The following is a 125,000-nucleotide window of genomic DNA, read 5'->3' as shown; positions in this document are numbered from 1 at the left end:
ATGAAATGACAATGTATTTTTTATTTAGTAAATGGGCATGGCAAATGCTAAACCCGCATGATAAGGTGACTTCAAATAAACGTTTAGTAAGTTTAAGCGTTAAACAACTTCAAACCTCTTATCAAAACTGATAATGATTAATCTGTTGCTGCAAAAAAAGCATTTCATACTGAGTCTTTGTAACATTTGCATGATGCATTTCGATGTGCCTGCATGAACTAAGATCTGGGCTGAACTGCACCAATAACCCAACTTGTTATAGAGAGAAGTCCTTACGTCACGTTGCCATGATAGCAAAATTTTCGGCTGACAACAAACCGAAAATTCACTTAAAAAGTAAATTCGCAATGTTTCATACTTCATCGATCTCATTCGATTTTATTTAATTTGTTAAACGTTGGCGAAATTTTCTGGATTTAATCCGAAAGGACCGTATCTGAGTTTTAAAAAAGAGAAATAAACTTTTTGTGTTGTTTTCACCTACTCCGTAAAGCGGGGGCGTTAAATTTAACCTGAGATCAGGCTCTATTTTCTATTTTCGCTTTGAAAATTACATTCCGGCGGGCATGGCGAAAGGAAAAGAGAGCCTGATACAAACCTTCTACGAAACGTGTGCCGCCCACTTTTTTGATTGATTGACCTTTGCCGAATCAGCCAACCGAAATTACTTCCGTTGCTTTTTTTTCTAGTTTGCAAATTTTCTCAAGCGTGGGAAAAAATGCAGACTGGCTGACTTAAAAAAATGGTTTTTATCTGTTAATTTTTTCAGCTAAAAATAAAACAGTCAGCACAATCACATTTAACTTCTTGCGAGATTAAGGGAGATCTCGAAGGTTATTTCTGTTGGTGTAGAAGGTAAAAAGTTTTCGAAAAGACGGCGACAGGATGTTCTATTTGGCTAAACGCGCTCGAATTTAAAATACTGAAATTTCTATTTTTCTTTTGCCTTAATATTTTCCTCGGCAATTTCCCCCTATTTTCAGTACATAAATCTTTAAAAACAACAGCAAACAGCCAACGAGCGAGGGCGCCAGTTTTCCTGGTTTATTTTTTGCAAAAAGCGAATGGAAACAACCAGTCTGTTACCTTAAGCCACCAGCTTTTATAATAATGCCTACACTGAAAATTCCTTGAACAGCGATGCAATATTTTTCGTCTAATACTTCACAGTTGGCGATTGAGGTTTCTTTCGCAGCTAGCCTCCGCTGGCGTACCCCGTTCAGAGAAGTCATTCCCGGCTAAACTTTCAAATGAAACCAGTTTTAAGATGGACAGTATTTTGATTTGCACTCGTTGGTTGGTAAATCAAAAGGCAACTTGTCAGCGGTCAACGACTTACAGAGGGATTCAACTCCGCGATACACTCACTTTCCGTAAATAAAGCAAATCCTGAGAAGATCTGACTGACAACCATATGAATTTTCTGCATTTCCATGGCACATATATAAGGCATATTTTCCTACCATAAGAACATAAAACAATAAAAAAGACAGCAAAATCGATCCTTCTCTCCGCCGACGACGGATCATTCACGAAAACAACCACGCAAGGAATAAGCGCTCTCAACTTCCGGCGTTTCCGACAGCCAATCAGATGTTGTAGCATTGTTCTAACAGCCAATCAGCGTTACGGCCAAAATCTGGCCGTAACGAGCACAAACGTGAATGAGTTTGGAACAGGCCCAATTTTAGCGGTAGCCGTTAGAGAGAATGTATGAGAACCGCTAAAATTGGGCCTGATCTCAGGTTATATTGTTGTCATCTAGAAATTTTGCTACCATGGTAACTTGACGTCACACTTCTCCTCTCTATTGTACTTAAGCAATAGAAAATGTTTTCCGTGTTTGCGTAGCCTGATATAAACACGAGAGGGGTTGGGAAAATTCGAGACAGTCAAGCAAGCCCGAGACGAATTTGCATAACTGTCGAGAATTCTCCCAATTTGTTGTTTTTAAAGATTTATGTACTAGGGGCGCTTATAATCGGATGTTTTTTTGTTTTGTTTTGTTTTGTTTTTTGCTCGTTTACTTCTTACAATGTACCAGACGAAATATTGCTACTGGCAGATTTTATATTCCGCGGAAGAAAAAAGTGTACATTTTTAAATATACACTTTAGTCTGTCGCTCAAGGACACTTGATCAGGACACTTTAGTCAAGGGTACTTTACTCAAGGACACTTTAGTCTGTCGCTCAAGGTGTTAAAACACCTTGAGCGACAGACTATTCAGTTTCAGTGTATTCCTGTTCAGTTTGTTGTCTGTTTTATAGGGCATGTCTGCTCAAAATCGTGTAACAATAAGTAATAGTCATGTTTCCTGATTTTCCTCAACCGTTGTTAGCTTTGTACTAGCCTGCGCGCGAGCACAGTTTCTCTCTTGCATGCATGGCTTTTAGCGTTTACGAAGTCGTTCGCCTCGCTTGTCAGTTGCGTATTTGGTTTGTTAACTACGTGACCGATAAGAGAGGCGGACTTCGCTAACGGTAAAACTAGTAAAAGCCAAGCAAGGGATAATAAACTGCTCATGGGGTATCTCTGTACAGTTTTGGTTTACATGTGCTCGGAGCACAAGGAGTAACTGTGCGCAAAATGCATTCTTAGCATATATCCACTGATTTATGGGTTTTGTCAGGCTTTTGGTAGGAGTGTGATTGCAATACTGTACCTTTTGAACGTCGGTTTATAAGTCTATTGCTTTGTAAATGTGATCGTAGTTTATGAAAGGAGAGTATAAGAAAAGCTCGAGCCATACTTTGAATGCTACTTCTTCTTTTTGCAACAGATCACAAGCATATTTTTTTTGCTCTTCTTGGAGCCGAGGGACAAGCGAAAAGCCTCGCAAAGAAATTTGTATTGCTTGCTCGAAATCCGTGTTGAAAAAATCTTTTCCAGAATTGTAGGAGCGTGATCTTGAAAGAGCGCGATACTGTCAACAGCACCGCGAATCTGTCAACATGACTGAAGACATTTGACCAATCAGAGCATGACACCAGATCATGAACAGCAGCATCAAAGGCATGTCTCCAGGCTCCGCCACCCTTTCCCTCTCCCCAGGATACTGCCGGCTATCAATCGCAGTTGACAGTGGCTTGCATGTGATTCACATTGCCAGCACCATGAAAAACAAGGCTGAATTTTAGTATTTGAAGGCGAACGGTACTGTGAGTTGTATATCAGTGTCTACTTACGCGCTAGACTTCGTGGCCTAGCCTTAAATGACTGAGCCCCAAGTAGATAGCATGCAGTCCGCTCCAAAGCAATCTTGAAGGGCGTTTAGCGGAGGAAAATCCAAGAGCTGCTTTTGCACGGTTTTGTTTCTTGACTAAAATTGTAACGTTAAAAAAGACAAAAAAGGTGGAAGACCAGTAACCCACAACAACTCGTTAAAAGAGGTCAAGCACATTTCAAACGTATTGGATCTCATAGACATTTGGCGTTGCTTTAACCCAGAAGCTAAAAGATTCACTTGGAGGAGAAGAAAACCTAACATACACTGCCGTCTAGACTTTTTTTTGACAAGCTCTAGCTTAAGTACAACTATCACCAATGCAGACATATTACCTGGGTACAAAACAGATCACTCTTTAATATCTATTCATTTGGCAAATGATGCAAACCCCAGGGGCCCGGGTTTTTGGAAATTGAACACCTCTTTTCTGTTAGATGAAGAATATGTCGGACTAATTAAGAAAACAATCACTGATGTAGCAAATGAATATGCGAACAATAACGAGATTGATGCCATTCTATTATGGGACACCATGAAGATGCAAATTAGGTCAAGCTCTCTAAACTATGCAAGGAGAAAGAAAGCTAAAATGAAATCACTTGAGTTAAAACTTGAATCTGAAATATTGTCTCTCCAAAAGGAGTTAGAAGAAAACAACATTTCTGAAAATGAGAAAATCCATATTTATAGTGAAATAGATGTTAAGATTCTACAAAGAGAAGAAATTTCAAAATATAAAACTCGAGGAGCAATATTAAGATCCAAGTCTCGGTGGCATAATGAAGGAGAGAAAAATACAAAATACTTCCTAAACTTGGAAAAACGACATTTCAATAAAAAAACCATCAAACACCTCACATTAGCAAATGATAATGTCGTCAATACAGATAGGGAGATCCTAGAAGAAGCAAAATCCTTCTATCAGAATCTTTATTCTTCAGCTAATACGCAACCCGACACTAAGGAAGAAAGTATGTTTTTTCCAGACGGAAATACTCTTATCCTAAATGAGCAAGAGCAAAAAGAGTGTGAAGGCTTCCTGACTGCCTCTGAATGTTTAGAAAGTTTAAAATCAATGGAATCAAACAAGAGCCCTGGAAGGGACGGCCTCCCAGCCGAATTCTATAAAGTTTTTTGGAATGACATCAATCAGCATCTGTTAAATGCCTTAAATTGTGCTTATACAAAAGGTCTCTTATCGATTACTCAAAGAAGAGGATTGATTACTCTCATACCAAAGAAGAACAAATCGACCAACCTGCTCAAAAATTGGAGGCCTATCACCCTGCTTAATTGCGATTACAAAATAGCCACCAAATCCATTGCAAGTAGAATACGAAAGGTTCTACCAAGGATAATTAACAACGATCAAACTGGTTTTCTAAAAGGCCGATTCATCGGAGAAAACATCAGACTTATTGATAGTATTATTAATTACACAAATACAGAAAAAATACCCGGTCTACTACTGTTTGTCGACTTCGAAAAAGCCTTCGATAGCATTGAATGGTCCTTTATAGAAAAAACTCTGAAGTACTATAATTTTGGAACCTCTCTGGTTACTTGGGTAAAAGTATTTTATACCGATATCAGCAGCTGTGTTCTGAACAACGGATGGTCTTCGGATTTTTTCAACTTAGGTCGCGGTGTGAGACAGGGATGCCCGCTGTCCCCATATTTATTTATTTTGTGCGCTGAAATACTAGGTAATACAGTAAGGAAAGATAATGAGGTCCGTGGAATAAAGATTTTTCATACTAGTGTAAGTTATCCCAATATGCAGATGACACGACTATGATTTTGGATGGCTCCAAGTCCTCCTTTTTGAGGTCTCTGTACTTACTTGATGCTTTTGCTTGCATATCGGGTTTGAAGGTCAACTATGAAAAAACTGAAGCCCTCTGGATTGGCGCCTCTAAAAGTTCTAATCTCACTTTCCCTTCAAGTAAACCAATAACTTGGGCAAACGAGAAGGTCTTCGCCTTGGGAGTATGGTTTTCGACTTTAGAAGATAGGTCTCTTAATTCTAACTTTATTGAGAAAATTGAGAAAATAAGGAGTATCTTAGATAATTGGTCGGCTAGAAGACTGACCCTCTTGGGTAAAATTACAATCATAAAAACTCTAGCCGTATCACAAATCGTCTACATATTGTCATCTTTTCCAACACCTCCTGACATACTTAAGACAATCAACTCTATATTGTACGATTTCCTTTGCCAAAAAAAGGTAAGGGCGATAAAATCAAAAGGACGACAATGATAAATAAGTACGCGAAAGGAGGACTTAAGATGTTAGATATTCAAAGCTTTAATGAATCCTTGAAAATGAAATGGATCCAAGGGTATCTAAATGAAGAAAATAAAGGGAAGTGGAAACTTTTTTTTGACCACTACTTAGGGAAGTACGGGGGAAAACTATTGTTCCGAAGCAATTTGAAACAGCAAGATTCTGCACTGCTCAACCTCAAGGACCCTTTCTTAAAAGAAATCATACAGTACTGGACAAAATTTAATTACAAAGACGATAACCTCGATTTTGCCTCCACATATATATGGTACAACTCTCACATTAGAATTGAAAATCGCCCATTCTTCTACAGATCATGGTTGAGCGCCGGGATAAAGGAGATTAGAGATCTGTTAGATAACGACCAGAATTTTCTAAGCTATAACGCCTTCATAGATAAATATAGCATCAAAACCAATTATCTCGAATATCACAAAGTGATATCTGCTGTAGCACATTACAAGAAAGTACACTCTACAGCCTATCATGACTCGACTCCAAAGGATCCAGTTGATACCCTTCTGTCTCACACCAAAGTTTCCAAGAAAATTTATGAATGTCTAATAAACGAAAAAGCTTCTATACCATCAAGGAGTCAGGGAAAGTGGTTGGAAGAGAGAGACATACATTGTAATCTTAGTATAATTGTAAACTGGGAAAATACGTACTGCCTATCATCTCTGTGTACAAGAGAGTCAAAGCTTAGAGCGTTCCAATTTAAATTCCTTCACAGAAAAATAGCCACAAATGACTTCCTGTACAAAATAGGTATCAAACAAACAGATTCCTGTTCCTTTTGCGAGGAACAAAAAGAAACCCTCGTTCATCTATTCTGGACTTGCAGATACACTCAGAACTTCTGGAAGAGCATGTTCGAGTGGATGTCTCAAAATTTCAAAGATTTACAAAACGTCTCTCCCTCCTTGTCTCTCTGTTTCGGTCTCATTGACGACGTAAAAGACCTTCTCTTTCATCACCTACTCCTTATAGCTAGACATTACATATACACCTGCAGACTTGGGAACAAGCTTCCTAAGCTGCAGGTGTATATACAGGTACTTATGAACTCGATAGAAATTGAAAAGCATATTGCATTCCACAATAACGACTCAAACGTCTTTGTACGGAAATGGTCTCGCTTTAAAAATAACCTCTCACAAAATCTGTTGCATTAACAATATATAAGAAGCGTAAAACGTAGAATCCCTTTACTTGAAACCAAATATGTTGTATGACCTTTTGTGTGATTTTATTTTACTAGATGTATATACTTTTTGCTTGATTTATTTATTTATTTGTTTATTTTAGTCTCGTACCTTTCTGTTTTTGTGACAATATTTGTTTTTTTTTTTTGTTTAGTCATACAAATTAGTTGCATACTCGAAACATGTCCACGTTTTTCGATTGCTTTGTAAAATGTAGAATCCCTTGACTTGAAATCAAATATCTTGTATGACTTTTTTGTGATTTTAATATTACTATATGTACTACTACAATGTATGTCAATACTTGTTGTGGAAATAAAAAAATAAAAAAATAAAAATAAAAAAATTGTAACGTTACAGTTAAACGTTATTAAGGAGAAACAAGACACGACTCAAAGATTCAAGATAATTATAGAGTTGGGTCTTGTCAGTTCAACTCAATAACGTTTAACTGTAACGTTGCAATTTTATATTCTCCAAACTTTAAACTCGCTGAGTTTTTCTGAAGGTAATCAATCCATACAGTTCATTATCAGTCAGTCTATTTGATTCCGAAGCGTTATGCTTGGCCTCTCGCACTCTCCTTTATTAGTCACGATCACCCTTCCCACATGAACTTCGTTCAAGTCAAGTTACACCTACGTGCCCAGTCTGGTCCCGCTTTTGAGGAATTCAGTTTGAGAAATCAACCGCCAAGCTTACCTTTCAACAGAAAATAATAACGTTCGAGTTCCCACAGAAAAAAATGGCTGGGAGCAAACCCTGCCGGGGAAAGTATTCGGCGGTGAACGAAAGCGTAAACTCCTGTTCTTGTGATAACCTCCACGGCATCCCCATTTGTTTCTACTTTTCTTGAAACAAATCCACTTGTTTTTGTATTATTTTAGTTATGCAGAGGCAGTGGCGCCCAGGCATAAAACTTACTCGCTCTGCTTGCTTTGCGCTCCTTCTGTTTTGCCTTGAACATATAATGAGTAGACAAGAGAAACTTTATGCGTAATTTATACAGATTCTCTCTCTTAGAGCAGGGCCCAGATGAAAATTACTTGTGTAATTCTGGTTTCACCCTGGCTAAATTAAGTCTTGTTGTTGTTATTGACTGAGAGGCTCGAAGAGCGAAATATATCTCAATACTTTCAGGTTTTAATTTTACAGTTTTTACCAGGGCGTAAGAAGCTAGGGTGTTGAAACACTCATACGCGCTCTCTGGTTCAGCTGTGATGCGGAGTAGGACTGGGACTAGTTCGCCTTTCCGCTCTCGATCCGCTGTCAGGGCAAGACAAATGGCGCCGTCTAGCTGGAGGTAGGTTTGCATTTATTGCTTTATATCTTTAGATTGCTGCACTCTATAATTAGATTTGATATTTGGCGTATTTCTATGCGATATACGGAAGATATTTAGGTGATATTTTATAGTTATTCTTATAAGTTAAGGTGTTTTTTCGCCTTCTATGTTTATGTAGTGTCAAAATGGCCTATCGAACATTACAGGTTGCACCTCGCGTTTTATCTTGCCAGTCAAAACCAAATGATAATAAAAGGCTACAAAAAAAAATATGTAATAGTTTTATAAATTTTGTTTGTGGATGCAAATTTTTAGAGTGAGTCGAACCTTTGAGGTTTTTTTACTTCTGAAGTGACGACTTCATAATGGCGATAGCAAGGTTTTTGTTTTGTACGTTGGCGTTTAGCTTGTTAGCAAAATAAAAGATTTCAGTTCCCCAATTTATGGATTTTTCTTTTTTTAATATACACTAAGATGGTAAATAATATTTTATAGTTACAGAACCGCGATCCAAAAAGGTTCTGACCACTTTTAAAGTTCTACTAGAAAATTGCATTCGAATGATCTGGTGTGACAGTCTTTACATAAACAACAACAAATTCTCCTTCACTGCGGTATAAATCTGAAGGTTGCAATCCCTTCAAAAATGCCACTGTAAAATTAAATCATAGAATGTGTTTATTTGTTATTATAATGATTTTGTGCTGGACACTGAAAGATAAACGAGTTCATAATACCGTGAATATGAAGAAGAACATAAAGAAGTCTTAATTTGATTCAAGTAGAATGAATCAAGACTGCTGTGTAACATTGTATTTTTGTCGTCAGAGGCTTAAGTGTGGTGTTGCACTATCTACAGTCAGCTCTCAGATGGAAACTATTGGGACTGGCACAAAATGTCAGTATTAATGGACAGGTGTAACTCTAAGGGAGTCGAGCTTTCCATTTGTCAGAACTGACCGGCCAGCCCATTCGCATCGTAATGAGAATTTCATTTTTAATCAAAACTAACCATCCAGATCTGTCAAATTCTAAATATTATGCACAAAGGGTATGGTTTTTCAACAAAACCTCTTGGAAAAAGCCTATTTCATTGCCGAAATGTCTGGTCTGACCATGGTCCGACCGTCCAGTTCTGACTTTTGGAAAGCGCCCTTATAGAGAGTAAAAGAAAATGACTGAAGAATAGTACTCGATTTCCTGGAAGTGCCTTATCTTTTGATTGTACTACTGTATAATATTTCTAGCATTATATCCTCTCTCTTAATATTATATATCTAGACAAGGAAACAGGAAAGTATTTTATGAATCAAGTTTGATTAAGCCTGGCTGCAGTTAATAAATTTAACCAAGAATGAAATTGAATCATACTGGACGTGAAGGTTAGTATACAAGTGTGCTAGGGTTGCTGGTCACACTAAAAGTTTGTTTTTCAATGGTTTAATAGCTGTTACAGGCCATTTGTATTTCATTTGTGCATAATTCTGTAAAATTTTCTTGTTTGCAATATACTTTTGAATTTGTATGTTATATAAATGTTTTATGTTGTATCTGTAACATAAATATATATAGCAATGTCTGGTTTCAATGTAAGACTTGTTAATGTTTAGTTTCTTTCAAGTTCCTTAGTATATCTTGCATGGGTCGTTTTCAGTGACCATTTCATTACAAAAAGCTGTTATTATCAAACAAAAATATTTGCTGGGCTACTTATTTGTGTTCTTGCGACCTCTTTGTTAGTTTTTCAAGGGCAGTGAATTATATTTTTTCACATACTTATTCTTCATTGCAAAGTAGTATTAGTGTACAAGATAAAAATAATGATGATTTTATTATGCTTTAAATTTACCCGGACTTAAGTTTTCACAATCTGTCCAACTGTAATGTCAATATTGGAGATAACTCAATAAGGTGTTTAGAGAAGAATACTGATGTACACCAACAAATCCAAACTTTAATAGTGAAAACAGATCATCTGGCCTCGAAACTGGGTAGCAAAATGAATTACACAATTTGATATTAAACTGAAGTAGAGAACGGATAATATTAGTCTAAAATGATGTCAGTGCTATCATCTGAGTTGTGATGCCATTTTTTTACCAAGTCACGAAATTTTAATACAGGTCACGGAGGTGGAACTATATTCAATACAGATATTTGTTCGCGGGGGAAAAATTGAACAAAACAGAAAACGAACGTGAGAAAAAAATAATTTGATCCATCGCTATTGCTCGCTGTAAATGAATGCCACGGGATAATGGCTAACGTTCGCTAGACAATCTCTCTGACGGTCCAGTATAATGTCCGCCATCTTGTTTTGTCTTTTTGGTAGTACCCAGACCCTTGCATCACAGCTAGTTCGCTCGACCCCGCTAGTTTTAACGCCCTAGCTTCTTACGCCCTGGTTTTTACATTTCCTAGATTTTTAAAGCGTTGAATGTGTGAAAAGAAGTGATGTCTTCTTCTAGTTCAGCATTGTTCAGAGACATTGTCATTTTCCTTCTCAAATGTAAAATATATACACAAAAGTAGTCTCTTTGCCAAAAATTCAGTTTTGAAAAATACCCAACTGCCTTCAAAACGCTCGAGCTGTACTCTCAGAAAACCAAATTTTCCCCCTCCCTAGAGACTAACGCTTCCAGCTCTCACTGGTCCGTCTTCTCGTTGAATCGCACCTCCTCGTGAAAATACCTGGCTACGGGCCTGTTGTTGAGGCTATGTAGAGTATGAGACTTCTTTCATGTAGGCAAGCATTCTGACTTGACTTAGAATAGTCTAACTGGGTGATTTTAGGCGAAGAAAACTGACATTCGAAGAACATTAAGCGTAATTTATACAGCCTATTTTCTTATTCACTAAAAGCCGAAGAGCTATGGAGAGGTCTGGATTTTTCATTGTTATTTAAACTAACGCTGCCGCTTTGCGGTGTCTTTTTATCAAACACTGCTTTTTCTTACTCAAGATAAACAATTTCATTACCATGCATCATTTTTCGCGAACTAATTTAAAAATTCTTAACGGTTTTAATGCGTGCATGCTTTACTTTACTTTACTGTGTAAAAGGGATCTTATCTCGCGATAAATATTACATTAACATGTAATCTTCAATTGATGTTGGTAAAAGGAATAGAATGGCATTACGGCAAAAGGCCAATCTAACACCGATCGCGACAGCATCAGTGATTACCATGACGTAGGATAACAATTATTGTTTTCTTATTTGTTCAAATAACCTGAACTGCGCCATCTGCAAAATTTAAACAACTAAGATTAGAAAATTCTAACTTTCATGTTGAATTTAGTACACTAAAGTTAATGATTTTCGATCTTACTCGACTACACAGCATGAACTAATAAATGGTCCGGTTTTTTATTTTTATTTTATTTTTTTTTCGAAAAAAGAAGCCCTCGAACTCTTCGACTGAGTCTGCCGGATGAACGCTTGCTAGAATTAAATACACCTACTAATCAAGAGCTTCTGTCATTTAAATTGCATATAATGAAAGACCGATCGAGCGAGTGACGTAAAACATTGAAAATCCATTCTAACGCAGCAAACAGGCCATTAAGAACCGAATCAATCACGTGACCTTTATATCAATAGCCAATGACATGTTACTTTGTTACACGGCAGGTGAATTAATTTAAACATGTCATTGAAATCTGTAAACAGACCTTTTCTTGACGTGTAAACAGCAGGAAAGGACAAAATGAATCGGTGTTGAGTTCAAAATGATGCGGGGACGAGTTGCGTCAACAAGAAGAAGACGGGCACATAGCACGACTTGCGCACCACAAAAGCTTGCTACGAAGGTCGACAATACAGAGAAACATCATCGACAGCATAAAAAATCCGTTCAGTGGTCATCGGATATTCCAAATGAATTTTCCAAATCTCCTTTAAGAAAATGTAACTCCGACAGCTTGTTCGAATGTGACAAAGCGCTAAAGAAGCTGAACAAGGTTTCAAGTTTATTGGAGAGATCAGCAACGCTAGAGAAGGATTTTGAAGAAAATCTACATAGCATTCAACAGAAGCTTAATACTGAACTTAACTTGAAAAGCGAGAATGGAAGTTAAACAGTACGCTCTCGCTCTCAGACAACCATCGCCGTTACTGCATGTGCTTTCAAGCATCTTCAAGTTATTGTCGCTGAAATGTTTTATTTTGTAAGGTGAAGTTGTTCAAGAATTGAAAAGAAAGTAAAAATTGAATATGAAACTGAAGCCAATCAACTAATGAGAGCTTTTAGTTGTCAAGACAAGATTGATTTATTTATGAGACGAAAAAAAAAAACCAACAAGTTGCCTTCTTTATGTAATTATTCAGCATAATGTTAATTACATCTAAAAGACTAAAATGTTGACTTCCTCCTTTTGTTAATACCGAAATTTAACTGGAAATCTTGCTGCGCCAAAATCGAGTTTCATTTTAAATTGCCTTAAAAAATTTGCATTTCTTTATAATGACATGACAGCTTTCAAAATGAGATGTAGCCGAAGTTAAGCCAATTCGTACCTCTAGACTTGTGAGAGTATTAAACCATTAAGAAAATCTTTTTGTTTTGTCTTATTTTACACTAACGATACCGAAAACAACCGCACTATTCTGAAACTGTTTCAGTATCTCGTTAAATTGAATCATCCCGTCTTACCTGATTCAGTATATTTTTTGCGTCGGTCTTGGAAGGACCGTCGGAAATTTAATATTCCGCCCCACAAGCTGCCCGTTCAACATATCGTTGACTTTAACTGAGAAAAAGAAGGGAATGGGAGAGGTAGAATATTGGATGTTATAGAGGTTTATTTCAAGCAAAAATGATTGCGAACATGACAAAGTCTAGAACTGAAAAGTATGAGGCACTTAACAGTTTCTTTATCACCCGATAGAACTCAGTACCGCCGTATTTTAGTTCGTACACAGGTAATCGTAGAATTAATTTAATACGGTGATAGCTAGTTCATAGACGAAAGATAACGGTTGTAACATGGCATTTTACATTGAACAAGACCGAGACAGGAAAACAGTTATAAGGAAGGTATAAGCTTTTGGGTCCCAAGTGTTTCAAACCCCCTGCATTAAGCCAACATCAATTTTCTCCTAACAATATTAAAACATAATCAAAGAAAAAGGTTATAAGAATGAACAAAATGATCACCTACGGGAAAATGTTTTGATCTTGAAACAATTTCTCTCGACTTATTTTGCAAAGAAATGTATGGAGAGCAGTCTTGAGGGTTAGTAGGTAGAGCTCCTTTCTGGCGAGCTGTTTCTGGGAACTGATCGTCCCAAAGGCTCTACAGATCAGCTTCTGTATCGTCATGTTGACTAATTTTCATTATTTTTAATACGATTACTTATCCCTGCATCGAATAGCGTTTCTTTGCTAATTTGCAGGGCAACTGTATTTAGGTTTAATATGTGTGAATAAAAGTCTTGTTTGTTTGTTTGTCACATCCATACTAACATTCTACCATAGTTTCGAGCGTTCACACAAAGCCACCGAAAACTAATATCTGGTGATACCTTTTTAACTGCTCAGTACCCTTGCTCCAATATTAAGCGCTGTCGATGCTATCGTCTATTTCCGCCATTTAAAGGCATGTAAAAATGAGTTGCAAGACTCGCTATGATATCAGCGTTTTCGAAAACCATTTTTCTTACCTGTCCACACTAATTCGATGGACCTTCGTTTTTCGTTTTTCGTTACTTACACTATAAGTGTGGACGCGAGGTCAAAACTTCACGACTGTAAGTGCTCTAAACAATAAGGGTCAGTGCGAACGGAGGAGTTTGCCAATCTGATACACATGGGGAGCGGGGAGAGGGGTCTTCAGATGAACAAATGTTAAGTCAGCCTCCAGCCAAGAGGGGAATGCTTAATTACCATGTTCCTCTTAGAAACCTAAAATTAAGACGTACGAAGTAAGTATAAACATAGGCAACGACAAAGAGTTGTTAAGTACCGCTCAGATAATCAGTTCCTTTTAGATTACTGCGTTGTGACGGATAAACCAACCTTAGGAGATAACGGCAACTTTCTAAAGGGAGTCAATCTTGGTTTTATAACTAGCAAGTGTCGTGTTTTTAATCTTAAACAACATCCTTAAAAACTGGCACAGCTGTTTTACTTGTTCAGAATTGATGTGTAACGTTTATACTTAGTCAATCGAATCCCCATTTCTTTAATTAAAGCCCAGAATATTCAAGACACGAAATGAATATGTAATGAGTAGTAAAAGGTGGACGGCGAAATAATTAGTTTATCTTTTCCAGCGAAAATAACCTCGGTCATAGCAAAGAAGTCTTTAAGTGGTTTCGAGAGGAATTAGAAGTGCAATGATTGTTCTTGATTGTTGTTGTTTTTTCTGAAGTCTTGTTCATTGGTTATGTTAAAGTGAAGCGTAAAAGAGTGAAATTAAATAGAATTATAACCAAAATGGTTTATAGCTAAATTCTAGTACATTGTATCAATGATGTATGACACAGTTAGCATTTTATGATATTTCCACATAACAATATGGCAGTCATGAATGAAGTCGCGCCAAAACAATCCTACAAAAACAACAAAGGTTGTAGAGATATCAAAGCGAAGTAGACTTAGCGTGAAAAAAGGTTAATCCTCTTTTGAGAAAACGGTAAGAGTAGGGATGTAATGCTCAAGTTGTTTTTTCACGGAACCCACATTGTATTAGATGCAGCTGCTTCGGTCAAGGCGCCTCATTGACGTGTCGAGACCAGAAGTAGATTAATAAACTTTAAAAGCTTGACACGGGTTTACTTTTTGAAAATAGCTATCAAAGCGTTAATGCTTTTATGCACTTATGACACCATAATCAAGTTACAAGAACGGGGGAGCCATAAAAATTCCTTGCAACCAGCTCTTTTTTAATCTCTTTCCCTACAGACCTAACACCCGAAAAACAATCCGACTTAACTTACCGCAGAAAATGACGGAGAATCAATCGGTCACCCAAACAATTTTAATCTCATATTGCGATTCATCATTTTCTAGATCATCTCTTAAATTCCTTCTCAGGAGTTAAATTAATTCAGAAAGTTACGCTAGGCCGGTCTGATAGATTATTTGCATATAATAAAATACAAGTTAAATTTTAGTGTTTCTTATTTACTTCTGCATTTTTTAAGCTTTCTTAAGACTTGCAAACTATAAAGGCTTAATAACTTTTTTCAGTGAACAAACGTTCCACTAAAACGTCTACATCAAAAGTGGATGTGGACACAATTCATTCCACAGATGTTGTTGTCAAAAAAGAAAGTCTCCTGAAAACTTCTGTACAAGAAAAAAGTCCCCCAGAAAGTCTTCCAATGAAAGTACAGTTATTCCATGCCCTCAAACTCTCAACCAGAACCATTGGCAGGCGCAGATTCACACGGGTTCCACTGCTTTACGAAAACCGGTCAGATTTTTCATAAATAAATAAATGTTTAATAAACAATAATTTACGAGTAAAATCAGGCCAATATCCTGTTTGAATGACGCAGAAACCCAGGAAAGACGACTTTGGGAAGTTAAAATCAAAAAACTTTCTTAGAATCCCTCTGGACCCCCCTAGAAGCTTGCACCTCCGGCGCTATTAGTTTAAGAAATCGGTCAGTATGTATCCTAAATCCGCGCCTGATTAGAGTAGCTAACAGTTTCGAGGGAGACGAAAAAGCCACCTACAGCTTTCGAGACCACCAAAGTTCCCCAGATATACAGTTTTTATGGCAGCTCCAAATTAACCAGACAGGCATCTTAAGGATTGAGAAAACCATTTGAAACACTTGAGACGTATTTGGAAACTTTCGGTCGTTGGATGGCCCTGTCAAAACCCAAAAGAAATTGAAGGTACCAATCAAAATTATTCCGTCATTACCTTGGATAAAATCCATACAAGATAGGGGACCACCAGCTGTAACTGTAAGAGACGTTTAGATTCCAGGACGAGGACGACTTTGAGGAAGAAATTTGACTAGACGTTTTTTCGCGTATCCTCAAAAAATAAACATCCCGGAAAGCTTCAGTACACTGTCTTTTTATCCAAAAAATTAAGCACTGATATTTTTATGGAATGTGGTTAATTCCTCTCCCGTTCGCAAAATGATAAAACTTCTAACATTTGAGAACTTGTTCCCGCCACTACGACATTCTCGCTAAAACGGCCATCACGTTTTCCCCGCCAAAATGACACTCTCTCTCGCGCGAGCGCTACTTAATATTGACAAAGTCTAGTACTCGTGGTCGTCCTGGTCTTAGAGTCTTAAGGTCTCTGTTATCTCTCATTTAACTTTCATTTGTAATTGATCTAGTTTCTGTTTACTTTCCTTAAGTTTCTCTTCCAACAGCTTAGCCTTCCTTTGTTTTTCTTCCTTCGCCACTTGGAACTCGAGATATCTAATAATACTATGACGCTCCATAGAACGGGCGAATTCCAAAGCTGTTTTCCCTTCCCTGTTCTCCAAGTAAATATCTGCGCCCTTATCAACAAGCAAGCGAACCAAATTAAAATGGCCGTTCATGGAAGCTGCCATAAGCACAGTCTTGCCAGATTTGTCATACTTGTTTATGTTAGCACCTTTGGCTATAAGTACTTCCGCTACGTCGTCATTTCCGGAAAGGCACGCAACACGCATCAAGGGAGTCCAGCCGTTCACAGTATCTTCGATGTCGACTGGCCCGCCATCTCTAAGAACCCATAAAAGGAGATCATCGTGGCCCCCGTCTGCAGCCCAGTGTACAGCGGTCAGCCCACTTCTGTCACGTTTTTCCCAAGATGCACCGTGCTGTCGTAATAACCGTGCTGCTTCCTCTTGGCCAGCATAACAAGCTTTCATTAAACTTGTTTTACCTTCTAAGTTGGCATAATCAGGATCTGCATTAAATTCTAACAAGATCTCCATTACCTCTGAAAAGAAATATGAGGATGAACTGTGATTAGACCAGCTAAATATTTGATCTGAGATTCAGCTTGAAGATCACGGGGTTCTAACAACGGGAAACCGGAGAGAAATAAATGAAACAGGAAAATGAATTATAGATAAATAATCTGATATAAAACGGAAACTGATCCACTGCTAGCGAGCGTTAGAGAGACAGCAGCCAACTTTATATGGGAAAAATTAAAAATGTTATCAGACACAGATCACAGGCATACGCATTTGCCTTAGTTATGATCATCTGAGAGAATCTTGTCCCCAGAGCCTACGAGTTTGCCCTGAGAACAAGCTACTACATCTGAAAAGTCTTACATAAATTGTACCCGAACATAGCCTGCTATCACAAAGAGAAGCCTAAGTTCCTGACAAGTGAACAGTTTTGCCTGGTCATCAAATTTCTCTTTTCCTCGACGGTCGAAGAATAGATTGTCGCGTTAAAGCACTCACTGACAAAGTTTCGCATTGGTTCCGTGTATAGGCGTCTTCCGGGGCCTTCGGGAATTCAATCACATGAACCGCGCAATAATGAAGCCTGGACAATGCAGGCACGATCTTATTAAGCAAATGTAAGCCCCGCACTCAGCTAACCCTAACTAGCGACTTGCACACAATTACCTCTTTCGTGAACACTTTTAGCGATTTTAATCAACGCGCTTGTTTTCTGTAAATTATTTTACTGCTCGGCGGTCTGGTCTAACACTTCCGACAGAAATAAACGTAAATTGCAACACGTACAGAACTTTGCCGCCCGGATACTTAGTGAAGCGAGAAAATTCGACCATATCTCTCCAGTTCTTCGGGAATTGTCCTGGTTACCTGTAAGACAGCAATTATATCTGAGGAACGCTGTTTTTGCGTTTAATTGTATGACGGGCTGTGTCCCAGATTACCTCACAACCAAGATAGTTACCAGAGGCCAAGTTTCTGGCCGCGTGACACGCAATTCACAACAATTTAATATCCCTTTATTTAAAGCTGCTGGTCAGCGATCATTCTAGTACAGAGTTGTCAGTTTGTGGAGTAGCCTAGATAAAGACCTCAAATTAAGTAAGAATCATGGGGAATTTAAACAGAAACTGAGGCAAATATTGTTACACAAATTTCTTGATCCTGCGAGCGTTTTGTAGGTTTTAACTTTTTATTGTATCATTGGAATTTTAAAAAGGGAAACCTAGGTAATTTTTTTTCGTTTTTAGGTAGATATTTTTAATATATACTTGATAATGAATTGTAGCTTTCTCTTGTATCACTAGTATCCGCAGGGGAGTGTACGATAAACTTCTTACTCTTTAAAACAAGTGTTTTTGTCTTGGTTATTGAAACCCTAAAGACAAATTCAACAAATCGATTGTTCGATGCTTCAGAATCTGTGAGTCATTAACAAATCACTTCATTTACCAAAAAGATTGCTCACCTGCTCTGACGAAGACATTCGAAATATTCGTTTCGTTTTCTTAATTTTTGCTCTGAGTTTTGGAATTTTCAACCCTAAAACACTTCATGTTCAAATTAGCATAAAGATTGATTGAGGCTCTTTTATTGTGTACTTACCAGCGTAAGTGTCTAAATACCTGAGTACTCAAAGAAACTTTAACAGAACCTCAATGCCCAATTTGTGAATAAGATTGGGTAGTAACAAAGGAGAGACATTATTATAATTCTTATTATTTTCCAAGCACATAAAACAGCGAGAGGAAGTTCATAAGGTCCCCTGTATCTGCTTTGAATCGTTGTTAATGCGTTTGGCGCTTGTTTATTTGAACAAAACTAATCTCCAGTTGAAATAAAGACCCTAGTGTAAAAGGCCTGTTTATTTAAGCAAGGGGTTGTTAATTCTTTTTTTTGCAGTTCGGCGGAAGAAGCTTTGTCTAGATCGACAAGAAATGATCACCGTCTCCGCCAGATTTTCACTCACTAATTTGGGTTTAATCAGATTTGAAAATTTTACTCTAAAACACCTTGCTTAGGGATTCTGCTGATTCACGAAGATATTTATGTGATTATCATAAATAGGCTTTTTAATGAGCTTACATTTTTCCTTTTTGTTTCCGTTAAAAACAAAAGACATAAGGCAGCTGAAGTTATTGTTATTTTAATGAAGACAAAGTCCTTGCTCCGTGCTTTGGACTTGAATAATCAGAAAGAATTACAATAGAACCTATATAAATTTATTTTCGAAGCATAAAAGTTTTGCAAATGGACCTAAAATGGTCGACAAAAATCGATCGGGATTAGTAGAGAATGTTGGTTGAAAGTAATCCCAGTAATTGAGTAACATCTTTAAAAAAAACTTAATCATTGTTAGCGCAGTTGGGAATAACAAAAGACAACGGAAATTGTTGTATTCTGTACGATATTTTAGTGAGGTTTGAATTCCTTATGCAAGACCGTCTTCTTTACTGGGCTCTTACAAGCATGACTGTAGAACGTCACTTATTGACTAGAATTTATCAAATGTCTTGTTGGCGTAACAACGAGAAGAGATCAGTGCCAGAAGCGGGTACACACTTGAGCATTTGCTTCATGTAAACATCGTATTGTACCGGGCACAGTACCTCTGCTAGCTCCATTCTGTACAAGAGCTTTATCATTCAATTGATTGATTATGTCGCCAAAAATTTCTGAGAACCATGGCTGCTTCTTTAAAGTTTACATCTCAGTTTCTCCAGCGATTTAAACGTAACTTAGACTTACTAACTTGTTCAACAAATAACCTCTTCATCGTTTGCAATTTGCATTACAACTAACTTGCACAGCTCAAACGTATTAACAAATCTGACCGAAATCCTTCGGTACTTATAGTCAATTCTCTCACCTGTAAAGCCCTTCTGTGCGGCAACCATGAGTGGAGTCAAGCCGAATTTATCCATCACTTCAACAACCGTGCTATTTTCCTCAAGAATGCTTCGAACTTTCTCCAACTCTTGCTTGGAGACAGCCTTATGCAGTTCAGCTCCCGATGGCGGCTCATTCGCAGTACAGACAGTGATAGGCTCGCTCCATCCGCCTTCTTGCCCGCCGTTTCCGTCGTCCATAACTCTCAGTCGGCATAAATACTGAGTCATAGGCTCTAAGCCTTTGAACACATACTGCACGCTGAACCCTTGGTAGTTCGTCAAAGGATCGAGCGACGGGCCGCCAGGGCAAGGACTTCTAGCTCGAGTCCTGTTGAGCTGAACGTGGAACAGCTTTCGCTTCTTGTTATTATTGCTGTTGTTATTCTCTGAGGTATCCCATCTAAGTTCTATGCTATTGTAGTTGACTTCACCGACGGTTAGCTCTGGTAGAGACATCTTTGTGTACAAATCAGATGACAAGTAAAATGACTTCGGCTGCTTCTTTCGATCTCAGTAAACGACTCTAACGAGATTTTCTCGTTTATTATGCGACAGTTGCAAAAGACCTTGATTATTCTTGACAACCTACACACTTAAAACCTCAACAGCCACTTTAAAGCCGGCGGAAATGTTAATCCGTCGCAGAGACTGTGTCATGCGTTAAATAACTACAGCTCTCAGGAGTGCGAGTGCTCAGCGCAGAGCGACCATACAGTAAAAGCATATGAAATGCATGTTGACACAAAACTTCATGAGCTACATGGAGGGTTTTGGTGTCTAAGATTTACATGGGGGGTATTCCAATAGCACACAAACTGTAATTAATGACCTAATAGTTTGAAGATTCTAGCTCATAAATTTTTTAACGCTCCAAGGATTTGGGATAATGGATAATGTTCTTACTTGTTCCTAAATTAGCAAAGTGCATATCAATAAAATCGCCTGCACCTCATTGGTTAAGTAAAATATCGGCTTTTCGGTTAATCATCAACTACCACGTTTACAAGGAAACAGATTATGGGTCTTGTTAGGTTATTCATCACTTTTATTCATTATTAATGCGACTTGGAATTAAAAACACCATAAGTAAACAATCGTTTCTTAACCACGAAAACGCTACCGAAAACCTATTTGCATTGAACTCTGACGTCATTGGTGCTTGAGTTGAATTTTCCAGAGTAATACCATAATTTGTTTTAACTGTTGTCCTCACTGAGTTGCATTGTGAGGTGCAAAATTGTTCTGTATTTTACTATTCAAATAAATGATTTAGAATACCTGTTAACACTTAGCATTTTGTGTTTGTTACCCTACATACAATTTTCTGTTTGTTATTCTGCATATACAATGCCATCCCACCAATGACCTCCCCATTGTGTACTTTCAGTAATCTCAAGGTCAACTGTGTTGGTGGGCCGGCATTTCCTAATCTTTATGGGCTATGTGAAACGAGGATATTAAAGAAGAAGGAGAATTCAAACACCAGAAAGCTCAGAAAAATATTGTCCGAGCTCCAGGTGAGAATCGAACTCACGACCCTCCGAGTTCTAGTTCTAATGGCGAGTAGGGTCGGAATTTAAATACAAGTACACCAGACGTTTAGAATTGCATCGGGGACTTGCTCGAAATTCGGCCGTCCACCAGCGTACAAACCCAAGACTGTATTTTTATATTAAAGAAGAAGGAGAATTTAAACACCATATTACTGTTTTAGGTAAACTCTGTGGCTGAAGATACTACTTACTACCTTTACCCACCAATGAAGTTTCAATAGTTTCAATACCTAAATATGGCCTTATATAACAAACCTGGACCATTATTTTTAAAATTCAATTGATGCAAAAACAGTTTCAACTATTTAAAAGGATAGACTCGGTAGCAAGAGTTTCCACGCGAGTTTGTCGAGAATCTAAGCACGAGAGCAAAAAAGAGGGTCTTCGATTTCTTTTGCTCTCGCTCCAATTTTTGCGCAATAACTCGATTTCAAAGACTTTCTACAAAGGCTATTAAATGGTAGCCAATAGGACAAGCGACACGGACCCTTTAAGTTGCAAAGACCATAATGTTAGTTTATAGCTGTTCTACTGTCGTGTTTTTATGAATATAAGTGTCTTCAATATTTTGCAAAGACTTTCTACTCAGGCTATTAAATGATAAATTGGGAATCAGCATACATGGCCTGTGGGCATACCACCTGCACCTGTCCTGTCACCTATCCTGTCACTCAAATGGTCCCTATTGTCACTCTTTCTTCAAACCTGTCCACTTCGGTATGTTGTCCTCTCAGCATTTCTCCCCGGGGGGGGGAGGGGGTTAATTTTTGCTGGGTATGTGCCGCTGGCCTCTCAGAACCCCTACCCCCTTATAATCTATCTTGTGGCCACTTACAGACCCCATCTTAGTCTTTTTTTAAGCAGATATGTAATTTTCGCGATCCCAACTCAGTCTAGTCACCCGCTATTTTTATGAATTGACCCATTTTTTATATTGAATGAAGAATACTTTACTTTTCATCTACGGTACAAACATTCTGGTACATCTGCTAACGGTAAATATGAAGAACTGTCTTATCCCAAAAAATCCGAAAATGTGTGACCTCATTCTAGTGACTCATTTTAGTAAATGCGACCCCATTATAGTCAATCCAGTCGTGAAAAAGCGACCCCATCCAGCGGTACATCCCCATTAGTCTCTTATAGGAAAGTACCCCCCCCCCCTCCACCCCGAGTTTCTCTGTCCTCTTTCCTTGCTACTCTTTGCACGGCTATACTTGGCCTGATTTCCTAACCCAAGCCATATTAAAATGTCATCATAGGGCCCAATGGCTTCTGTTTTTCACTTCCTCGTTCGTGATGTGGACTTAGTAGGAGATACCAAGTGTAGTTTCGAAAGCATCTCATCTCTACGGCCCCTAATTTATTCTTAATCTGCACTGTTGGGGTCCATGTTTCACGGGTGTACAAGACTAGTGCCGACACGACTAGGAATCGCATGAGCCTGATCTTCGAGCAAAGCTATATGTTTCTGTGATTCCAGATAGGACGCACACATTGACGAGTAAAATGAATGGTTCATCCACAGGTAGCTCAACCCTATTGTGTGCGGGAATCATAGCCGCAGTCCTAGTTTCTACAACTACCATTCTAATAGACTGAGTCTATCGGTGACAGAATAATCCTGCGTATATTTCGAAGTTAATCATAATTCAGTTACAGGTAGTAATGGACTGTTGACTGTTTCGATCCCCTCCCTCTGTACCCTTGGGTACCTGTGAATCATCCGCGACCTACGCCTGAAGTTAGTAACACAATCTACATTAATTACATGTCTATAGATACTCTGAAGTAAGTCATTTTTCAAGGCATGAATTGACCTTACAAATCCAGTTCCATGCTATAGTACATGTTTCAGACTATCCTTTCCCACTTAACGCCGACAATTGCGACATCTTGTCAACAAACAGTGCTATCATGTTCTCGTCGCCGTTTTCAATTGCAATGTGGAAAGGAATGTACTTCTCGTTTGTCTCGGCGTACATATCCGCTCCCCTTTGAATTAAAACACTAGCGAGCTCCACATGTCCCCCTAAAACAGCCGCGTGAAGGGCAGTCCAATCTTCAGCGTCACACATGTTGATTTTTGCCCCGCAATCTAACAGCGCTCTCACGCACTCTATTCTTCCTTCAAAAGCTGCCTCGTGAATCAGCGGAACACTGCTCTTGCCGATCTCGTTGATTTTGATTCCTTCCTCCTTGATGATTCTCGGAATATCATCGGGTTTGTCGTTCATTACCGCTTCCCTTAGCTTGGTTCTTTGACTCTTAAGTCGGTCGGGTTTAATAAATTTCGATTTTAGCTTCTTCACACAGAATTTCTCAGTTTCGGCGACTGCATTTCCTTCTCCGGTGCCAGAACACATATTGTCGTCCCAGAAATCGATCTTTATTTTGGGTGTCTGTCGTTTCGTCGTCATTTCGACTGGTTGCAGATTCTCTCGGTTTTACCCTTGAGATGGAAACCGATGTTACAACACTCAACTCAGTGGCTTTCGTGGAAGAAAAACTGCTCCAAAAAGATTGCAAATGGACTTGGATTGATTTGAGAGGTGAAAGTGAAAAAAAACATTTGTTTAACTCAGTTTAGGTCGTTTCTACCTGTCTTTCTTCCGTCGTCTGACATGTCGAGTTTTAATAATAATAACTATTGGGTATGACGAATGCGTCAAACAATGTCAGTTACTCCAGGGACAGATTAGCAGGTTTTTTTGGGCGGCTAATTTCATATAGCCTCTCGCGCAAACAATGCAACTGCGCTTAGAAATTACGCAAGATAGTTAAGCACTAAAAAAACTTTGTAAAAGCAGTGACTGTCATAATACTAGCTGCCAATTAGATTACCCGAAAATGTTTTAACCTAAGTGTTGTAGACAACGTTTAGACTAAAACGTTGATTTCTGTACACGAGTGCGATGTTGTACGTGCGGCGTAACTAAAAGAAACGAGAAGAAAATGCAAGGCTGTTTATAATACTTCTTTTGTTCCGGCCTCGGAAGGCGATAATTAAGAAACGAAAAGAAATCTGTAAATTACAGCCTTAAGGCCGCTTAAACAAATAAACTCATTTTTGCCTCGAAAATGAAAATATTGATTTTTTTGTCGCAGACAGGTACTTTCCTGACCAATATGAGAGGGGAGTGATTAAATAATACTTTTAATGCTAGAATCAGATGTCATTTTTTCTTTGAACTCGAACAGAAGTACAGTTGTACCCTCGTTTGACCTCAAAAAATAGAACGATGATAAAACTCTTGTGTATTAGCATATCAGTAAATCTTTTTAAATTATTACAAAATCACATTACCGAGACAAAATCAGTGGGAATACGCCATGTCATTTTCTTAATTTCGAACACTATGTGAGTCTGCTACTATCTTTAAGTCAATTTAGTAAAGCCGTTTAGCGATGTTTATAATTCAGTAACACATTTTCTTACTTTTTTGCGGTTTCTAAGATGTGCGTGTCACTAAGCATTTAAGGTAAGTTACACCAGCTAAGAAACGGAAACGGATAAAAATGTAATCAATTAATCAGTGTTCGAAGAAGTCCAAGCGTCGATTGGTTATGACTGATATATTGTTGAGGACACGTTTTCAGTTTTCCCAGTGTAATTATTGACCATTAAAACCGGTGCTATCTTGAAAAGGAGCAAAAGCTTCGAGAGTTTTTGACGAAAAAGATCACAGTAAGCTAGACCTTCCACTGAAATAATGTAAACGATATCAATTAGCTGCCCAAAGGAGAAGAGCGATGTTACGCGTATTAAAACTCGTTGCTTTTTCGACGTTCGCTTTAGATGTCCCCCGTTGTACGGAGGCTTAGCGATGTACGCAAATGTTTTTCCTAAGTAAAGTCGAAGATATTAGATGAAAACAAAAAGACAGAGGTTATCCTCTTACGAAATTGTTCATTTTCATAAAGAACTCTGAGATCAATCGCAGTGTCACCACTGTATGTGCAAGTTCTAATGTCAAGCGTTTGTTTTTTTTTCCCTGTAGACAATCTTTGCTCACTTGATTCTGTACAGTTCAGATGGCCGACCTCCCTCGAGACAAAATAAAAACATTCTGTGCCTACCCCATGCGCAAGTGAAGAGTACTCGTTACACTTAATGAAACACTTTTCACCTTACAAAGCAATGTTGTTTCACGTATTTCCCATTTAATGCGATCCTCAAAATTGGGAAAGGAGGGAAGAATTACATACAAGAAAAAGTTAGATAATTATTAGTTAATTGAGAAGGCGTGAAATGAAAAAATTCTTCATTTTCAGTCTAGTATTTCAAAGAAATTTGTAGAGAATTGTTGCGACGGCCTTGGTGTAGATCTTAAACTCCATCTGGCGCGAAATATGACGGCCAGCGATGGACTTGATGGTGTAATACTACCGTAGGCCATTTCCGAGTTGCCCTTGAGGCCTCTGTTTCAAAGCGAGTCTATGTGAAAAGTCATTGATATGAAAATATCTTTTTTTTATTCTCATGCAAATAATACTCATTTTCTCAAGAAAGGTTTTGTACTTAGCCTTGTTTTGAAAGAGAAAGTTTTTGGAACTCGGAAATGACCTATTGACTGAAGAGTGAAGATTATTCGTGGAAAAGAAGATGCCTTCGAACTAGGCTGTAGAAGGGGCTTATATTCTTTTTCTTTTGTTTTTCGTCCTTTCAGGCTATTCACGCCATTAGAGAAGTTCTTTAAGGATACTTTCAGTCACTATTTTGAAACTAAAAAAACAATCTCGAGATTGAAGGAAACCTCAATTTTTTTTAGAAATAGAGAACACCAAAAGAGGTAATTATAAACATAAAAGAGTAAGAATGGTTTACAAAGAACAAACTGATTTTGTTTATAGAACACTACGCTTACAAAACAATGAAACTGACGGTAGTTACATCTGACTTTAAATTGAAGTTAATTATTCAACTTGAAATTATGTGACTTTGTTCCTCTTATTCTATAGTTTAAATACTTCTTTGTTCAAACAATATGCTAAATCTTCTATTCATAAATGAAATCTCTTTTAAAAACAATAACCTGTTGTTAGTAATACATTTTTTCTGTGAGCACAATATGTAATCATTCCAATTTCTTATAATATTTATTTTCACTTTTTTCATCTATTTGTTTTGTTTTGTTTTTTTCCTTTTCGCACTATGTACTGTTTTTAGTGTTTTTAGCTGTCTACTGTTGTCATCCAGGGAATTTATATGATTATGTAACGTTACGTACCTTATGTGGAGTTGCTAATAAATAATTTTGAAATTTTTCCTAAAAGATCGGATAGAAGAGCGAAAGAAATACGTGAGCACACATGCATGTAAAACTCACCTTAGAAAGTAAAGGGCTGATGAAGTCTTTACGATACAGAATCCTTGAAGTATTTCTTTTCAGCTTCACGCATCCCTCACGGGCCATATACGAAATACGCGAGCAAACATGCATGTAAAACTCAGCAGAAGCTCATAACCTTAGAAAGTACAGCGCTTACGACGTATCCTTGAAGTAACTCTTTTATGCTGCGCGCATCCCTCACTACTTTGAGAATGGGGACCATATACGAAATGACCCAAATGAGGTTTCCCTTCTATTTTTTACTAAGGTCAATATTTGGTACAGTTACTCCTACCCCCTACCAAAAAAAAACCTTCATCAATCATTCCAAATTTCCGCTTAGCCAAGACAAAGCAATCTTTGTTTGTAATCTAGATATCTGCAACTAGCATAGCTGTTTTTTCAGTTATTCACCAGGAGTCAGAACTAGCAATCAGAGATCAACGCACTCTATTAATCTCTGATTGCTAGTTCTGACTCCTGGTGAATAACTGAAAAAACAGCTATGCTACTTGCAGATATCTAGATTACAAACAAAGATTGCTTTGTCTTGACTAAACGGAAATTTGGAATGATTGATGAAGGTTTTTTTTGGTAGGGGGTAGGAGTAACAAATTTGTGCAATGCATCTGAGAGGCAGCTAAAATCGGAACATATATCAATAATGACAATAAAATTAAAAAATAAATATTTAAAAGATTACCTAAAAGAAGTTTAATTTTCACTGGTTTTTACGAAATGTAGAAACATGTTAAAGCTCACTTGATTGTAAATTCAAGGACCAGAACAGCATGCCATGTTTGTTCACGCTAATTCTGGGCTGTGGCCACAACAAAAAAAGGAGAACAAAGGCTTCTTAAAAAGTTACCTTACAATGCACCGTGTGTGTCTGTGGACTCGTGGTGGTTTTAGATCCTTCATATAGTTCCATGGGAAAGCTGCAATTAAAAAACATAACATAAAGAAGCTGTCTCTCAAAATTCATCGAAGTTTAAACAGTAGGAACTGCCACCAATTTGAGTAAAACAAAAATAACCGCTCAAAACATTAACAAAAGGTATAAATAACAAGGTAAATACAAAAGAGGGTATGGATGGACAAATTTGAAAGGGATTAAGACGGATTGCAACTGATGGTGGGTTTTGAAAAAACTTGTTAGCTTAACAGTTTTGCAAAGGTCAGTTTTGTTGTTTATAATGTTTAATATATACTACTTGGGGACATATTTGTTGGACGAAGCTGTGATTTTGCCGTTTACAAGTTACGGTATTTCTTCGCTAACGTCAACTTCCAAACCGAATACGAAAGCGTAATTGGCAATATTAACAAAATCAAATAGATAACCGATAAAGGCCCTGTAAGAAGTGGGGGTACCAGCTTGCCAGGTATCCATGAGATAGAAATCTGTGTTATGAAGACTGAACAGACAGACCACTGACCATCCGGGGAATATAGACGTGAGCTCGTGTGAGCATAATAGGGTTCAACCGTGACACGAATTCTCAGGGGCACCCAACGGCAATCTTCGGGAAAATATCCGTTCGGAAGACGATTTGAGATCTAGAATTTTCGGAGCATTTGTTGTAAAATTTCTTGCTTGCCTGCCTCTCCTAGGATTTTCAAACATTTACAAAATGGTATAATTACCCATTTTTAACGGATTTTGACCCTAAAAAAGGCCACCTAGAATTTTCGGGAGCCTTTTCCTGGCTGAAATTTTCGAGAAGGTAAGTTTTTATCCCTATAATTTTCGGATCACTAGACTTTCAGCTAGGAAATCCGAACAGATGAAAAGTTTTTAGGGGATAAAAATATGCCTATATCTACCGTTTGAATACTAAAATACGTTTAACAATGCTATGTTAAGTGGTTTTGAACTATATCCTCGTTGGGTGCCCCTGAATTCTATCAGCAATTTAAAACGTTTCTCGTTTATTGAAAGAAATAGGTGGTGAAAAGAATACAATAGGTCTGCTTTATTTAATCGTTTCCTCCACCTGACTCGTGCAAGGTACTGTATTGGCTTTTGTGGTTTTCACTCAGTAATTGGTAGACTGTATAAACGAGTCATTACCAGGGTTAGTGAAATGTGACGGCGTTTCTAAAAGGCCGCAAATTCGTTGTTTGCAAGCGACTGTGCTTCACAAAAACTTCAAGAACTAAATCAAGCCTGAGAAATAAGGCTGATAATACGGCGCAGGTTTTGTATATATCCATGATATGGGGTTAATTGCTCTTTAAATGCTCAAATGCTTGTAATCCTAAACCGTACAGTCAAATGACGTCACGCGAACGAACCATCCTTGCTAGTCACGCACGGGCTCGTCTGACTGGGTCAAAACGCACGCGAGTTTCTTTTTTTCTTTAATTTGAGTTCAGTTTCTTGTGCCTCTCCAGTTCAAGTGAGCGGAAAGAAATGTTTGAAAAATCAAGATTTCTGTTTATTTTGTTGAGATGGGTGTTACTGCTTTTCAAAACATCATGTGTTTTCTTCATCCTAGGTAATTTACAACGAAGATTAGTCAAGCGGTTTCTACAAACAAATGTGCTCACCCCCTAAATCGCCTAAATATAGAACAACAAAACACAGCACTGCATGTGTTAAGACGCATTTTCACGGTTGTACAGGATCCTTTATGAGCTAGTGTGACGAAAGAATATTTTTTCCACTTCACTCAAATCGCACTACAAGAAAATCGTTCAACATTGTTAGGGCCGTTCCAACTCAGTGCAGTGTTCTTGAACTGTTAATTCGGAATGATTTTGAAATCATATCGTGACAGAGTCGAGTCTAAAGTACACTCACTGAAATGAGTCTGCCTTTGCATGTATTTGAAGAACATATTCTCCCAATTAATGACCACACAACATGGCCCAGCGAAATGTGAACAAAAGAAAAGCACTCCTCTCAGTAACTGACGCCATCATTCCACCATCTGCATTGTTATCCCCAAAAAATGTTTTAGCGAGAGCGTCTTCGACACCGGAAATAATATGTTCTGTTAACGACTCGTCAAATAGCAACATCACAGAGGAAAAGGACTCGTGCAAAAAAAAGTATAGAAGGCCTGGGAGTGTAAGCTTTCATCCCGACATAAGACTATACTACTCTGCAACGACCAACGACTTGGAGGAGGTTAAAATGTTGGTAGAGTCAGGAATGGCGGATGTCAACGCTAAGACTCCGGCCGAAGGAGCCACCGCGTTACACGGAGCCGCCTACGAAGGAAACCTTGAATGCCTGCAGTATCTTCTTGACAACGGAGCAGACGAGAAAATACACGATGATGACGGTTGGACGGCGCTCCACGCGGCTGTCTGTGGAAAGAGCAAAAAATGTGTTTCTCTTTTGCTGAAAGCAAATTGGGACCCGTTCGCTGAAAATGAGGATGGACTTACGCCATTTCAGATGGCCGTGGAAATTGGCAATGATACACTTTTACGACAATTTCTAAAGAGGTTTAACTCTTTGATGAAGGATGATTCTGTTCCAGAGACTTCAGTGTAAGGATTAATTAGATTTGCCCTCTGACTGAGTTGAGTGATATCAATAGATGGTGGTGAATCAAATCTCCTAAATGACCGTCACGAGTCAGAAAGAAAATGAGTTAAAACGGATCAACATCCATTTTTAATTTCGCGACCACATGAAGTCACTTCGTTGGGTGACACAACTTTATCATTCCCCATAACAAAGCCGTATTTAGTATTTAGTTTCAATGAAACTTTAGCATTTCTAAACAAGCAGTCCAAACTACTACATACTTTTCTTTAGAGGTGTTGCTCTCCGTAGATATATGTACATAAGATCCTCATCCAGACTATCTGCTGTATTGAGCCTTTTCGTCATAGTCACTTGTTCAAACTTTCAAGTATGAGCTTTTTTAAAATTTCAAGTTATGGCCTATGATTACGGTGATTATAGATAAAAAGATTACACCAAGGAATTTTTGAGAACAGAATGGTCCAGTGAAACAAGCTTTAGGCTTTGAAGTATATAATTCTATATTATGCAAAAGACTCCGCAAATTGCAAGATGAAGAGAATTTACTCTGTGTTTTGATTGGGCTGCGCTCGGGATTTCCCGCTTTGTTTCCGCAAGAAAAAAATTAATTTGGCCATATGATAAATAACACCGTTATTGACAGTTTAGTTCAGGCAAGATGGCTGCATATTGGCTTCATTCGTCACGGTCGATAAAAACTCCAGAAAGAACTTCACTAACATTCACACCCGCTCATTATAGCGCATATATATTGATCTAGATAAATGGCACATATATATATGCGTTGATGTGGCGGTAAAACTGTCTCGAATTTCAATATCAAGTTCGAGATTCCTGCTGAAGGCTGAAGTAATGTGTCGACTGAGTCTAAACTTTACTCACTCCGCAGTGAAATAGATCTTTTTGGACAACAAAGCATATTTCTTGGACGCTGTTTTTTTGTTATTTTAGCATCCTGCACCATGAAATTTCAGTGTTTCAAAACTTCCCACCCCTTTCAGTTATGGGAATACCAGCTCATCAAAATTCAGATACGATTCTGGCAAACTGTCCACCTATCCCTCCCCTAATCCCACATTTTTGCCCCAATTGAGAAGTTAGGGTTAGTGTTGGGTTGAGGGAGGGGTAGTGGGCAGTTCTCTGAATCAAAACTGTCCATCTACCCCCCTCCTATACCTCCATTTTGACCCGAGTGAGAAGTTAGTGTAAGAGTGGAATTAGAGAGAGGCGAGAAGAGGCATGCAGATGGGCATGCAGTTTCCTAGAATCTTACACTGATCCAACAAATCGTACCAAGAGAGCTCATTCTCTCTTGATCATACTCCATAGCAGAGGAGTATGATGGCAATAGAAGCATTGCACTCCAATGTTACAGAACATCTCCATAAACTGAATCACCTCCAGCCACTGACATTGATCTTTTGATTCCTCTCGGTTCTTCGTCATTAATGCCTGTTCGTATATAGACAATTCTTCTCTAAGACAGACACCTTTTGGACCGGCCCTAAGAGAGTTGTCCGTTTTATAGAGAGGAGAATAAAGGGAGCAAAGAAAGGCAGGGACCAACCCTAGAAGACCGTTTTACGGATGTATTCGTCTTACAGAGGTGTTCTTTGGGAGAGAGAGTGACTTCACATATAAAAATTGCTTATTATTTTTACACCCACATTTCTTTATTTGCATACTTTTCAGCTGATGAATCATTAATTTACTGCTTTCACACTTTGCTATTCATGTGCTTTTTTCTTCCTGTTCTAAGTTATCTTTAGTGCTGCACGTGTCATTTGGATCTGTTGTTGAGTCACAAACATAAATGGTCTTGAGTCTAACTCGAAAACCTTACGATATATTTAGATCCTAGGCATTTCTATATTTTTTCCTTTATTTTCTCAAATAAACCCCTACCTTTTTAACATATAGTAGACAAGGAAACTTTATAAATCGAGAAACAGAAATGTGAATAAAATCATTCTATTGTCTCGTTTAGTATTCATAATTGTTTTGTATTGTATTGTATTTAAAGCTTTATTATAGACACCTAATAACAGCTTGGTGTTTAATAGAGCCATGGTGTTTTGATCTTTGTATTTTTGGCCGTTTCAGAGTGATTGCAGCGATTTTTTATCCTGCCGCTCCGGCCCAATGAAACTTATCTACAGAGAGAGCGATGAAAGAATTCTACTGTACTTGTATCAGTGTAAAACAAGGCTTTACTCGTTACACGTGACTCACATGATCTATTATATAAATATATACAAATTTAATTACAAAAAAAAGGCAGTGAGACATTTGTATTGACTGAAACTGCATGCGCTCAGGATATAACTATAAACGCTATAACTCGTTTTGAAGAAACAAATTAAAACACAATTGATTTTGCTACAGCCTTTTTAAAATTTCAACCTTTATTTTTTAAATATTAGATTTAACCGTAAGCATAAGTGAGTCAATTATCATTACAACGTTTTAAGCAGATGGCGAGTTCGTTGCCGACGAGATGTAGTGGTGCCAAGGTAACCTTAATCTGTATTCGACTATGTCTATTACGAATGTTAAGTAACGACGACCACGCAAAACAACAGCTCTATACGTACATCACGCTCTTAAATTCCTTTCTTTGACGTCCACAGCACGACTACGCCGTCAAGAAACCTCCCAATGCAACGTTTTATGAAGGACGTGAACATAAGACGATAAATTTCCTTACTGTTGTTGAGCCTGGATAAAGTCCTTAGGAACTCAACTCCAGGAGAAATCGCCTACATTTGACAAATGGGAAGGGTGCAAATAGACACGATAAAGGTTATAATAAAACGCAAATTCATTTTATCACATTTTCACTGTCGTGGTCTTCCTCGTTGCTCAAGCTCCCCAATTTCTACAATTCTTTACTCGATCCTGACAAAGCACTTTATTTTCTCACAGAAACATTTTCTAAAAAGCTTATCTGACTCTTTCAACAACTGATGAGTGTGGTTGTTTTAATCATTCAGTATTATATATTTTTGGAGCCCCGTAATGAAGCTGAATTTCCCTGCACGTGATGGGTTAATTTAAGCAACGAAAGAAGGTCTCTATTTTTTAATTATTGATAACTATTCTAAACCTGAATTCAAACTTAATGTAGCAAATAAGAAATATCAACATTGTCAATGGTTCTTTAAAAGAATGTCAAAACTGATGAAATCTTGAATTAATTTGATATTCATCACAAAATTTTTTTAGAGATCATCCACTTCTTTCAATTTTAAATCTTTGAAAATCTAGTGCAGATGTCAATAAACTTCTATCAGTGGCACTTTCCATTAAGAATTAAAGTTTTAGTTCTCATTAGCTGAACAGATAAGGTCGACACAGTGACAGAAAAAGAAAGATAATTGACTTTTGTATATATTACTTAATCTGCCAAAAGAAGAATGGTATTGTCTTTAACAATTTGTTATCATGGACCAATCACACTACTATAACATCACCTGCCTATAAAACCTGTCTGAAACATATCTCAGCTTTGCGTGCTTGTGCCCAAGTCAACAACGCAAGAGGAACTTAATGATGGCTGAAAACAAAAAACTTTGGCCTGAGCCAGTTCCTGACTGGCCTCGAGCAAAGGAAATTTGGAAATGGGGGTGGCCATTTCACATATATTTCTTCACAGTGTTGTATTGCCTCGTCGTAATTCGTGGTCTTTACATATTGATTAGACAGGGTAAACAGGAGCTTTTTCGCAGGAGTCATCGCTTCTTGATGAACGCGCTTCTCTTGGTATTTGGAATAAGCCGAACCGTGTTTTTGATCTGGAACCCCTACGGATCCGGGACAAACGAGAGCAAAGCAGAACTGGTCGCTTGTATTATAACGCTTAGTATCGGTACTGCTTGCATAACGGCAGCAATTAGCTTTTTATTGTTAATCGTGCTGGAAAGCACTCGAATCTCTGTGGCTCCTAGCAAGGTTCAAAACCGAGCGTTTCTTCTCGGAGTTTTCGTGATTAACGTGCTGTACATCATCATGTCCGATTTAATCGTGGCGCATTTTCATGAAGCTAAAGTAATGATACTAATCTGCCAAGTTGCTTTTGCTCTCTGGGGAATTCTCGTTGCCCTTGGTTACGCTTTAGCCGCAGCAAGATTGTGGAGGAACTTTACATCAACGCGCCAATCTGCTCAGTATAACCCTGACCTCGCAGCCGATGGAAAGAAATTCACCAAGCTGGTTATACTACTGTACTTGGCTTCCTTTTGTGGCATGGCTATGTTCTGCACCATTGTGTACTCCGCTCTGGGTGATACAGGGGTCTACAATGAGACAGGGATCGTCAGCAACTGGCCGTGGATTGCCGTGCAAACGTTGATGCGGTCATGCGAGACTTTTATGTGTCTGCTCATTTTTTGCATCGCGCTTAAAACAAATACTGGCTCAACAACGAAAAACAATAAAGTGGACTGTGTGGAATCAAAAGCGTGAAGTGTCAAGAGTAGAGGACAAAAGCGTTAAAGGTAGTTAATAGACAGATACAAAATAGCTTTTTCTTGAAAATAATGTAAAATCCTTCATGCCTGTTTCATAAACCAACACACTTAAGAAATATGCATTAAATAAATTACTTAGTTAGTATTTTTTCCCTATCTTTGGAATTTATTAAAATGCATGATATTCGTAATTTAAGTCATAAATTTGGTGGGATTTTGTTTCAACCTTTTTTCTAGTTTAACGATCAAATTGGGTTTAGGACACGATCTTCAACAGACCACAACACACTTTCACAACACACGTTCAGTTTATAAAACAGAGGTTCACAGCAAAATTGACCGGTAATTTCGCAATTTTTTATTTACGATACAAAATTCACATTCAGCTGCTAACAACAGTGACGCAGAACCGAAAAATAAACAATAACAGTTGGCATTCATCCAAAATAACATCAGTCAAACCGTCGCCTGGATATTTCCCGAGAGCCAGGATGAAGAACCATTTTTTAAAAAGAAAAAGTTTCTATTTAAAGAAATTATCACTATTCATCTTCGGCAGAAATCAACGTACTCGTCATAGTCAAAACAAAGGATACCACAAAGAAACTTCGCTGTTTTCATTCGAGTTTTTTCAAAATTCAAATTCAGTAATGAAAATAAAGTGAATAAATTTCCGATGAACAAGGGCTTGTTTCACTTGAAATAAACAAAATAAAATGTAGAATTGCATTGTTTTTAGATCTTCACGCCGCAGGGTTTATTGAAAATCTAGTGCATAAATTTATGTTGGCCCGCCATGTTTCTTGTGCATGGAACATAAGAAAGAACACCATGTGTTTGAGTTTGGATGCCTAAGGTTAAACATTTTGAAAGCTACTTTAACCCTTTGACGACGACTTCCAAATGGAACGCTGAGTTATTTTTCCTTCTGAAACAATTTAGCTTTCATTTTAAGCGGTTAAGTTGAATAGCAGCGAATTTAGCAAAGATGGCTTTTGCACAGGCACTGGAAATTCTGACCAATCCTTCCATAATCACACGAAAAAACTACTAACATTTTGGAAAAAAAATCCACGGTCAATTTCCCTGTTTACCTTTACCTACTACTCATTCCAGACAAAATTCCCCCTTACTAGAAAGATAACCAGCCACAATTCCATTGGAAAGAAAAGCGAAGAAGTGGGCACAAAAACCGAAAAAAGAAGGCCCGAAAGGAAAATCGAAAATAGATTGGTAAAAAAAGAATCCAAGTCGACGTATACGCAAACAACAAAAATGCAGCTTAATTGCATCCAATAATTGTTTAAAATATGCGCTCAATGCCAACGGTTAACCATATTAGAAAGCAAACTTGGAAACAATTCTTTCTACTGAAATCTTATGAAGCTTTGGGAGGTATCCGTGGGAGAATTATGGCATTTATATCTTACCTCCAAAGTTTTCTAAACTTTGTACCCGTTTCCTCAAAGTCCGCTTTCATTTCCAGCATCATCACCCTTTGGATGGCCATTTTAAGTTGTTGCGCCAACGCCTCCATAGTCCAGTTCTGGCCCCTCTCTCTAGGACAAGCAAGGCCAGGAGTGGGTAACCTGCGTGGTAGGAGTTTGAAAAGGAAGGGAACTGAGGGACTTTTGGGCGCGAGAAAATAGGGGCGCGCGAGGAGGGAGGGAGGGAAAGGGTTAGGGGTAAGGTTAGGTTAGGGTTTCCTCCCTCCTCGAGCGTCCTTCGCGTTTCTCTCGCGCCTAAAACTCCCTTTCCCTTCCCTTTCAAACGCCGGCCACGCAGGCTAGGGAGAGAGGGACCCTCTCTCCCGGCGTTGCAAGACACAGGGACAGGGGGTTAGAATTTGACTAAGTCCTCCCTTGGTACTTTTCTTTCCAGTCTGCTCGTGTTTCTCGGTTCACTCTTCAACTGGGTCCCAGGGGCACTACGACTTAGAGCTGTTCTGGTCCCTGCTGCTTTCTTTTATCCTTGCTGGGTATTTTTCTACAGTACCTCATCAGCTCATCAGTTGTCGACTTGCTAGCCTTAAAATGAATGTTGTTTTATCTTATTTTTACACGAGGTTGGATTCATTTCCTCCTTTATTGAGGGTAATATACATGTATCACATACTCTCTTTTTTATACAAGAATATTGTTTTTCCGGCCGGGCTGAATATTATACACTTAATGTCAGATCCCGAGGGAAACAGTTAGTTTTGTTTTCCCAAGAGTCCTGATGTTTCCCGAGACGAAGTCGAGGGAAACATCAGGACTCGAGGGAAAACAAAACTAACTGGTTTCCCGAGGGACCTGACATTAAGTGTTTTGTTATATTTCTAGACTTTCACTTCAACAGCAACAAAAGAATAACCGGAGCGAACCAAAACAGTCGACTCGGTACTTATAACAACACAAATTTAATTCTCAAAACCACTGAATGAATGATTTACAAACAAAAGTACTTTCCTCATATTATCTGCATCTTTTTCCTCCACTAGCTGCTGTTTTTCTTCTGGGAACTTCTGGGATAACTTTAAAAATCGTTGCTTTTTAGCTTGAGGTTTCGTTTTTGTGTTGTTGTGTTCATTCACGAAAGAGAAAACTGGCTAGACCTGGCGGTGTTTTTCCCGCCTTCTGTCACACCACTTTCCACCATGCTTTGATCACGTGCTGCAATGTATCCCGAGCGGGATACATTGTTTAATGTATCACGATCGGGACACATTTGATTTTAGTCAAGGCCACGTGACCAAGAATCAACCAATGGCAGTCCCTGTTTAGTTGAGTGAAAGTCTAGGAATATAACAATCTTATTTAGTATATACACACTCAGTCATCTTGGTGATTTAAGACCATTTAAGCAATCTGATTGGTTCGCTATCTCGGACTATTCAACAATATTCACCTCCCAGCGAGTGGATAATGTGTGAGCTCGGTTTTTTCCCATTTTCTTAGAAAAGGATCTTTTAAAAGTAGACAAAATCCTAGGGTTGACTTTTTTTCAGGCAAGAAAAGACTTCGAAGGATTCAAAAGGGCGTTTTTCCATTTACTGTTGTTGAGTTTTGTGGTCGATGGATTGTTTACAACTCCCGTTTATTCACCCAGAAGAGGCCATTTTGTGAACTCAGCATTTCCGAACAAGAAAAATTTGGCCCAACAACGAAGTTTATTTATAACAAACAAATTTGAAAGCAAATGTTTGCAGAAATTCTACGTTTCAAGTAAACACGAGAAAGAATGCTACATAAAAACGACGTCTTACCTCGAGGATTTCCATTTACTGTTTGTTTGTTGAGTTTTGTGGTCGATGGATTGTTTATAACTGCCGTAGAGGCCGTTTTGTGAACTCAGCGTTTCCTAACAAGAAAAATTTGGCCCAACAACGAATTTTATTTGTGACAAACAAATTTGAAAGCAAATGTTTGCAGAAACTCTACGCTTCAAGTAAACACGAGAAAGAATGCTACATGAAAACGACGTCTTACCTCGAGGAACCGAATCGCCATTTTTGTCAGCACTTCATGCGAAGAACAACAAAACAAACCTTTTCGGCCATAAACTTGGCGAGTCAACAGAAAACAACAAAGCTCTTCTTTTCTTCTCAGGTAAGGAAACAATTCAATCTTTTAGCGGTTCCATTGAAGCCATTACGCTGTTGTTTGCGCAGTGATAAGCTTGTGAATTGCCATGTTTGAAAATTCTACAAAGATCTATTTTTTAACTGTCGCGTGTCTAGCTGACCTGATCTGTCAATCAAATCGTACTTTTTAATGGTTTCCTCTCTGATTTTGTTGAGATCACTTCGTGTATACATACTAAAACAATTATTCTTTTCAATCTCGGTGAATAGTGGCTTTAGGAATATTTACCTCGCCACTTCGTGGCTCGGTAAATATTTTGCCACTATTCATCTCGATCTCAAAGAATCATTGTTAATTGTCTGCTGATTTTAGCCTGGAAATATCCTTGTATTATTCTTCACTTATATTTGAAAAAGAAAAACAACATTACATACTTTTTGCTGTTTGTTCATTTCTATTGTGCTATATACTATACATATGTCTTTCATGTACCGCTCATAGAACTGTCATTAGCAATAATTTTATACGGTCAAGTTGAAAACATATTTTTTGCATTTTCAACACTCAATATAATATCCTCTTCGAAATCTTAGCCTCGAGCTTATTCTTAAAATATTCTTAAAATTTCACAAATTTCAGCCTCGCTATTCATATCAAATATTCATATTTGAAATATTCGATATTCGATATTCATATATTCTTATAGAAAAAAAGGTATCCTCAAAATCAACTGTCTTATAATACGGGTGCGTCTTTGATTGTTTGAAAGGAAGAACGGGAACTAATAAAAAGCTAATTAACAACGCGAGGGGGCATGTAGCAAAATGTCAGGGTAATAAGTTATATTCTCCATGTATTTTAATTCAATGCTCGGCATTATCTTAAGCTGTTACTTTCGTAATTTTAAATACGATGCAACAACACAGTAAATAGGTTTTACACGATATTTGTCTTCAATTTATCTCCTGAACAAACGTGCCAATCAAAAAGAGAACATTCAAAATTGTCGCAAGCATTTTGAAATTCTAATGATTTGAGCGTCGCTGTTAATTCAGCTAGGCAAGCCATTCCAGTCTTTCACCCCGCCAGTCATCCTAAATTTACACCAGGACCGGTTGAATTCTTTGTATTTGCAGTCACGTCCCCCATATCTTGTCTCAAATAGAAGCAATACCTCGAACAAATATTTTGTTCTGTAAATGGAGTTCAAAAATAAACCGTTTACCGGTTTTCAGCGCCCCTCTTTTCAGGCCAATAACTCTCCCTTACACTATGTTTCGAAAATGAAAGTCACTATTATTATCAAAAAATATATATAAAAATATATATATTTACCACGCCATCCGTTTTGAAGAGAATGGTTGCCCCATCTTGAGACTGAAAGGAATTGTCGAATGATAAACAGCCAACTTCAAGTCCTCCTTTATCACTGCACACTGTGGTCTGCGAGGAGCGAGTAGAGAGGGCTATATTCACTACACATATAAAAGTCTTTCAGTTAATTCATATGACGTCACGTCCAGTATAACCAATAAAACGGCCGCCATGTTGGTGTCCTAAACCAGACCGGAGAGAGTTGAACTCTTTCCTTATCTAATCGCTTTCTTGTCTTTCTTCTGCCGAAATATATTTGCATAGCTGCTGAACACGTGAGTGCAAACGCTCCAAGGTCGTTGTCACATTCACATAACGTCACGGCGGCCATATTGGTGAACAAAACAATGGAACGGCGGCAATGTTGGTATACCAAAAAATCCTGTAGGAATTATCCCTCTTCTCATGTAAAAACAATCTTTTGTCCTCAAAAATTTGAATAGCCACTGCGATCACACTCGCCCGGGGGAACATCGTGATAATCAGAAGAGGTATTGGCTTAATTTAGGGGAACTAATAAAAGGAAAAAGGAGAAATGGACGACATCTTTGTTATTTCGATAATGAAGTTTGATCGATGATTTCACAGCTCAAAACAGTGCTGATTATAGCACCATGCATGGTATACAGATCTACCAGCAAAGGATGGAGTAAAAAACTAAGAATTATCTTACTTCATTTCAGGAAACAAACTCGACCATGCGGTCAGATATTAAGTATATCTGACCTTGCTAACAGAAAAAATAGCCGAATCAATACTACGCATGTTTCGGTGGGAAGATCGGTCAATTGCGTCCCCAGAGCTTGTCAATTCCTTTGGTCACGAGGTTCTTTATAAGCCGAGTGGCCCTGGGGACAAGAATGAAACTCGACGGGCAGTCTTGAAGCTTTCTGAACAGTTGACCGGATTGGGTGAGACGTGATCAACAAACAATTAACAGAAAACAATAAAACTTCGTGTCAGGAAGGAAGAATAAAATTAAAGGTTTTGGAAAGGAAAAACAGAAAATTTAGCACTTTTGCGCGGTTCAGCTTACTGCACACTACATTTTTAAGCACTCTGCGACAAAACGATGGGCCGAATTATTAAAAACTCACTTGACGAATTTTTTAGACCGGTAGATTATATATTTATAATATTTATTTGCTTTAAAAACAAACACAACATTTATTCAAATGGCATAATTGGAAAAAACACAGTTTTCGTCGGAAAAAAGAGGGATAGTTTTGCTCTCTGGGGCAGTACGTTGAAACGGTAGCGGACAAATTTTCCACTGGTTGAAAATTCGTGCGTTTAGGTGTTCCGTTCACAAGGAACCACGCTAACCGAACAAAAATTTGAACGGCTAGTCGTCCAAAAATTGAACGGTAAAATCGAGGTCAAATTTTAAGCCGGTACGGTCAAAAATTCGTCTAAATTTTGTACTTCAAACGCGCGGTTGCATGGATGCGTGGTAACTCAGCTTGGAGATTCGATTTTGGATTTGCTAAAGTAGAGCCGTACGCATAGAAGGATGGTAAAATCTCTAACGAAAGTTAAATTTTAACCTTTTTCTTTAGCTCAGTGTGAACAGAGCGAGAATATTGAACGGTCCTTGTGTAAACGAAGTGTCCGGTAAAATTGTTCAGGGGGTCGGCAATTTGCCCAGTACCATGTGAACGTAGCCTGAGTTAATTCTTTTTTGCACATATTCTACTTTAGCCTGCGGACACAGACGTATTTCCGGTCGTCGCTTCTCTCCACCCGAAAAATAACCAGGTTTTGTTTATGCCACGCACTACCGTATTTTACAAACCAAAACCAAAGGCCCACATCACATACATAGCTTAAGAAGCAGTTGCTTCACAAAGAAGTCAGCGTTCAACGTCGCAGGAAACCTTGTTATAGTCGTGAAATTCACGTTCCAAAGCGTATTTAGCTCTCGCCAAAGCCCAAGACACGCCAGCGCGCGAGGTCGCGAGGAGTCACTAGAGCTGTATTCTCTCCTTTCATCTGACTCGCCAACATCAAAACAAAAGGTATTACGTCACGGAAATTGTTTTGCCGCTCGGGTTCGCGGACGTTACTTTTCGTGTGGAGAGAAGTGACCGGAAGTACGTCTGTGTTCGCAGGCTAATTTCCACTTGCCTACGCAAAAAAAAAATGGAGAAGAAGAAAAGAAAGGGAAAACATTACCGACGGTAGACTTGTATCAGCTGCCCTATTGTCACTATTTATTTAGTCTAAACCGAAAGATGATAATAATTTTGCTTTACTGAAAGTTTGCCTGTACACTTAAATTTATGCTTAGGGCCTTGAAAAAGCAAGAGCTAAATATTTATTTTAAGTTACGAATAATTACGATCATATTGGTATAAAAGCGTAAAATTAACAGGAAACGAAGCAATTTAAACAGTAGTAACACGAAAAAAAAAGTACAGTAAAGAGAACAGCTGCACTTTCTCATCTATTTTTTGCTCCAGACTCGAGAAGCAAGACAGTTGTACTTTCCAAATTTCTTCCTCTGAACTGAGCATTGAAGGCACCGAAAACGATGAAACCATTTTCGACACTCTATATCTTCGTTTGTCTGGTTTTGATGAACAGACTTCATACGATATTTCAAAAAACCAGCACATAATTATGTCCTGCCGGTTCAATATAACTTATTCCTGAAATAAAACATCGCTTACGTACGCAGTACTGAGGTAAGAAGTGACCATGATAGATTTACGTAAATCCATTGATTACTGTTTTAAACAACTACAACTTTCAAAAGACTCAAATCGTTGCAGTCAACTTCCATCGGGTTTTGTGTAGTTCATGTTATTTTTAAGCTCACGTTTTAAGTCAAACCAGACCTTTGAAATTCTTTGAATAGGTATCAAGTTTTTTTCTTCATGTAAATCATAGCAAATACAAAATATTATAATAACCAGTCAAATATGGTTATTGCATAACACTGAGCAATTTAAAAACTGCTATCATTCAAACAACCAATGTTAACATCGACTAACACAGCTGACGAGGGATTAAAAGTCTGTCGTTATGATCCACTGAAATTAAAATTACGATGAGCTTGCTTGACAGTAACCAAGGTTATTTTAAAACATATCTTGTTACGTCTTTGATTTGTGCTATGTCCCCTTTTGGCTTACGTTAGATTGCGAGCTTTCCCCTTCTTCCAACGAAACGTTCTCCACCTTATGAATAATTTCTTGAAGTTTATCGCTCATAATGTCGGCATCAATACAACCTCCCCTTCGTCCTGCTCTGCCGCATCTTTTAAATGCTTCTTCGTTGTTACCACCCGTTCCAGCGGCCGAAGACGATTCCATACCCAAGGAATAAACCAACGATTTAAGAAGTTATATGCGATATTTGGAATTTTTCCACACGGGTTTTCTTGTATGGCGACTTATTTCCATACACTTCGCTGTGTGCGCAGGAAATTTAAGTCCATTGTCACACCGTAGAAAATGATAACATTAGATGGCATTGATTTGTAGCTTCATGCAAGGTGCACAACTTGATTTTCTTGCGATGGCAAAGTATACTGTCTTTCACAAACGTATTAAACTGAAGACGAGGCAGGCGAAAACCGCACGTTCAAGGAGAAAACGCCACATTCGCGAAGAAGCTAAACTAAGTACTCTCGACAAGAAAAGAAATAAAGGAAAACCGGATGTTTTCCCTTTAAATATTTTCGAGTGTGCGATGATTCTGTAGTTTTCTGGAAACTTGTAACGCAAAAGGGTCGCTCTTGACTAACAACTGTCAACTGTCAAATATCGTTTTCATGTCCGAAAATTTTTCGTTCGTGTGACAAGCGCTACAAGGAAACGCAAACATCAAACCTGTAATTAATTCACGAGCTTTAAAAGGGAACGGCTGAAAATTAATTGCGCTCAATTGTAATTTGTTTGCTTAGACAAATATTGCTTAGGAGAAATTTCAATATGAAAGGCGAATTAGAAATCAATAAAGTTCAAAGCAAAAGCTTGAAGTAAGGGCGCTTCATGGCCCATTTCGTAATTGCAAGAGACCTAATTATCCAAAAACGTCCAATCTGTGTTTTCTAGTGGACGGCAAATTATAAAAGCAATTGTTTAGCTAAATTATTTTTAAATACCAAGCTGGGATACAATTTTTGAAAAGTTTACTCCTTTAATCTGAGATGACAAAGAAGATCAAGAAAGCCTTCACAAAACGCAATTTGTAGAATTTCATTTGTCGAAAAACTCGCAAAAAAAGAGGTGTGTGAACTTTATTGTTGACTACTAATCTCTGTATGGCAGTATAGTTAATATATTGTTCTTGTCTCGGCGATGATTAATTACAAATCGTAAATGATTCAGATTTGACAGCGATATTGCCTCAATTCACTAAAGAAATCTTGATGCTGATTGAGACCTCCCGGTGATAAACAAGGCAACCTGTGGTTTATTTTGAGCAGATCTGACGCAAAATGAGTTATTCTGTTTTCATATACAAACCAATATTTTAAATATAGCTCCCGCTAAAAAACGTGTTTTTAAAATATCACGCACTGCCTTGTATAAAGTGTCGTTCTTAATACTCACAGACTTAGCGCCTTTTTTTTTTTAGTTCTAAAACACTGTACTCATCACATACATGTATGTGATGAGTAACATCATTTTTATAAGCATTCCAATGAAATAAACATATGTTTTCTTAAAAAAGAAAACAATTCATTGGCTTGTCTACGTCACATTCAATAGTGACAGCAGACTGTTTAAACCCCTAGGAAGAGTGCCTAAAAAATTAACAAAACGGAGTGAAAAATGAATCAGATTATCTGTGAACAAGTTGATCCAGCGACAGACATCTGAAAAGTGCACTCTTTAACTTTTGTAGGCAGTAGCGAAGTGCTGGTTTTCGAGAGTCGATAACGTAAGAAAATAAACTGTTTGGCAAGACCAGCAACCAAGGTTAATGACGTGAGCTTAATTATGCCTTATGAGACGAGTGCAAATACTATGTATAAGTGACTAAAGTCGGCATAAACAAGGCAGCATTTGCGTGGGCTGTAATCAAGGTGAATCTCCCTCGGCCAAGTCAATCTCTCTTCGGAAATTACAAAATATACATTTTCCAGGCCGTGCGAAAATTCGAAGATACGCGAAAATGGTTGTTGTGCTTCAAGAACACTTAGACGGTTATCTTCGCCTCCTTCGGGCATCCGTTCTTTAGGTTTGAGGAAGGCTCTCGAGAAAACAACAAAGACAATACTAAGTGTCAAAATCGCAAAAATTCGAAATTTTAAAAAATCTTGATGAAAACTGGAAAACAAAACGAAGAATAAAAGTGACGTAATAAAAGTGACGTTTCAGCACCAAAATTCAGCGGGATAATCAGCAAAACACTCAGCGAAATAAAATCTTGGTAAATGAACTAGGAATGATGAGCCATTTACCCTTGCCTCGCTTCATTTGAGCTGATGACTCATTACACACCCTAAAAGTAATGATCAACATATTTTAGCATTTGTCACTTGTAACATGGGAAAATTAGTGAGAAGTTAAACGCTTCTTTCCGCCAAACAGTGGCATTTGGTCGTCGACAAAGTTTAGAAAATCTTTACCTGGCCATTCTGATAAGCACGCAGCGTTCATGGATCTTCGCAACATTGATCCATAGACACTGGAAACACAAATAAAATAGTAAAAGGTAAAAAAAGGCTGCAGCCATTTCTCAACGCGGCCATTCGCTGCCCATAACATACTTTAACACTTGTATTGCGCTAACGAAGCAACTGTTTTAGAAAATATAAAACAAAATCGTTAATCCAAACATGTCTCCTGGATTTTCTACATAATACTCAATAAACTATAGTGGTTAAGATTAGGGCTGATTCGGAGTTATAGGATATGCTGATAGTCTGTGCGCAGTTTTAAGCTGAGACCATTGTCATTGTCAAGCTTTGATTTCGACACCTGCCACATCAAATTTTGTCCTCCAAACGGAAGTATGTAATCATAATATTCTTGCCAAACACAGCAAGCACCGAAGACAGGCTTGGAGGGTTTTCATCTCGTGTGTCAATATTAAAATTGAGAAAGATTTTGCTGCATTAACAAGGGCATTTGAATCTTCTTTTTAAAATGGCATTTCAACATGTTAAGGACAAGGGCCACTAAGTGACAAACATACGAGATGACAAAAACTCTAACAGGTTGAAGCTATAATCAAGAGAGAAAGCGTTTATCGACAATTTTAAATCTAAGTTAAACAGGCCAAAATTCCAATTTGTCGGCCTATTACAGACAGAAGCCAATTCTCTAATACGAGCTGTACTATTGACTTCTGCAGGCGCAATCTGAATCTGGTTTCTGAAAAACTGCCATTGTATTTTCGACTGTTCTGCGTTCCTCTCTCGGCGGAGTGATGCGCAGTACTGTCGGAAATACGTCGGCGCTCGCGTGCTAGGATTTTGAACACGGGTTTTCAACTTAAGGCGTTTCTCTTTCCGACAGCCGAAATTACGAAATACGACAGTGCGCTCCATGTGCCAGCGAACTATAAATTGCAGATTACTAGCGACTGGTCGCTGTCATTCGGGACTAGTACACAAACAAAGAGAGGCCTTTTTGCAGGAACTACTCCTTCAGAGTACAACCACTGTGTCGCGACGTGTGTATCAGAGAGTGTAAGTAGTCCTAATAGACGGAGTCGCACGATCGGGCTTCCATCGACCGTAACTATTAGATCATAGACTGGAAGAGCGAATTCTGCTCGAAACATCAGCCTCTCAATCACCCTATACGGTCGCTAATCTACTTTATAAACGCAATTGATAAAACCAAAATGTTGCTCACTGTATTAACAGTTAGAACTTTTTTGGCATCAGTTGAATTCCAAAAATAATATCCAGTTTTGTTATTTAAGACTTTATTTAGGTATTGAAACTGTTTCCTGTCGTCTGTTACAAAGGATGGAAACGATGGACATGGATTGAAACTTGCCAACTTTTTCAATTTTATTTCTATGCCTCGAAAAATCGCCAAAAAAAAGTATTATGGTTAGCACTCCTTGATGAAATTTTTTTGATATCTTCTTCGTATCTCTACAGGAACATTTTGTGTATGAGTAAAGGCACTATTAAAGTAATGACCTCAGCACAGAATTTACCTAAAACAACAATATCCTCGTGACAGCTCCTTTGAGCTTTCTTAGATTAATTTCAAGAGATTTTGTACGTGGCAAACTGATGACCCAAGATACCACTACCGTGATAGAAATCCTTTAAGAGGTTTCGATATCAAGCTAATATCATGCCAAAATTTATTTTGTGCTGGTACAAGCAAACAAGTATCGCTTTAATTGGATCAGCGAGCCATGTACGATAGAGTCAATTCTCGCCTTGATGACACTTCGCCTCAGTATTGCAGACACCTCGCTACAGTATTACGGACAGCAGCCAAATCTTCGGCAGAAATTATAGACGTTAGGGCTCCCGCTATTACAGATTTACAGACATATATCTCGGTCTCGAAAGCACATCTTTTTGTTCTAATCTTTGAACACTTATATAGTACTAAGAATAATTTCTTCCGTTTATATCATCTAACTTCTCTTTTTAAAGACATCAACGCTTTTTCTTTCGCGTATCAACTTTTAACAAAGTCGCTACCATAAAAGATTTCGTCCAGTCTGCCTAAAAGTTGACTGCATTGAAGTTTTTTCTCAGTCAATCTAAATGTAAAGACATAATGCTATCGGTATAAAGCAATTTTCATGTCCGCCGCACCCCATTATTACGGACTATAGCAATGACGGACACTAAGGGTGGATTTCCGCTGTCACGTAATTTTTACGGGCGTAAATAAAATAGAGGCAATGTACGAAAGGCCACACGTAAAAGTGAAAGTTGAGCGAGGTTCAACTTTAACACATACGCGACCTTCTATAGATTGCCTCTATTTTATTCACGCGCGTAAAATTTACGTGCGTACGCACGTAAAAACTACACGACAGTAGAACTCTTTTTTAACTCGTGGTTCAAAGGGCGTCTGCAATAACGGGAGTTGACTGTATCTCTAAGACTGACGAAATTAGCCCGATTGAAAATTATAGGGCATCGAGTTTAGAGTTAGTTCTGCTGTTGAGCTCTGCTGTGTAAACATAGTTTTATCAAGTACTTGCATGGCATCGCTTAGCGACTGTGATTTAGTCATCGTTCTTGAGATTTTCTCGATCTTCAAACTGTTTGTCCACCGTCCATGAGAGCGCCTTAAGAAAGCCTTGCAATGTAATTGAAGAAGTCTAGAGAAAAAAGTAAACCAAGTTAAAATGGAGAGAAGACATCAAGTGTATGATTCATTTTCGTTATGGTCTTCCATTAGAAAACAGCAAAAGTCCTATTAGCTGAGGAACTAGAGGTCCGACAACCGTTACAACCATCAAGTACTAGAATAAAAACAGTTTTCTTTGGTACTGCCTGGTGTTTTTACTAGTTACTGTAAGGGCGAGTTTGAAAATAAAGACGTCTAAAAAATCGGCTTTAAGAAGGCTTGCATAGGAAAGGGAAAAGGAGAGCTGCAGAAAGGCTAATTAGAATCACAAGAAAACGATCGATCACACCCATCATACAGTTTGAGAGTAACGATACATGCAGTATTCAAGGAGAAGTAATTGGAAGATCAATAGCGCTCAAACTGACCTTAACGCTAACATAGAGGGTCTTACATCCCACCCGGGACGTTAACGAAAAGTAAGCAAGAAGGCATTTACGCATTCCTAACATGTTATTGTGATTAGTGAACAGCCCGGCCTTCGTGAAATGAAAACAAAACCAAAGGCAAAAGAAAAAATAGAAATTGTTTCCGTAAAATTTGTTGTTAAGTATTTTGAAAGTTATTTTGACATCTGTCTCGGTACCTTCTAGCTTAGCGAGCGAGTTGCTCGAATAGCCTCTCAAATTCTAAAAGTAAGCCCCGGAGCTTGTATTTCACAAAACCCCTTTTTTTCGCGGTGCGGGGTTGGGAGGGAGTTTATAAGATGGCAATCTGCGTTTCGAAATGACAAGGGCTTATCATTAATTTGAGGGAAATTTGTATCAATAGTTTTTCATCGTATAAATATCAGTAATGGAGATTTGACTAGAACACAAGCAAAGAAAAAGACTTTACAGAAAATGCAATCCTGGTCCTGAAGATTTCTTTTCGTCATTCTTTACTCAAAAAAACCAACTGCAGAATGGTTTACCTTGTAACTGAGGACAGTTCCCAAATTTAAGTCTCCGTGGGCTAATAATAAAAATTTTAAGGTACTTCTTAAAATAATTCCAAATATTTGTCCGTCACGCTAACCCTAGGCAACAAAAATAGGATTGGTTCTGGTTTGTTCACTTAAAGCCCACCTTGAGCCTCGCACGTTTTTAGCGAGGCTGAATTCCACGAAAATGTCACTCAAACAGTACAGCTATTCATATATGGTATCATAGACCTTTCAAGTAAGTGCATCAACTATGAAATAACACAATTACGGACTAAGCTAAATCCGAACTTTCCACCGAAGCATTCTTAATCAACCAAAAGAGACAAAAAAGTCAAAGATATCGTTCTACTTTTCGTCTTTATCGAACCTTCGCCGTTTTGAACCGTAGTTTCAAAAACTGTATGTTTATTCACCTTTAATATTCTCTCAAATCTCGCACGCTGCAACAAAGTTAACAGTTCCGATAGCTTTCTCATGAAATAACACAGCTATTCATACAATATCATAGCTTTTAAGTGGTTACGGCACTTTGGAGAAATACACTTGGAGTAGCTCCAAATCTCACCTGAAGGACCTCACATTAGGGTCTCATTTGGCACGCGGAAAGAGAGAAAATGGCATCAAGAGATATCATCCGACTTTTGGTTGTTGCTAATGTGATCGCGACGGTTTTTGGGCACGGCTATATGGAAGATCCGCCTAGCAGGAATTCTGCCTGGAGAAAGTTTCCCCACCGCCCAAAGCAGTTCACAGATAATGAGTTAAACTGCGGAGGTTTCAGCGTGCAGTGGCAAAAAAACAAAGGCAAGTGTGGAGTTTGTGGTGATCCGTACCACATTAAAAATGCCAAGTACGTCTACCCTGGTATATATGCTGATGATCCACCTTTTATTACCAAGACATATAGAGAAGGAGAGACAATCGAGGTCAAGATTAAGATCACGTCCAATCATCAGGGATCTTTTCGCTTCAGCCTTGGCAGGCTGGTCAAGCGCCCAATCACTCAGGAACAGCTGACACACGTTTTGCTGCAGCCCGATGGTTCGAATCGCTGGCAGCTTCATACATCCTCAAATGGAAAGTTCCACATCAAACTCGTGCTGCCCAAAGGCTTGACATGTGATCACTGCGTGTTACAGTGGTGGTGGAGAGTAGGAAACAACTGGGGATGTAATGGCCAAGGCGACTGTGGAGTAGGATTGAATAAACAACAGGAAACCTTTGTAAACTGCGCTGATATCAAGATTTCAGCAAAAGGAGCTCCAGCACCAACAACTGCGGGTCCGGGCACAGATTCGCCAATGAGGCCTTCCACGCGAGCCCCCACCACTAAAGTTCCATGGACCCAGAAGCCCTCTACACAAGGACCGCAAACAGGAAAGTGCAAGGCTACAGGGGCATGGGCAGGGCAGGCTAATATGGATAGGTGGTGCGCCTCCAACTGTGCTATGGGTGACTGTCCAACCAGTCATTGCATTTGTACTTAGAATGGCTTTGGCAGTGACTGAATGCGAAGGAGACATCTCATCTGCCATTGTTAGTTAAAACTGACAATTAAAGTTAAATGGAAGTCTGAATTTTAGTCTTCGGTTATAGTGTCAGTTAGGGAAATGGGATACGTATATTCTTGCAGTATAAACTAATCACGATAGTCGAGAATGTATTTAGCTGGTATGGAGTGTGATAGTGTTTCTGTGATTTTCTTCCAAATCTAGGATTTACTTAGAATTTTCAACTGTTAAAACGACTGATGTAACAGTAATCATAATTGATATGTACTCATATGACATCAATAAAGGTTAACGACATTATTCGCTCATGAAAACAGGGATACCCGAAGTTTATCGTGGTATTTGTCACCCACGAGTGGAAGCCTATCGTTAACAAGCGGGTGAAAGTTAGGCGCCCATGGCTGGTAAACCTGCGCCTTCCAGCAATGAGCCCCAAAGCCACTGGAACAAGGCACCTATCATACTGATATATCAGTGGAAAATAAAAAGGGAGGAATGGAAGGAGGGAAAACACAATCTAAAGGCTAAACGAAGCGAGTGGCCGCCATGGAAACCTTGTACGTGAAGCTGATGCAAGCAAGGCTGACCACGCTTGCACCACCACACTAATAGCCTGCGTCGCAGACGTAATTTAACCTCGGTTAGTAACGTCTGCAAAGCAGCACCGATATCCTTGTTCTGGCGTCCCAACGGACTGAACGAATTACTGGAAGAGCACTCCGAATTTCCTTTCACCTTGATTGGCAAATCGACACGACATGGTATTTTAAACAGGCCAATCATGGCGCGTACTCAAATCTTGGTACACAGGTAGGGGCCCAGAACAAGGATTCTAGCTCTGTTTCCCAGACGTTTCGTCCAATGAGCGGCAACCAGTCACAACGTCAACAATACATATTTATACCTGATAGAGAGAGATAGTAGAGAGCGACGGGGTAGAACGCAGCCGAGATAAGGATTAGTAATCGCGAACACGCAGAATTGCTCAGAAACATGGGCCCTGCAAAATCTTGTTACCCAGATAATTACTGGGCTGCCCAAAGCACACGTGTACCGTATTTCCGTAACCGCTGGCCGGCATTGCCGCGAGGTCAACCTCTCCTAAATAGGCCATTTCCGAGTTCCATAAACTCTCACTTTCAAAACGAGGCTAGGTACAAAACCATTTTTGTGAAAATGAGTTTTATTCGCATAAGAATAAAAAATCATTTTCATTTTAAACAATGGCTTCACACTTAGCCTTGCTCTGAAAGAATGGCTCGGGACAACTCGGAAATGGACTTTAACATTTAGCACATTCTTAAAACTAACCTGGATGTGTCGTGCGTGGGTCAAAAACGGGATCTTTCTGAGTGTTCTACCACTCAACCCGTGGCTTTTCCTTTACAAAAGAAGGCAACAAAACATTGCGTTACGGTTAATAATCTAGCAAAAACAGCCATAAGAAGGTGGGAGGGGCCCAAAATCTATTGTCTCAATTGTTGTCTATCGTATAAATGGGTCTTTCAAAAAAGACAAATATTGAGAACTAAAGAAACAAGAAAGAGCATATGGTTACCCAGCTAATTTCATCTATGTTTTAGCCAACGAATTTTGGTCTCTGATTTTCGGATCCGTCTAATTTGCTCTTTTTGCACTTAAAGGAGAATAAATAAAGCAACGTACCTTGCTATTTCTAAAAGTTCCAGACTAAGATTTGTGGCATCGTTATTAACAAAACTGCAAGAAAGAAAGAAAAATGATACTTAAATCTAACTAGGAAATTTTAAAATAGTCTAACTTTACACTCATACTCTTCTCAAAAACATTTCATTTTTCATCTCTATTGCCGCAGTAATGAAGCTAATCTAAAACCTTTTTAGTCGAACTTCTATTTAAGTTAGTGTAATTATGACAGCATCGCTTCATAATACTTCCAGGATGCAATAGCGACCCGACAAAATTTCGCGACAAAAGCACTTAATAACAGAAAACGGACAATGGATAACATGCATTAAATTCAAAACGACAAAAAAATAAGACAATATATTTCATACATATACTTGCTTACCGTAAAACTTCCAAGTCCCTGTTTAAATGTGAAGGTGAGAAAGAACACTGTTAATTGATAATCGTTTTTGACACAAAGATGTATTTAAATTTTCCATGGTCTTCAACACAACTATCATTAGAAAGTTAACCCTAACAGAAATAAAGTAAAGAGAAAGTAGTGATGACGGCACGTTGGAAAAAATAGTTACCGTCAATCGTACCTACCGTATACTGAGGATCTGTTGCACTGGAGAAATAATTCCCACCTAAAAACAAACAGAAAGAAAATTAACATGACATTTTTGACGCAGCACAATATTTAGCCTGAGAAAACAACCGACATATCACGACGCCAAAACTGGTTTCCTCGCAAAATGACGTCTGAAGAAATAGTGCAGAAATTCCATACTGATGACGTATTACTACCCAGATATGAGTAGTGGTCCTGATTGGTTGTGCCAGGCACGAAATTGCTTGGACCAGTCAGAGACACTACCCAGATCTGGACAGTAATACGTCATGATCAGTATGGAATTTCTGCACTGTTTCACGGACGTCATTTCCGTCGGGGGGAAACCAGTGGCGCCGTCGCAAAATATCGGCTGTTTTCTCAGGCTTCACAATATGAATATAAATATTATACTTCTATATTTTTTTTCTCGTAAGTAAACATCATAAATCGTTACCCTCATCAATTCAGTTATACACGAATGATAAATGGAGAATATCGCATTGACAGAAGGAGGTCCAATGTACTGTTTGATGTCTGCCCTGTTGATTGGAGAAAAACGCGATTTTAGGTCTTTGCAATTTAACTGTAATTTGTTTATTCACTAAGCAACCAGGACAACTAAAGGCCGTTTAATACAAAACAACTGTTCGTACGTCCCAACTTGAATTGAGAAGTGTCGATTACTGAAGATGAAAATTAACAACATGGCTTTTCAGTGCGTTTGTGTCAGTTTGTATAATATGTTACCGGTTTACTGATTTAACGTAGGTTGATTCTCAATTTCCTTTGTCTCTTAGAGCTAGGAGACAAAGGAATTGAGAATCAACCTACGTTAAATCAAAATTAACCTGAAATCAAATTTGACTTTTAACATATACATGAACAACACAGGGGAAAACTTGAATGTTAGGGAAAAACAGCAACGAACTACATTTACAAAATGAACACCAAGCTGAATCGAACCTAGGCTTCCAGGCGTGTACTCTCACAAGGTTTCACAACTTTTAGTACCATGAACCCCGTTTTTTCTGAATACTCTCTGTAGTTTTCACCCTTAGCAACTTGAAATTTCTTCTTAGCAAAAAGAAAGTTGCAAAAAACACACACACAATAAGGCGGCATAAAAAAGAAATTGAAGACGTAAATCCAAACGATAACTAACAAGACCTGCACGATAAAGTACAAAAGGGTCAGTTGTTCCAATTTACCCTTATAATCACCCTTGTGTAGAGCTCCTGGGGACATCACTGCATGTTCATGTACTTTCCTTGTGTTTTCGAAGACATTGTTACGGATGGGCAATCAATGGACAAGAAGCACTTTCAATGACCAGGGTTTCAATAAAAACATAGACTTTGGGGGGCTTCTCATTCCCATAGGCTATCAAGACAGTGTTTTCCCATCCAGCTAGACCCTGATCAACAACTAATAACAAAGTATTGCACCTGTCTACAAACGCCAAATCAATTGCTCCAGTCACATTTGAAGTTGTAAGGATAATAACATTAGGAAATCTGGAATATAAATTTAGCATACAAAGCTATTAGTAATGTAAAAGGGCCACTGATAAAACCTGGATTGGACCAAATCAGTTCGACCTCTGTAACCTTATCCCTATAGTTATTTAAGGGTTGATCCGAATGTTGGAACAATGTTGTAACCATTCGAAACAATGTTGTAACGATGTGTTGCGCTAAAAATCGCCGTTGCGAATCGTCTCGTGTAACATCACCTTAAAGGAGCTGTGTCACGGCTGGCTAATTCATTTTGTTTATTACTGGTGAATGACAAAATCTTACCTCTGTGTCAGAGGAATGTGTCTCCCAAGCTTCATATCAAACGTTACAAACAACAAAAATGAACTTTAAAAGACTTTTAGGCCAACAAGTTTTCAAAAAGCTCAATTGCAATCCGTCTCAATCTTCCTCAAATCTATCCGTGCTTTCCTTAGTATTTGCTGTGTTATTTATACCTTCTTTTAACGTTTTGAGTGGTTAAATTTATGTTTCACCCAATTTGGCGGCAGTTTCCTGTTTGAATTTTGATAAATTTTTGAGAAAGAGACAAGTCCCCTTTCAATTACAAAAACTGATTTCTCCAGGCAGATTATTCAATTTTCAAATACTATGCACAGCGGTATTGGGTTCTTGGGTTCAGACAACAGCTCACTCGCGTTGCAACGTTATTGTCAGAACCACTCACTATTACACATGACGTACCTCAGGGCTCAATTCTCGGCCCAACGCTTTTCAACCTGTACATGAACTATCTACCTGACGTCATAAAGTTTAGTAAGATCGAATCTTACATTGATGGCACAAAGATATAATTCTCGTTAACGTCAAAACACATTGATTCATGTCTACGCCAAGCGTTGCAGAGTGGTGTAACGCAAAACACCTTTTGATTAATCCTGACAAAGCCGAGTTTGTCCTGTTTGGGGTGAGGAAACGTATCTCCAAGTAGCCCAGTAACATCGCCGTACCTTTCCTTGGTCAAGATCTAGTACCGGTAACTTTCGCCAAGGACCTTGGCGTCACACTTGACTCGAACCTGACCTTCAATTATCATATCGCTTCACTAACCTCCTCTTTTTTGTCAACATTAGTTCAAATAAATAGGGTACGACTCTTTATCTCTAAAGATGTACTGCACATAATCCTAAATTCCCTAGTATTTGGCAACTGTTCTATTGCTCCCCTCCACTGTATGATCTGGAACGTCTAAAGAAAACACATCCATAAACTACACCTAATTCAAAACTTTGCCGGCCGTATACTTACTAACACAAAAACGTTTGATCACATTACACAAGTCTTACGTGAACTTGGTTGGCTAACCATCGCAGAGCTACTACGCTTACGTGATGTAACCATGATCTTGAAATTTTTCAAAGGTCTTGCGCCCAGTTACTTAAGTACAATGCTTGTAAAACGCTGAGAAATTCACTCGTATTGCACTAGACAGGGCAATCAACTTAACTTCCCCCAGTGCCGAACCTCCGCCGCACAGCGTGCCTTCCGCTTCAGGGCTTCTAAATACTGGCACAGTCTTTATTAACTCTACCTCTGTCGAGGTTTTTAAAAGGAGTGCCAGGCTTGAGATAATCAGAACGCGGAAATAGAACATTCACCCGTAGTTTGTGGATCTTTTTTAATTAATGGTTTCCCATAAATAAATGAATAACGAGTTAGAGGTAGCACAGCCACTAAGTGGTTCTTCGTCTACCTGGTCGAATTGGACTTTGCAAATGTTGGTTTTGGAGGAGAGGGGCAAACCGAAGTACGCGGAGAAAAACTTCTCGGGGCAAAGGAGAGAACCAAGAACAAAATCAACCCACATATGGTGTCGACGCCGGGATTTGAACCCGGGCCACATAAGTGGGAGGCGAGCGCTCTCACCGCTGCGCCACCCTTGCTCCCCATAATTGTAGTTCTAGCATTCAAATTCAATTGTGACTTAATTTTGTCTTTTATACAAAGTCGCGTAATTTTTAGTTATTTCGTACATTACTTAATCTAATGAGTCCTGTAAAATAATTCCGCAAACCCCAATTGGGAGAATTGATAAAATGTATTGTATTGTTCATTGTATTTGTAATCATCAACGGTATTTCCCTACGCATGTGTGCACAGGTATAAGTGTGTGAGCTTCGGCCATGTTGTGTAGTTCTCTGTCAGAGATTAACACTGTTTTGAATCCTCAACCATCCTAGTTGTTAGGAAAGATTATTACATGGTGTTAGGAGTGAAGCACGAGAAGTAAACTCTGCGACAGTAGAGTGAAGTTTTGGAATGAAGACAGAACGCAAAGTTCTGCTATTGACATCGGCGATTTGGAAAAGGTACACGTCCTAAGAAACCGTAACAGGCGGAGGAAATCTCGGCCAGATAGACGAAGAAAACGAAAATGCACCAGCAGAAGACGGAGGTACACCTTAATTAAATAACAGAAATACAACTCAAGGAAACGCCGAAAATACGGATCAAGACGACCTCGCCACTACATATGAAATGGCGTTCCGTTTAGGCCTGTCTTCCCCGGAACCACTCGATCCGCGAGGCGGAAACGTCTCAGAAAACTGGAAGAAGTTCAAACAAAAGTACACAAATTACGAAATTGCAACTCGCATAAACACGAAGGAAAGTGCAACCAGAGTAGCTACGCGGCTAACGGTCATTGGCAACGATGCTATCGATGTTTTTAACACTCTGACATTGGATGGAGAAGGTGATGACAAAAACATTGATAAAGTATTGGAGAAATTCGAGGAATACTGTGAACGGAGAAAAAACCTCTTTTCATGGGCCCGGGAAAGTGGCGAAACCATTGATCAATATGTTACTGTGTTGAGAAAGCTGAGTGAAACATGAGAATTCAGTGCATTGAAGAACTCCCTTATCAAAGATAGAATTGTACTTGGCATCAGTGACACCAATACAAGAGAGAGATTGCTCAGGATTTCAAACCACACCCTGGAAAAGGCTATAGATATGGTCCAATCTGCAGAGGCAACAGAGATACAAATAAGAGACATGGCAAACGACTCAGCCGTAAATGGAATTGGAGTGACCAAGAAAAAACCACCATTCAGAAAGAGACCCTCAGCCAATGAAGAAAGACCCAGCTCCAGCAAAGTATTTAATAGCAGAAATTGTGGCACAAGATATGGTGTACGAAAATGCCCAGCATATTGCAAGACATTTCACAATTGCAAGAAACAGCATCACTTCCAGCGTAGGTGCTGGTCACAACATAAAGTCCATGGGCTAATGGCAGAAAAAGAGGAGAATAACTGTGAGCCTCCACTGTTTGTGGAAGCAGTCACTACAGAAGTTCAGATTCAGAATGACGAGCGCTTTGTGACTTTACCAGTTCAGGGACATCTCATGCGACTAAAAGTGGACACTGATTCAGAAGTGAACATAATGCCACAAAAGGAACTCAAGGAGATTGAAGGCGACAACCCCCAAATGGATCTGTGCAACCAAAAACTGGCTAGCTACTCAAAAGATAATCTAGAGGTACTAGGAATCACAAAATTACCTGTGAAATCCAAGTCAGATGTTGAACAAGACCTGACACTCCATACAGTGGAAACAAATCAGCCAGGGTTGCTGGGACTTCGTTCCTTGCAAAACGTGCGCCTAACTTAAGTTGTCATGACAGTAAAAACAGAAGGGGAAGAAACCACCACTGATGATAGCCGCCAAACTACAAAAACATCTCAAGAACTGAAAGAAGAGGACTTTCAGAAATATGCACAAGGCTTCACTGGGCGTTTAGAGAAACCTTACCCCCTTGAAATAGATCCAACTGTTTCACCAGTTATAAATCCTCCTAGAACAATACCAGCCGCACTTCGAAAGACAGTGAAAGCAGAGTTGGACTTGGAAAGCGAGGAGTGATACACTGACTGAGTAAAGTTTGCGCATTTGTTTGGATCCAAGACACCTGAACAAGGCCATAAAGAGGGAACACTTTTAGCTACCCACCAATGACGATATCACAACCCGCGTGGCAAATGCAAAATGGTTTACCGAGATAGATACAAATCGAGGCTATTGGCAGATAACACTAGATGAAGAGAGTCCACTTTTTACCACCTAAAGGACGCCATTAGGAAGGTTTTGCTATCAAGTTACCCATTTGGCATTAAATCTACTCAAGACGTTTTTTCACAAGGGAATGAGTCAACACTTTGGTGCCCTGGAAGGTGCTGAAACTGACGTTGATGGCAAAATTGTACACGCTGACACGGAAATGAAACATGATTGTCATCTAAACTCAGTCCTGGATTGATGTAAGAAGATTAACTTGACACTAAACAAGGGAAAATGTGTCTTCAAAGTCAAGAAGGTGACCTTCATTAATAACAAAGTTACACAAGAGGGGATCAAGCCCGATGATGAAAAGCTTCATCCCATTAAGGACATGCCAGCACCAAATGACAAGAAAGGAGTCGAAAGATTACTCAGTACAGTCAACTACTCGGAAAATTCATTCCCAATCTGGCATCTGTCACTGAACCCATTGGGATGCTTATTCGAAAGGACATTGAATTTCATGGTCACATCAACAAGTCAAAGCCTTTCAAGAAATTAAGAGTGTCTTAACTGAGAATGGAGGTGCGGTTCTAAAGTTTTTTGATGTACAAAAACTAGTAACCGTCAGTTGCGATGCCTAACCTGCAGGCCTCAGCGGAGTCTTACTGAGGTTGTCCCGTGGCTTACGCATCAGGGTCTTTAACTGAGGTGGAATCAAGAAATGCTCAGATAGAAAAGGAACTCTTGGCAGTTGAGTTCAGCGTGGGGCAGTTCAACCAATACACGTACGGAAAGAAAGTGCACGTAGAATCAGATCACAAACCCCAAGAAAAAACTCTGAAGAAGCCCTTACCGACATTACCACCCAGACTATAAAGAATTCTGCTCAGAATGCAAAAGTACAACTACACACTAGAATATAAGCCCGGAAGGGAGTTGTTACTCGCAGACATGCCGTCCTGTGCATCGCTTCCTGAAACAACAGATAACAACATGGAAGAGGAAAAAATGCACTATATGGTCATCTGATACAGTCAAGCCTACCAGTCTCAAAACTCAAACTTGAAGAAAAACGAGAGTAAACAGCCAAAGACGAGTCGCTGAAAGACCTCAGTGAAATCATCAAACGTGGGGGGCCAGTGAAAGGCCTGTCTCAGTAACAGTACCCGCATGTATTGGGACGTGAGAGATTAAATGTCTGAACTGAACGGTATCATTCTAAGGGGTGAAAGAATTCTTATCCCAACCTCTATGCGGAAGGAAATGTTCGAGAGAATTCATCAAGGCCACATGGGCGTAGAGAAATCCAAGCCACGAGCACGAGATATGTTATAATGGCCTGGGATAGGTTCTGAAATTCAGGAAAAGATTGCAAGATGCAATATATGCCAACAACACCAAAAGCAAAATGCAAAGGAGCCAATGATTCCCTCCCACTTACCAAGCAAGGCTTGGGAAAAGGTAGCAACAGACCTGTTCACTTGGGATAAATCAGAATACCTCATTATTGTACATTACCACTCGCGTTGTTTTTTTCAAGTAGCCAAACTGCCAGACACCAAAAGTAACAGGGTCATCACCCACGTCAAATCTGCTTTTACACATTATGGAATAACATGAGAGGTAATCAGCGACAATGGTTCTCAGTACTCATCCAAGGAATTTGATTCATTCCCGAAACAGTGGGAATTTAAACACACTACCACTAGACCGCTCTACCCACAACTCCACAAGCAAATGCGCTCGTTGAAAAATCAGTTCAAACGGTAAAGAATCTGCTAACCATAGAAAAACAAGGCAATCATGATCCATATCTAGGATTATTAGAATACAGGAATAAACGTATTGATGAGGTCGGCTCACCAGCGCAACTTCTCATGAGTAGACGACCCAGATCAATTATCCCCACGACTGAAGCTCAACTGCAACTGAGGGTCCAGGATCCAATAAGGCAGAAGCAAGAGAAGCAAAGATACTACTTTGATCAGCACACCAAACAGCTAACAGTTTGAAAAAAGGCGACAGATCAGGGCACTCATGGGAAAGCGCTGGGAACCAGGGGTGGTAGTGGACCACGCAGAAACACCTGGGTCTTACAAAGTGCAAGCAGATAATGGTGGAGAATACCGCAGTAATAGAAGGAAGTGCCAATTTGCAGCCCTACATCGACAGACCACGCACATTTTCATGAACCTCCATTAGGGAGTGTAAATGAAAGTTCCTCTTGCAAGGAACAAGTCAGTCAAGAAAATCCAGTAGTGGAAGAACCTTCCTCAGCGTCCCAAGAGCAAGAGAGAAATCATTCAGGCTATGGCTCTATGGAGACATCAGAGCAATACAAGACTAGGAGTGGAAGGGTCATACGGAGGCTATTACGACTGAAGGACTGTGTTTAACATTTGTGGATATTGAACATCAACCGTTCTCACTTTTCACGGAGACCATTATGATTCAAGGACAATGTTAAGCATTCATGAACATTAACTGTTTTCAGTTTTCACAAATAGCATTTGTTGGATGCTTGATTGTTCTCTGCAGTCAGCAGAGACCCTTTTTCTTTGTGTTGTTTGTATTTTTGTTTGTCATTGTTTTTTTGAAGGGAAAGTTGTAATGATCAGCGGTATTTCTCTACGCATGAGTGCATAGATATGAGTGTGTGAGCTTCGGCCATGTTGAGTAGTTCTGTACTAGAGATTAAAACTGTTTTGAATCCTCAACCATCCTAGTTGATACGAAAGATTATTACAGTATTGGGTATAAATGAAGTCCCGATCCAAAAAAGCCTAGATACTGACTTTCGGTAAGCACCCTATAAAGTTTCCCTGGTTAGAAAGAATTAAAACATTTTAAATCTTAACAACTATGGAACATTATGCAGTCAGCTGTCCCCTAAGGAGAAAACTACTGGCACTAGAACTAAGTTAGTTTCATCTTAAAAAGGTGTTCACTTCGTGAAAAGAGTCCAAAAAAAGCCAACAGCCACCATCTTCAGATGCCTGTCTTGGACACTGAGGCATCTGTTAATCGAGAGAAAGCTTACTTTACACTCAACTCATTAGAGACTCATTGGAGACCAGCACTGAGTCTGTGGATAGAAAAGTGTGAACTGCATTTAAAGATAAATTAAAGGCCAACAGATTTCAAGGACCCACCCCATGTCAACGACATGACATGCCAATGGTACACTAGTCATGCAGTAGTCTGCCAGCAAGCTCTCCCGAGGTACCCAGGCTAACTACTAGTCAGTCAGCTTCCTCTCTGAGTGACTGTCTAGGAATGGTATTTTCAAGCCCCCTTTCTACAGTGTTTAAGGTATCTTTTTGAGGAAGATTTCATCTTTTTGAGATGTTTTTATTTTTGCCTACCTTTTTATGTGATCAATTTGAGTAAGCAGAGCATTTACGACTCTTATTGCATCAGAAGGCTCCTGACCCTGCATGGCTGATTTACGAGCAGCAGTTAAACTCTCAACCTACCACAGAGAAAAGGCACTCCATGCTATTAACCTCATGTTTCATATATTATACTATAAGTTGAGCAAAGAATGTCGTTTGTTATATGAGGGTTCCCCCTAGCCTCCCACAGAGGAGTTTTTAGGGGAGCTCATCCTTCATCCCTCCCCACAAACGGCGTTCGTGGGGAGGAATGAAAAATGAGCTTCCCTAAAAACGCCTGGGTAGGAGGCTAGGTTTCCTCATACAAAACTTCATACCTCGTCAATCAACACACACACCAATGCATCTTTGTCATCAATCAGTTCTTGAATTTTCTGGAACATTTTCATCACCAACTTTCCACTCTGTTTTAAAAATCAAAGAACCAGCATCATTCTGTACAAATATTCAGATTGAAAGACACTGAATAATGTATTTAAAACAAGCATTGTTTCAACTTACCTCAGAAAACCACTTTGAAAATAAACTGTGGCTATTTATTTCAATTAACTGACCATAAGAATACCTGGCAATAAACAACATACCATGAGACATGATGCAGAGTATCTCAAACATTAGTGATCATCTACCTATTAATCCCAGCACTTAAATCAAACTAAAACTGAAACTAGAGGTAATTGCTGGCAGGATTATCAGGGACCAAGTTCTAATAGTTTCACGGGGGCCTGTACCTTTTACAGGCCAATAAGTTTGCATTGTCTCTCATTACTCATGCTTTTAAAGCGTTTTTGCTTGCTTTCCTGGCCTCCCTGTAAGTATGCTTGGTTCCTATAGTTAGACTGTAGCATTGTCAAATCTGTGCTCTAGCAGAGGCCAGTGGTTCCAGGCATCCAATTTTTTTTATCCCAGGCAACTAGAAAATCTTTAATACTTCTTTCACACAAATCATATGCTGGACATGTTTGATTTTTCAGTGCACCAGGCTCTCTTCAATTTTCCTCAGAGCACATGTACAGCCTTAAGTGTGACAGTGCCTGGGGGATGCCAGTCACAGAGTTGTTATGGCTATGCATTACACAGCTCCCACATACTCATCTTTGTTGATGAGTTTACCCCTTTAAGTCCCAATACTGAATAGTGATAAAAATCAGTTTTCTCCAAACAATATCCATACATTGTCAAGAGAAAAGGTTATGAGAATTAACAAATGATCACCAAAGAGAAAATGAGTGGATCTTTTATTAAATTCTCTCAAAAAATTCTTAAAGGAAATGTATGAAGATCTGCTTGGAGAATTTGTATGTGGATATTGGGGCTTAAAGGGTTAATAGCTAATAATTTAGAATTCACAGTATGGCTATATTGTGGCTCAATTATTCCCTTTGTTTGTATTTTATACTTTCTTGAATGGTTAAAACTTATAATATCATACCGTATTAATTTTAATACCCATGCATTGACAAAGGAAAACAAAATTACTTTGAACTAATCTTAAAATTTATGCACAGAAACTGGAAAACCTATAAGCAATTTAGAGCTTCAGAAACATACCTGTCAGACAATCTAATGCTCAGCTTTTGGGCCAGTGCTTTGCAAAGTGATGTTTTGCCAGTTCCTGGAGGACCTTGAAAAGTACAATTGAATTATGCCATATGAAAGTTCCCTTCACAAAGATAATCTACATGTAATGTAGGAGTTAAATAAATACAATGTACAGTCTAACCACCTATAATGCACCAGAAAAAGGTTAAAGGTTAAAAATTCACTGTTTGTGTGCTATAGCTAGCCAAGTTTTTTGAAGGCTGATTACATATCAGCACTAACCAGGGGTTAAATTTTAACCCACGTTTCTTTTTCTTGAGTTCAAAAGCAGTTCCTCAGATAATTTTCCCCATTCTTTTTAGTGTATCCATACCTTGCAAGTAAAGGTTTCTCTCTTGCATGGGTTTTAACATTTATGAAGTCATTCGCGTCATTCATCGTTGACTAATCCAACCAAACTTTAAAAGTAACATAATAATGGTCCAACTCCACGAGCTTTTACAGGTAGGTTTTTTTGCATGGTGTATTTGCATCTCATTTTTCTATATTTCTTTTGTGATATAGTAATAGGCAATGTATTGGAGATCATGGTTGTATGTGTTAATTCATATATCCAGTCCCAGAATAATACAAACTACAACAGCACTGCTATTAATAAATTGCTCTCACCATGAAGAAGGATAACTCGATTCCAAGATATGACATTGCTGTTTACACCTCTGCAAACAAGGATAAAACAGGTCTTACAAATTCAACTTCAAACATATTGACATATTCACCCATTACTGATGATATTTTTGGGACCAATATGTACAACTGTAACATTACAGACAAATAAAATTACACATTCAAGTACAATAGAGAGCATAACCTTTTAGCCAGAAAAACACTTCTTTTAAATATTACAGCTGCATATTGTACACAGAATATTGAGACAACTCACAAGTTTGCAGTTGTTACACTTGCCTTTACAGAGTCAACAAGTAAGCGTTTATTAACAAAAGGGATGAGCAGGAGTAAGAATTTTTCAAACCTGTCTGAGAAGAGTAAAGTTGTCATTGCATAATTGATCAGCTAAAAGTAGGGAGAAGAAAACAGAAACAACAATTAATTAAATTAATTAATAATTAATTAGAAAAAAAGCTAAACAATGATGACAGCAGTAAATGAGCAAACCTATCACAGTGGTATAATAATAAATTAAAAATGAACCATTGACAGGATTGTAAGTAACTAAAGGAATCTCCTTTTTTCCATTGGTTGTCAAAACAAATCTGTTAGTACAGATTCAACAATCATAGTGTCAATCATCACCTCAGTGAGGATGATTAATTGTGATAATGATGCAAGCATTGTAATAAGAGCGTTGTTTGTCAAGCGTTAGTCAGTTTATTTTAGTTGACCTGCGCGGTCAAGCTCATTTCGCTACCCTAATTCCCTTCCACTTTATGGTGTTGGAGTTATCAATATTGTCAAATCATAGTTTTGTATCTCAGCTTTGCAGTCTGACATTAAACTCCTTTGTCTCCAAACTTGTGGTCTGTGGTTAAAAGCAAACAATTCAGTCATTTGTAAGAATAAACCAATGAATGTCACAAGAAAAATAGCACTAAATATGAGCAACTATTTAAAAGCATTTTAATATCATTAATGACTAAAAGGTTCAAGGTCAATTACATATACTTTAATCATGGTAACAATACAAGCAGCTGTAAATGAATGCTTTTGCTTGATGGAATTTACAGTGAATTCTAGCAAGTATTCTCTAGCTATCTGACTTAGTGGTATATCCACCTTACAGCTACTTTAATTAGCGATCACTAAACATGTCTTGATTAAAGTGCATTAATTTTATATGTTGTGGTTCAATTTTATCCTTGGTTTGAATTTTATTTTTCTTTTGTTTTTGGCTATGGTTACGTAATGTATGATAAAAAGTTTGCAACCAAGAATAAAATAAATTATTGAACCACCACATATTTAACATTTACCTGGGCTTTGACATCTGCATCAAATATCAAGCTGTCCCAGATTCCATGAAAATCCTCTGCAAAATAGATATTTATAATAATAATCACGATACAAACTATTAAACTAGTTTTGATTACCAATGGAGCAAAGAAATTCATACATAAAATCTCCCCCTTTAACCCCCTTGCAGTTTAAGAACTATTTGCACTAAAGTACTATTTCAAGGTGCATGCATTTTCTGAAATAAAAAATAAGCCTTCTGCAGAAGTTAGTCATGTGTTTGAATCAGATGAATGCATGGACAACACCGTTGCTAAGTGGTATCCCAGCACATGACCAAGTTCTACAAAGGGCTGATATTGGCGTGGCATTAATGCTAATGATGTGACACAAACCAGAAGGTAACAGCCAGTGATTGGCAGCTGCAATGTCCTCCTCCAACTCCTCTGTTGCTGGACCATCATCATGTAGTTGGAACACATGGATTGCAAACTTACAATTCTTAAGATTGCCCTAAAAGTACATGCAACAAAAAATGAGTTATGGGACAAGTTCTGCTTATAATTAGCTGAAAGGCTTTTGGGGCAAGGAACCCTAATGTCACTCTGTAAAATTGTTTTATCTTTTCTCTTAAGCAATGTTCAAGTCCTCTTGAATTTTAATAATGAACTGGGGACCTCTGGACTGCAAGTCCAGAGCTAATGATTGCTTGGCCACACTGTCTCCTTAATTTTTAGAGCAAGGCATTTTAAATTTTCAAGAAAGAAAACTGTAGAGTGGTATTGCTGCTATATTAGCCCCTACCCAAAACCCCTGACTCAACTAAAGGCTGGTTTTCACTATCAACAGAATCTGATTTTTGATTCTCACTAGGTCATAAGCATTCGTAGGACTCAGCTTACAACTCCAACTCGGAGTCGTAAGCAGAATCATAAGTGTGCAGTTGTCATGTGGGATGTCTATTAGCAGGGGGCATTTATTAGAGAGTGGGATCAGTCTAATGCAAACACAAGGGCTGTTAATTAGACATAAGGTATTTAATTGAGAGAGGGAAACTATAAGACCAATAAATTCTTATGGTATTGAAATATACCTGTCTATCTTTAGAGACCATCTCTGTGTCACAAACAGACACTGATTTAACATGCTCTGTTAGGAAACCATCTGTGAATTCCATAAAGGTAGTGTCGCCATACACAGCGGCCTCATACATCAAAAACTTCCTGACATGTTCCTTTATTATACCAGCTCTAGCCGTGCTATAATAATAAAATTGTGATAAAGTAACTGAAGAGAAATGATGTGATCAACATGTCACGAGCATGGGACAAAGCAAACATCGGATTCCCTGACAGCAATAAATTGAACCTGTGACTTTCCGTACACTGGTGGGATGCTCTAACCACTGAGCTAAAATTGACTCCTGGTGAGCTGGGCCATATACAAGGTTCATGTATGACATGCGTCCTGTGTACTGCTAGGAAAGTAACTGATGCCATTCAACTCTGTTTAAGCAATAATTTACATGTAAATGAAAGAGTCTGAGCCTACATGTATGTTCACCTTTCAGGTTACAATGGTTTCAACCTAGGGATATTTTCACTTTCCTTTGTCTCCTAAACCTAATTTTATTATTCATGATCAGGAATAATTAGGGCTAGGATACATAGGAAGTTGATTAATTAACCTACATGGCTAACACCTCAGTAATGACGAAAACGAACCCATACCAAATGACGAACTGTACCGACAACTGTGGTTATAGTATACCTCTATTTTTAAAACGGCTAAAATCCCTAAATTTCAGAATACCAGGCAACTAATCTGCATGTTGCTGAATAAATGAGTGCCTTTTATGTTATGCCTTCGTTATGCTGAGTAGCCAGGTATTCTATGAACATTGCCCTCAAAATTTTTAATACTCGCCTGCAAGGATCTTGAAGAACTTCCACATGATAAGTCGGAGAGGCCTGCATGGGAAGTGCTTCTGACAGATCATTAACTTGTTCCATAACAACAATTCAGTTAACAATGTGAGTCATTCAAACTTATTACAGACTTCTTGACCATATTGTCATAAATTTCCGCAAATTCTGCTTTAAGTTCAAATTTTGCGCCAAGAAGAAATGAGCCCGTGGTAAAATAACAGCGGTGAAATTACGGTTGGCACGCGCAGGCAAGAAAAACAGTATCATGAAGCAGCGGCTTTCAAAAAAAAATGTAAGCGCAAAACTAATTGTGCGCAGTTTCCGTTTCCGGAACCTGGGCGCCATCGGCGCCATATTTCAAACGAAAACAACCATGTCTCTTCCTACGGAAAAGGTTCAAGAACTAAAACAGATCATTCACAACCATCTATCACAAATGAATGTTCATTCTCGGATTAAGGAATGCGTAGGTGAATCTTTCAGAGGCGACGATCGTGAAAGTGGTGCGCTCGATGAAGCAGGTTTGTTGAGTGCGTTAAAGGAAAGAGGCATCGTCGATGATGTGATGAACACACTAAAATTCGAAGGTTTGGAAAGAGAACGAAGACGACCACAGGACAGAAAAAGGGCAGAAGCTATGGAAGAAATTCCCACAAGAGGTAAAACGACTTCAAATCAAAATATATTTGATTTGGAACGACGGCATATATAACTTAGTCACAGAATATTACTTACATTTTTAGTTTCGTGTGCCCGGTGGCCATGGCTCGTCAGTGGGATAAAACGACCTTATCATTCAACTAGCTCGTGGCTCGGCAATCCTGGAGAGCCACCTTGCCGTCGAGCCACTAAAATGTATACCTTTTAAGACTCTAGCCTCGACTGACGAGGCACCGAGCCACTAAAATATTAATACATGTTCATGGACATGCAGCCTTGTATAGCTGTATATCTAATTGCTACCTAACACTTTATAAAGTTACAGTCTCACCGGGATAACCATGAACACCAGAAATATTTCCGAAAGCTATTGTGTTGCGAGAAAAAAAGAAACCCACTGCAAGCAAGAAAGTTAATTAGTTTGTAGTTTTGTGGCTAGTTCAAATGTTCACATCTTTGTTGTAACACAATAAACATTCCTGAAATATTTCAGGTGTTCACGTTTTGTCGTTTTGACTGTAAATAATTTTCTTTATCCTGACCTCTGACTGTATGTTGGTTGTTGCCTCGTTCACTCAGAATCCAGCAAACCCCCTGTCCCCCCAACCCCGAAGGGACCCATCCCTGAAGGGAAGAACCCATACATTTATTTATTACAGATTCACTCCACTACATTACAAGTAAAATTAATAATGAAATGAAATAAGCTAACACTACTATAAGAAAAAAAGAAAAGTTGTGGAGAAGGAAACAGCCAAAAGCACCAATGCGCCATACTAGGGATGCCCCCACTAATTAAAATATAAGAAAAATATATACAAATAGAAATATAAATGTTCTAGTTATCCTTAATAAAGCCTTAAATATTTCTTTTAAAAGTTGGAATACTGTTTGATTCTCTAATATGATTGGGTAAACTATTCCATTCATCTACATCATGGTTAAAAAAACTATATTTAAAACCATCAGTTCTACTAAAATTTGGAACAAGGTCCTGTGTGTCATTTTTCCTCAAGTTATAACCTGTATTTCTGTCCTTACAAAAATAAGCTTATTTGAAATGTCAATATCATAATGCCCATTAATTACATTAAAAAATGTAACATCTCTAGTGAACCTCCTATTAGATAATGACAACAATTTTAGCTTAGATAGTCTAGTATCCTGATCATCATCATACCTAGTGATCTATCTGGTAGCTCTTCGCTGAACAGCCTCCAACTTATCAATGTTACGTTTAGTACGAGGGTTCCAAGTTTCGCATGAATATTCTAATAAAGGTCTCACAAGACTACAATAAAGTGTGTTCATGGTATCAATAACCTTTAAGTCCCTACAAGTCCTCTTAACCAACCCTAAAACCCTATTAGCCTTCGCAGTTTTTTTTTTATCTACATATTGGTTCCATGAAAGATTACTACATGTATGAAAGAGACCAGGATGCTGATCAAAAAATTAGAATTAAACCTTTATAGGCAACTAATCTGGGAGCAACTTATCTGGGACAGGGTGCTTTATTGAACCCCTAAAGTAAACCAAACTCTGACACAGTCTAGCAGCATTTGTTTCTTTGTATATAGAGATTTGCTCAGGATCAAACTGACCATGAGCCTTTGTAGTTATAGCCATTTCCTAGCTCTTGATATTGTAAATGTAAATTGTCATGTCTTGTATTTTACAGTTGGAGTTGATCCCACCAAGAGGTATCTGTATCTTCAGATTCTTGGAGGAAAAGCATTCTTAGAGCATTTACAGGATCCTGAACCAATGCAAGGAAAAGTTACATCTACTTTTACTCTACATGTTCATTTTAAAGGACAGCGATTTAGATCAAGACCTGTTCCTTGTGCCTGTGAACCTGATATAAGTGAAGGTAGATGAGTAAAAAAAAATATTCTTGCACAATCCAATGCACATACTCCTCTAGGGAAAATTAAACCCATTCACCCTTGAGCCACCCGTAACCGCCCCCTATGGATCCCCGTCCCTTCTACTGCTTGTGACATCATCAGTTTTAATGGTCAAGGAAACAGACATACCTTGACCACTAGCTTGTGCAGAGTGAAGAGATCTTTCAAACCATACCAGAATGAGCACAATTCAGTCAAGGACACCGGAGAAAAAGGAAATAAACATGTAACATTGGGGTGCAAATCGCCATGAAAATCTTGTTCCACTACCCACCTACAATCTTAATGCCCAGCAAAAGAAGAAAAAATGGGACAAGAAAAGCGAAAAAAGAGGGTAGGAAAGAAAGCGAACAGTAAAAGATTTCTGTGCATGCCTGATCTTCACAAGCTAATATTTTGCATCTGGATCAGAAGGCCACAAAGTCTATGACCTAAAAACGGCTTTGTAGTAAGTTTTGGCTTTTAATAGCACGACAGTGCTATTAAAAGGGCTCAATTAGCTTCAAAACATGTTTTCAGCAAAATCTGAAGGGGTGAATGGGTTAAATTTATTTAATAGATATGTCTATAGTAATGTTTAGTAAAAGTAATCTTACCATATTATGAGCTTAAATTAGCACCCCCTTGTCATTTACAAGAGTGATGTACAAACAGAGTTGTTGTTTTGCTTATTAAACCATTGCACAAATTTATTGTTATCATTACAGTCAAACCTCTATTAAGCAGTCACCCTCTGGAATTAGCCAGGTGACTGCTTAATACAGATTTTCTAAAATTTAAAAGCCTGTGATGTGGCAGAAATTGACGAACCAAGAGGGTAAAAATTGATCACTCTGTTTACAATGTTTTTTTGTTGTTTACAACAACAGTAAGGCGAAATATGATAAAAGTATTTGGATTTTCCGAGGAGTCTTTCATAAGGCAAGCATCCTTATAATCAAGCACATCGTCAGCAATGTAAAACCTCATTCAACATAAAGAGAGAGACTTGTAAATGTTACAGGTCAAAATTAATTCGGGTTAAAATTCTTTAACCTACATGTAGGTTGATTCTTAATTTCTTTTGCTCCTTGCCCTAATTCATCAATAATTAGGGCTAGAAGACAAAGCAAATTGAGAATCAACATAGGTTAAAAAATTTTAACATATACATTCAATACCCAGATTACAATGTTATGTTGTATTTGATTAGCTGTGAAAGAAACTGGATTTGCTTTCTTTATCTTAGAGTCAAAAAATAAAAATATGCCATTTATTGATTGTTTACAGTGTACATGTATAATGTAACAATAAATGTTATTACAATAAAATTAGCTCCTTGGTGTCTGATCTATAGAAGTGACCATTGAATAGAGGTCAAGTTTACAGTAAATATGGGAAGGAAAATTTCAAGAAATTGGTAGATGGCTGCTTAATAGAGATTTGACTGTATTATTATTGTTTATGACCTGGCCCCAGTTGTTCAAAAGGTGGGTAACGGTACATCCACTGAATAAATTTGTATACAGTGGATAGTGATATATCCGGTCGATAGTACTATTCGATGTTTGAACAATCTGGGGCCTGATGATTACCGAAACTGTGCAGCTTTGGTTAATGTCAGTTTTCCTGTTACATTTTCAATGGCAGGCTTTTTACTGGAACTACAGAAGGATGGTGGAAAAATGGCTGATACAGCAGCTCTACTGTCATTGTCAGACAATATTCATCTAGTCCTTATAAAAACAGATCCATCTGGTGACACCACTCTCATTGCATCTCATTTCCTTGCATGGCGAGATATTCTTTCATCATCAAATGGACGTCTGACATGTTCTGTTGAAATCAATGGGGTTGGTGCTGAAGCTAAAGTGCCCATGGGAATATTAGAAGTAAAATTTGAAATAATTCCAAGATTTAGTCAGGTAATGTCATTTTGTCCCTTTCAAGGCGGATGCATAAAATGATAGTCAGGCTATAAGCAGAAGTCTCCCCTTTCCTTTGTTGTTCCTGTTTCCCAAGATCTTAGAAAAGGACTGTGATTGGTCACCTCACAGTGGGCATTGTTCAACTAACTTAGATCCTGATTGGTTGTGATAAAAAAAACTGATCTCATAATGAATGCCGTGATTTATTGAACTTAAATTTAGCAGGCAGTTTTCCAGTCAAAACAAATTAAAATAATAAATACTAATATTAAGACTGGATACAGAAATCTTGTGCGAGACCATGGAAAATTTAATCTATACAAGACTAAATGATAACATAAATAATGAAAATAGACGCATAAAAAGGACAAACTTGCAAAAGAACCCTAAACAGACTTCCAGGGTGCAAATTTTTTGCTCCAACAGGTGCAATGAAGGCACACAGACTTGTCACTTGATCATTTGCCACATGGCAGTAAATACTTTTAGGGAATTGTTTATTGCTAGTTGTATTGAAGTTATGAATATATGAAAATCGTATATGAGTACTGCGGGGTGAAGAATTAAACGAAAGAAGATCATCGCAGTTATAGACACAACTGCAAAAGTTGCGTCTATAACTGAGATGATCTTCTTTATTTAACAATGTACTGTTTATATATTTTCAGATTTTAACAAAAGATGTCATATCAGCTCAAGGTAAATTAGAACACTCTAGAATAGCAGAGAGGGAGCGACTTTTCTTAGTTTATGCAAAGCAGTGGTGGAGAGAGTTTCTTCAGATTCGTGCATCTCATAGTAACAGACTTGTAAAGATTTTTGCTCAGGATGAATGCGGAACGAATCGTCCTGTGTGTTCATTTGTGTGTCCTCTTCGCGCTGGACGATTACTTGACAGTCCACGCCAGGCTGCTAGATTTGTTAGTCTACTGGGATATGAACATTTGCCTTCTGTGGGTGGCGGAAAAGTTGAAATGTGGAGCAGTTTACATGCATTTCTGTGCAAAGGAAAAGGTGTAAGTAAAATTTAAAAAATGAGGATAATTAATTAAACTGATTTAATTCGTCAACAAAAATGAACATGAGGGAGGTGTCTGAGAAGCTGAAGCTGAGTGCAGTAGGTAACCATGACAACCCTGTGAGTGACATCCACTCACTTTTTACCAAAGGAAGGGTTGGGTAGGGAGTAAAAACACTTAACAAGCCCAAGTAATAAGCAATGTAGAAAATAGTATTTGATGAAAAGTGTAGTGTGGAACATTCTGACATTTGTGTCTGCTTAATGATGGGTGTGACCCTGTCCCCTTGATGTGGTGTTCACTTTACACCGTCAGTTATCACTGTGTGTAATTCAAGTGGATCTTATGATGTTCATTCATTATAATTATAACACACAGTTTTACACTCTAGGTCAGTCTAAGCAGGAATATACTGTTTCAAAATCTGAATCGTTGCTCCAGTAACTTCAGATGAGTCACTCATCAAAATTACAAAAAGTGAACCAAAAAAGTTAATTTTATTGAAAACTGATCAATTTTGATCTTGTTTTAAGGACTGCGAGGATCATGCTGTCTTACTGTGCAGTCTCTTGCTTGGTTTTGGTCTCAATGCTTATGTCTGTGTTGGCACTAAGGCTAAAGGTGCCGCACACACATGGGTCATGACAATCAGCCCTGAGGGGGAAGTTACATTCTGGGAGAGTTTAACAGCACACAGGTACAATGTACATTGCATGATGGTAGATCACCAGCTTTATTGGTCTTGTATGTTATTTTAAGCACTCAAACAACAGGTGTTTTTGGAAAGAAAGGTTCCTCGGGGGGAGGGGGGTTCTTGAGTCAATTTTTAGTTGTGTTACTTAGGACTATATTTCTCCCCAAATAGGTATTTAAAAGGGAGGGGCAACGGGGGGTCTCGTCACGACTCACAAAACAAATAGTGTACTTGATCTCGGCCACGTGTTTGGGTGATCTCTACGCGGCTATAAATTCTCTTGGGAAGCCAGCTGTAGGTGGGTCTGAGCGCACTGAAATGTGAGGTTACATCAAAAGAGTCAAAAGTGAAGTTAAATGAAGCCGTCAGATGCTAGTTAAGATCGTTTGGCCAAATTGACGATTTAATTTCTTTTATTCATCTTCAATGTACGTGTACAGTATAGAGAAATTTGGCAGTTCACGGTTCACGGAGTGCACTTCAATCACGATTCACGGACACCAAAAATTGTCGATCACGGCTTCACGAAAATAAGCTTGTCCCCTCGCCACCCTCTTTAAACTATTTTCTTTTGCCTTTGTTATGGATGGCAAGGATGGACATGCATTGAAACTTGAATCGAAGCTTACAAAGCTTCCTGTTTTTCACATGTAAATCATCATGTTGACAGGCTTGTTCACATTAGAATAACAATTTGTACATGAAAAGCAGGCAGGTTTGTAACAGAAACAGGGTCACCTTCAGCCTCGCTTCTATTAAAAGGCCAGGACACTGAGCACATAACTATAAAATGGCTTGTTCTTGAATGTAAGGGCTGGTACTGGAAGTTTAAATCAATATAGTTTATAGTAAATAAAATACATAACGATTTTTAGAGATACCAGATCCACTTTGTGATTCTTCGTCTACCTCATTCCTGGTCGAATTGTAATTTGGAAAAAATGGTTTTTGAGGAAAGAGGAAATCGGCGTACCCGGAGAAAAACCTCTCGGAGGAAGGAAGAGAGCCAACAATAAACTCATCCCTCATAATATTGTGGCGTCAACGCCGGTATTTGAATCGGGCCACTTTGGTGGAAGTCGATTGCTCTCACCACTGCTCCACCCTTGCTCCTGTAATAAGTTCATTATAGTTGACGTGGTTTTACAGGTATGCACATCGTCCAGTGAACCCCGATGATCCACCTGCTTTGAAGCAGTCACGCCCTGAACACCCTTACAAAACAGTGGGATGTGTGTTCAATCACCAATCCTTCTACGCCAACAGTCAGGTGAGAAGACATCTTAATACATCGATATTATAAAACTTGCAGACGGCTCAGCCCAAAACTAACTCTCAAGTATCTATTGTATGATTCATAATACTTTGCACAAATTGGGTATCTCATCTGTAAAAAAATGTAGCAACTTCGAGAATGTAATCAACTCTCTCAAAGACAGACACCTTGGAAACCGGCACTTGTTTACTTGTATCTAAAGTCACCTGTTCCTTAATTTATTTCATATTTCCTTAATCTACGTCAGACTAAGAAAAATTACCTGTCAAAATGGCGGCAAATTTAAAGTAGAAAGCGATTATCACAATCGATTTTTTTTCACTCTTTCAAGTGAATACCACCATCGTTTTATTTGTATTTTTTTCTTTTTTTAGCCCGCAGATGCTGTAGATATGTGTCTCTTTGAACTTTACAACGAAGCTCGGTGGAAGAGTATGAGTGAGGAAGCGATAAGATCAGTTTGCGGAGCTAAACTCCTGGTAAGATATGAAGAACTTTAATTAAAAACATTTCCTTATAGAAACGCCGAGATTCGTATCGTTAGCGCGCGGTTCAAACGTCGCATTTCACATGTGCTGAATTCATTTCTAAAGAGGACAATCTAAGGAAATGTGCATTACGAAACGTGACAGGGATTAGAAGAGCAATGACACTTTCAGTACTAGCAAAACTACAGAAATAGTAAACTAGAATGCTACCACAATTAACCACACTTTATCTTCGTGGCTATATTTCGTCGTTTGGATCATGTTTACCCCACTGAAGCTACTGTGTCATTTCAAGATCGACGAAGAAAATTGAAAACTTTAAGTCGATTTTCCCCACAGTCTCCTGCAAATAATTTTTTTTAAATCACTGTGTATCTTCCTTTTCTTAATGCCAAAAGTTGTCATCCAAAAAAATAGGGGTCACCGGCTTAGTTTTCCCAAACTACCAAAATAATGAAAAAGTCAAGAATGGTCATGAAATTTGATCCGTATGGCGCATGGTTGATAAATTGCGGCAATCGTATTTTGCTTGTGTTTCATTTATACTGCTGCATGAAGTTAGCATAAATTATCTATCTAATTATGTACCTACGCAAACCTTGCTCGTTGTGTCACGTCACCTTTTTGGTTCGTTGTGTAGCGTTTCTCCATATAATTATTGTGTATCATTGGGTTATCATTATGGGATACAATAAGCATGAGCTTAGCACATGTTGAGCTTACAACATGTTGTACTCCCTTACAAAAATTGTCATATTACACCCCTACCTCCCCATAACGGCAACCTCTCCACAATGGCCACTTTCTTCTGTCCCCATGGTGACCGTTGCGGAGAGGTTCGACTGTAATTGCTTAACGGTAATTTATCCATCTTGTCTTGCTTAGCCTGGGCCGCTTGTTGAAAGCTCGGTTTAGATAACGCAGGGTTAGGGCGAAATTTGAATTCAGATATGAAAGTTTAACTAGCAAATTCAGTTTAACTCGTTTTTTTACGATTTGATGATTCGCTTTTCTGGAAAGAAAAGAAATATTTTTCCGAGAAAAAGCTTATAAACAAACGAAAGAGACACCCGGATTAAAATTTAACACCGGATTAGCGCTAACCGGCCTTCGAACAACTGGGAGAGGGAGTCTAAATTAAATATGTGTTTTTCTTTCCATTATCACAGCCGAGAGGACCAGTCTTTCCGCCTCTCTACCCACCGAGTGTGGACTCGGCCTTAGTTAGCAATGACATGGAGTATGAGATGAGGAGCCTCGTGACGGATCATAGAAGGGTAAGGCCTCTTAAGGCAGTCATGCTTCCTAGACTACTTGTAAACACAATAATATGACTTACAAAGCTGTCACTCTTTCTTGAGAATTCTTCAGGCCAGAACGTTTTTGCTGTTTTGTTGTTGTTGTTGTTGTTGTTGTTGGTTTGTTTTGTTTCTTTTTTATGTGAGTTAGGTCCCGTTTAGGTGGCGAAAACCTGTCTCAACTAGAAGGGTCCCCCTCCCAGCTGTGTCAACTTAAGCGAGAAAAAGTTGACTTGACCCCTTTGCCCAAGCCAAGAGCGCTCGCGCATCCTCGGATTGTCTCGCCTTGACCGAGTTGACCCGGCTGGCCAAGCCAAAAGAGGGTTTAAGCCTCACGTATACGGCAAACGGCAAACGTCAGATTCAAGTTGGGAATTGCTCAAAATAGAAAATGAAAACTGCTCAAAACAGTTTTTATGGATTAAAAAATGCGTGAAACTACTAATTTATGTGTAGAAATAATGAACAGTAAAACGACAAGTAAATTAGAAACTTGGTCAGGTGGTACAACTTCGCGTTTTCTGTTTGACGTGAAGGTGAAGCTTAACCTCTCTAAAGTATTTATATGGAGAAAAATTGGCCCGGCTAGGAGAGTGACTGTACCATCTTAAAAGGGTGATCTAGTTAGGCGTCTTGTAAGGAAATGTATGAAAAGTTGGCTCACCCAGGTTAGCTCTAGTAGGCGGGTGACCCTTAACAACTTTTCTCCATAAAACGGGGCTTTATACCTCTTCGTTAAACATCATCCTCTGTCATAAATATCTTTTGAAATTTCCTAACCGCGTGCCGTCCCAACTTAGCGCAAAATAGCCCGAGCTGTAACAAAATTAACTTCAGTTGTACACACTCTAGTTAAGCTTCGATGGAGACAGCTGAGAACCAGTTCGCTTTGGAAAGCTTGATCTAAGGATAATAAATCTTTCACGTTCTATTTATTTTATTGTTATCTTTTTTTTATTTTCTTAGGATCTTGGATTGATTACTGCTTGGGATGACGAATTAAGTTACATTCTCACTCCAGCGCTTGCGGCGTATGAGTTGGAGCATTGTACAGGAGTTTCGGCTGGAAATGAAGAGTTCCAGCAAGCAATTAGACGCGCTATACCGGATGGACACACTTTCAAAGGGTTTCCCATACAGTTTGTTCATCGCAATGCCCGGCGGGCTTTTGCTACTTGTCTCAGGTGAGTGTTCCAGCTAGACTGCCATCAACTAGTATCGGGATGTTTTTGAAAACTTACTGGCTTTTTGTTGTTGTTGTTGTTTTCAAACAGTATGCGTCCACACGTAGCGTATTTAAACCGTTTTCACCCGTCCACACGAAATACGATAGCATCCTTTACAGAGCATGCGTAGTGCTATTGGTAGATGATGTATTCGAAAACCTTTTCACCTGCCCACACGTAAACGAGAAGCCGGCGTTTTCGAAAATCTCCACTGTGAAGACTGTTAATGAAAACGTGCGTTTTGGGGTGCCCGAAAACACCGTGTGCTTGTGGATATAAGGTTAAAATGTAGAAAAATATCATGATACGTGTGGACAGCTCCTAAGTCCAAGGCTGATGAAAGGTTTTCTTTGCTATTTTGAAAATTTGTTTGAAAACTCGAAGTCTTATACACCTTTAGCTCTTCGGAGACACCACTTTTTATCTAAGTGAAAAGGGTTCTTATTTTTAAGTTAACTGTGTGCAATACCATTGAATGATGGATGTAAAGTAGCGACAAGCGACTAAAACTGGGGTGGGGAAAGTTATGAAATATAATACAGAGCGGCGCCAGTTGAAAGTCTTTATTGAGAGAGGAAGTGGATACGGGACTTAGCGTCGATTAAGAACCTTTGATTTGGCAGTGGGTGCAGTCCTTTTTCTCCTGCTTGGTATGATTTTCATGATAAAATTGTTTGTTTGTTTGTTTGTTTATCTTTGTTAAAACGCGAGTCTTGGTGCCCGTCCGCTTTTATTCACACGCAGATTCAACTCGCTTTGAAATGAATGGTTGTTCATTATGCCTCGCTTTGGTGATGAGGCTAAGGGAATCACGGAAATGAGAAATTCCTGAGCTTTGAAATGTTGTAACGATTTATAGTCACCAAACAGAGGTTGTTGTTATTGAGGCCATAAGATCTGTAATAGTACTATGTAAACTCTTGTACTTTCCAGAATCAAAGTGTTTTCAATTGTCTCCGCAGGTAGGTGCTTTAAACGGCTTTACAAAGAGTTAATTGAATTGCGTCTCATTTCCAGGTCCCCGGTATGTGAAGAGATCATCTGCTGTCGAGGAGATCACGTGAGGTTAGCAGTCCGGGTACGAGTTTTCACTTACCCTGAGAGCGCGTGTGCAGTGTGGATTATGTTCGCTGTCAGATATCGATCGATTTTGTAGACATAACAATTCATTGTATTGTACTTAAATGAACTTCAAAAATGTAATGAACCTTCAAACTCGAACTAGGCTACAATTACGTGTTGACATAATTTGAACACGGATGTACAGGATGTACACAAAACACTCCGTAACTGTAAATAAAAGTAGAAGGATTTTTCTGTGTATGGTTTGAAGTTTACTTTTAAATACTGCTCTTCGTCCTTATGTTGCAAAGGATGTTACTGTTTGAGTGAATCCGGCGTTCAAAAAATTCATATCTAGAGAAAAGGTTAATGATTTGAAGATTTCCTTATTTTGATGAAATTTACCACGAACAAAACATTTTGACAATTACAAATCAACAATGGAGGTGAAACGTTTTGTTATCTAGAACTGTAATACGTTGATTAAGGGGATTTAGTATGTTCAAAACCCATTGAACGACAGGTGTACATTGCTAATACACTGCTGATACCACCTTTGCGAATATTAAGAATATCGCCTTGATTATTCAGGGGGAAAAAACTTTAATAATAAACTGATCTCACCCCGCTATCACCATTTTATGTTGGAGATTGTCACTTCTTTGTTCAGCCACTAGACTGTTGTTTGATCCTAATCAGAGCTCATTTCTTATGAAGTGTCAATAGGAGTCCTTTTTGTTATTTTCATCAAGTCGTTTTAATAGCGTTGTTAGAAAAAAATAATGAATAATTATCATTTCGTTCCACACACAACGGCTTAAACTTATAAACCGTATAGAAAATTTTAGTATTCCTTGTATAAATAAAGTATTTGCTTAAGAGGAGTTGTAGTTGTTCTGTCAGAGATTTTCCCAAAACGTCGGCGTTAAAGTAAACTAAGGAAGTGCTCGACTTAGTCCGATGTATTTAATTAAAGCAAAGAAAATAAATGAGGACGGTTCTGTATCTTTAGGCCTTTCAACCTATCATCAAATTAAATATAAGGCCCATTTCGTATCGTTCAAAGAGAAATTAAAAAAATTTGATTACTCTTGAAATATTTGCTTGTTCTCTGCTGACATATCCGCAGACCTGATTAATTATACAAGTCTCTTTTATCACACTATTTTTCTGTATTTACTCTTTTTAAGTCAATCTCACGTATATGACATTAATTCTCACACATTCATTTGACTACGTCTTCCGCATTTGGTAGAATATTGCCATATTCTATGACAAAAATGCTCCTTTCCACAGAGGAAGGACTTGTTTTCGCGACAATTCTTTCGTTTATTTTTATCTTTGGTTTTCTGGGGAATATTTTGGTGTGTTTGGCGATTTATTTCGACAAAGACCTCCGTCAACATCAATCGAACTTTTTCCTTTTTAACCTGGCGGTCACTGATCTGTTAACAGGAACCTTTGTGATTCCATTTTGTATCGCGGCACTTATCCATGGAGACTGGATGTTTGGTGATATCTGGTGTCAAACAACGGCTTTCGTCTACTATAGTTTGGCAATTGTTGGAGTTGAAACGTTGGCTTTTATAAGCTGGGACCGTTATTACGCAATTTTTCGCCCTCTTAAGTACAGATCGAACGTGACGCTGAAAAGAGTTTGCACGGCAATAATGTTATGTTGGGTGTGGGCAATGGTATTCACAATACCTTGTGCGGTGTTGGGTTGGTTCCGATATGGTGAATACGAATCGATGTGTACTTACAATTTCAGTGGAACGGGCGATAAATGGAAAACCCGGGTGATAACCTACAGTATTTTCACAATCGTGCTGTGTGTTCTGCTTCCATCAACTGTTATCATATACTGCTACTTGAGGATAATCGCAGTTGTGCGACAGCAAGGCAGGAGAATAAATGCGATGTCTTCGAGAGACGCATATAGCTCAAACTCTGCGGGGCGTCACGCTTGGAGAAATTACAGATTAAAAGGATTTCGAACGATAACCTTAGTAATTATTTTATATATTCTTTCATGGACGCCTTTCAGTGTTGCCCGCCTTTTAAAAACGGTAACGTGGAACCACAAAATCGTCCCACCGGCAGCCGACACGTTCGCAAGCGTTATGTCGTTGTTTAGCACGGCAACTAACCCAATAGCCTACAGCCTGTTTCGAAGAGACTTCAGGCGAGCTTTTAAGAGACTCTTTCGTCGAGCTTTTTGTAAAAAGCAAGAAAACTAATGTCCCCTCTGTTAAAAACATTGCAAGTGTACGTGTAAAACAGGCGCGGATCCACACCGGTTTCCACCGTTTTATGAAAATCAGCAGATTTTTCAGAAAAAAATCTATTTGTAAATAGATTTAATTATAAAAAAATATATATAATAAATAAATCTAATGATAAAACTTTTCAAGTTAAAATCTGGCCAATATAATGTCTGAATGACTCAGAAACCTATAGAAAAGCATGCCCCTGCCCCCCCCCCCCCCCAAAAAAAAAAGAAACTTGCGCCTTCAGCGCTCATCTAAGAAATCGGTCAGTATATTTATCCTAGATCCACGCCTGTAAAATTATTCTAAACTCAGTAAGTGATATTTTAAATGGTTAAGTGCTCGATTTTCGATGTGCGCTGTAAACCGTTTGACTTCTGAATTTTTTTTATGTTTTCCAACAACTTATTTGCCTAAAAAAGATGATTCAGTAAAAAGAAGGATAAATGCGAAAGGAGTGTCGAAAAACATAAGAACTAAATCCTCATATAATGCTAACCTCCTCCTTGAAGATATGATATTAAATACATCTAAACTGTAGATAAAAAATTTCAGATGTGATATGTTTTTAGTGTTTTAGTCGCAAATAAGTCAGTCATAAATAGTATAAACGTTTTCAACAAAACAATTATCGTTAATATGAGTTGCCGCGAAATTACCAGATGTCTTCCATCTTCTCCAATCTTCTGGCTCAATCTTGATGTCTTTTACACGTACTTACATCCTGTTTGGAAATTGAGAATTTGACGAGATAATGACCATGATTGTATATTTGTGATCACTTTGTACCAGGTAATCGAAACACTAAGTTAGTTGGGAGGAGCGTTGCGTGACGACACTAAAAACGGCCGGCTGTGTAGCAGACTACTGTAAAAGGGGATTGACGGTAATTTACTATTTTAAATCGCCGAGTAATCTATATTCGACCTAACTTTTTTGGTCAAGATGGCCGCCAAGTTTTATTTATTTATTTATTTATTTATTTATTTATTTATTTATTTATTTATTTATTTATTTATTTATGTTTTTTGCGTCGACGTCAATCTAAATGACAGGACAGAACGAGGCCAATATCCATGCAGCCATCTTGATCGAAAAAGGACTTACTATATGGCTAGAAAGACAACTTTTTCTTGTGGGAACACAGAGGGAAATCCCGGGAAGCTGCGAAATCAAACTGCCGCCAAACACCGCATTCGTTCCTCCTTCCCGGCTTTCCTTGCGATTCTTGGTTTTTCATATCTCTTGCTGCATCATCCGGCAACTGATCCAAAATTACAGCAAGATGAATGAAAATGGGGAACAACAAACCAAAGTTAGTGATGATCGTTTTAGATATGGATTATTTAAAAGATTAAACAATCTTAGAAAGGCGAATTTGCGGTGCGACACATGTTGCTATGTCACAGCAACGTATTATCTGCTGCCAGCGATTACTTCCAAGCTTTGTTTTGCAGCGAGTTTGAAGTAAAAGAAAACCGAGACAATTTCGTGGAGATCAAAGAAATCAAGTCAAGCATATGCATAATGAAGATGTTTTGGAGTTTATGTATTTAGGCCAAGCAGACATTAGTTCTTCAAACGTCTTCGATCAAAGAATGGGTGACCCTATGCGGAGGATTGGCGGACTGTCGGAAGGACGGAATGGAATGGTGGAATACATGGAATATTCTGAAGTACGGAATATACTGAGAGACGGAATTTACAAAATATTCTAAAACAAAACACGGAATATACGGAATATTTTAAAACGCTTCGCGGCTTGCTCTTGATCTCTTTCGCGAAGAAAAATCAAGAAAAACCTCTGGGACCAGGGTAGTGATGAGAGGGACTTACCTTGAAACTTGTTGAGCCTGTGCCTATGGAACTTTCCTTCCTTATATTCACCTTTCTTAAAAAAGCCCGCAGTGACAACAAAGTGCAAGTCAAGGTGAATGGATCAAGGAGAGTGGAAAACGGACTTCTTGTCCCTCGATCCTTCCTCGCCAGAACGACCAGCCGAGCGATCACCACAAAATTTGAAGGAGAGATCATTCGTCAGAAGAATTTATGCACTCACATGGACATAAGACCCGGCTGTTTTTGTAATGTGACATTACCATTCATTTGTGAGCTATTAATTGAAGATGAACCTCGGTTGATACGTACCTGTACTCTTACATATTAGAATGGGGGCGCTTATTCGAAAGGGGGGCTTATAGGAAGGAGGGCGCTAAATCGAATCATTACAGTAATAACGGTTTTGGAGACCATCTTGACGGGTAAGCAACCGCGTTAAAATATACAGTGTTGTGTGCAATTTTTTTTTCCTTCTTGCCTACTAAAATTTCCCAGGAAAAATTGCGGACAAATGTCTGGAAAATCTAAAACAAGCGACCGGACAAATTTAGGCACAGGTGCGGCCCCCATTAATTGTTAGTACAATCCATTGCTGTGAAGCTTAAGTTTACAATTCTTCTCTTTTTAAAAACAGATGTTTAATTAAAATCAGTATTCAACATTAATAGATTCCCATACAAGACCCTTCACCCGTCAAGATGGCTTTCAAAACCGTCATAAGGACTATAGTGTACGGCAGTATAAAAATTGTATTTTTAATATTTCAAAACAACCAACTATTCTTTGCCTCTGCTTTTTTTGTCAGTCCGGCTCAGATCAAATACAGATCATGCTAGAATATTCTGTCAGTTCCGTGTTTTAGAGTATTCCGTATTTTAGAATATTCCATGTATTCCGCCATTCTGTTCCATCATCAGTTCGCCATTCCACCGTATAGGGTCACCCAAAGAATTGATGTGTCAAGATGAGCTAAATATCTCTGAAGAAGAAGAGGTTTATGAGCCAGTGATAACTTGGGGCAAACATGATTTGCCATCAAGAGAATGTTTTCTCCCATATCTACTTAAATGTCTGAAGATGTTCTCCATGTCTAAATATAGCATTCAAAGGATTCTAAGGAAAGAAGAATTGGTCAGGAAGGACTCCATTTGCACAGCCATCATGAATAATGGCCTGAAATTTTTCCTGTATCCTGATCAGTTTCTAGGGAGAGTGCTGAAACATCGCTCATCAATTAAATGGCTCCCCATTATTACGAGACACTCATTGCTTTGTTCTTGCTTCTAAGAAATGGCAGCAATTGAGCCCAATACGTGTAGTCTGCTACACAGCCGTTTTTAGTGTCATGGGGAGGAGCGTTGCGTGACGACTCTAAAAACGGCTGTGTAGCAGACTACAATACCTGAGGCCCTGCCAGGAGGGGTCCCATGTCACCTGTCTGAATTTTAAAACATCTCGTGTCAGTGTTTATAAATGCTTGTCGCTTATTGTCAGCTTTGCCGTCACTGTTACAATTTGGCTGAGGGAGGTTGTCTCTTGTCGCGATTTCGTTTTACGCGCTGTCGCTACTTTTTGGGCCATGTCGCTTGTCTGAATTTACCCTGGCAGGGCCTCATATACACCTGACTACTGTGTTGTGTATGATGACTGTTATGAGCTTGTTTCAGCGATTTGTTTTGGAAGTGTGTATTTGCTGAGTACTGACCACACCTTGGTAAGCTGTTTTTGAAACAAGTAAGGAACATACCAGAGTCCACTACAAACTGATTTATTTACCAGCTGCCATAACACAAGACAACCAAGATGGCAGACTAACTTATTTTGCACAGGAACCCCTGAAAACGTGCCCGGATGGCACTTCATGTACACTAACCTAAAGGCATTCTCGGGAGGGGGGGGGGGGGTACTGCCATATATGGGCTATATAGGTATGTGCCGCTGTGAAGGGTATGGTTTTCATGCTAGTTTACTCTAGGATAGGGTATATAAATCAGAGCGTTTGCATCTAGAATAGGGTATCATTTTTCAGGAAACTGATCAGTTGGTTGAAGATTTTATCTAGACTAGGGAAACAGCTACTCTAGGATAGGGGGGATTTGGGGAGTATACTCTAGTATAGGGTAGCAAAATTCAGCTGAACTAGCTCTGGTATAGGTTAAGGGTTCCAGGGACCCAGCGGCACATTCCCACCCAGAAATTCCTAAAGTACCCCCCCCCCCCCCACCCCCGGGCTCGTTACAGTTTTAATCTTCAAAAACATTCATGGAAGGCAAAGGAAACACGATGGCCCAGTGAAATTGAAACAGACTTTATAGTGACTTCATTCAATGAAGAGCTCTATGTCATTGGAGGGTGTGATGATTCTTATCAAGAAGTAGTACTGTACAAACCATTTATAAATACTGTCCAACCTGTAATAAATGGAGCAGTTAACATAATGGAAACTGGTCGAGCTAATCATTGTGCTGTTGTTCTAGAGGATCTCATTTATGTAATCACAGATCAAGATGGCCATTCCTGTCTTAAGAGTGTAGAGCTATGATCCATCAACCAACCAGTGGAGAAAAGTTCCTGATCTGGCAAATGCCCATAGGGTTGCAGTGGCAGCCACTGTTGATGTTTGGGGGAAAATTATTGTTGTTGGAGGATTTTATGATATGAATGGTTTTCCATCTGCAGTGGTGGAACAAACTTGTGAGGTGTTTGATCCATGTCTAAATCAGTGGAGCCTGTTGCCCAGCCCAAATGTTCCACGAGCAGCATGTGGAATTGTGTGTAGATGACAGTGTCTATGTTTTTGGAGGATACGATGGAGATACTGGCTTACTGCTCTGGATAGTGTAGATGCTTTGATGCTAATTGTATAATGAATGGCATACAGTAGACACTGTCATGCCTGTCGCTAAAGGGTGCATTTGGACATCTTTGGTGAAATTGCCAAATAAGTTTATTAGTGGTTGATATAATGCAGTCAATGAACCATTTTTGCTTTAATTAATTTGGGCTAATAATGCCAGCAATTCCTCAGCAGTTAAAAGGATTGATGGGAGATGTTTGTGTTTATCTGTGTGTGCTTTGAAAGACTAGCAGTACAGTCATTCTGTGCTAATTGTTTCTATGTATGGAACTTAAAATTTCTTAAACTGAAATCACTTTAAAAAATCTCAGGTACTTACAGAATACCACTTCCTTAACATTTTCAGGATATCCATAAAAAGTTGCCATTTCTTGAAGATATTCATCATAAACTCTCAACATCCATAAACCTTTTTGTGTAGTCTTGTTATCTCTTTTATTCGGTATTTTGGGTATTGTGAATGTAACATTTTCTTGAGCTGCTGCAACTCTTTCATTACATGACATCAATCATCCAATTATTTTTCTGTTATTCAGTAAATTATTGGACAAATCACAAATGTTGCAAATTTGGTGACCATGAGATGGTAATACAGTAGTATAGAGAGGGGATTTACAAGCTAATCAGAAAAAGCAAAAGGCAAAGCTGCTGCATCACTGTCTTTGCATGACAACAATCATCCAATTATTTTTCTGTTATTCAACAGTAACATAGTAGAGAAATCACAAATCTTGCAAATTTGGGGAGCACAAGAATGGCAAATATGGTAACTCTAAAATTATATACAGAGGATGTAAGCCATTCAGAAATAGAGAAATATTTGTATGGGTAATCACATGACTTCGAATTCAATTGGATTTTATATTTGGCTGAGTGTGTTTTTTCAAAAAGAATCAAAATTGAATGAGCCAGTGGAGCAATATTGCGATTCGAGTTTTTTGAAAAACGAGTGCAAATAAATTTCAAATTGAACAACCTGATTCTTATGATTACCCTTACATAATATACGTGAAAAATTTACCTGCCTGGCTATTATTGCATATACCCAGCATCTTGACATCTTATTGACAGCCCCATTATGTTAGGGACCAGTCATTATTTATGGAGGGCGGAGTGTATTGCAAGACACACAGCCTTTTTAGCTGAGTTCAAATACCATCTGATCTAATTTTTTTCTGCTGACTCCTTATCGGGGGCACAGCTAGGTATGCATTGTTTTCCAAATCCATCCTATCCCATCTCCACACTGGTGCATTGAATAAATTCAGTTTTCATTGTTTATCAGTCTAGCAAGTTAAACTTGTAAGGAAGGACTGTGTTCTGGAGCCAACAGTAACAGACGTAGGTGTGTTGACCTTTGGCAAAATCGGAATAAGCACTGCATTTTGGTTTTTTTAAAAATGAGTTATGCAGGGAATACACCTTTTTCAGCTATAGCTAAATTTCATTCCATTGCTATCCATTACTTTGTTTTTCAATTTTGTCCGAACATGAGTTCCATAGGGGATTCGCCTTTTTCAGCTATAGCTAAAATTTCATTCTGTTACTTTTTCAACGTTTTTTGAGGGGGTGAATAGGCAAACTGATTGGCAAAAATGGAAGGGCAGATTTGGTTAATAAATCATAACTGATTGGCGGATTTGCATACCCCTATTCACCCCCCTCTTTTTTATTACACTTTGAGATTCAGGTATGCATATCCATACCAGCATACAGTCAGCTATGACCCTGCATATGTGCCTTTAGACCACAAAAAGGCCAAGAGGTCAAGGTGAACAGAAAAAATATGATAGAAGAAACAAGATTAAAGGAACTCAGTCTAGTATATTTTGAACCAAACAAAATGATAAGAAAGAAATTGCTACCCTTCCGATCCATTATGAGTTAGCCAATGAATACATGTCTGAGACCTTTTATGTACGAGCTGCGGGGAGGGATAAGAAGCGGCTGTATAGGAAAAAACCTTAATATACTGGGCTACTACCATGATTTTTCTTAACTTGGTGACTGAAATCCAGCCTCACTTCTGAGCCAAAACTAATCATCTTCCGGTTCATCTTCTATTTTTCAAGGAGAAATAATTATTTCTCTTTAAGCTGATCACCCTTCTCTGGTTAAAAAATTTTGAAATTGGCTTGATTTGCTTATTAGGTTAGGTTGTTTGAGTCATAACCCATAAAATTGGATACATGTATTTAAAAAACGTCCAGCTGACATAGAAATGTATAGTACTTTTAAAATAATAATTAAATTATTACATGCTGCTTGGCTATTTCACGCATTCTTTTAAATTTTAATTACTCAGAGTAGTCTCTTGATTAATGAGAAACAGGTCATGGTCAACTCATGTCATGAAAATAATAACATTGAAACCAAAAGCTATTTAGGTCAGAGCCTGCTCCAGGTCAGCTGTCAGCCCTTTTGGGGCACCTAATTGAAGCCAAGGAACTACTTTACAGTTTTTATCTGTTTTGAGCCCAAAGTTTACAGATGGTAGAACTTTGTAATCTAAACAATCATATGACGTTTTTTGTTTTTCGATTTTAACGGTTTTAGCTGGAAAATGACATCACATGATTGGCAGCAAAATTCAAACTTCAACCAGTGACCTAACAGATAAGTTTTAAAGAGCATGACCTGATAGGCACAAATGTGAAAACATTTTGTGAAAAGCTCAATTGCTATAGGAGATATAGCATTTGAAATGAAAAATCATTGGGCTCAAATGGGTAAAAACTGTAAAAGTGGTTCCTTGGCTTCAATTAAGTGAACCAAAAGTCGCAACAGCTGACCTGGCGCGGTCGCGTCTTTTGAAAGGTTTCACCTTAGGACATACACTAGTAAAGTATGTTGAAGGTGTTCCTTTAAGAAACACTTTCAAAACTTCAACATGATGAAATAAATTCAATGGCTTATTTTCAACAGCCTCACAATAAATAATCATTGACATCTGTTGACATCTAAATGTCTTCCTCTGAATAAGCTCTAATAAAATATTTCCTTTTTGACAATGACCAAAATTTCCCATAAGATAATGACCAAAATGATGGCTTTGCCTAACATCCTTTCAAAAAAGCAAAACTGTTTACAGCTGTGGGTACCAGTGCAAACCTAAAAATGTTTACACCTGCAAAAAACTTCACTGCCTGAAAAAAGGAAATTCACTGGAAGTTTCTCATACTCACATACTCACACCCAAAACTAGTAAAATTTCTATAAGTCCTTAGCACTGCAATGACCTTGTTGACAGCTGATCGTAAGGAGTTTAACAAGAACTCAAGGTGGATTGGTGGCATCAAGTCTTTGTCTAGAGGTTCCAACCCACGCCCCCCCCCCCCCCTACTCACCCCTCCTCTACCCTTTACACTTCCTCCACTCCTTCTGCTTTTGCTTTCTCACCTTTTCAAATCCCTATTCTTCAATAAAAGGACCTGTTCAGAGACTGTTCATTGATAAAATTCAGAGGTCTAAATTAAAACCTCTCACCAGTGTTTATCCACTGTAATCACTTCAGGCATTTGCTATCAAACTCCATTCATCAAGAAAGAAACACTGGTATCATTTGGTAGAGGTGAGGCAATTACAGTATCTTTAATCATTGCAGATAAACTCCTTGGGCAATTTCACCAAAGATGCTCGAATGAATCCTTTAGCTTCAGGCATTTTAGCATCTACTTTTTGCCATTCATTGCATTTTGCATCATAATGTTCCACACTGTCCAGAGCGCTACCTTCACCGTATCCACCAAACACATACACAGTGTCACCCACATTCACAATTCCACAGGCTGCTCGTGGAACATTTGGGCTTGATAACAAGCTCCACTGATTGAGAAATGGATCAAACACCTCACATGTTGGTTCTACTACTGATGATGTAGAAAGCCTTATGTTACGAAATCCTCCAACGACAATAATTTTTCCACAAACAGTTGCAGCTGCTGGATCCCTACGGGCATTGGCCAGATCAGGAACCTTTTTCCACTGGTTAGTTGATGGATCAAAGCTCTCCACACTCTTGAGACAGGTCCCCCCAGCAACACCTCCAATCACATAAATAAGATCTTCTAGAACAACAGCACAGTGACTGCGGCGTCCAGTCTCCATTGATGCTAACTTCTTCCATTCATTACAAACTGGATTGTACTTAAGAACAGTACGTACTGCATTCAAATATTCATCATGTCCACCAATGACATAAAGTTCCTCATTGAACGACGTCACTGTAAATTCTGCCAATTCTTGAGAGAAGCACTCTGTTCCCTTTGACTTCCATGAATTTTTTTGAGGATTAAAACAGCATATTTTGAGGACACCAGTTAACATATATACACATCCAAAACAAACTGCAGAGACCAGGTCAGCACAATCATCATCAATAAAGGGAGGGATTGAGCATAACTGCTGCCACTTCTTAGTAGAAAGGACATAACAATAGACGTCCCTAGAAATTGCATCAGCATTAATTTCGACTCCATCGTGGAGAAGTACCACGTGTTCATCTTTCTCAATTGAATTGCGGTGTTTAAGCACACTCCCTAGAAACCGATCAGGATACAGAAAATATTCCAGGCCAGTATTCATGATAGCAATGCAAGTGAGACTCTTCTTTACCAACTCTTCTTTTTTAAGAATTCTGTCAATACTATATTTTGACAAGGAGAATACTCTCAAACATTTCAGTAGATCTGCGAGAAAACATTCTCTTGATGACAAATCATGTTTGACCCATGTTAACACTGCCTCATAAACCTCTTCTTCTTCAGAGATATTCAGCTCATCTCGACATATCAATTCTTTGACTTTGTTGAACTCAAGTATTAGGAAATCTTCTGATTTCACAATAGCAACAAAATTTTCATTCATGAATTTAATAGCTGTTTGTCTAAGCGAATCACAGTTGAACTGACAAGCGAAGGACTCCAATGTAAAACAATTTGATACATTCATAGACTTCTCCAAGAACTGTGAGGTTTGTGATTTTAAACTGGGAATTATAAGGTAGTCAGATGCCACAAGCAGTTCGTGAGCACTTGAGTAACTAATGCTTGCTTGACCGGTGTAAATAAATTCCAAAACCTCCTCCATTATGGTTGACTTAAGCACTTTAAGCTCCACTACATTTTCCTGTTTTTCTTTCACTTGCAACTCGCTGGAAAACAGAGCTCTGAAGTAATCAGAAGAAGCATATAACACATGGCTGTGAGCAGGGAACATTTGTCCTTCTACTCGAAGGGTAGTGTCACACCTGATGTTCGCCTTTCTAAGCTCGTTTAATCTATGAAGTATTCCATCTTTGAACTTTTCATCAGTTACTTGAGTTTGTGGTTCCTCGTTTTCATTCATCGTGCAGTAAATTTCTTGCTGCTGCTTCCGTTAACCCCCCACCAAACAACGACCCATCATGTATATACGTCATGTAGGATGAAACGAAGAAAGCACAGGACTACCTGAAAAAGGGAGAGGGACCGGCAGAGGGGAGTACTGACATACAAGACAAGACAAGACAATGCTTTATTTGGAGTCTTATACAGTCCTATGTATATCGACTTTATCCAAATAATTCAAAATTATAACACAAATTGCACACTAGTGGAGGCTATAATCAATGTTAACCTAAACAACTAATGATCTTCTTTGGCTCATAGCAGTCGAATACGTATTTTGCAATTAACTTTTGCACTGGTTTGTTCTTGCTCGGAGGGTTTATTAACAACAGAAAAACATCATCTGGTGCCATTCTGTTTACTGATATTCTGTATTCTTTGATTAAGTATTCAAATAAAGTACTTCTTTTTTCTTGATACGCAGGGCACAGAGTTAAAAGGGACCTTTAGCATCAGGTTTTTCGTTGGAAACAGCAAACCGCAAACCGCAAAATGTCACGTGACCACGGCCTTGCGGTCACGTTTGCAGTTAGCCTGCGTAGCATGGCGGTTTTGGTTGCTAAGTAATAAAGGCGGGCGAGGGCAGAAAAACCGCGAGGAGATTGGGGCGGGAGCAACTGAAAAACCTTTTTCTTTTTCTCGCGGCTTCGCCGCTCGTGCGCCCGGCTCGACAAAACCGCCATGCTACGCAGGCTAGTTTGCAGTTTGCAGTTCACGTTTGAACCGCAGGAAGGGTTCCAGCGGTAAGTGATTTACGGCAAGGTTTTTTGCCATAAAAAATTGTACAGCCTCGCGTTTAAAGGTATGAACTAGCTTTTTGTATCCGTTTGCGATGTGTTTGTTGGATTTTTGATCTCGAATCAATGAATTATTGCTATGTTTTGGGCGATTAGAGTGATGCACTTCGACTTTGATGAAAACAACATGGCGGCCCTAAACAATGAACGCGTAGTTCAAATCAATTTTATATTCCTTTCTGCCGTACTAACAAAGGAAAGTATTCCGTTCCAATCCAGAGTTAATTTTTTTTCTATCTTGTTTCTGAATTCATAACTTAACTCAGTCTCTGTTTGGTTCCTATTTTTAACGTATCACTCCGCGAATATCATTTTATTTTGCTTATCTCTTTTAGACTGGGGAGCCCAGGCTTCATAAAGCCTTCTGTTTTCTTCTGGGCTCCCTTACAACCTTACAATTCCTATATGTATTCTTGTATTGTATTGTATTTTCGCTCAATAAAAATGAACTGAACTGAACTGAACGCCTTGCTAAAGTTTAAAATCTCGGCAACGCGAAACTGCAAACGCGTAACTGCGGTTTGCGGTCTGCGGTTTGCGGTTTACCTCATGCTAAAGGTCTCTAAAAAGTATATTTCATCTTCTACGTCTTTTTTACAGATAGAACAGATCCTGTCTTCCGGTTTCTTATAAGGTCTTACATACCGACCTGTCTCTATCGCCAATTTGTGATTACTTAGACGCGGAGTTTAGTTAGAGTTATCCGGTGTTGGACGTTGGTGACCTGACGGAGATAATCTTCACATTTATAATTGTCTATTGTTTTAAATTTTCGGAAGGTTCTTAAGGATTGTGCTATAATTATCAGGAGGGGCGGGCTGAAAAACTAGACAGTACCCCCCTCCAAAATAAAAAAAAATTAGTTCTAACCCCCCTCTGTTATGTTAAAAATAACGTCGCACCCCCCTCCCACCACCCAGATTTCACAAAGCATTTGCTCAGTACCGGGGTGCTTACCACATTGGCTCAAAATCTAAAACTTCTGAAGCCAGAAAGAGAAAGGAGCAAAAAAAAAAATCAAAGAACAGGAGATGGAACGCTTCAAATAACGGACGAAAAAGAGCTTGTATTATATTTAGATCCTTGGGAGGAGAGCTTGTTGAACTTTGTTATGAGCCAGATATATATGGAATTCAGCAAATCGATTCAGTCGATGAAGAAACATTACTTTTATTCACATCAAAAACCGACAAAGCTTGTCTACGAGATCTGTTTGATTCCCATTGTTTTATGGGGGAAGCTGAAAAACAAGTTCATGATTTTTGCTTTGCATAGGATAAGCTCAATTAATTAAGATTGATCAGTTGTGAATTTGCTTTTCATTTTGATGGAATATTTTCAGTAATCGTTTAACAGCTGTTCATATTGATATATGTTACAGTCTATCATGATGCCTGTATTGAGAATCTTTTATTGCGTTTAATCTTATTTACATTTCAATAAAACTTAAGGCCCCCCCTCCTTCAACTGAGTGATTTTACTTTGAGCCCTCCCTATCTCGGCAGCAATTTTATGTAATGCCCCCCCTCTAGTTTTTCAGCCCCCCCCCCCCCCCCTCCCCTCCTGATAATTATTGCACAGTCCCTTAGTTTGTTCTTTTGGTTGGCGTCTTTTCTTACGTCATTGTTTACGTCACTTAACCATCTTTGTAATTCGATGTCTTTCAGTCTTTGTTTGATAATGTTCAAGATCATGTGCTTTTGTCCAAAGGTATCCCATCCCTATTTGGTCTAATACGCGTTTGATTTTTTGGCTCCATAATTCCTTCTTCATTCTCGACTTCATTGTCATTATAAACCACCAGTGATAATTTGTGTTTTGGGTGTTTGGTTAGAGTTAGCCAAAACTTAAAATTTCTATATTGTGCTTCGATTTTCATTGGGAATCTTCCTGTTTCAGCCCTACATGCATTGTTGCTGCAGTATTTATTTACACCTAGCAACCATTTCAAGAACTTAATTTGAACTAGTTCTGAGGGATCTTTTTCTATTTGGTCGTTACAGTCAACAACCCAAATTTCACTTCCGTAGAGAAGTATGGGGGATATCAGAGCATCGAATAGCTTAATCGACAGCACAATATTTTCTCTAAAGTTGTCACCCATCTCGAAGCTCTTTTCTTAGTTTACAAAGTGCCTTAAGCCCAACTTTTTTTAACTCTTCTCCAGCTAAACTAAAATTTTCATACGGGTTCAATGTCATTCCCACTTATTTATAAGCCTGTTTAACATTTTTTAGTTTATTTACCCCATACTTAAACGAGTAGTTATTTAAGGACTTTCCACCATCATTTGTCTAGATTTACAGTTAGTTCAAAAAAACCTTCATTACCCCCCCCCCCCCTCCCTCAAATACCGTATTTATTCGGTTAAATGCCGCCCTCGTATAAACACCGCCCTCGAATAAACGCCGCATTTTAGAGCAGAAGTATACTGCTACTTGAGGATAAACGCAGTTGTGCGACAGCAAAGCAGGAGAATAAATACGATGTCTTCGAGAGACGCTAGCCTGTGAACAGGCTCTTTGTTTGGGAAAAGGGTGAAAAAATCGCGAGGAGAGAGAAGGGAAAGGGTGCTTCCTTCCCTTTCCTCGCGATTTTTTCAACCCATTCCAAAACAGAGGGCCTGTTCACAGGCTAAGAGACGCATGAGCTCAAACTCTGCGGGACGTCACTCTTGGAGAAATTACAGATTAAAAGGGATTTCGAACGATAACCTTAGTAATTATTTTATTTATTCTTTTATGGACGCCTTTCAGCCGGTTGCCCGCCTTTTAAAACAGTAACGTGGGACCACGAAATCGTCCCACCGGCAGGCCGACACGTTCGCTAGCGTTATGTCGTTGTTTAGCACGGCAACTAACCCAATAGCCTACAGCCTGTTTCGAAGAGACTTTAAGCAAGGTTTTAAGACACTCTTTCGTCGAGCTTTTTGTAAAAAGCAAGCAAAGTAATTTCCCTTCTATTAAAAACATTGCAAGTGTACGTGTAAAACAGGCATCCACTGTTAGAAATTATTGCGTCATTGTGGCGGGAAAACTCGTCACGTGATCTGAAAACTGAGCTTTTGCATGAGAGTCTTAGAACTGTGTAGTCGTTCGGAGTCGTGGAGCTGATCAAGTGTGTAGATTGAGTGTAGATCATCGAATTTTTACGCGAATTGATATCGATGAATCCTTTAAGTGTAGAACAGAGTACAGAATTCTAAAATATGAACATGTGAAGAAATATGCTTTAATGGAGTGAAGAATAAAAGCTACAGAGAACTGATCGTATATACAACATTTGGTTACCCCGGGGGGGGTACTCGCAGAAAAATTGGGTAGGGGTGTGCGGCCCGCTTCCCAAAACCCTTACCCTATTTATGACCAAAATCTGCGATTTCCCCTACCCTATTTATGACCTAACCAAAAATTTGATACCCTATTTATGACCTGACCCTTAATTAATACCCTGTTTCAGACCTGCCTTATAATTATTTCCCTAGTTCAGACCAATGTTAAAGGCAATGTTTATCTGCTTTTATTAGGTAGGTTATAATACTGCAAAGTTAAGACTACAGTGCAAAAATCGTTACCCTATTTATGACCAAAATGGCGGCAAAATAGCCAAAATCGATACCCAATTTATGACCAAAACGGCTGAAAAACCCTACCCTTTGGGCCCGCACATACCTATATAGCCCAATTTAGGGAGTACCCCCCCCCCCCCCCCGGGTTGGTTACATGGTCCTTCGCAGTCGCCGGATCGGCGAAACAAGTTTAATCAATTAATCGTCAAGAACAGGATTACAGTACAAGAAGAAAAGAATGGACAACGAAAAAGCAAAGAGAATTAGAAATGCCCACAGAGCTTTTGTGGAGAAAACGATGGAAGGTGCGACGAGGATTTTAGTCGAGCAAACTGCCGATCACGTGGAAGATTCATCAAGGGAAAAACTTATGGGACTGAAATTCACCCTCAATGAAAGGCTAGAAACTATCCAAAAGCTGGACGAAACAATTCTGGAAAATAGTAAGGGGAGAGACATTGAGAAAGAAGTCGAGGATTCCGGTGAGTTTTGTGCAAAAGTTTACCGTATTTTGGCTAGAATTGACTTGAGTTTAGAGGATGCTAAAAATAGCGCACACGTGGGAACTTCACCAAGCTTCAGTCAAATTAATAACAATGTCAAAAGCAATGAGGGCGCGAAAGTGAAGCTACCTAAACTAGAATTAAAGTCATTTTCAGGCAACTACGAGGAATGGCAGAGTTTCTGGGACACTTTCGAATCTGCGGTTAACAGTAACACTGACATCTCAAGAATCCAAAAATTCACCTATTTGAAGAGTTGTGTGACAGGCGCAGCCGAATCTGCAATTACTGGGTTGCCTCTCACCGAAGATAATTACGAAACTGCCATTGATATACTTAGAGATAGATTTGGTAAACCACAGCTGTTGATTTCTAACCACATGGACGCTTTGTTGAAATTGCCAATAGTCAGTTCAGTGCATGAAACGAAGAAACTCCGTGATTTGTATGACAAGATACAGATAAACATTCGAAGTTTGAAGGCACTAGGCGTCGAATGAGAGTCCTTTGGAAATTTATTAGTTCCAGTTGTAATGGAGAAAATTCCCTCTGAGTTGAGATTAATCATCAGTCGCAAGTTTGGCAGTAAAGAAACTTGGGACCTTGATGTCCTGTTAAATGCACTGAAATCTGAGTTGGAGGCAAGAGAAAGGTGTAATGTAGTGAAAACAAGTAGTCCAACCAATTCTAACCCTAGATTTGACCAGCATAAGGGAAGATTCAAACAGCCCCTTTCCTCATCCGCACTTTATGCGGGCAGTGAAGAGTGTACTCTGCAATGTGTCGTTTGCAAGAAAAATCACAAGTCCATCACCTGTAGTACCATTACTGAACCAAAGGCTAGAAGAACTATACTGAGACGAAGTGGCAGGTGTTTTGTTTGCTTGAAAGCAGGGCATATTACACCAGGTTGTCAGTCAAAGGCCAAATGTTTTAATTGTGGAGCTAGACATCATGTGACTATCTGTGAAAACCCTAAGAAGCCTGTCCAACCTAGTAGTTCAGGAGCTGAATTAGCATCACTTAGTAGATCTGAAACTTCCCAGGAGAGATCCAGAGATGTTGGAACATCAACAATGCATGTTGGCAGCAATAATAACTCTATACTGTTGCAGACTGCCCAAGCCTTTGTTTCTAGACCAGATAATCAAGAAACTGGAATGTATACTCTAGTCATTTTTGACTCTTGTAGCCAAAGATCTTATATAACCTGCGAGACACGTGAGCAGTTAAAATTACCTACTGTTGGTAAGGAAACCTTGCTAATCAAAACATTTGGTAACAATTCAGCATTTGTAAAGGAATGTGACATTGTGCATCAGAACAATAGATGCAATGAGTGTGTACGTCACTGCTTACGTTGTACCAGTAATATGCAGTCCAGTATCGAACCAAGAAATTCAAAGTGCAGTAGAATGCTATCCATACCTTCAAGGGCTACAGCTTGCATGTAGAGCTGTAAATGGAACAGTTAGTGTTGACTTACTAATAGGAGCAGATCACTACTGGTCTTTCTTTACTGGAGGAATAATCAAGGGAGATCCTTCTGGACCCATAGGTCTTGAGACCAAGTTGGGATGGGTACTGTCAGGACCAGCTGCAGTTCCAGCATTGACAGAGTCATGCACAGTTAACCTAAGTGCTACACATGTTTTGAAAATCGAGTCAGCTGACATCAGCCATGTGCAAGCTGATTTGCAGAAATTTTGGGACTTGGAAACCTTAGGCATAAGGGACACTGAAACTTCAGTTCATGACAAGTTTTCAAATGAGATAAGATTCACTGGTGAAAGATACCAAGTCAAGCTACCATTCAAGGATAATCACCCTATGCTGTCAGATAATTATACAAATGCATCACGAAGGTTGGCAACTGTGATTAAGAAGCTTAAGACCCAACCAGAAATACTGGAACAATATGATCAAGTGATTAAGGAGCAATTAGAAAGTGGAGTAGTTGAAGAAGCGCTGCAAGATCAAGTCCTAGAACCTGGAAATGTACACTATCTCCCACACAGGGGAGTTGTGAGACTTGACAGAGATACAACAAAGGTGAGAGTTGTATATGATGCCTCATTCAAGGTGTTTGGACCAAGCTTAAATGACTGTCTGCATGTCGGACCTTCATTAAATCCTCTTCTACTGGACATTTTGCTGAGATTTAGAGTTCATGAAGTTGCTGTAACTGCTGATATTGAGAAAGCATTTTTGAATATTGAGATTGATCCAGAACACAGAGACTTTTTACGCTTTCTATGGGTAGATGATGTCGATAAGGAATCACCTGAGATTAAGTTACTTCGCTTTACAAGAGTTGTATTTGGAGTGAATGCTAGCCCCTTCATTCTCAATGCTGCTATCAGACACCATGTTAATACATGTATGCTGAATAACAATGCTCTTGCACTTGAGCTTTTGAAGTCCTTGTATGTAGATGACTTCGTTTCTGGGGCCAAGGATGTGAACAATGCCTTTTCTTTGTCAAAGGAGATAAAGCTCTGTCTCAAATCAGGAGGGTTCAATATGAGGAAGTGGAACAGCAACTCAGCAAGTCTTTTGCAATCCCTGAAACAAGATTCAGCCTTCAGTGGAGACTTTGCTATAAACAGTAAAGAATGTGTTCAAGAGGAAGATGAGAGCTTCTCAAAGTCAGTTTTTAAGCAAGGTACTGAGAAAGAGCAGAAGGTCTTGGGAATGCTTTGGAACCCTAACCAAGATGAACTGATCTATGACTTGACTAAGATATTGGAGGGTGTGGACGTTCAGCCAGCTACAAGAAGACTGATTCTCAGTACTGCTACGAGATTCTTTGATCCCGTGGGGTTAATATCTCCAGTTATTCTACCCATCAAGATTATGTTTCAAAAACTGTGCAAGGCACAAAGGGACTGGGACGAGTTAGTGGATACCGAACTCAACCAAGAGTGGTTGTCAACTTTGTCAGACCTAAGACTAGCTGGAAGAGTGAGTTTTAAAAGGTGTTATGCTGAAGGTCTCGGTGGGAATGAAGTTAAATCGCTCCAACTTCATTGTTTTGCAGATGCGTCGGAAAAGGCGTACGGAGCCGTTGTTTACATGAGAGCAGAATATGAGTCAAGAGTAGAATGTGAGATCGTGGCGTCAAAAACCCGAGTAGCTCCGTTGGACAAGCAAACCATACCGCGTCTAGAACTGTTGTCTAACCTTACTGCGTCAAGATTGGTGAAGAGTGTGAGTAAAGCTTTAGAAAACGTTGTGAGAGTTGATGACGTAGTCAATTAGACGGATTCTATGATTTCTTTATGGTGGATTAGGAACACTGATAAGGAATACAAGCAATTTGTGGAGAATCGCGTGAGCGAAATCAGACGAAATGCACCGCCTGAGCAATGGAGGTACTGTCCTACGTCAGAAAACCCGGCTGACATTGCATCAAGAGAAATTAAGGCCACTGCACTCAAAGAAAGTAGTTTGTGGTTACATGGTCCAGAATTCCTGTCTAAGGAAAGCGCCTACTGGCCAGTCCAGCCTGTAAATGTACAAGCCAAGGAAGAGTTGTGCGAACTGAAATCAGCCAAACCTACAGTCTCCAGCTTATTGAACACGTGTACCGGAAAACAAGAAGCAAATCTGGAGAGTATCATCAATCCTGAATCCTACAGTTCCCTTACGAAGCTCATAAGGGTTACTTCACTTGTGTTGCTATTTGTCAAAAAATTGAAAAGAAGAAGGGACGGATCAACTGACCAAGAAGAATCCTTGCAAGTGTACAAGCAAGCTGAGAAGAAGTGGATTAAACACGTTCAAAAGGGTATCCTGAACAGTGACAAGTACCAGCAAATGAAGACGACTCTGGGACTTTATCAGGACAGTGAAGGTGTAGTCAAATGTCAAGGAAGAATAGGTCTGTCGTCGTTACCCTATGATACCAAATTTCCCGTACTTTTGCCTAGAAAACATTGCTTTACAAGATTGGTGATCCTCAAGTGCCATGAACAAGTTATGCATAATGGAGAACAGAAACACTGATTTCCCTATTACCTTCGTGGGAAATGCTGAACAGGAACATGTTAGTGAACATTAACATTAAGTCAAAGAACAGCGAACTCGTTTCCTTTCATTTGTTATTTTATTCGTTTCGTTGTTGATTGACCTGTGTCAATCAAGGCGGGGAGTGTGTTAGAAATTATTGCGTCATTGTGGCGGGAAAACTCGTCACGTGATCTGAAAACTGAGCTTTGCATGAGAGTCTTAGAACTGTGTAGTCGTTCGGAGTCGTGGAGCTGATCAAGTGTGTAGATTGAGTGTAGATCATCGAATTTTTACGCGAATTGATGTCGATGAATCCTTTAAGTGTAGAACAGAGTACAGAATTCTAAAATATGAACATGTGAAGAAATATGCTTTAATGGAGTGAAGAATAAAAGCTACAGAGAACTGATCGTATATACAACATTTGGTTACATCCACACCGTTTTCCACTGTTTCACGAAAATCAGCAGATTTTTCATAAATAAATTTATTTTTAATGATAAGACTTTGCAAGTTAAAATCTGGCCAATATCCTGTCTGAATGACTTATAAACCTATAGAAAAGGTGACTTTAGGGATTTAAAATCCAGACAATTTCACTGAGTTGCATGCCCTTGGATCCCCCCTTAGAAACTTGCGCCTTCGGCGCTCATCTAAGAAATCGGTCAGTATTTCCGCGCCTGTAAAATTATTATAAACTCAGTAAGTGACATTTAAAATGGTTAAGTGCTCAATTTTCGATGTGTGCTGTAAGTTTGATTTCTGAATTTGTTTTATATTTTACAACAACTTATTTGCGTAAAAAAGATGATTCGGTAAAAGGAAGGATAAATCCAAAAAGAGTGCCAAAAAAAAGAACTAAATTCTCATACAATACTAAGCTCCTCCTTGAAGATATGATATTAAATACAATATGTAAACTGTAGATAAAAAATTTCAGATATGATATGTTTTAAGTGTTAATTAGCTGTGAATAAGTCAGTCATAAATAGTAGAAACGTTTTCAACACAACAATTTTCGTTAATAAGAGTTGCCGCGAAATTACCAGATGTCTTCCATCTTGTCCAATCTTCAGGCTCAATCTTAGCCTGTTCCAGGCGTTCAGATAGTGGGGAGCGGTGCGAGGTAAAAAGGAGCGCGAAAAAATAGAAACAAGGGAGGAGGAGAGGTGAGAGAGGGAACGCCCGCAAGATTTGTTTCATAAAATAGACTCTTCCGCCCACTCAGACTGCATCAGCTGTAGGTGGTCCTCACTTGTCAATCAAGACTGGTGTTACAGCCTCATACATTTATTATTTTTCTTGCGAATAAATCATGGGTCGCACTTGAGGAAAGTTCCCGTCTTTGCCGGCTAAAAAACCACGAAAATTCGAAACCGTAACCGGAAAAGAAAACTTTTAGTCAAATCGAGGAGGGTCGCACTAGTAGTTACTAGTGGGAGTCAATTGTCGTTGTTTTGACAAATTGAGAGCTAAAGTGGGCCAGATACCAGAGAACATTAACTCTTCGTTGTCCGATCATAAGATCTTTTTCCTCCTTTTCCAGTTTCAGGAGGGTGGGAGAGATAAAGAACATAAAGTGCTTAGCTGCGAAGACTGCAATTCAGTAGCTCGTAGAATAACAAGCCTCTGACTGTACTTGTCTGCTGGGTAGACTGTAACTGGCACGCCTGTAAAGAGTTCCCGTAAAAACGTTGAAATGGTGAAGGATTATAAACTTGTGAATTGCTCGCATGAATAGAGTTTTCGTAAACGTTGAAATGGCGAAGAGTAGTAGCAGCCTCGTTCGTTCACGAAGAAAGCGCGAGGGTCAGAAAATGTCTGCGATTGTCAGTCAAAGATCTTCAAATTGATCGTGTCTCAAATTGATCACGTTTCCCTGACAAGCGCTGACAGTTACTGCTGTGATTCCCATTGTTCGGCTCGAGTTTTCCAAAATCTGCCTGCCCCACCCAAGTGCTACGGCATCTTTGATGTATTTTGCGGTTTTAAAAGTTTTTTCCAACTTGAAAACTTGGGGTCGCACTTGGTAATGTGCCCCGATGATAGATTTCTACCGCAAGGTAAACAAATTCTTCAAAAAATTTGCTAAGTGCGACCCATGCAAGCGAACAAGCAAACTGATTACTCTATTTGAGCCACGCCCAAATAATAAGACACAAAAACATCACTGGACCAATGCCATTTTAGAGCACACATCCATACACCATCAAAGACTACCGTGTGGCACAAAATTTTTGCGGGTTCTAATTTTTGCGATTTTTCCAGCGATCCGCGCAAACAAGTTCCCGAGAATAAAAATTATCGTAAAAAATTTTTTTTACGCACAATTCTTGGCTTGCAACCATGTGACAAGGCGGTCATGTTGATGGCGTGTTGTTGTCAATTGTGGTCATCAGTACAATATAATTTTTTGTCGAAGAATTTACATGAAAATACGGTTTAGTTCCCAGAGGAGAGAAATGCTTTTGTTATTAATCCTAACACACCACCAACATGGCAGCCGAGACGTCGCTTGCAAACCAGCAATAAAAACAATAAGTATTATGAATGCTAGGTAATGGGTACTTTATCATTATGGCAAAAATTAATTCTCAGCAAGAAAAATCAATCTGTCTTTATTGCAAAAATTAGTTCACGCAAAACACAAAAAATTGCCAATCCGCAAAACTAAACTCCCGCAAAAATTTCGTGCCACACGTTTACATGTACTCATGCCGTATCCCAAATAATGTTTAAAAGCTAACCGTTTTCAGTTCAGTGCTTAACCCTAATAACCCTAATCACTACAGATCCTGCCTCGTACCCAGACGTCTCTCTTTTTCGATGAAAATGTGCGCGCAAAGGAAGGCGGGAAGGAGACAACTGTACCCTTCCCATGGTCTCTTGCGGTTCATCACCAGTCACTCGTTTCGCGCTCGCCTCTGCCATACGAAAAACGGAGCACCTGAGGAGGAGGCTGGCCCTGGGAATTTTCTTGGTAATGATGGAACACGCCGCGGAAAATGGTGCAAGGCTTGGATCTTTTGGAAAGAAAACGGGGAAAAACAGTGTTATGGAAAGGCAAAATGAACAGCAAACAACAGTGAGCGACGATAGGTTTAAGGAACAGCTGCTCTGTAAATTAGATGAGCTGAGGAAAGCTAACTTTCTTTGCGACACAATCGTTCGGGTCGAAGGAGAAGATTTTCCCGCTCACAAGAATGTTCTATGTGCCACAAGCGATTATTTCAAGGCTTTCTTTTCTAGTGACCTACAAGTCAAAGAAAGCCAGAGCAGCTTAGTAGAACTAAAAAATATGAAATCAAGCACGATTGCAGAAGTGCTCCGATTTATGTACACTGGAGAAGTAAACATGAGCTCGTCAAACGCACAAGATCTTATCATCGTCGCTGATTATCTGATAATTCCACGATTGAAAACAACAGCTGCGGAGTTCATTGGAAAGTCAATAAATGCCTCAAACTGTTCAACAATGGAATCCTTTGCTTTTCAATATAACTGCGATGCGTTGATTCAGGCTGTCTTAAATTATAAATGTAAACATTTCCTTACTTACGTAAAATCAAACGATTTTTTGGACCTTGATGTAGAGAAAGTGAAAGAATTGGCGTGTCTTGACGATCTGCATATTACTAAGGAAGAGGAAGTTTACGAGGCAGTTATTGAGTGGGTGAAACATGATTTAACATCAAGAGAATGTTTCCTCCCAGATCTGCTAAATTGTTTAAGGTTGTTCTCTCTGTCAAAATACAGTTTGGAGAAGTTTTTAAAGAAAGAAGAGTTGATCGTGAAAAGTCCTGTTTGTTCAAACATTTTGTATAATGGATTGAACTTTTTTGTTTTTCCGGATCGATTTTTAAGCAAGTCTCTTAAGCATCGCTCATCCATTCAGAATGAAGAACATGTTATAGTAGTTATCGGCAGTGAAAGTGATCTTGAAGAAGACATTAAGACTGACTGTTATGTTCTTTCTACAAAACAGTGGAAGTCACTAGCTCCCATACCCGAAAGCTGTGCCTTGGATATGTATAATTTGTATGTTTCTGCCGTTTGTGGTGGGCTTTTGTATAGAATTGATGGTGTAGATGGCAAAGTCACCTGTTATAACCCACTGGAAAATGCATGGAGAGCAAGAACAACAAGGTTTCTTAGCAGTTGTAGAGGTTGTGCAGTGGCATCATTCCACGAGGAACTTTATTTGTTTGGTGGAATGATACATGAAGATAATGACTTAGATACGGAGGTGATGTTCCAAGATGCATTTAAATACAATCCATTGAGCAATGCATGGACGAAAGTAGCATCAATGCAAACCGGCCGTGCTTATCACTGTGCAGTAGTTGTGGAAGACCTCATTTATGTGATTGGAGGTTGTAATGGCCAGATCTCCCTGAAGAGTGTCGAGACATATAATGCATCAACCAACCAGTGGAGAAGAGCTCCAGATATGGCAAATCCCCGTAAGCATGGTGCAGCAGTTAATGCTGGTGGGAAGATCTTTGTCACTGGGGGGTACTGTGACAATGATGAAACAAGTGTGGAGCCTAGTTGTGAACTTTTTGATCCACTTGTTAACCAGTGGAGCCTGCTACCTGGACCTTACCAACCTCGCTGTTGTTTTGGCATCGTGAGTGTGGATGACATGGTGTATATTTTTGGTGGTGAGGATTCAGAACAGTGGATAAGTACTTCTGAGAGTTTTGACTTCAGAAGCAACAAATGGAATGAAGAAGCTGAGAAACCTCTGCCAATGCCAAGGAATGGTACACGGACCCAAGCATCTTTGTTGAAAGTCCCAAAGAAGTTTATTAAAAGCTCAACTGGTCGACTGTCTGTATCCTGAAGATCACTTAAACCATGCTTATAACTTACAGCATTAGTGTTCACTTTTTTCCAAAAAAAATTATTTATCTTTTTTGGAAGATGATGTGTCAGTTTACCTTGGGAGCAGAGGTTTCTCTCTTGCATGGCTTTTAGTATTAACAAAGTCAGTTGCATAGCTTATTAGTCTTGTAATTGGTTAGTTATATGTGCCCCTGGGCGTAAACAGACCAACTATGGAACAGAGAAGCCACACAATTGACTTTGTAAATGCTAAAAGTCATACAATAGAGAAACCTCTGCTCCTGGGCAGTGAGAAATTAGTAAGGATAAAACCTTCAATTTAATCTGAACTTGAAATGCTGAACAAAAATACAGCTGTAGTTGACTGCGACTATTATCTGTTATGAGCACTGAGTAATATTCTATACTTAATGGTAGATCCCGAGGGAAACAGTTAGTTTTGTTTTCCCTTGAGTCCTGATGTTTCCCAAAACGAAGTCAAGGGAAACATCAGGACTCAAGGGAAAACAAAACTAACTGCTTTCCCAAGGGACCTGACATTAAGTGTTTTGTTATATTTCTAGACTTTCACTTTAACAGCAACAAAAGAATAACTGGAGCGAACCAAAACAGTCGACTTGGTACTTATAACAACACAAATTTAATTCTCAAAACCACTAAATGAATGATTTACAAACTACTTTCCTTATATTATGTGCAACTTTTTCCTCTACAAGCTGCTGTTTCACTTCTGGGATAACTAACAATCGTCTCTTTTAGCTTGAGGCTTCATGTTTGTGTTGTTGTGTTCATTCACGAAAAAGAAAACTGGCAATGTTTTTCCTGCCTTCTGTCACGCCACTTTCCACCATGCTTTGATCACGTGCTGTAATGTATCCTGAGTGGAGTACATTGCTTAATGTATCACGATCGGGATACATTTGATTTTAGTCAAGGCCACATGACCAAGAATCAACCAATGGCATTCCCTGTTTAGTTGATGATAACAATGCTTTTCGTTTTACCATTTAAAACATTGGCTTAGGATCCAGGACTGTGCGTCCTATTCTTGGTTGTCACATGACGTCACAAAAATTCAAACTAAGAAACTATCGTTTCTTCTGAGTTTCTAATTTCATGTGGTATTAGAGCACCTTAAAACCTTTATACAAACAAATTTTCGGTTCAAAAGGGTTGTTTGTTTTGCAATAAAGGACGGTTGAATTTCCAGGCTTTTGTGTAACACAGCATTTAGCTGGCGCGGCTGGGAAAGCTCTTATGTGGGTTAAAAACATTACAGATTGTGAGTTCCTCAAGCGAAGAATTCAGGCATAAGTAGGAAAACTCAACAACAGATGTTTCTGTTGTTTTCCGGCGGCCATATTTGTGTCCCTGAAAGGGACTCAAACATGGCGTCTCCATACAAAGCATTATAAATTTGGGTGAAACTTTTTTTTGAATACCGGTATCTCACATATGAACTATTGCATAGACCCGATTCTTGGCAAGGCTTTTTGCATATTTTATCTTCTTTCATTTCCCAGATTCTAAACTTTCTGTATTAAACGGTTTCCATTTTTATTTCTGCTTTCTCACGTGAGTGAAAACCGAGAATTAAATGCATTATCTTTGGATGACTCAAAGTATGTTGTTAAAAAATTAAACAAGGCTTGCATTTTTTATGATAAGTTTTAATGTGTCTTACAAGGTTAAAGTTACTACTGATAAATATTAATTTTATTACTTGGTTTATCGTTCATTCCAATATTATTTTCACAGATGTACTGTGAAACTAAAAAAACAATAAACACAAGAATAGTTATTTTGGAATGTTATTGTGTTGCAAGGGAAAGGCCTTCAGAAATTAGAAGAATAATTCCAGCCTTGCTTTTTATTGGGAAAGGAACCCCCTTCTGTTGTGTGAATGTCATTCAGGTAAAATATATTAAAGGGATGATTAAAATCTCAATGTTTTCTGTATGTAGAAAACTATTTAGAGTATGCGAATAACTTCTAGTGATATCATGCAACTGCACATATCGGTTATTGTTAGAAATACAGCGTGCCATTAATTCTCTTCCAAAAGGTACATATGTCTGGACCTCTTTGGGAAGAGCCCTCTGTGGTTATTGTCATAAATAACCATTAGATCTTGTTTTTTTTAGGGTCGCTTTATATGGGAAGCCTTCACACTAGGCCATATAGGAAGGCTCCAGCAAGCTGAGAGGAAGAGAAAGCTCTGAATGTATGAATGAAGAAAAGTTATGAACCGTGAAATTTAAACCGTGATTTACATGTACCTTACCACGCTGCCACTGAATTTGTGCAAGTTTCTAAAGTGAAGCCTAACTCAAATTTAAGACCTGGTTTGATCAAGCACATCACCTGGATCGCAATCACCACAATACAAGATTGTCTGGGGAGGGGAGGCTTCTACTCCCTTGGGGAGAGGGGGAGGGGGGTCTGCTGTTGCCTCTTGGTTTTGCATATGTTATTTCTAGAAAGTGGTAAACAAACCAAAAAGAGAATGTTTGTCTCTATGTTTCTGAACTACAGGAGAAACAAAATTCTCAAATGTTTAAGGCTTGTCTTGCAGTGAAATAAAAATAGTGCTGAACAATATCTCCTCCCAGGACGAAAACCCTCAATCACTTAAACATTATGCTACATCATTGAAGTGGGGAGGGAAGGCATACTGCGGCTAGCCATTGACAAGGACGTGAAAAAAGGGATGTGTACAAAAGTTGATAGCAAGGAAGTGGAGATCTAGAAATGCCTAACCTCGCTTCAAGTGAGATATTGCGTAGCGTGCAGCACAAAGTGAATGAAATTTATCAGGCCACGATACAGAACTGTGCTATGTCAGCAGTTGCGAATGCTGTCTGGCAGGAGCCCATAACCTGGAGTGAACAACTCCCATATTGGGGCTATGTCACAGCGTTTTCACGGATGGGTTTATTTTTCGGTACATTTTACAACAATTTTTTTCCGCGAAACTGGAAGCTCCATTTGTCTATAACCACATTCGAAGTATATATTATGATGAAGGAGACCAAAACATCATCAAAGTCTGAAGGAGTCTTGTAGGTTTTGCTGAATGATTTGTGGGACTTACACGATATTCTAAATTCGCGCCAAAATTGTTCTAAAAATAAACTGGTTAGTAAAACCGCTGTGAAACGAGCACATAGAAGGTACTTGCTCCTGCTTATGAGCTCCTTTGTCTGATCATTTTAGTAGCGAAAAGATATGAAGCAATTTAAAGGCTACCGACAAGCTCTGAGCGGCATGGTAGCCATGGTTATGGTAATTTATCCCCGGTTAGTAACGTCTGCGAAATGGCGCCGAAATCCTTGTTCCGGGCCTCAGGCTAATCAAGGCGCGTACTCAAATCCTGGTACACAGGTGGGGCTCCAGTAGAATAAAGATTTCGGCGCTATCTAAACACCATTTTTCATGAACAATTTGAATAAAGCATATAGCGTAGTCCGGAAAAGCACTTACTTTCTTAAATTAGCCCCATAAGAAGAAGATCTGGAGGTCGAATGATTTCTTAAACCGCGGCGTAAGTTAGACTTAAGATACCGTCGGGAAAATAAACTTTTATTGCATATTTGATTTCTGCTAAATAAAGTGAAATCGTTAAGGAAATGCTACCAGTATGTTTCCTTACTTAAAAAAGAAATGACACGTGAAAAAAGTCGTAAGTTTCGCGCACATTCCAATTGCGAAATATCATCGCAGGTGTCGTTTTAGCGCTGAGGCCTTCAACTGCTTACGGTCCACACGTGGACCCCACAAAAGTAAAGAAAGATGGAGTCAATCAAGGTTTAGAACGCATGATTCTTCCAAACACGCTTAGATGTATACGTTGGTATGTTACAAGGACAAGGCCACGTTATTTCCAGTGATCTTGCGTATCTTTCATTAATGAAGTTACTTTTCAGAGAGTTCTGAATAAGAATGAAAGTGTGTTACATCCTCCCTCCGCGACGTATCTGACAAATTAACTCAAAGGAGCTGATTCCATTTCAATCAAGTGCGCCGGTGATCATTGTGAACCGCAAAGTCGACCTGAACAAGGCCACCTTCATTTTCCGACGCAGTCGTCACGATCTGCATAATTCTTCATATCACACTGAGCATCATTCAATAACTGTTAAATATCACGACCTTGCCTATTTTGCCCACGAACACATCTGCACATGTCAAGATGAGGATTGTGATTCAAGCTTTGATCGATATCTTTCTTTGATTTATGTGGGGTCCACGTGTGGACCGACAAAATTGCAAAGCCGACTGTATTTCAAGTCGTCTTGCGGGGTATTGGGAAAAGTTTTCAATCAGCAATAACCGCGCCACGGATGAACCTCACTGGCTACAGTAATGCCACTGTGCAAAGCTTACTATAACACCTTTCAAAGGAAGTATTTGTGGCAGCTGGGGACACATTCACTGTAGTATGTGATTTAGTTTCCCGTAATCTTTAGGTGACTCCGTTGTTTTGCACTACGCATTGCCTACTGCACATAACAGGTACCGGCGATTTTCGCCCGGCGCTTAAAGAGGTTAAAAATACTGATTCTAAAGCCCAAGAATAATAATAATAGGTCTTTATTGAAAAGCTTAAAATGTCGTATAAGAACAATTAAAAACAGCATTAAAAGACTTTTACATTATATTGCTACTTTATATTTGGAAAAAAGCGCAGTAATAAAACTATTTTGAAGACGCTGGGTATTAACCCTAGGGCAAAAACTGTTTGAATGCGGAGGTCCACGCAACACGTATATATAACTGAGTGGTTCCTCTTGCTAGCCTGCGAGCAAGCTCTCCTGTTTGGGCGCCCCTAGCGGCTTCGCCGCTCGCTCGCGCGTTCTCGCGAGACTCGCTTCGCTCGCCCAAATAGGATAGCTTGCTCACAAGCTACCTCTTGCCAGATCTCTAATTAAAGAGATGCTGTCGCCAGACGTGACTTAAAGTGTAAAATAAAACAAAACCTGAATGGAGGGCTAGCACTACGGCAGAGGGCTGATCTAGTATAGGCTAATATTTCGGTTAACAAAATTTGCCTTCCTCAGGGCTATTTTTCCTTCTTCCCTTCCCATGAGACCCCGCACGCGCCTCAACCTAATCCCCGGTCTTCTCTCACCCCAAAAGACACTTAAATAAATAGCGACTGAGTACGAGTCTGCCCTCATGCATATATGCATACGTCATGTAGAATGAAACGAAGAAAGCATTACAGGACTACCACTGACATACCGAAGTCCCCCTTCTCAAATAAGCCCCCCTCCCTCCTCTAGAAACGGATCCCATCGACCGTAGACCGTAGCCCGCTCGGAGACCTCATGAAATTTACACAACGTAGTTTTCCCCTTCACTAATTACGGTCAAGCACTGCCTTTACAGATTAGAACGATGTTCCGCAGTTTCCTCTGACTGCCATGAATATTTTTTAGGATTGAAACAGCTTACAGTATCATGATCATCACTTAGAATATATACACATCCCATACACACTGCTAAGTACAGATTAGCTAGGGTTAAGCACTAAAAGCTGCTCCGACATCTCAGAATTATAAGACAACTAGAGAAATTGCTCAGAATGCAAAAAGTTGCTCGGAATACGAGAAGTTGCCAAAAAGTTGCCGAGCAACTTGTGGATAGCCCTAAAATAGAGGATCTTTAAAAAGACTAATTCTCGATTGGTTTCTCTGCTTCAATATTGTAGTGCACATGCATTTTTGACTTCTTATAAACAGCTTCAATGTCGAGTGTACGTAATCTATCAAAATTTTAATAACCTCGTCTGATACGTTTCTGGAACACTGCCCACCTACTCCTCCCTTAAGTCAACATTTTGAGAAGTAAGTGTTGATCTTGGCCTAAGAGAGGGTAATGATCCATAATATTATCTCTACAATATTGTATTATTTCTTATCAATGACATTAATCCGTTTATCTGATTATCTGTAGACTGTATTTCCTTTTTTTTCTTCTTTTTCTTTTTTCAGTCTGATTCTTCGTTCTCCTTCGTTCTATGAAAGGAGTAACAGTGGTTACGCAATAAAGACAAAAAAACCATTAAACGACAATCAAACACCAAAATGTAGTGGAATACATTGCAGGTAAGTCTTTTTATTCATTTCATTAAGGTTTATCCTTATTTAGCGTTCGCAGATCTCAGTAATATATTTCTCATACAAAGTCTCTTATATTTTCAACGGTCGCCTGTAACGCGACACCGGCGCGTCACCTATGGTTATGTAAATCACATTACACCCTTCCCTCATTTGTAACGTGAGTTTGTTTTCGCCTGTGGGGAGAGGGGTACATTTTCGGACCGTCGCATAAACTGGGGGGTACGTTTTAAAAAAGGAACCCTTTTAAAAAATATGCCTTAGTTGGTTGAAAAAAATCACCCCCACACCAGGAGCCCATCATGCATCATACCCCCCACCCATAACTAACATACAAAAGCCCCTTATCCTGCGTAGCTGGCGGGTTTTGTTATGTGTTTTTTTCTTCTGTGGTCGTTTCGTAACTATAAAGCCGTGCGAAATCTACACCGAAAATAAAAAAAAGAAAACGATGGGGAAGGGGAGGGGGAAGAAGGCAGTTGGAATTGATGGTGTAGACCGCAAAGTCAGCTACTATAACCCACTGGAAAATGCATGGAGAGCAAAAACCACAGAGTTTCTTAGCAAAAGAGGTTGTGCAGTGGTATCATTCCACGAGGAACTTTATTTGTTTGGTGGAATGATACATGAAGATAACGACTTAGATATGGAGGTGATGATCCAAGATACATTTAAATACAATCCATCAAGCAATGCATGGACGAAAGTAGCATCAATGCAAACCCGCCGCGTTTATCACTGTGCAGTAGCTTTGGAAGACCTTATTTATGTGATTGGAGGTTCTAATGGCCTGATCTCCCTTAAGAGTGTTGAGATGTATGATGCATTAACCAACCAGTGGAGGAGAGCTTCAGGTAAGGCTAATCCCCGTAAGCTTGGTGCAGCAGTAAATGCTAGTGGGAAGATCTTTGTCACTGGGGGGTATTTTGATAATGATGAAACAAGTGTGGAGCCTAGTTGCGAAATTTTTGATCCACTTGTTAACCAATGGAGCCTGATACCTGGACCTTGCCAACCTCGCTGTTGTTTTGGCATCGTGAGTGTGGATGATATGGTGTATATTTTTGGTGGTGAGGATTCAGAGAAGTGGGTGAATACTTTTGAGAGGTTTGACTTCAGAAGCAACAAATGGAATGAAGAAGCTGAGGAACCTCTGCCAATGCCAAGGAATGGTACCAGGACCCAAGCATCTTTGTTGAAAGTGCTAAAGAAGTTTATTAAATGCTCAACTGGTAGATGGTCTGCATCCTGAACATTACTTAAAACATACAGTGTTAGTGTTCACTTTTTTCCCAAAAAAATTATTACTTTTTGGAAGATGAGGTGACAGTTAGTTTACCTTGGGAGCAGAGGTTTCTCTCTTGTATGGCTTTTAGCGTTAACAAAGTCATTCGCATACCAGTCAATTGTGTAATTGGTTAGTTATATGTGCCTCTGGTCGTAAACATACCAACTATTCAACAGACAAGCCACACGAACGACTTCCTAAATGCTAAAAATCATGCAAGAGAGAAACCTCAGCTCGTGGGCACGAGAATTAGTATGGCTAAAACCTTCAATTTAATCTAAACATGAAAAGCGGAACAAAAACACAAGACAGCTGTAGTTGACTACAGTGGGGTGCTATTACCGCCAAAATTCAGCTATCGTTACTTTCGTAAATGGTGCCTCCAATTTTGTTTATGGTGCCTTCGTTTTCATAAATGGTGCCTCTGTTTTAATAAATGGTGCCTCTGTTTTCATAAATGGTGCCTCTGTTTTTGTAAATGGTGCCTCCAATTTTGTTTATGGTGCCTTCGTTTTCATAAATGGTGCCTCTGTTTTTGTAAATGGTGCCTCCAATTTTGTTTATGGTGCCTTCGTTTTCATAAATGGTGCCTCTGTTTTCATAAATGGTGCCTCTGTTTTTGTAAATGGTGCCTCCAATTTTGTTTATGGTGCCTTCGTTTTCATAAATGGTGCCTCTGTTTTTGTAAATGGTGCCTCCAATTTTGTTTATGGTGCCTTCGTTTTCACATATGTTACCTCTAAACTTGTTAATGGTGCCTCTTATTTTGTTAAACTGGTGCCTTTATCTTTGTATATGGTGCCTCTAAACTTGTTAATGGTGCCTCTTATTTTGTTAAACTGGTGCCTCTATCTTTGTATATGGTGCCTCTATTGTCTTAAAAAATGCTGCCGCTGTTTTCGTAAATGGTGCTTCAAATATTCAGCAGTCTGGGAACGACTCTCTGGTGACTTAACCGAGGAAAACTGGGGCTCAGTGTCAAAATGGCGGACTCCTCAGCCTGTCTTCGCGGTCTTGTTACAGGAGAAATTGCAAACATTTGCGACAGTTTACAGAACTATAGAATACCAGTCTATTTAAAATGTTCCAAAAATACCAAGGCAAGCACCGTTGTTGCATGTCTCCTTGAGGCTGTGTCAGAGTTTGGTCTACCATCCCGGGTACGATCTGAAAATGTTGGAGTTTCCATGTTCATGCTTCAGTGACGACCGTGGATGCGGTTGTTCTACAGTTGTTCTACAGCAGCAAGAGGTGACATTAATAAATGACTGGTTTTACAGAGTTTCCAATTATGTTTTTTAACACTCACGAACTCGCGAAAGGTGATTGGTTTTTGGAATTTATAAGTCACAAAATCGTCTTCTAGCTCTAGCATATATTTGCAAGTGAGCATAAATTTCCTCCAGTAGAAAGTTGCTGTTGAAGAATTTTGTGGCAAAAAATGCGTGCATAGATTTATTCTTTCAAGAAAGAAAGTGGCTGTGCGTAGAACCTAATAAGTGCATTTTATCTACATGTTTACACTGTACTTGGTAAACAAAGGGGGGGGGGGGGGGTCGGATTAGTGACGTCACACTTATAAACCTCCTATATTATATGAAAAAAAATACCACCAAAACCCAACCATGTTCCTACTATGTGGGTACTGTTAGTTTCTAATATTGTTGTAAAGAAACAGAAAATAAAATCAGTGAACTGTAACAGCAGGATTCATCACAATTTAATCAACAGTTTGATTCCAGGTCATTAGAAAAAAACTGAAACTAAATGGCAGTGCCTTTAATTGACTATAATTTTGTTATAATGTGAAAGACTATAAAGCAGTCAATATCTTCTTTAAAATGCACAAACCCGTGTTATAAAGAACTTTTCTTCGTTTAAACATCATAAATAATCTGGAACAGTTTACCTTTCAGTAACGTAAACAAAACTATGTTTTTTAATCACTTTCACAAAACTGTAATAATTTCAAAGTTGTACCATTCCCTGCAACATGAAACTTAAACACCTTCAAAGAGCCCAATCATTTGGCAATGGGGTTGCAGAATGTTTTGAAGAGGAAGCCATGCCAGCACTTATTGCATCCTTGATTGCCAGACTTCTATTTCCAAGGGCTTTTGTTCTGGAAGGACACGTAACAGTGAAAATGAGAGTAGCAAAAACAGTGTTTTGTTTGAATAAATCCATTGTTTATTTTTTTCGTTTTTTTTGTGTGTGCTACTAGAAGTTTTGCCTATAAAGACTATGAGTGTGCAACAATTTTTTGTTGCATGCTTTTAGGAAATTCTTCACCACAGGAATACCACGTCCAGCATGAAAGCAGGGCACCTTTTTCCCCTCTTTTCCACAGTACAGTGGAAGGAAGAAACTGCAAGCAATAATTTCTTTTTCTTTTTCTTTCTTGGTCACGTGCTCTTTTGTTACAACTTAGAGTGACTCTGGGGACGAGAACGCGTCCGGTGCAATTCCTGCATTTAGTATGAACAGCGGTATCTGCAGGAATCGCACCGAGGTTCGGTCGGGTGTACGTGGACATTGAAGTTCTGTTTATGGCTTTTCTTCAATATGTAAGTGGTAAAACCTAAGATCAATGTGGATGCAGACAAAAGGTTTCATCTCAGAATCACTCAGTGAAGTTATCCGATTTGCGACAGTTGAACTTCAACTTCGATAAGACATTGACTCTTAGCGAGTCAGCCGACTTCAAAAGAGTACTGCACTGTTTGTCTTTGAGAAATATTTAATATTATATTGTTATATTGTATTTTCCTGTGGACTGTCTTTTTCGTGTAAAAACCGTTACTCTTGAAACGGCTAGCGTAACCAATTGTCACGTCATCGCCACTGACATATTATTTTTATCTTCCAATCACAGGTCGGTGCAATTCCCGTATTTAGCTGCTAGTCAGGAAAAGGAGTCCGCCATTTTGACACTGAGCTCCAGTTTTCCTCGGTTAAGTCACCAGAGAGTCGTTCCCAGACTGCTGAATATTTGAAGCACCATTTACGAAAACAGCGGCAGCATTTTTTAAGACAATAGAGGCACCATATACAAAGATAAAGGCACCAGTTTAACAAAATAAGAGGCACCATTAACAAGTTTAGAGGCAACATATGTGAAAACGAAGGCACCATAAACAAAATTGGAGGCACCATTTACAAAAACAGAGGCACCATTTATGAAAACAGAGGCACCATTTATGAAAACGAAGGCACCATAAACAAAATTGGAGGCACCATTTACGAAAGTAACGATAGCTGAATTTTGGCGGTAATGGCACCCCATAGACTACAAGCAATGAGTAATATTGCTGTGTGTTTTACCATTTAAAACATTGGCTTAGGATCCAGGACTGTGCATCCTATTAAATGCATCATCTTTGGATGACTCAAAGTATGTGGTTAAGAAATTGATCAAGGCTTTCATACATTATGATAAGTTTTAATGTGTCTTACAAAGTGATAGTTACTACTGGTAAATATTAATTTATTACTTGGTTTATTGTTCATTCCAATATTATTTTCACAAGTGTACTGTGAAACTAAGGAAACGATGAACACCAGAATAATTATTTTGGAATATTATTGTGTTGCAAGGAAAAGGCCTTCAGAAATTAGAAGAATAAACTACAAGAAGCACAGCTGTAAGTCACTACACAATTACCATTTGTCTTATATTTCAGGTGTTCACAGTTTCTTAGTTTGACAATAACTATTGATATACTAAATGCACAACATGGCAAATTTTAACAAGTCATTTCAAGGTACATGCAACGTTGGGGAAAATGTGAAATTCATTTGCAGCCTTGCTTTGTATTGGGAAAGGTACCCCCTTCTGTTGTGTGATTGTCATTCAGTTAAAATATATTAAGAAGTGCTTTAAATCTCGATGTTTGCTGTATGTACGATACTATTCAGAGTATGCGAATAACTGCTAGTGACATCATGGAATTACACATATCGGTTGTTGTTAGAAAATCAGCATGCCATTCATTCTCTTCCAAAAATTACATATGTCTGGACCTCTTTGGAAAGAGCCTTCTGTGGTTCCATTGTCATAAATAACCATAAGACCTTGGGTTTTCAGCTTTTTTAATTTTAGCTTCAGACAAAATTGACCACTCCAGAAATACCATAACATACCATAATGCTCTTTGTTTGTCACTCCAAAATTTTGCATAAGCATTGTCTTCAGTTTCTCTTGGGAGTTAAAATGGCCCCAAGAGAAACTGAAAACAATGCTTATGCAAAATTTGGGGTGACAAACAAGGAGCATTATGGTATGTTATGGTATTTTCTGGAGTGATCAATACCAGTAAATGTTTTTTGCAAGAATGTCACCCTAAAAATTAGGCAATTTGGTTTCTCCTGTAGTTCAGAAACATAGTGACAAACATTTTCTTTTTGTTTGTTCACCATTTTCCAGACATAACATGTGCAAAACCAAAAAGCAGCAACAGACCTCCCTCCCCTTCTCCCCAGGGGAGTAGAGGCCCACCCCCTCTCTCTCTCCCAGACAATGTTGTTTTGCGGTGATTATATTGGATGAGTTTTTTGGAAGTGCGATTGCAGGTGATGTGGTTGATCAAACCAGAGCTTTAGTTTGAGTTAGGCTTCACTTTAGAAACCTGCATATATTCTACAACATTGATCGCAGGAGGGAGGGAAGGCATACTGCGGCTAGCTATTGACCAGGACAGTGAAAAAAAGGGATACGTACAAAAGTTGATAAGTTGCGTAGCGTGCAGCACAGAGCCAATTAAAATTTATCAGGCCACGATAAAGAACTGTGCTATGAGAAAATGTCAGCAGTTTTTAATGTTGTCTGGCAGGAGCCCATAACCCGGAGAGAACGACTTTGTCACAGAGTTTTCACAAATCGGTTTATTTTTAGATACATTTTAGAGCAGTTTTTTCCACGAAACTGGAAGCTCCATCCGTCTATAAGCACATTCGAAGTGTATATGATGAACAATGAGACCAAAACGTCATCATAGTCTGTAGGAGTCTTGAAGGTTTTGATGGCTGATCAGTGTGGGACTTAAACTGAGATATTCTAAATTCGCGCTAAAATTTTTCTAAAAATAAACTGAGTAAAAACGCTGTGACACGAGTACATAAAAGGTAGTTGCTCCTGGTTATGGACTCTTGTGTCTGGTCATTTTAGTAGAGAAAAGATATGAAGCAATTTCAAAGCGGCTTTGAGCCGCACGGTAGCCATAGTCATGATAATTTAACGCCCGTTAGTAACGTCTGCGAAACAGCGAAAGTGTTTCACATCCGCCACCACGACGTATTTGACAAATTAGATCAAAGGAGCTGGATTCCATTTCAATCAGTGCGCCAGTGAGCCGCAAAGTCGACCCGAACGCGGTCACTTTATTTTCCGACGCATTAATTACGATCTGAATAATTCTTCATATCATACTGAGCACCATTCAAATTTCACTATCCTACCTATTTTGCCAACGAACACATCTGCGCATGTCAAGATGAACACTGTGATCCAAACTTTGATCGATATCTTTCTTTGATTTATGTGGGGTCCACGTGTGGACCATCAAAAATTGCAAAGCCGACTGTATTTCAAGTCGTCCTGCGGGGTATTGGGAAAAGTTTTCAATCAGCAATAACCGCGCCTCGGATAAACCTCACTGACTACGGTAATGCCACTGCGCAAAGCTAACTTTAGCAGTGTTCAAAGAACCGTTTTTTGGCGGCTGGTGACACAATCATTGTGGTTACCGATTTGTTTACCCCTATTATTAAACAGGCGCAGAAGCATCCCTAAGTCTTGATCTTTAAGATCTCTTCAGAATAACGCCAGTACAGCTGTTTTTATTTTTTAACTTACATTCCAATGACAATTGAAACGCACCTATAGTCTGCGAATGTCGAAGCTTTGATTGGAATCTTCCTTTATTTTTGTAGAAGCATCCCTTAGTCTGGATCTTTAAAGTCAGAATAACGCCGGTACAGCTGTTTTTATTACATTCCAATGACCAATACCATAAATGAAAGAGACTTTTCATGTGCGGTTTCAACATTTTTCATGAGAAAAAAAAATTCTTAAGACAAAGGCCTCAGGGGCACCCAACGATGATTTCCTCCTAAATACCCTGAAAACACTTTTTAGGCCATCCAGAGTACTTTTAGATCTCTAGAAATGCATTCTCAGCGGCGAGTTGTATCTGTTCGGTCATCCTAGGGCAACCTAAGACTTTTCGAAATTATTAGGGCTTCAGTATTACTTTCCAGAAAATTGTAGATGTAATTTAACGTCTTACGAAAGTGACAATTTTTCTAATTTCTCTTCATCGCATTTTTGAAGCCCAAAATTTTAGGTTTCCTTTTTCTACGAAAAATAGCCAAACCTGGGGAGTGAAACGTGAACGGAAATTAAACTTCAGAAAATCGTAGGAAATTTGTTAGGAGAGCTTCGCAAACTGTACACGAATGGAACAGTCACCTAGAAATTTTAGCCGTCCTCAAGTAATAGAAAATTTTAGGCAATATTTGCTTCTCCGAACAGATATTTTGCAGAAAACAGTCATTGGGTGCCCCTGAATCATCACCCAAAGCAATTTGCTTTGATTAACATACGCAGATGTTATAGAACAAAAATTGGTATATAGATTAACGTGGTTTGAGTTTACCGAGGTAACATGTGGATACACATGACGCTGTCAATTCTTAAGTTAATTTTGTCCACTTTACGACTCCCTTCGCGTTATTGCGGTATAATAATCGCCGTCGATGATGGCAGTATTTCATGTTATGTTGAAAACTTATACGTACAGTTTAGCTGAAACTTCAACTGGTAGAGTACTAAGAGAGAATAAGCTAGCTCATCAAATCTCTTTTTAGTACTGATAATTTAACGAAGGTACAAAGCATTTTTTAATCTTGACCTTAGATTCTATTTTACAGTTCAGCTGTATCCCATTGTTCGATTACATGTCAGGAATAGAACATATCTTTTTGAGAAATTTCATTCCTAAATCTAGCCCGACAAACCAGTTCAATCGACCTTAAGTTTATCTCAACAGCACGAAAAAAAGGAATAGTTTGGGCGATTTCATGTTGTTGTCAAATGAAGAAACCTGATTGGCTCTCTCGCCTTGGTTATCGAAATAACCTAGCTATTTACCACGTTTAATGTCATGTGCGGTTTCTTTCCTCTTTTTGACGCAACCATATAGATATTTCCAAGAGAGAATGATCATTCTCTCTTGATATTTCCCGTGGAAAATTTTTCTCGGGAAAGTACGGTCATACGCACCACGCCACTTTACCGCGGTTAAGGGGTCATTTACCACGTTAAAAGCGTCCCGTGTAACCACACCTATAGTCTGCGAATGTTGAAGCTTTGGGACCTTCCTTTATTTTTGTAGGGTCCACATGTGGACCATCAAAAATTGCAAAGCCGACTGTATTTCAAGTCTTCTTGCGGGGTATTGGGAAAAGTTTTCAATCAGCAATAACCGCGCCTCGGATGAACCTCACTGGCTACGGTAATGCCACTGCGCAAAGCTAACTGTAACAGGATTCAAAGGAAACATTTGTGGCAGCTAAGCACACATTCACTGTGGTATGCGATTTATTTTGCCGTAACCTTTAGGTGACTCCGTTGTTTGGCACTGCGCGCGCATTGCCTACTGTACATAACATCACGACATCAAAGGTACCGGCGATTTTCGTCAGCCCCTTAAGAGGTTAAAAGGTTTTTATTGAATAATAAATAATAATAAAATAATAATAATAATAATAATAATAATAATAGTAATAATAATGAAGTTATGAATATATGAATATCATATATGAGAAGTGGGGTGAAGAATTATACGAAAGAAGATCATCGCAGTTACAGACGCAACTTTTGCAGTTCCGAAAAGTAAGCCTGAAACTGCTGCGATGATCTTCTTTCTTATACATTCTTCACCCCGCAGTTCTCATATAAGATTTTCTTAAATCATACCTTCATTATCATTCTTCCACGGGTTTAATACGAACCAATTCAACGGCCTGCTCCCAGTTGGCTTGTTAGCTTAATGGCTGAGCGCTGCACCGGTATCGCAGAGGTGAAGGGTTCGAATCCCGTACAAGCCTGAATTTTTTTTTTTGAAGGCTTTGTTTTCAGCGCAACTGCAAAAGTTGCGTCTATAGCTGCGATGATCTTCTTTTATATAATAATAATATTTTTATTATTATCAATAGGTCTTATCATGTTTAAGCAAAAACACATGCTAAAAACTGAGAACACTTGCAGTTAAAAGCAAAAGCATCTTCCAAGACGTCATATATGTTAATTGGATTGTCACATCGATTGTATGGTGGGAAAATTTTAATAACCCTGAGTAACCCTTAGTAATAAACAGGGTCGAGGTTTCAGTAATATTAATTTTATAGATTTTACTGGATGAGTCAATTTTTGATGGTTTTCCAGTTTCAAAAATTTTGTGTGCAAGTTTGTTAAAAAACACTATTAAAACATAACGTGGACAAGCATTACGAAAATAAGAGCGGTGACCCCATCTTTTCATAATATTTAATTTTTTTTAAAAGTGTCCCAATGACATGGCGATCAATTGCGCTAAATTTGAAAAATTTCTGAAGAGAAAATCCTTTTCAAAAGAATTAACTTAAGCAGGCCGAAAAGCATCGCTTGGCTTACCAAGTCGAATATGTGTTCAGTATTAGAAAGTTTTAGATCCCAGTTTACCGCGAACCTCTCACCGCTGGAGGTTTCGCGTCACGTTTGAGGTTTACCTGAAAGCTTTTAGCGTATAATTCTTGTTTTATCCCACGTAATTAAACAAAAATCTTGTGGAGCAAGTATTTATCCATTAACAGAGGCACAAATTCGGGCGAAATGCTAAATTTGATAAATCCTATTCGATCTTGAAAACAAGTGCCATTCATGGCTCCTGATTCAAAATGGCGGCCGTAATCTAATCCACCGCAAAGAGGGGGGAGGTACACAATAGGGAGGAGAGAGAAATGGCCTGAAAAGGTAAGGAGGAGGGAGAAATCGGGACGAAAATGTAGGGAGGAGGGAGAAAATGAAATGTTGTGGGAGTAGGGAGATATCGATGAGAAGGTAATTTTAAGGCTTTTTTTAACTTGCGTGAAGACAAGGGATGGAGGGATGGAAAAATTGACATACACTGCAATCCCCTTGGGTCACCTTTGACTCCCTTGGTCGGACTTAACCGAGAAAGCATGGAATCAAACTTGACACATCTCAGGTTACCAGATTTAAAAATTGGCGACGGTCAACACACGACCCATGCACTTGGTCGTTATCTGACCTTCAGAGCTTTGCCCTAACAAATAGTTCCTCAGTGTATTTCCCTTGCGATATGATATGAGGGGAGGCTCCTTAAAGATTTCTATTAGCCATTGTTGGTTTGGTATAAGGTGGAATTTCCCCATTAGTATTTTCGTTAGGCTAGGTTACACCGGGTGGTATTGACTCTGTGTAATGAAAGGTAGTTTTTTTTATGGGCGGATTTGTTTCTCTGTTTAAGGAGCTGTTCTCTTGTCGGCGAATTTTACCTCAGAGGGGTACTTTCTCACAATAGCGGCGGGGTAGCCTCTTTCTGTCAGGCTATTTTCGAAATTTTTGGATATTTTTCTCAAAGGTGGTTTGAGAGGAATAGGTCCTTAGAAGCCGGAGCACTTCTCCTTTAATGAAGCCTTTCTTCACACCTGATGGATGACACGAGTAGAATTTTGTGTACTGAAAAGTTTCTGTGGGTTTGTAATGTGTTTGCAAAACCAACAGCTATGTAACCAAATGTTGTATATATAATCAGTTCTCTGTAGTTTTAATTCTTCACTCCATTAAAGCATATTTCTTCACATGTTCATATCTTAGAATTCTGTACTCTGTTCTACACTTAAAGGATTCATCGACATCAATTCGCGTAAAAATTCGATGATCTAAACTCAATCTACACACTTGATCAGCTCCACGACTCCGAACGACTACACAGTTCTAAGACTCTTGCAAAAAGCTCAGTTTTCAGATCACGTGACGAGTTTTCCCGCCACAATGACGCAATAATTTCTAACACACTCCCCGCCTTGATTGACACAGGTCAATCAACAACGAAACGAATAAAATAACAAATGAAAGAAAAAGAGTTTGCTGTTCTTTGACTTAATGTTAATGTTCACTAACATGTTCCTGTTCAGCATTTCCCACGAAGGTAATAGGGAAATTAGTGTTTCTGTTCTCCATTGTGCATGAATTGTTCATGGCACTTGAGGATCATCAATCTCGTAAAGCAATGTTCTCTTGGCAGAAGCACAGGAAATTTGGTATCATAGGGTAACGACGACCGACCTATTCTTCCTTGACATCTGACTACACCTTCACTGTCCTGATAAAGTCCCAGAGTAGACCTCATTTGCTGGTACTTGTCACTGTTCAGGATACCCTTTTGAACGTGTTTAATCCACTTCTTCTCAGCTTGCTTGTACACTTGCAAGGATTCTTCTTGGTCAGTTCATCCGTCCCTTCTTCTTTTCAATTTCTTGACAAATAGCAACACAAGTGAAGTAACTCTTATGAGCTTCGTAAGGGAACTGTAGGATTCAGGATTGATGATACTCTCCAGATTTGCTTCTTGTTTTTCGGTACACGTGTTCAATAAGCTGGAGACTGTAGGTTTGGCTGATTTCAGTTCGCACAACTCTTCCTTGGCTTGTACATTTACAGGCTGGACTGGCCAGTAGGCGCTGTTCTTAGACAGGAATTCTGGACCATGTAACCACAAACTACTTTCTTTAAGTGCAGTGGCCTTAATTCCTCTTGATGTAATGTCAGCCGGGTTTTCTGACGTAGGACAGTACCTCCATTGCTCAGGCGGTGCATTTCGTCTGATTTCGCTCACGCGATTCTCCACAAATTGCTTGTATTCCTTATCAGTGTTCCTAATCCACCACAAACAAATCATAGAATCCGTCCAGTTGACTACGTCATCAACTCTCACAACGTTTTCTAAAGCTTTACTCACACTCTTCACCAATCTTGACGCAGTAAGGTTAGACAACAGTTCTAGACGCGGTATGGTTTGCTTGTCCAACGGAGCTACTCGGGTTTTTGACGCCACAATCTCACATTCTACTCTTGACTCATATTCTACTCTCATGTAAACAACGGCTCCGTACGCCTTTTCCGACGCATCTGCAAAACAATGAAGTTGGAGCGATTTAACTTCATTCCCACCGAGACCCTTAGTATAACACCTTTTAAAACTCACTCTTCCAGCTAGTCTTAGGTCTGACAAAGTTGACAACCACTCTTGGTTGAGTTCGGTATCCACTAACTCGTCCCAGTCCCTTTGTGCCTTGCACAGTTTTTGAAACATAATCTTGAAGGGTAGAATAACTGGGAGATATTAACCCCACGGGATCAAAGAATCTCGTAGCAGTACTGAGAATCAGTCTTCTTGTAGCTGGCTGAACGTCCACACCCTCCAATATCTTAGTCAAGTCATAGATCAGTTCATCTTGGTTAGGGTTCCAAAGCATTCCCAAGACCTTCTGCTCTTTCTCAGTACCTTGCTTAAAAACTGACTTTGAGAAGCTCTCATCTTCCTCTTGAACACATTCTTTACTGTTTATAGCAAAGTCTCCACTGAAGGCTGAATCTTGTTTCAGTGATTGCAAAAGACTTGCTGAGTTACTGTTCCACTTCCTCATATTGAACCCTCCTGATTTGAGACAGAGTTTTATCTCCTTTGACAAAGAAAGGGCATTGTTCACATCCTTGGCCCCAGAAACGAAGTCATCTACGTACAAAGACTTCAAAAGCTCAAGTGCAAATGCATTGTCATTCAGCATATATGTATTAACATGGTGTCTGATGGTAGCATTGAGAATGAAGGGGCTAGCATTTACTCCAAATACAACTCTTGTAAAGCGAAGTAACTTAATCTCAGGTGATTCCTTATTGACATCATCTACCCATAGAAAGCGTAAAAAGTCTCTGTGTCCTGGATCAATCTCAATATTCAAAAATGCTTTCTCAATATCAGCAGTTACAGTAACTTCATGAACTCTAAATCTCAGCAAAATGTCCAGTAGAAGAGGATTTAATGAAGGTCCGACATGCAGACAGTCATTTAAGCTTGGTCCAAACACCTTGGATGAGGCATCGTATACAACTCTCACCTTTGTTGTATCTCTGTCAAGTCTCACAACTCCCCTGTGTGGGAGATAGTGCACATTTCCAGGTTCTAGGACTTGATCTTGCCGCACTTCTTCAACTACTCCACTTTCTAATTGCTCCTTAATCACTTGATGATATTGTTCCAGTATTTCTGGTTGGGTCTTAAGCTTCTTAATCACAGTTGCCAACCTTCGTGAAGCATTTGTATAATTATCTGACAGCATAGGGTGATTATCCTTGAATGGTAGCTTGACTTGGTATCTTTCACCAGTAAATTTTATCTCATTAGAAAACTTGTCATGAACTGAAGTTTCATTGTCCCTTATGCCTAAGGTTTCCAAGTCCCAAAATTTCTGCAAATCATCTTGCACATGGCTGATGTCAGCTGACTCAATTTTCAAAACATGTGTAGCACTTAGGTTAACTGTGCATGACTCTGTCAATGCTGGAACTGCAGCTGGTCCCGACAGTACCCATCCCAACTTGGTCTCAAGAGCCACCGGTCCAGAAGGATCTCCCTTGATTATTCCTCTAGTAAAGAAAGACCAGTAGTGATCTGCTCCTATTAGTAAGTCAACACTAACCGTTCCATTAACAGCTCCACATGCAAGCTGTAGCCCTTGAAGGTATGGATAACATTCTACTGCACTTTGAATTTCTTGGTTCGATACTGGACTGCATATTACTGGTACAACGTAAGCAGTGACGTACACACTCATTGCATCTATTGTTCTGATGCACAATTGCACAATGTCACATTCCTTTACAGATGCTGAATTGTCACCAAATGTTTTGATTAGCAAGGTTTCCTTACCAACAGTAGGTAATT

General features: G+C 38.9%; 13 protein-coding genes, 3 non-coding genes and 1 pseudogene across 16 annotated transcripts in view; 9 read left to right on the top strand and 8 right to left on the bottom strand.

Moving 5' to 3' along the window:
• Positions 1-14,784: 14,784 nt before the first annotated feature.
• On the bottom strand, positions 14,785-20,766 carry LOC140928033 (fibronectin type 3 and ankyrin repeat domains protein 1-like). The gene is made up of 2 exons (XM_073377751.1): positions 19,764-20,766; positions 14,785-16,917 (listed from the first exon to the last, which is right to left on the bottom strand). Exons 1-2 carry the CDS (start codon positions 20,239-20,241, stop codon positions 16,292-16,294), a joined length of 1,104 nt encoding a protein of 367 aa, XP_073233852.1. The 5' UTR covers positions 20,242-20,766; the 3' UTR covers positions 14,785-16,291.
• Positions 20,767-22,514: 1,748 nt separating this feature from the next.
• Positions 22,515-24,202, bottom strand: LOC140926745 (uncharacterized). The gene has a single exon (XM_073376442.1). It carries the CDS (start codon positions 23,756-23,758, stop codon positions 23,198-23,200), a length of 561 nt encoding a protein of 186 aa, XP_073232543.1. The 5' UTR covers positions 23,759-24,202; the 3' UTR covers positions 22,515-23,197.
• Positions 24,203-29,288: 5,086 nt separating this feature from the next.
• On the top strand, positions 29,289-30,732 carry LOC140928032 (uncharacterized). The gene has a single exon (XM_073377750.1). It carries the CDS (start codon positions 29,541-29,543, stop codon positions 30,177-30,179), a length of 639 nt encoding a protein of 212 aa, XP_073233851.1. The 5' UTR covers positions 29,289-29,540; the 3' UTR covers positions 30,180-30,732.
• A 2,963-nt stretch (positions 30,733-33,695) lies between these two features.
• Positions 33,696-35,267, top strand: LOC140926743 (uncharacterized). The gene has a single exon (XM_073376441.1). It carries the CDS (start codon positions 33,726-33,728, stop codon positions 34,638-34,640), a length of 915 nt encoding a protein of 304 aa, XP_073232542.1. The 5' UTR covers positions 33,696-33,725; the 3' UTR covers positions 34,641-35,267.
• A 10,944-nt stretch (positions 35,268-46,211) lies between these two features.
• On the bottom strand, positions 46,212-67,101 carry LOC140928030 (pachytene checkpoint protein 2 homolog). Its single transcript, XM_073377748.1, has 17 exons — positions 66,959-67,101; positions 66,126-66,291; positions 65,428-65,545; positions 65,053-65,108; positions 64,095-64,135; positions 63,731-63,780; positions 63,071-63,143; positions 62,021-62,084; positions 61,837-61,923; positions 61,490-61,596; positions 54,024-54,092; positions 53,033-53,117; positions 52,572-52,612; positions 52,366-52,383; positions 51,981-52,034; positions 51,627-51,696; positions 46,212-47,850 (listed from the first exon to the last, which is right to left on the bottom strand). Exons 1-17 carry the CDS (start codon positions 67,042-67,044, stop codon positions 47,755-47,757), a joined length of 1,281 nt encoding a protein of 426 aa, XP_073233849.1. The 5' UTR covers positions 67,045-67,101; the 3' UTR covers positions 46,212-47,754.
• LOC140928031 (uncharacterized) lies at positions 49,359-51,604 on the top strand. The gene has a single exon (XM_073377749.1). It carries the CDS (start codon positions 49,419-49,421, stop codon positions 50,289-50,291), a length of 873 nt encoding a protein of 290 aa, XP_073233850.1. The 5' UTR covers positions 49,359-49,418; the 3' UTR covers positions 50,292-51,604.
• A 192-nt stretch (positions 67,102-67,293) lies between the features above and the next one.
• On the top strand, positions 67,294-78,761 carry LOC140928028 (centrosomal protein of 76 kDa-like). The gene is made up of 10 exons (XM_073377745.1): positions 67,294-67,619; positions 69,302-69,493; positions 71,160-71,434; positions 72,106-72,453; positions 72,990-73,153; positions 74,300-74,420; positions 74,801-74,905; positions 76,084-76,191; positions 77,179-77,396; positions 78,456-78,761. Exons 1-10 carry the CDS (start codon positions 67,334-67,336, stop codon positions 78,592-78,594), a joined length of 1,956 nt encoding a protein of 651 aa, XP_073233846.1. The 5' UTR covers positions 67,294-67,333; the 3' UTR covers positions 78,595-78,761.
• A 145-nt stretch (positions 78,762-78,906) lies between these two features.
• LOC140928029 (G-protein coupled receptor 161-like) lies at positions 78,907-80,801 on the top strand. The gene has a single exon (XM_073377746.1). It carries the CDS (start codon positions 79,772-79,774, stop codon positions 80,738-80,740), a length of 969 nt encoding a protein of 322 aa, XP_073233847.1. The 5' UTR covers positions 78,907-79,771; the 3' UTR covers positions 80,741-80,801.
• A 1,007-nt stretch (positions 80,802-81,808) lies between these two features.
• On the top strand, positions 81,809-85,453 carry LOC140925841 (kelch-like protein 35; annotated as a pseudogene).
• A 3,377-nt stretch (positions 85,454-88,830) lies between these two features.
• Positions 88,831-90,859, bottom strand: LOC140926742 (kelch-like protein 7). Its single transcript, XM_073376440.1, has one exon. The coding sequence runs from the start codon at positions 90,810-90,812 to the stop codon at positions 89,058-89,060; it is 1,755 nt and encodes a 584-aa protein (XP_073232541.1). The 5' UTR covers positions 90,813-90,859; the 3' UTR covers positions 88,831-89,057.
• A 5,395-nt stretch (positions 90,860-96,254) lies between these two features.
• Positions 96,255-98,982, top strand: LOC140925840 (uncharacterized). The gene is made up of 2 exons (XM_073375692.1): positions 96,255-96,883; positions 97,044-98,982. The coding sequence occupies exons 1-2, from the start codon at positions 96,255-96,257 to the stop codon at positions 98,980-98,982; spliced, it is 2,568 nt and encodes an 855-aa protein (XP_073231793.1).
• A 9-nt stretch (positions 98,983-98,991) lies between these two features.
• Positions 98,992-99,729, top strand: LOC140925838 (uncharacterized). Its single transcript, XM_073375691.1, has one exon. The coding sequence runs from the start codon at positions 98,992-98,994 to the stop codon at positions 99,727-99,729; it is 738 nt and encodes a 245-aa protein (XP_073231792.1).
• A 2,989-nt stretch (positions 99,730-102,718) lies between these two features.
• On the top strand, positions 102,719-111,954 carry LOC140925837 (kelch-like protein 24). Its single transcript, XM_073375690.1, has 2 exons — positions 102,719-104,575; positions 111,115-111,954. Exons 1-2 carry the CDS (start codon positions 102,719-102,721, stop codon positions 111,952-111,954), a joined length of 2,697 nt encoding a protein of 898 aa, XP_073231791.1.
• On the bottom strand, positions 108,826-108,963 carry LOC140929186 (U4 spliceosomal RNA). Its single transcript, XR_012164704.1, has one exon. It is a non-coding gene; the product is annotated as a U4 spliceosomal RNA (small nuclear RNA).
• A 5,581-nt stretch (positions 111,955-117,535) lies between the features above and the next one.
• On the bottom strand, positions 117,536-117,674 carry LOC140929184 (U4 spliceosomal RNA). The gene has a single exon (XR_012164702.1). It is a non-coding gene; the product is annotated as a U4 spliceosomal RNA (small nuclear RNA).
• A 1,712-nt stretch (positions 117,675-119,386) lies between these two features.
• LOC140929191 (U4 spliceosomal RNA) lies at positions 119,387-119,525 on the bottom strand. Its single transcript, XR_012164709.1, has one exon. It is a non-coding gene; the product is annotated as a U4 spliceosomal RNA (small nuclear RNA).
• A 2,979-nt stretch (positions 119,526-122,504) lies between these two features.
• LOC140925836 (uncharacterized) overlaps positions 122,505-125,000 on the bottom strand; it is a 3,862-nt gene continuing 1,366 nt past the window's right edge. Inside the window, exons 1-2 of the mRNA XM_073375689.1 lie at positions 123,261-125,000; positions 122,505-123,184 (exon numbers count right to left, since the gene is read on the bottom strand). The exon at positions 123,261-125,000 is cut by the window's right edge and continues 1,366 nt beyond it. Coding sequence (XP_073231790.1) covers positions 122,505-123,184; positions 123,261-125,000 — 2,420 coding nt within the window. The remainder of the gene's footprint in view (positions 123,185-123,260) is intronic.

Source organism: Porites lutea, chromosome 2, assembly GCF_958299795.1.
Source record: "Porites lutea chromosome 2, jaPorLute2.1, whole genome shotgun sequence".
Classification (NCBI taxonomy): Eukaryota; Metazoa; Cnidaria; class Anthozoa; order Scleractinia; family Poritidae; genus Porites; species Porites lutea.
This window is presented reverse-complemented; position numbering and strand designations above follow the sequence as displayed.

Bases quoted from the DNA above. Each gene is read 5' to 3' on its own strand.
- LOC140928033 (XM_073377751.1), bottom strand. From the start codon at position 20,241: ATGTCTCTACCAGAGCTAACCGTCGGTGAAGTCAACTACAATAGCATA. The intron at 16,918-19,763 runs GTGAGAGAATTG...ATTTCTTTTCAG, and splicing joins CGCACAGAAGGGCTTTACAG to AGGTAATGGAGATCTTGTTA.
- LOC140926745 (XM_073376442.1), bottom strand. From the start codon at position 23,758: ATGACGACGAAACGACAGACACCCAAAATAAAGATCGATTTCTGGGAC.
- LOC140928032 (XM_073377750.1), top strand. From the start codon at position 29,541: ATGGCCCAGCGAAATGTGAACAAAAGAAAAGCACTCCTCTCAGTAACT.
- LOC140926743 (XM_073376441.1), top strand. From the start codon at position 33,726: ATGATGGCTGAAAACAAAAAACTTTGGCCTGAGCCAGTTCCTGACTGG.
- LOC140928031 (XM_073377749.1), top strand. From the start codon at position 49,419: ATGGCATCAAGAGATATCATCCGACTTTTGGTTGTTGCTAATGTGATC.
- LOC140928030 (XM_073377748.1), bottom strand. From the start codon at position 67,044: ATGGAACAAGTTAATGATCTGTCAGAAGCACTTCCCATGCAGGCCTCT. The intron at 61,597-61,836 runs GTATGAAGTTTT...TCTCTGTGGTAG, and splicing joins TGTGTGTGTTGATTGACGAG to GTTGAGAGTTTAACTGCTGC. The intron at 47,851-51,626 runs GTTAGTTTTAAG...TTTTTTCTCTAG, and splicing joins CCCACGCACGACACATCCAG to ACTTCTTCAATTACATTGCA.
- LOC140928028 (XM_073377745.1), top strand. From the start codon at position 67,334: ATGTCTCTTCCTACGGAAAAGGTTCAAGAACTAAAACAGATCATTCAC. The intron at 74,906-76,083 runs GTAAGATATGAA...CCATTATCACAG, and splicing joins TTTGCGGAGCTAAACTCCTG to CCGAGAGGACCAGTCTTTCC. The intron at 76,192-77,178 runs GTAAGGCCTCTT...TTATTTTCTTAG, and splicing joins TCGTGACGGATCATAGAAGG to GATCTTGGATTGATTACTGC.
- LOC140928029 (XM_073377746.1), top strand. From the start codon at position 79,772: ATGACAAAAATGCTCCTTTCCACAGAGGAAGGACTTGTTTTCGCGACA.
- LOC140926742 (XM_073376440.1), bottom strand. From the start codon at position 90,812: ATGAATGAAAACGAGGAACCACAAACTCAAGTAACTGATGAAAAGTTC.
- LOC140925840 (XM_073375692.1), top strand. From the start codon at position 96,255: ATGGAGAAAATTCCCTCTGAGTTGAGATTAATCATCAGTCGCAAGTTT. The intron at 96,884-97,043 runs GTATACTCTAGT...ATTGTGCATCAG, and splicing joins GATAATCAAGAAACTGGAAT to AACAATAGATGCAATGAGTG.
- LOC140925838 (XM_073375691.1), top strand. From the start codon at position 98,992: ATGATTTCTTTATGGTGGATTAGGAACACTGATAAGGAATACAAGCAA.
- LOC140925837 (XM_073375690.1), top strand. From the start codon at position 102,719: ATGGAACACGCCGCGGAAAATGGTGCAAGGCTTGGATCTTTTGGAAAG. The intron at 104,576-111,114 runs TGAAGATCACTT...GTAACTATAAAG, and splicing joins CTGGTCGACTGTCTGTATCC to CCGTGCGAAATCTACACCGA.